This window comes from Oculina patagonica, chromosome 9 (assembly GCF_052425735.1).
Source record: "Oculina patagonica isolate OP01 chromosome 9, crgOcupat, whole genome shotgun sequence".
NCBI classification, from domain to species: domain Eukaryota; kingdom Metazoa; phylum Cnidaria; class Anthozoa; order Scleractinia; family Oculinidae; genus Oculina; species Oculina patagonica.
This window is the reverse complement of record NC_135766.1, coordinates 5,638,779-5,759,037: the sequence shown is the minus strand read 5'-3', so window position 1 is coordinate 5,759,037 and position 120,259 is coordinate 5,638,779. Positions and strand designations below refer to the sequence as shown.

General features: G+C 39.6%; 7 protein-coding genes, 1 long non-coding RNA gene and 2 pseudogenes across 8 annotated transcripts; 4 read left to right on the top strand and 6 right to left on the bottom strand.

Annotated features, from left to right (window-relative positions):
• The first annotated feature begins 12,533 nt into the window (after positions 1–12,533).
• LOC144665505 (steroid 17-alpha-hydroxylase/17,20 lyase pseudogene) lies at positions 12,534–15,068 on the top strand (annotated as a pseudogene).
• Positions 15,069–15,264: 196 nt separating this feature from the next.
• Positions 15,265–22,407, top strand: LOC144666554 (uncharacterized; annotated as a pseudogene).
• Positions 22,408–22,785: 378 nt separating this feature from the next.
• On the bottom strand, positions 22,786–26,407 carry LOC144666835 (bifunctional coenzyme A synthase-like). Its single transcript, XM_078528238.1, has 2 exons — positions 25,640–26,407; positions 22,786–24,843 (listed from the first exon to the last, which is right to left on the bottom strand). The coding sequence occupies exons 1-2, from the start codon at positions 26,325–26,327 to the stop codon at positions 23,936–23,938; spliced, it is 1,596 nt and encodes a 531-aa protein (XP_078384364.1). The 5' UTR covers positions 26,328–26,407; the 3' UTR covers positions 22,786–23,935.
• LOC144666834 (glutamine-dependent NAD(+) synthetase-like) lies at positions 26,380–39,595 on the top strand. The gene is made up of 8 exons (XM_078528237.1): positions 26,380–27,038; positions 29,031–29,294; positions 30,609–31,020; positions 33,190–33,307; positions 34,970–35,106; positions 35,940–36,171; positions 36,916–37,117; positions 37,466–39,595. Exons 1-8 carry the CDS (start codon positions 26,637–26,639, stop codon positions 38,240–38,242), a joined length of 2,544 nt encoding a protein of 847 aa, XP_078384363.1. The 5' UTR covers positions 26,380–26,636; the 3' UTR covers positions 38,243–39,595.
• Positions 39,596–44,760: 5,165 nt separating this feature from the next.
• On the bottom strand, positions 44,761–46,842 carry LOC144665643 (NPC intracellular cholesterol transporter 1-like). Its single transcript, XM_078526908.1, has 3 exons — positions 46,503–46,842; positions 45,513–45,769; positions 44,761–45,150 (listed from the first exon to the last, which is right to left on the bottom strand). The coding sequence occupies exons 1-3, from the start codon at positions 46,740–46,742 to the stop codon at positions 44,844–44,846; spliced, it is 804 nt and encodes a 267-aa protein (XP_078383034.1). The 5' UTR covers positions 46,743–46,842; the 3' UTR covers positions 44,761–44,843.
• A 2,318-nt stretch (positions 46,843–49,160) lies between these two features.
• Positions 49,161–51,520, bottom strand: LOC144666488 (NPC intracellular cholesterol transporter 1-like). The gene is made up of 3 exons (XM_078527918.1): positions 51,204–51,520; positions 49,922–50,178; positions 49,161–49,697 (listed from the first exon to the last, which is right to left on the bottom strand). The coding sequence occupies exons 1-3, from the start codon at positions 51,441–51,443 to the stop codon at positions 49,391–49,393; spliced, it is 804 nt and encodes a 267-aa protein (XP_078384044.1). The 5' UTR covers positions 51,444–51,520; the 3' UTR covers positions 49,161–49,390.
• Positions 51,521–53,210: 1,690 nt separating this feature from the next.
• On the bottom strand, positions 53,211–69,586 carry LOC144665280 (proteasomal ubiquitin receptor ADRM1-like). The gene is made up of 8 exons (XM_078526498.1): positions 69,380–69,586; positions 60,506–60,755; positions 59,770–59,914; positions 58,914–59,104; positions 56,112–56,144; positions 54,821–54,981; positions 54,175–54,277; positions 53,211–53,543 (listed from the first exon to the last, which is right to left on the bottom strand). The coding sequence occupies exons 1-8, from the start codon at positions 69,572–69,574 to the stop codon at positions 53,380–53,382; spliced, it is 1,242 nt and encodes a 413-aa protein (XP_078382624.1). The 5' UTR covers positions 69,575–69,586; the 3' UTR covers positions 53,211–53,379.
• A 68-nt stretch (positions 69,587–69,654) lies between these two features.
• LOC144665987 (nucleolar transcription factor 1-like) lies at positions 69,655–71,076 on the top strand. The gene has a single exon (XM_078527321.1). It carries the CDS (start codon positions 69,668–69,670, stop codon positions 70,451–70,453), a length of 786 nt encoding a protein of 261 aa, XP_078383447.1. The 5' UTR covers positions 69,655–69,667; the 3' UTR covers positions 70,454–71,076.
• A 22,396-nt stretch (positions 71,077–93,472) lies between these two features.
• LOC144665132 (uncharacterized) lies at positions 93,473–98,914 on the bottom strand. The gene is made up of 2 exons (XR_013572892.1): positions 98,676–98,914; positions 93,473–94,107 (listed from the first exon to the last, which is right to left on the bottom strand). It is a non-coding gene; the product is annotated as an uncharacterized LOC144665132 (long non-coding RNA).
• A 14,479-nt stretch (positions 98,915–113,393) lies between these two features.
• Positions 113,394–119,083, bottom strand: LOC144665619 (uncharacterized). Its single transcript, XM_078526879.1, has 2 exons — positions 118,706–119,083; positions 113,394–113,632 (listed from the first exon to the last, which is right to left on the bottom strand). Exons 1-2 carry the CDS (start codon positions 118,926–118,928, stop codon positions 113,418–113,420), a joined length of 438 nt encoding a protein of 145 aa, XP_078383005.1. The 5' UTR covers positions 118,929–119,083; the 3' UTR covers positions 113,394–113,417.
• Positions 119,084–120,259: the final 1,176 nt, after the last annotated feature.

Sequence of the window (120,259 nt, the reverse complement as noted above, 5' to 3'; positions counted from 1 at the left end):
CATTGAAGCCAGCGAGAAAAAGAAAGTGCATTCGAGGCTCTCATTTTATTGTCTACATGCTTTCAGAGACCTTCTGAAAGTCATTTATGATTCATCAAGTTAAAACAAAGAAAATCACAACCGTGAAGGAGGTTTGGATACCCGGTCTTAATTAACATAGATTTTTACGATTTTAGTTCTCCTGTTACTCCTTAGCTTTTGTTTCGATTGAGAAGATATATCAAACACTCGAGACAGTGTTTCATCGGCAATCCAAACACCTCGACTTTTGTCAAAAATACTTCGCTGCGCGTCGTAACTCTCCTCTCGGTGTTTGGATTTCCTGATGAGACACTGCCTCTCGTGTGCCTCTCGTGTTTGATATTTTACTTGAAACTTGCAGGATCCATCATTTGATGTTTAATCTAAGATTGTCAATTTTAAAAGAAAAGTCATCCAGCTGTTTCTAAATCGTTATTATATATATAGGCGTAGGCCAAATAATATACAAGAAATTGCAACAAGGGTACCTGAACGTTTGCTTGTCAAATGCTTTTTTCGCGGTTGACCAAGGCAATCCTTAGTCACTTTTTCACCACATTTCCAGAGCGCGTTGTCGCTTTCTTTGGATATTACTCAATTGTCTCGATAGCATGTTTTTGGCTTACGTATTTACAACCCCCAAAAATTCATCCCCAAAAATTTTGATAACCCTCTTATCGAACTTGTTCAAATTTTTCCAACATCGAGGTGGCTATAGGAAGTAAAAGCTACCTTGAGCGATTTCTAAAGAAACCTCCTAATGCCGAGGAATACGAACGAGTAAAAAATGACGTCATTACGTTGCTATGACAACTCTGGTGTTAATGCAACACGGTCATAACAAGTTTTCATTTTTTCTCTAAAACAGCTGAGATGATTTATCGCAATTGTTAATGGCTACGTAGTTAATTTTCAAACTTGGGCGGCGCTGCCCCCAATATTGAGCAGTATCAGATTCCTTGATGTGCTTTTGACCCAGAAAAATGGCCTCAATTACCTGTCTAATTCTGAAATGTCTTTCACAACCTTTTTTCGAATATTTGTTTTGCGCGCATGTACATGACAAAGCACTTTTGTTTTTTTTTGTATCCAAAGTTGTTTTCTTCAAGCTTTATGGTGTTTAGGTTGCTGTTTGGCAAATTTCTCGATGCATATGCATTCGAAAGAATAATTTGGTCGATCATTCACGTTTGAACGTTTTCTTGCAAAATCTGAACTGGGCAAAAAGGAGTAAAACTATAAACAATGGGGCTGACACTTTGCCGTGGCGGTGAAGCTTGTGTGTCTCAATGACCCAAAGAGCTGTGCCAGCCGGGATTTTGGTCCCTGGTAGAAGCCAGGCGAAGAGACGAAGAACAGCCCCTGATCCTCCAGGTTTGCGGTAGGTAGCGAGCAGCAAACCCGCTCCCAGAAACAAAAAAAAAACATATTACCCTGCACCTTGGGAAGCAGGTTTACAAGGTGTTTTAACATCCGGTTGAATGACGTGCAAAGCAAAGAATGACTCATAAACCGCCGACAAAATTGCTGTCGTCAAGAGCGTGTGTTGAGGACGGGCAATGGAATGTAAGGACAATGTTTGAGACTGGTAAGTGTGTACCCAGGTGATCAAAGAGATGCAGAGGTATGGCATTAGTATTCTGGGAATAAGTGAAATGAGATGGAACTCTTGTGGTACGTTAAGGATAGCTGCAGGTGTGTTCTCAGAAATGGATGAAGGTGAAAATCATGAGAGACATGTTGGCTTCATTCTGTCCAAAGAAGCTGCACAATATCTGCTGGAATGGGAACCGGTGTCTGAGAGGATAATCAGGGCCTGGGGCCCGTTTCTCGAAAGCCCCGGAAACTTTTCGAGCCCGTAAAGCCATTTTTAGTTATCTGAAAAGTTGTATGATGGAAACCGCTGTTCATATTTAGAATATCATGGAATAAAACAGCTCTGTAATCATAAGGCTTAAGATTTTGCTATGGCTTTCCGGGTGCGAAATCTTTTTGGGACCTTGGAGAAAGGGGCCCCAGGTTTAACTCGAGTTTGCAGCAGGTCACCATCTTGCAATGCTATGCCCCAAGAAATTTTTACGATCAGCTACAGATAGATTTGGAGCAGTTGCCATGCAGATATGTACTCGTCATGCATGGGAGATATGAATGCTAAGGTGGTGAAAGACAATACGGACAGAGAGGAGGTGATGGGTAAACATGGAGCAAGAGCTGAGGCAAGTCAAGCAAATGAACTGGTAAACGGTGGAACGCTGTTCCCCCAAAAAGAGTGTCAGAAGCGGTGGACATGGATGTGTCCTGACGGTGGTATTGTAAATCAGATCGTCCACCTGGCATTTAGCAAGAGATGGAGGAGTTCACTATAGAACGTTCGCTAGCCTGTTCCAGGCTTTCGGTTAGTTAACGCCTGGAACAGGCTAAACGTTCGCGTAATGCGTGGGGCAGACGTTGGGTCAGACCACCACCTGTTGATGGCAAAAGTTGGGCTTAGGATTGCCAAAGCCAGAAAGGGGGAACGTGGCCGAATGCGTTTCGAGGTCAGCAGGCTAAGAGATCTGGAGGTTAGGAACGCATTCAAGTTAGCGCTGCACAACATATTTGGGGTCTGCAGCAGTTGATGGTGGAGGTGGAAATGTCAGTGTATGATGAATGAAGACAGAACGAACGAGGTTACGTGGAGACCGGCGAACAGGTGCTGGGTAGGACAAAGGCAAACAGGAAGGAGTGGATCAGCAAGGACACTTGGTTGATAATAGAGCAGCCAAAGGAGGAAAAACACCATGAACATGACCAGAACGAGAAACCAGAAAAGAGATGCAATTAGAAGGTAGCTGAATAGGGAGGTAAAAAGGAGGTTGGATTTGTAGGAGAGACAGAAGGCTGTATGGGGAATCAGAAGCTGAGAGAGCTGAGGAAGCTGGAAAGAGAGGTGATGTAAGGACTTTGTACGAGATCACCAGAAAGCTCAGTGGGAGGTTCCAGAAGACGTGTATAAGCCAGTGAGAAACGAAGCAGATTTGTTGATCAGGACAGCAAAGGAAGAGATGCACCGGTTGAGGGAGCACTTTAAAAGTGTGCTTAACCATGAAGACCCGCTCAATCTACCAGAGGTAGAGCCAAATGATGAGCATAACATCAGGACAGTTAACATCACACGCATTAAAATCAAGAATGCTGTAAAGAAGTTAAAAAACGGGAAGGCTGCTGGATGTGACAATTTACCACCAGAGGCAATAAAGCCGGGAGAGGACACGTCAGAAGAGGTTTTTCTGGACCTCTGCAACAGGATATGGAGTGAGGAGAAGATACCAGAGGAGTGGAGGAAAGGCCTGCTATTCAAGCTGCTCAAAAAAGGCTATCTGAGCTACTCTAAATACTGGTATGGTACCATGTTGCTGAACACGGCGACTAAGGTGTTTTGCAGAGTGATCCTGGAGCGCATCAAGATCGCTTTGGATGAAATACTGAGAGAGGAACAGGCGGGGTTCCGAGCTGATGGAAGCTGTACAGATCAAATAGCAACACTGCGGATTATTGTGGAACGGAGCATTGAGTGGCAGTTCTTCTGGTACATTAACTTTATAGATTTCGAGAAGGCCTTCAAAAGTATCAGCAGAAAGGTTTTATGGAGGTTGTTGCGGCACTACGGGATGCCTTTTAAGATAGTCACCATCATCAGAGCTCTCTATAAGGGTTTTTCTGCACAGGTGGTACACAATGGATAGAAGACTCAACAAGTGAACATGAGGACTGCGGTAAGACAAGGCTGTCTGCTATTTCCCTTGCTGTTTCTGGTCGCTCTGGATTAGGTAACGAGGACAACCTTTGACAGGACGGTACAACATCTTTAGAAGACCTTGACTTTGCCGATGATCTGGTCCTACTTTCGTACCACAGAGTACAGGACATGAGGGATAAGACACGGGCTTTGGAGGTACAAGGTGCGAAGGTAGGCCTGAAGATCAATGCGACCAAGGCAAAGCTGATGCGTATTGGTACCAAACGTGGTGATGGTGTGTTGGTCACAGGGGAGCAGATCGAGGAAGTGGACGAGTTCATATACCTCGGGAGCACTGTAAGCAAGAAGGGAGGCACTGATGAGGACATTCAGGCACCAACTGGAAGTTAAGACAGGCATTTGCGATGCTGAGACCGATATGGCAATCCACGGCACTAACAAGACCAAGCTGAGAGTCTTTGGGTCAAATGTGAAGGCGGTGCTCTTGTATGGTTCTGATTGGAGCAGAAGTTGCAAGTGTTCATCAAATAGAGCCCGAGAAACATCTTGTGGATTTGGTGGCCTAGAAGTTAGAATTAGTAACAAGGAGCTTTGGAGACAAACAGGGCAACTACCGATAGAGAAGGAGATAAGACAAAGAGCTTGGGATTGGATCGGCCATAAGCTGAGGAGACCATATGAACATGTAGTCAAGAGGGCACTAGAGTGGAATCCACAGGAAAAGCGAAAGAAAGGGAGACCCCAGCACACCTGGAGACGCACGAGAATGGCAGAGTTGGAGGGTTAAAAACCTTACGTGGAATGAGGCAAACGGCACTGCAGAAAAGAGGGTTAAGGAGCGTTCGCTATAGTTGAGGATCAATGTTCCACTTAGGATTTAAGTAAGTAAGTATAGTATGTGAAGGGGACATATGTATATATAAATTTTTTATATAAAAAAGAATTTACAACCAGCCTTAAATGAGTGAGAAGCTTTTTCGTTGCTAGCCTTGTATATTTTTCTGCAGATCCTAAGTCTGTCTCTTTCTAAATTAGCATCATTGTTACATTTTTCAAATTAGGTACCAGTCTTTTTGCGTTCGACGAAGGAGAACGCATACTAATCGCGTCGTTTTTCCGAACTCAGTCACGTGGGTATCGTTGAAGCTGTGTGGTTTTGAGCTTTAGACGCCATCTTGGGTCGACCGACCGTAGCCTCGATCCCATGCAGAACAATAAGGCGTCGACTTTGGAATCGTGCAAACTTGTTTTGCTTGAAGAAATGGCCGAAACGTGTAGCCGAAGTTGAAAACATGGAAAGCATAACAGGGTTTTATCCAGGGCAGTAGATTTTTAGTCCGCCACCGAACGTCGATAACATAGTGGCAGTTCGTGGAAAGTTCCCAAAAGTTGTATGATGAGAATTTTTGCTTCTCGCTAACACAACAACAGCGGTGAAAAGATAACAAGCTCAGAGCTGGTAATCCATCAGTAATTTCGACTGTGCTTTCGTGTGTGCTTTCTTTGTTCCTTTGCCTTTGTTCCTTTCTTTTTCGCAGTTTTCTCCAAGGTAAGTGAAGTTGTAACTATTTATTCGAAGTATCAGTAGCAAAATATATGACTAAAGCTACATGTACTTATCAGAAAATTAGAAAGCTGTGTAGTGGTTTGTTTTCTAGGAAACAGACGCTGCAGTTCGCCTTGGTGACGATACCGAGTTGTGATGTGTCAACTCAGCTGGTTTGCTTAACAGATTCAACTTCTCTCTGCATACAGACTTGTGAGACTCTAAAATATACCAAATTCCCTTCGGCCACTAAGCATTGACAAGATGAATGCAGACTATTTCAAGTTGTTGAGTCATTTTAAACTACTGTTGAGTTACTTTCAAACCCCAAAATTTCTTTCGATACATCTGTTGTATTTTATGATTGTAAATAAACAAAAAACTGTTCCTAATGGACTGGTATCAAAATGTTTGGAATGGCTACATTTCAGTTTAAAAGTCGTTTGTTACTGTTAGTAAATGTTACATTTTCCATAGTATCTACTAGATATATATTGTACTCTATTTGGATTCATTAAAGACCTTTAGCCACTTCGCTTGGCACAATCAAAAGGCTTTACCGGTATTCTTCTCTTACTGATTCTTTAGAAAGATGGGTTGGTACAAGCAGATCAGATTTCATCAGCTTTCAGAGCAATGTCATACATTTTCTGCATGGATATTTCATTGTATAGTTCGCACATCACAAACAGACCTCATATATCAAGAGAATATGAAAACAATATCAACTTCCCACCCCTTGCCTCCAGCTTTCCCTACCTCCCCCCCCCCCCCCCCAAAAAAAAAACACCCCAGCCTACCGAACGCACTTCCCTAATTGCCAATTACTACTAGTATTAATGGTCATCAAGCTAACGGTCACTTCTGACGATGATTGTTGAAGCATATATGAAACGTTAAGTTTTTAAAATCAAAGTATTTCCAACATGCGTTGTCTTTTTGTGCTTCTCATCGCAGTGTATTTTTTATTTTTACTGAAGTTAACGATGCTACGTCACGGACAACGCATCTTGAAAAACTTGGCAATTTCTTTTCAAGTTTAACATTCTTATTCTGTCTTAATCTTAATCAGTCAAACCCATCCTTGTTAACTTCCAAAGTTTTATTACTCCGTTGTTGTTTTTCTGGATTAAAAATTGTACATCAGAAAAATGACTCAAAATACGGTGACATAGCCTAAGAATAAAACATATTATCTCGTTTTTTTTTTTTTTTTTTTTTTTTTTGGAGAGCATGCGTGCCACCGTAGCGTACGGACGCGTATTTTAGGCGGATCCCAACTCCGTCCTAAATTCGAGCCATATAGAGAAGTAAATATTTAAGTAATTTAAGTATGTAACAAATGAAAAAGAGAAGAGGCAAGCACAAACGAGGGGAAAGAGGTTCCACTGAAGACGAATCAAACTCAGCCAAGAAACTCAACATGGATGTGACTGAGTGTGCCAGCGACAAAGATGGCGGCGAAGGTGACGAAGATCCAGAGTTCTACGAAACAGTTCCTGAGCAAGAACCGAGCCTTAGAGATATAAAAGATATGCTTTCAAGCGTTCAAACCACTCTTAAGGATATCCAGAATGAAAACAGAAAGCTGGCAAGCGAGGTGGCCGATTTAAAATCTTCCTTCGGCTTTCAAGAGAAGCAAATTAATTCCTTGAAGGTGTCACTAAGTAAAGCGATGAAAGCTAACGATGCGCTGAAACTCGAAGTACAAGCACTTAGAAAGAAAGTGAATGATCAGAAATCGGAGATCGATGAGCTGTACGAAAACCATGATGATTTGGAACAGTACACACGTAAGAACTCGGTGGAAATTCACGGCGTCCCTGAAAATTTGTACACTTCCACTGAAGATGTGGTCATCAAGTTGGGTGAGGTGTTAAATGTGCCGATCCAGAGTGAAGATATCGACATCTCACATAAATTGTACAGTGGAAAGAACATCCCGAAGAATATAATCGTAAAGTTTATCAGCCACAAGAAGAAAAATGCACTTTATAAGAAGCGAATTGAACTTAAAAATGTGAAGATTACACAGTTGTTTCCACATTCCACAACAGCCGCGGCTTTGGCCTCCCAACGTCTATACATCAACGAAAACCTAACGTCCTTCCGAAAAGATTTAATGAAAGAAGCCAACCAAATGAGAAAAGATGGACTTTTGGTCAGTGTGTGGTCCATGGACGGCAAGATTTTTGTGAAGATCTCGCCTGATGGCGCACCCAAACGAATCCATTCCCAGGAAGACCTCGACAACGTATGACTGTAAGATAGCCTGACTGCGCTTTAGTTCAATTGATAAATTATTGTTTTTGTTTTGAATTCGAATTAGGACGGATAAGACACAAAGTCCTTTACGCCCTTAGATAGTATGCAGTTATACGCTTGTATATGTTTGTGTTTTGTGTATGTGTTTGTTTCGATTGTATTCGTCAGTGTAATTTTGTTGTTTTCTTCCTTTTTATTTCATAGCGACAGTCTAATCATAAGTTGGTATTATTGCGAACCTGTGAATTTCAAATCTGCTCAGTTATCAGTAGTTGTTTCTCATGATAGAATTATCGTTTGTCAACATTAGCATGTAACGGTCATGTCGACGCAAGTAAAAATTAGTATCCTATCTTTAAATGTTAGAGGCTTAAGAAACCAAGTTATTAATAAGCGAAGGAGTATTTTTAGATTCCTGAAAGATCAAAATTGTCAGATTTACCTCCTCCAGGAAACATTCTCGGAACAAAAAGATGAACCGATATGGAAGAGTGAGTGGGGAGGTGCTATTTTCTTTTCCCACGGGTCAACCCATAGCAAAGGAGTTTCTATTTAAGATAAATCCTTCAAGCAAACTGAACGTGCAAGTGACCGGCAAGGATCTTGACGGCAGAATTGTGTCAATTAATTTGATCTACAATTCAGCCAAAATTTCAATCTGCAATATTTATGCTCCGAATGACTCTCAACAACAACAGAAATTCTTGTTAACTTTAAATAGATACCTGATGTCACACACGGAAATTAGTAATCTTATTGTGGGAGGCGATTGGAACGTTACCTTGCAAGCCTGTTACAAAAAGGGCGGTATTCCTTGGAGACCAACTTCATATCGTGATAAACTTATTGCGATAATGGATGACATTGGCTTAATCGATGTTTTTAGGAAGCTTTATCCAAATGAAAGAAGCTTTACTTATGAGTCCAAATCGCTAAAAGTTAAATCCAGAATTGATTTCTTCCTAGTATCGAAATCAGTGGAAAACTGGGTTGTTAAAACTAATACGAAAGTTTCAAACGCTCCGGATCATAAAGCCGTTGTACTAGAGCTTAAAATTCTCAGTGAAAAGCGTGGCCCCGGCTTGTGGAAATTCAATAACTCCCTTGTGGAAGACAATGAATATGTCGAGCTTATAGAAGAAAACTACGCGGCTATACGTGAGAAGTATTCAGATTTGAAAGACGATCGGTTAAAATGGGAATTAATTAAAATGGAAATAAGACGTCTCACCATTTCATACTCTAAACACAAAGTAAAACAACGGAGAATTCGAGAAACGGAGCTTCAAAAGCGTTTGGAAGCTTTAGAAATTAAAATCAACAACTGTAATACGGAAGAACAGTCAAGCGCTGAAATTGAAGAATACGACAACTTAAAAACCGAACTTCAACGTATTTATGAAGCCAAAGGAAAAGGTGCAATTTTTCGATCTAAAGTCAGGTGGATTGAACAAGGTGAAAAACCTACAAAGTATTTCTTTAATTTAGAGAAAAGGAATTTCAACCGTAAAGTTATTACGGAAATAAAACGGGAAGACGGCAAAAAGAAGACGAGATTATGAAAGAAATCGAATCCTTCTATGAAAATTTATATGCTTCGCATGACGAAGACAACAATGAGTGCTTTAATGATTTTGTACATGATCTGCAAACTGTTAAATTAACAGACGAAGAAAGAGAGGCCCTAGAGGGTTACATAACGATAGAGGAATGTTCCAAAGTCTTAAAAACCTTCCCTGCTGGTAAGTCGCCTGGAGATGATGGTTTCACGGCGGAATTCTACAATTGCTTCTTTGATTTGGTGAGCCGCGACTTAGTAAATAGTTTTAACACTGCATACAAAGAAGGAAAGCTGTCGATATCTCAACGCAGAGGTGTAATAACTCTTGTGCCAAAGGATGACTCTTGTTTGTCGGAACTTTCAAATTGGCGCCCAATTACACTTTTAAACTTAGATTATAAGATCGCGTCAAAAGTAATAGCAAAAAGAATAGAAAATGTTTTACCAAGAATAATCCACCCTGACCAAACTGGTTTTGTAAAAGGGAGATATATTGGTCAAAATATAAGGTTGATAAACGACATCCTGGAACAGACCAAACTACAAAATATTCCTGGAATATTACTTTTACTTGACTTCCGGAAAGCATTTGACACCATCAAATGGTCCTTTATCCAGAATACTTTAAATCTCCTTAACTTTGGTGTCAGCATCAAACGGTGGGTCTCCACTTTTTATACTACACCTGAAAGTGCGGTACTGAACAATGGATTTTCCACAAATTATTTTCAATTATCAAGAGGGGTTAGGCAGGGTTGCCCTCTGTCACCCTACCTTTTCATCTTGGGAGCTGAAATTTTAGCATGTAAGATACGACAAGACAAACAAATACAAGGAATCAAAATTTTCAACTCCGAAGCCAAGATAAGTCAATTTGCCGACGATACATCCTTGATTTGTAATAGCTGCGACTCTGTTGAAAAAGCAACTCAAGTGATAAACTCCTTTGGGAATGTCTCCGGTTTACGATTAAACCCCACTAAAACCAAAGCGCTGTGGCTTGGCCCTTGGCGTGATAGAGAAGAAAAACCATTCGGGTTCAGTAAATGGCCTAAAGAACCCGTTCGAGCATTAGGTATCTTCATATCGTATGATGAAAAGCAAAATAATAAAAATAATTTTCTGGTTAAAATCGAAAAATTAAGCTCTAAACTAGAGGTTTGGCGATCTCGAAATCTTTCAATACTAGGCAGATGCCTAATCACAGAATGCCTTGGTATCCCGCAGCTAGTCTACTCTATGTCACTTCTAGATGTTCCTACCAATTGTATACCAACTATTAATACATCTATTTTTCAGTTCATCTGGAAAAAAAGGAAAGACAAGATTAAGCGTCAAGTGATGTTTCAAAATTACGAAAAAGGAGGATTACGTGTTCCAAACGTAGATGTAATGATAAAATCCTTAAGGCTAGCTTGGATATCACGACTTCTAGATACAAATGAGACAAGAAATGAGGTTTGGAAAACAATCCCAAACCATTTTTTTGATATGTACGGCGGTCTTAATTTTTTGTTAAGATGCAATTATGATTCAAAGTTTCTTGAGCGGACTGGTATGCCTCAATTCTATAATTCAATGCTGCAATCCTTTCTTGAACTAAAATTCTCCTATGAAACTGACTTTGGGCAAGATATGGTCTTATTTAACAATAAAGAAATTCGTATCGATCAAAAGACTTTCTTTTACAAATCGTGGTTTAAAAAAGGAATTTTCAGTATACACGACCTCCTCAAGAGGAATGGAACTTTTCTTTCTCATAGTGAATTTACCCACAAGTATGACTTAAAATGCAATTTCCTACAGTATCTGCAAGTAGTTTCAGCAATACCCCGACGACTCGTTGAAAAGGCAAAGCAAAACCTGGATGTCAAATTTACTTTTTCACCAGAAAACAGTCTTTTCCAGCTATCATCTTCAATAAATGTGAACCTTCTAAAAATGAAAAGTAAAGATTACTATTGGTTTTTTCAAAATAAACTAGATGCAGAACTAAAGGCACCTAGAAAATGGACTCGTGATTTGCAGATAAGTGACATAGAATTTAATGTCTACTTCAAAAACCTTAAAGGTATCTGCAAAGAAAATAAATTAAGAGAATTTTACTTTAAATTTCTACATAGAATCATTGTAACGAAAAAGGAGTTATGTCTGTACGGAATAGAGCCTAACAGTGCATGCGTGTACTGTCAGGAGTCTGACTCGATAAGCCACTCATTCATCCATTGTCGATGGTCAAAAAATTTCTTCGCTGAAGTAATTAAGTGGTTTAATAAGGAAAATGACACCTCCTACTCACTTAACACAATTGAATTACTCTTTGGGAAATTATCAAATGAACCTGACTCCGTTTCATCCCAGATGATGTTGAAAAAGCTTAACTATGTCGTTCTGTTTGCTAAATACTATATTTATAACAATAAGCTTAGTTCAAAACAAGGAAGCTTGAACGAATTTATTAAGAAACTGGAATTTAAGTATCATTTAGAAGGATTTTGCCTCGAAATGTAAATAAAAGGTAATTGTAAGTTAAAAAAAGTTTTTTTCATATATATAATTAGCACAGTTTTCGCTGAAAAAAAATATATAATAATACAGATAGTTTATTTTCACCGACTAGACGTCGTATGTATGTTTAACTAATTAAGTGTACGTATTGTTTTTTCTCTTTTTTTTTTTTTTGTTTAACTTTTCTTTTGCTGTTTCCAAAAAATGTAAAATAGTATAACGTAGGTTAATTTAGTTTATTTGAAATGAAGTGTACGATGTGTAAGGTAGTGTAAGTTGATTAAGTAAATTACATTGTAATGTAGTGTTTGAAATAAAGTGTATTATATAAAAAAATAAAAAAAAAAATCTCTTGTTTTTTTTTTGAATGACGTTTGCGCAAAATCTGTGAAATATTATATGATTTTATTCCTTCACTACAAACGTGTTTTCTTTCCTGTGAAAGAGACAATGTTCTCGGAGAGAATATGGAAGCCATTCGGAAGGAGAGGCTGGGACGGGCAGAAATTGTTTACTTCGGTATACATAATTACGAGCAAAATTGTAGTCCCCAAGGCTGTCAACCTTTTGTCGACCACCGGATGGTCGCCAGGTGATCCCCTGACCGTGGAGCCCGTGTCAACCCCCAAAATACACACAAGGAGACATGATAACGAAGCGATTGAATGAACCAGAATTGAAGAAACAATCAAGCAATACTTTAAGGTCTTTACTGAAATAACAAACATCATCAAGGGTTACGCAAAGAAATCGTCCCATGGGCTTGTCAGAAAAGATTGCGTGATGAACCTACTACAGAGCGTCTGAGACGAGTACGTAGGAGGTTAATCAATGTATCAATCAAGGGTAAAAATTCCACATATTTAGAATGCATGACAATTGATCCAATTGCAGGGTTGAATGATTTCAACGTTTTAGCGACGTAGAATCGTAGAAAAATCATATTTGAAGAACTGGCATGGCTTGTTGTGGCAGTAATTCTAGTAACACTGATCGTCAATCACTTCACTACAACCAGAAATCTTCCTCCAGGGTCCTTTCCTTTACCAATTATTGGAAATGCGCACAACTTAGCTGCCGATTCACGCCATGTTGACCTCATGGAATTGGCAAAACAATATGGCAAAGTGTTTCGTCTGTATCTTGGCAGCCAACTCGTAGTAGTCGTTAGTGCTGAAAAAGCTCTCAAAGAGGTCCTCGTTACAAAGTCGGCCGAATTTGCCGGACGTCCAAGTTTCTACACTTCGGAAGTTTACTCGAAGGGCAAGGCAATCGGTTTTGTGGATTATTCTCCCGGCTGGAGGCTACATCGCAAGGTTGTTGTCTCTGCACTCAAAACGTACAGCACAGGCAAGTTGAACCAGGGGTCCGTCATTAAAGACGAATTTGACCTGCTCTTGAAACGAGTTCGCTTCAGAAATGGACAGCCACACGACATCACTAAAGAGATTCGACTGGCTGTGATGAATGTAATCTGCGCTTTGGTGTTTGGTTCGAGATATGAACTTAATGACCCCGAATTTACAAGGTTTATGGAAGTCACCCACACAATAGTGAGCATGCTTGCAGCTGGAAGTATAGTCGATGTGTTCCCCTGGCTAAAGTTTATTCCATTCAAGTCTATTCAGAGCCTTAAAGAGAAATGCATAGAACGCAACGAGTTGTTTGATAGAATTTATCGAGAACATGTAGTGGCGAATAGAGTTGCCAATCCTCGAGATCTGACGGACGCGCTGCTGAAGGCAAAACAGGAAGCTGAAGAAGAGGACTCGTCAATCAAAGGACTCCTGACAGATCAGCATCTCATCTTGACCATGAGTGAAATATTCATAGCTGGAATGGAAACCACTGGAAGCACCTTGTGTTGGGCTATGTTGTACCTGATTCATAACCCAGTTGTCCAGCAAAAGCTACATCAAGAGCTGGATCAAGTCATTGGTCCGGACCGTTTACCAGAACTTGAGGACAAGAAGAACCTGCCATATTTGGAAGCCACCATAACTGAGACCCTACGCTTATCATCTGTTGGCCCGCTGGCAATTCCTCACAAGGCGACAGTGGATACGACTCTGCAGGGGTACAGCATTCCTAAGGGCACCACAGTGTTGACCAATCTACGGTCCCTCCACCACGACCCAGAAATTTGGGATGAGCCCAATGAGTTCAGGCCTGAAAGGTTCCTAAACGAGGGAGGCAATTTTGTGCCTCCAAAATCCGACCGTTTCCTGCCGTTTTCTGCTGGTCGTCGAGGTTGTTTCGGGGAGTCTCTGGCACGAATTGAAATCTTTCTCGTCTTAGCACGCCTGCTGCACAGCTTCAAGTTCGAGAATCCACCAGGATGTGATCTTCCAACCCTGGAACCCATTGTAGGTCTTGTGTTGATGCCACGACCATTCAGCGTTTGTGCTCTCAAGAGACTTGCTGTTTGCAATTAGAGAATACTCCTAACGATTTCAAGTATGACTTTGTGATCATGCAAATGTTTATTCCAGATAGCTTGTCACTATATAGCCTGCGTCGCCTCTTGAGTTCGTGCTACTCACGATCTAGCTTCGTAAGATGAACGGGTGATGCACACCTGTGCTTCTTGAGGCTAACGGCTTGGGTAAGCCGAGACGCAGGCTATCTGTATTACACATATGTTTTGTAATCAGCGCATTAAACGATAAGTTATAAAAGAAGTCTGTTATAACGATTATAAGTAGCGTCCTCCTCGAAGTGATAGACAACGCATAGAAAACAAAGTAACTTCCAACAGAAATTAAATCAAAAACAATTGGTAACGGAATAGCACCTCGGTTGACTTCATTAGTCAGTATAAATACTGGCGAGAGCTTAGACGAGTGTATACAAAGAAAAAGCAAGTCACAAAGGAGATATGGATTCACAAGATGATGCCACTAGAAAACACTGCATCATAATTTATCTATGTCGAAAGCAATCAAGCGTTCAGTTTCATGAACTGGGGAAAGCAACGAACAACTAAAATTACCAAGCTTTTAAAGACTGAAACAATGTAGATTTAGACATAAGATATTCAAACAGCATTACTATTTTTAAACGTAAATTTTTAATCAATATTACAACATTTTGTGCTATTATCTCTTTTATGTTCTTTCACTTCCGAAGACGCATGTAGAAGCATACGAAATGTCAAGTGAAAAGGTATATTTGTTTTCAAAAATGCGTTTGTCCGTTTTTTGTTAAGAGGGGCTGGACCGAGCAGTAATTCATATTTTCGTCACGCAATGTTGCGAACATTATTGCTGGTGGAACATAAAATGTCAACATTCTAGTCGCCAGACGCCGTAAACCTTTTGGCATTGAACCTTTTCGAACAAAAGGATTGTAGCCTCTGGAGATAAGACTATAAAAATACTGTACCAAGAGGCCACGTGCTTAACGGTCAGCAAATGGTCGCCAAGTGATTAAAAAAAAAAATACACACAGGGGGACACGATAACGAAAGGGTTTGAAATTGCCAAAAGGAAAAAAACAATCGACGCGAGTCTTACTGAAATATCAGACACGATCAAGGGTTAGCCTGATCTCCAACGCAATCCTCCTATGCGCGCTCGTCAGAAGGATTGCGTGACGAACCTAAAGACTATCTGAATAGGGGGTTAATCAATCAAGGGTACAAATTCCACATATTTTGAATGAATAATCTGATTGATCCAGTTGCAGGGTTGAATGATTACAACGTTCTACCGACGTAGAATCGTAGAAAAATCATGTTTGAAGAATTGGCATGGCTTATTGTGGCAGTAATTCTAGTAACACTGATCGTCAACCACTTTACAACAACCAGAAATCTTCCTCCAGGGCCATTTCCATTACCAATTATTGGAAATGCGCACAAATTAGCTGCCGATTCACGCCATACTGACCTCACGGAATTGGAAAAACAATATGGCAAAGTTTTTCGTATGTATCTTGGCAGCCAACTCGTAGTAGTCGATAGTGGTGAAAAAGCTCTCAAAGAGGTCCTCGTTACAAAGTCCGCCGAATTCGCTGGACGTCCGAATCTCTACACTTCGGAACTTTACACAAGGGGAAAAGGAATCGGTCCAACGGATTATTCTCCGGAGTGGAACCTTCATCGCAAGGTTGTTGTCTCTGCTCTCAAAATGTACTTCACCAGAAAGCTAAGACAAGGGTCCGTCATTAACGATGAATTTGACCTGCTCTTGAAACGAGTCCGCTCTAGAAATGGGCAACCACACGACATCATTAAAGAGATTCGACTGGCTGTGATGAATGTAATCTGCGCTTTGGTGTTTGGTTCGAGATATGAACTAGATGACCCCGTGTTTACAAAGTTTATGGAAATTACTGACACGATGGCGAGTATGGTTGCGGCTGGAAGTGTAGTGGACGTGTTCCCGTGGCTGAAGTTTATTCCATTCAAGTCTATTCAGAAACTAAAAGAGAAATGCAAAGAACGGGACGAGCTATTTGGTATGATTTATCGAGAGCATGTGGCGGCGAATAGAGTTGCCAATCCACAAGATCTGACAGACGCGCTGCTGAAAGCGAAGAAAGAAGCTGAAGAAGAGGACTCGTCCATCAAAGGATTCCTGACGAATGAGAATCTCATTATAACTATGAGTGAGGTCTTCATAGCTGGAATGGAAACCACTGCAAGCACCTTGTGTTATGCACTATTGTACCTGATTCATTACCCAGTCGTCCAGCAGATGGTACATCAAGAGCTGGATCAAGTCATTGGTCCGGACTGTTTACCAGAACTTGAGGACAAGAAGAATCTGCCATACTTGGAAGCTACCATAACTGAGACCCTACGCTTCTCGTCCCTTGGCCCGCTCTCAGTCCCTCACAAAACGACAGTGGATACGACTTTGCAGGGATACAGCATTCCTAAGGGTACCACAGTAATAACCAATCTATGGTCCCTCCATCACGACCCAGAAATTTGGGACAATCCTGATACTTTCAGGCCTGAAAGGTTCCTGGACGAGGAAGGTAATTTTGTGCCTCCAAAACCTGATCGCTTTCTTCCTTTTTCGGCTGGTCGTCGAGTTTGTATTGGGGAGTCTCTGGCACGAATTGAGCTCTTCCTGGTCTTAGCACGCTTGCTGCACAGCTTCAAGTTCGATAATCCACCAGGCTGCGATCTTCCAACCCTGGAACCCATTGTAGGTCTTGTGTTGATGCCACGGCCATTCAGTGTTTGGCCTCTCAAGAGACATGCTGTTTGATCTTTCCTGTCATTATTCCCTGCTACAAAATGGCTGAAAATGGAGCCTTGAGAACTTGAGAAACCACTGGACTAGCTGAGTTGAGATAAATTGCGCCAGTAACGCGCACAGTTAACAATCTTTCGTCAAATGTGATATGTAGAAAGTTTTCAAGCTATTTCCTGCCCCCCCACTCAACGTTGGGGATTTGTTAGCGCTGCCATTACGTTGTTACATTACTAACACTGATGATACTAATTAACAATTAGACTACGAGCCCGAGTTTTCTATGAGCGAATAGTCAACGAGGCGCAGCCGAGTTGACTATCGCTCATAGATAACGAGGGCGAGTAGTCTAATTGTTTTAGTAGAAACTTTAAATAATTGCAGTCCAAAACCTACAATTTTATGTACTTTTTAAGCCAAAAATCAAGAAAAATTCGCCCTTTAAAGAGCAACGCGCGCGCGATTGTTTTCTATCGGCGAATAGAAATCAATGAGAGAACCAATCAGATTCGCAGATTTCAAATAGAACACGACTGAGTTTCTACTAACAGGTATTAATAACTAAAGCGGGAAAATGACAAATGACTTTGAAAAGGCTTAGTAGTTTTGTGAACTTTGTGTTGACTGACCGCAGTCCACAAAGTGCGATCTGATCTGCATCCACGCCGTAGCCTCGCCATAAGCTTGAAACGTCCGCCAATCAAATGCAAGAATATATTCAAAATATAAATCGACCAATCCTTACGCTCAATAAAACAGCCTGTACCAGGGATATTTGTCGGAGGCATCACGCGGATAGCCCTGGAGACGAAGTTGCGTTAAAAGTAGCATTGGTAAACCAAATAAAGAGCCGTAAACTCGGAGGATTCTGTGCATATGCGGTGTACTAAGCTTAACTTTTCAGTGACTGTGATTGTCTTAAATTTTGGCTTAAAAGTCGAGGATTTTGAAAATATATAACGTCTAGATCTTGTAGCAGCAGTTTAGGCTGGAATAGCACGCGCGCAGTGCGTTTGACCGCTGGGTCACGAAAGACCCTGAAAACCATACCCTGGTCAGCGGAACGTTGCCCTGGATACCAGAGGATGTTTTCGCGCGGTGAAATGGCGGAATACTTCGTTTCGGGGGCCGCAACCGCGCATGAAAAGCCTCTGGCACCCAGGGTAGCGGTACGCCCTTGTTTTGACTAAAACAGACACGAAGACAAAAGGGTGTATATCCGACCTCTCGACCTTAAAAACCAGAAATCTGGAGATAAAGGTAAAAAAATCGAGTGGCTTCAGTAAGATCTAGTAAAAACCGGGAAATTGAAGGACAAAAAATAACTAAAATCAGATGCTAATCATGAGACAATCGCCTTAGTAAGCCAAAAATAGCACTGCACATGGAAATTGTATCTTTGCAGCTAGTGACTCAGTTTATCGTGAGATTTTTGTGTCTCATCGTGAGACCGTGAGAATGAACTAAATAGGCAAAATCGTGAGACTTGAGAGGTCTGTTATATTTAGGAGAGAACAAATGAAGCAATCCATACAGACAGGCTTGTGGTAAAGACACATAACAAATTATCCATTTGATGATAATTTCATCAGTCAATCAATCAATCAATCAATCAATCAATCAATCAGACAGTTTGTATCTTATTTTTTGCATAGTTGTTATTCCATAAATGTCTCATAAGGAGCAAGAATAAGATACATCTCAACAAATCCTTCTGGGCTTTACACAGTTTATGTTACGAGGCCTAGGAGAACCCCTGTTTCAATGTTGATACAAGAAAATCAAGCGATGTTCATCTCAATTTCATTAATTGAACCGGGGGAGGAGATACTAAAAAATATCTTCAAGGATGGTCTGCCACGAGGTCTAAACCCCTACCCTTTCTATACCGTTGTTAACAATAATAATAATAATAAAAAAAATCACAACACAAAACACAACAACAACAACAACAAAAAACAACAAAAACCCCAACAAAAAACCACAACAGTGCCGAGGTCGAGGAGCAAGCACCACCGCCAGTGCGGGAGCGAGCCCGGACCCCAGTGTCACGACGCCAGTCTGGTGTCGGGCAAAGGTGAGACAGACGGCGGAACGCAGCAGTCCAACAAGCAGGCACGGGAGAGGCGCGCGGAGGGGCCAGCCGAGGGTGGGGAGTCAACGCCGCGGCAGCAGGCCGGGAGCAGCGCAAAGGAGCCCACGCGGGGAGGAGGGGGCCGCGGCGGAAGAGGAAGCGCGAAGACGTAACCCTTTCATATGCCTTTATGTTATATTTGTTGTTACAGAGTCCGAAACAGTGTATCTGAATTTTGACCCAAATCACAAGAAACTGTCGGGAAAATTATGTCTTTCATTAAAAACCCAACACTTAAAATAATTCGTACGAAATGTTTGACATTACATGGTAACACCTTAACATCACAGATTTTTTTCATGCAACAAAGGGCCTGTGAAAGAGGTCTTTTAAAGCGATTGCCCTTAATGCTATGTCAACAAAACGAAACCTGATCGTGCAACAAGTTCAATTACAGTAACTGTAAATCTACACCATTTGAGGCATACCGCAAAATAGCTCAATGTCTCTTAGTTCCTTGCCCCCTGGTGGGGGATAGGGCCGGATAGCTCAATGTACTTGACGTTTATTTGCCAGCAGGTGAACAACTGCATGCAGTATAGCACGTTTTCGTGTTTAGCGGTCTTTAGCTATTTGGGAAAGCAGGAAGTAAAAATTACTTCCTATCATTTCCATAAGAACCCCGAGGGAGTCCACATACGGAACATTACTCGACTTGACGGGCTTGCGGAAGGACGATAAGATGGAATTTGTTACTCATTCACGCATTTCTACAACTGCACGGGGCCCACTGTCCACTTTTTCATGTTTGGTAAACATTTCTGACATTTCCGCTCTCGCCAGCCCAATGCCAGGGTTGAACACGGGGTCCGTAGTATAGTAATCCGTCCCAGGTAACCTGAGATCATGACCCCTCCCTTCTTATCACTCCGGGAAACTGGAGAGCAGTCTCTTTTTTTCCCTCTCCCTTTCGAAAAAACGAACGTCTGATTGCAGGTTACGTTCCGGTACTGGGAGTCCAGTCTTGCCAAAATATTTCAAGATGAACAGATTTACCACAAGGGCAATCTGTTATCTTTGGCAAAAGTCAAAAATCAGAACATTGCACATGACTGTAGAAATGTTTTTCATAGTTGGTTAAAAGTAGTGATGTCTTGATAACAGACAGTTGACCGAGAACGTATTTTCTTGATAAAACGCCCCCGGCGTTTATTTCAAACTTCACCTGGTGGACCGGCATTTATTTGACTCTGCAGTCAATTCTTGTCCGGTATATATTAAGCAACGGTTTTTAGGCATTATTTTTGACAGACATATATCTTCCCATTGTACCTGCAACTTATTATAAAATAAATGCTCGAGGGGCTTTTTTGACTCCACCTTGGAGACCCGGCGTTTAATTGAGAAAATATGGTACATGTAGTTTTCTCCGGCGCCGTGAAATGGCGCTTCTATCAGCACACGGATGACTGCATGCAGCGGAAAGTTCTTGCGTGAGGTTACCTGTGATCCTGCCCTCCCTCTCTTCACTGATCACAGCCTCTTTTTTAACGCAAAATAATACGACAAAATAGAGGACTGTGCACAGTCTACTCCCTCCTTATATGCTAGTATCGCCTCATTGCAAATTATAAACGTGAGGTTAGCCTGGTCAGTGAGTAGTAAGTTCATGGGCGAGGTTAGCTTGTACGTCTTATGTTTCAATCAGTACGTGGAAAGTAACATGTAAAGCACAGTACAACGTAGGTTTATAGTTACAAATGTAGACGATTGAGTTGCGTGTGTGAGAAAGAGCGGTTCCATTGAGCACATTTATACTTTAAGATCACAATTGGAGTATAGTGGCATTCTTCTCCCTGTACCTACCACAAACTGACTGACCATGTTTGAAGAATTAGCATGGCTTATTGTGGCAGTAGCTCTAATAACACTGGTCCTCAATCACTTTACTGCAACCAGAAATCTTCCTCCAGGGCCATTTCCTTTACCAATTATTGGAAATCTGCACAAACTGGCTAACTGGCTGCCGATTCACGCCATGTTGACCTTGTCGAATTGCAAAAACAATGTGGCAAAGTGTTTCGTCTGTATCTTGGCAGCCAGCTGGCGGTAGTCGTAAGTAGTGGAAAAGCTCTCAAAGAGGTCCTCATTACAAAGTCTGTCGAATTTGCCGGACGTCCGAGTCTCTACACAACAGAAATTTATTCGAACAAAGGCAAGGCAATCGGTCTAGCGGATTATTGTCCGGAGTGGAGGCTGCGTCGCAAGGTGGCCGCTTCTGCGCTCAAAATGTACAGCACCGGCAAGCTAAAGCAAGAGTCTGTCATTAATGATGAACTCGATTTGCTCTTGAAAAGAGTCCGCTCCACAAATGGACAACCACACGACATCACTAAAGACATTCGACTGGCTGTGACGAATGTGATGTGCGCTTTGGTGTTTGGCTCGAGATACGAGCTGGACGATCCCGAATTTACAAAGCTTGTTGAAATCACCAACACAGTCGTGGGTTTGCTTGCAGCTGGAAGTGTCGTGGACGTGTTCTCCTGGCTAAAGTTTATTCCAGTCAAGTTTCTTCAAAAGTCCCAGAAACTAAAGGAAAAATGCAAAGAACGAGACGAGCTGGTTGGCAGGATTTATCAAGAACACGTAAATGCGAATAGAGTTGGCAATCCTCAAGATCTGACAGACGCGCTATTGAAGGCGAAGAGAGACGCTGAAGACGAAGACTCGTCCTTCAAGGGATTCCTGACAGACCAGGCTATCATGGTTATTATGGGTGAGTTCTTCGTAGCTGGTATGGAAACTACTGCAAGCACCTTGTGTTGGGCACTGCTGTACCTGATTAACTACCCAGACGTGCAGCAGATGCTGCATCAAGAGCTGGATTATGTCATTGGTCCGGACCGTTTACCAGAACTTAAGGACAAGAAGAACCTGCCATATTTGGAAGCCACCATAACTGAGACCCTGCGTATCTCATCTCTTGGCCCGCTGGCAATTCCTCACAAGACGACAGTGGATACGACTCTGCAGGGATATAGTGTTCCTAAGGGCACGACAGTGTTAACCAACCTATGGTCCCTCCACCACGACCCAGAAATTTGGGATGAACCCAATGAGTTCAGGCCTGAAAGGTTCCTGGACGAAGAAGGTAATTTTGTGCCTCCAAAACCTGACCGTTTTCTCCCATTTGCGGCTGGTCGTCGAGTTTGTATTGGGGAGTCTCTGGCACGGATTGAGCTCTTCCTTGTGTTAGCACGGCTGCTACACAGCTTCAAGTTCGAGAATCCGCCCGGCTGTGATCTTCCAAGTCTGGAACCCATCGCAGGGCTTGTGCTGATGACAAGGCCGTTCAGTGTCTGTGCTCATGATAGACATGCTGTTTGACTTTTTCTTTCATTTATTTTGTCATAAAATGCCTAGATCGAGGCAACCTATAGGGAAATGAGTTGTATAATCAGAAGGGACAGAGAAATTTTTGCATCGACTTGTACTTGGCTAAAACTTGAACTACTGTGTAAGAGAATTCGATACTTGGCTGTGTTATCAAAATGTCATACATAAGTAGCCACTCAGCATGTTCTTTTGGAAATCCTCAAATTTAATTGGTTCTTCCGAGATTGTTGTCTATTCGCTGATAGAACACGATGACGCGCGTTGATCTTGAAAGAGACATTTATTTCATTTTTGGCTTAAAATACATAAAATTGTAGGTTTTGGACTGCAATCGTTTTATAGTGTCTACCAAACCAATTAGACTAATAGCCATCGTTTTCTGCTGGTAATAGTCAACTTGGCCACGCCTCGTTAACTAAGTTCATCAGTGTTGCGTGACAACCTAAACACCACGGACATCAAATGCCATCATAAAGTATTTTATTGTTAAGTTGTGCATGATTTTAAAAAAAAGCTATTTACATTTGAGTACAACCTTTATGAATACAGCAGCCTCTCATTACACCTGATCCACATATTACTTCTCTTAATAATGCTTGTACATTATCAAAAACACAAATAATGAGAATAAAGAAAATCATCAGCTTAGTAATAGTCTTCAAGTCGATTTACCACCAAGTTCTCACAAGCTAGATTAAAAGAAACATACGGTAAACTAGTAAGGAGAAATGACATCTTTATGTTGAGACTGAAAGGGTATACATGTATAATAAAGTTAAGACATTTTATTAATGTAAATAATATAATTTTCGTGAAAGTGCTTTTGAAAACTTTTTTCCAAAGGGTTTTGCTAGTAGAAGGCTTCCGATGATTTAAAGAAAAAATTTGGAAATTATTGATGACAAAATTGCCTTTATCGATAGTCTGTAATCTTTCAACAAAAGTACAAAATGACTGTGGTTGGTTGTTAAAGTACTGTTGATCAACTAATAATTCATTACAATAAGAATTGTAATAACTATATTTATGGGCACAATTATATCACAGCATGTGTATAAAATAATTTGAGAATTGGAACGGACAAAAATAATTTACCGGTAAGACATAATTTTTGTAAGCTATGCTGCAATATTAATTATGTGTATATCACTGTAACCAGCATCTAATAGTGAGCTATATTGATAACGTATAGTCTAAAAACCCTGCTAGAAATTCTACATAGCATCCTGTGTAAGATCCTATTCAACATCCTATTATTACTGTAAGACTCTATACATGTAGTACACAGGACACTGGGCCATAGCTAGCAAGAGGCAAGACAAGGCACTTACCTCATCCAGATTTTAACCCAAAATTTAAAAAAAGTATGTTTAGTTGGAAAAATAACTCCCAGTGAGAACAAGATTGATTTTTCTGAAGAAATTATAAGTCACAAAAAATGTTGAAAATGTGTTTCAGAGCTTTTAGTTTTAAAAATTTCTGGGGCATTCCCCCAGACCCCCCCTAGCAAGTGCTTTGCTAAAAAGTCTGGCTATGGTCCTGAAAGATCCTGCGTATTCCTGCAGGATTTGTTGCTGGATCCTATAAACTCAAGTACTGTAGGTTACTAGGGAAATTATATTCTTTCTAGTAAATATCCCCATGCCCTTTCAACCTGCTGCTGGGTAAACTCTGGTTCCCATAAGGTGCAGATAGTGACATTAGCCTTCGCAACCCTTTCTTCATTGCTTATTTGCGAGTTTATTCTGTTCACTGCTTGTTCTTTAGAGATACCATCGCGTGACAGAATGCGCGTAAGAGCCTCATTCTCTGGGACGAACGTCACCCATACTTCATTGGCGTCACTGTCCCACCCGGCCTCCAAAAGAACTGCAGCATCCAAAACACAAACTTTGAACCCTTCATCACCATACCTTTGAATTTCTGCTTGGGCTTGTGCCAATATTTCTGGCCAAACTATGCGATTAAGCAATGCCAGTTTGGTTTTGTCTGCAAAAACAATGGAACCTAGAGCTCTTCTGTTTATAGTGCGTTCCTCAGTAAGAATTCCACTTCCAAAATTCTCAATAATTTCCTTGTAAGCTTTCTTCCCGGGTGTATATGCTTGGTGCCCCAACTGGTCACAGCTAATGACTGCAGCTCCTAAGCCTTTAAGTCTTTGGCAGACGGCAGATTTTCCACTGGCAATCCCTCCAGTTAGACCAATGACATATGGCTGACCATGCCCCCTCTCTTTCCTGACAACAGGCCTTAAAAGTTTTCCTAAGAGTTTCTGTCTTTCCATCGTGGAACTCATCTTTTCATCCCCTTCGTGGTGTTTTCCGTGGACAAATTCACCACCTTTATCAACAACAATATCAATCACATGCACATCCAGCGGGTTTAAACCCTTCTTTTCTCGCACATCATTCACTATAAAGCCTCCTTTCTCCGTCTCTTTACTGACAACCAGGCACTGGTATTCTGGATCTGTTCCTGCTGGGCCAACTGGGTCAATCAGTGGTATGATGTTGTGTTCAAGGCCTGTGAAGAAAACATACAGGTTAACATCGAATTTGTCAAAGCCTTCCATTAACTGAGACAACTTCCTCCATATTAGTTCTGACACTACTCTTTAAGTCTGCAAGAAACTGGTGCCGGAAGTAACTGCCCAGAGCTTATCCCACTTTCAGTAGCATTAAGCAACTAGGAGTATTCTACTCCCCCTGGATAGGATGTTAGTCCATCGCAGGGTTACCCCCAGCATTAAATTCACTGATACCCATTAATTTTATACACCTGGGTGGAGAAAGACACTGTGAGAGTAAAGTGTCTGCTCTGATTCAGAGCCCAGTATTATTTTTCCTGCCAAATGTACCCATTTACTATACCAGCGGTGGAGAGAGTGCACCCCTTTGCCAGAGTTACATGTAAGTGTCTTACTCCAAGAACCCCACAACACAATGACCCCCACGGGATCAACCCGGACCTCCCAAAACTGGGCGGGCGCTCTGATCCCTGAGCTGTCCAGCGCGGCTAACCCATTTGGAGTGCCATTCTGTCATTCCACCAAACAGGGTCACACCTTGCTGGAGATTGACTCGATCATCTCAGATTCTCTATACTTTGTCCCACCAAAAATAAAACTACCGTGTCAACTGATGAACATAACAGAAAGTGTCTTTCTTCATTTTACTAATAAGCTTAAAGTTGACCATCTTCCTTTATTTAAGCTTAAATAAACCAAATGGGTTGAAGTACAGTGTACTACGGTATAATGATGATATATGTACTTAATTATTTATAACATAAATGATTTTAACAAGAAAAGAGACAATACCTGGCTTTACATCATCTATAAACTCTTGCAAATTCTTTTTCCTGTCCTGAAAAGGCTCGATCAGTTCTTTTAAGATCTTCCTTTGCAGAAGGGGGCCCTCGCTAAGCCCAACTGTGATTCGTTGCTCGCAGAGTAAAGAAGCTGCAGCAAGAAGCAGTCGATGCCCAGAATGCATATGATCGAAGGTGCCGCCGAGAACAACCTCTTTGTATGTTTGCAGGCATGCACCGTTCACATGAGGCCTTCCAGCTCCCTCGCTGACTAGATCTTCTTCAACCGTCAAGTACCTTAACTTTTTGTCGAGATCAGAGAGCTGAAATCGCCTAGCCATCCATTTCTTGAACTCAAAGAGACCAAGTTTTGACTGATCTTGTCGGAAAACATCTCGAACAAATGCGACTTCGGGCTCCTTGAAAAGATGCCTTACTTCTTCAACACTGCTGTCCTTCGCAGTCAAAGTCTGTGGTAGTAGAACACGGACGTCAAGCTGACCGATTCTTGCAGAGTTGTTTCCATACACATCGACCAACAGATCGTACAAAGTCCGGACGTGGTGGTACACGTAATCAGGCTCGTAGATGTCAACGTACAACACTTCTTTGACTTCTTGAGATACTTGCTTCAGTAGGGCTGGTATTTTGGTCCTGATGCAAGAAGGAGACAACACTAACAACCCGTAACGAAACATTTTTGTTTGGTTATTGTTTCGCAATTTACGTATACTGTTCCTTCGCGGTTGATGTAATTTCTCCAAGGCGTTACACGTACGCGTAAGCCGAACTTTTGATGGAGAACTGGATCTAGCTCGGTAGATACGAGCACCGTACGAACTTCACACGAAGTGTTCCGAGGATGTACCATGGCAAGTCGATACGTATTCGTATCAGCTGAAAGAATATTGTACGATTTGTGAAAGCAACGTGAATTTTTATATGTTGTCAATTTTAACACTACTGACAGTAAGTTTTCAGCTTATATAAGCGCTTAGGAAATTGAAATGGGACGCAAAGTGACTCTGGCAGCTTGTAGCCTGAATCAATGGGCCTTGGATTTTGAGGGCAACCTGAAACGAATTATACAAAGCATTAACATTGCTCGAGCACATGGGGCAACATACAGACTTGGTCCCGAGTTAGAAATTCCTGGGTACGGCTGTAACGATCACTTCTTAGAGAGCGACACTTTACTGCATTCTTTTCAAGTGCTTGCATTGTTGTTGAAGTCTCCAGTGACCAAAGATATAATTTGTGATGTCGGGATGCCGATTATGCACCGGAATGTACGCTATAACTGCAGAGTTATCTTCCTTAATGGAAAGATCCTGTTAATCAGACCTAAGATGGCTCTGGCTTGTGATGCTAACTACAGAGAGGGAAGGTGGTTTACAAGATGGGCTAAGGTGTGTACTGAGATCCTAGTTTAAAGTTTATCACTTTATATTTATACAACCTCAATCTCCCTCCCCTTCCCTCTTCTTCGCCTCCCCCTCCTCCCCCCCCTCCTCTAATCGTTCAATTGGATTCGAACAAAACCGAACAGCTAATTTGCTGTGAGTTTGGTCATCAAGCCAATTGAACCAGTCAAACCAATCGAACAACATCAAGCGCAATCAAACTTTAAACCCCATTTGCATGTGCAAAAAAAAATTGGCACTGCATGGCAAATTGTTAATTGGCACCGTGCTGACAATTTTGGGCACAGCACTGCCAATTATCAATGTGTAAACATACCCAAATGTAACGTGGCGCCAGTGCTGAATTTTTTTGGGTAAATCGAGGCACCGTGCCGAAAGCAAGTGGGCCGCAAGCGTAGTTTCCATGAAAACGGCGGCCACTGCGGCATTTTCATCCCAAGAGCCCTTGTTTATTTTGGTCACGCTGATGGCAAAAAAAGTGTAAAAAAGAGAAGTTCTGTGGGATGAGAATGCCTCCGAGGAAGAAAATAAGAGAAAGCTTTCACTCTCCCACCATCACTGCAAAGAGCCATTTATTTTTCTTTCCTCTGCTTCTGATCTCGTCAGCTTCTTTCAGATGTCAATTTGTTTTGCCCTTGAACACTGTTAAATATGTTGAATTGTCGACAACTCGTTCCTTGCTGATAAAATTCGCATTTTGCACGAAAAGAGAAAAACAACAAAAAAAAATTTTTAAAATGGGAAAAAAAAAAAAAAAAAAAAAGGGGTGCCGATATAAAAAATAAAACTTCCTAACAGGAGAAAACCCTCTTGTTTTGGTCGTGTAAAAGGGTAGTGCCATGCTGAAATGGTTTGGTCACGGTGCCATAAATTTGCCGTGCCATGCCGATTTTTTAGCGCGTGTAAATGGGGCTTTAATCAGACTTAATTTTGTTGAAAATGCATCTCTTGATGCCTGAAAATAAGTAAATCACACAGTGATCAAACATTCAATTGAATATGATTGTCGACCATTCAGTAATCAAAGATTCAATTGTGTTTAATTGACCAAATTCTATTGTGAGTTTGATTCTGTTCGATTACCAAACCCAATCGAACAATAATGAGTTGTGTTGCCAAATGCTTGATTAGAAATCCCGGAATTTTCTACAGTCATATACCAGAGTTTACAAAATATATCACAGTAACAATAACTTTTAGTCCTGACTCAAGTCCTAGCTTAAGTCCTGACTTTGATTTGGCTAGCTCAAATTCTGCCTTGAGTCCTGGCTTTAATCCTGACATTGACTTATTGAAAGTCTATCTCTCTTCAAATAAGCACCAATTTAGAACAAGTCAGGGCTGTCATTTAAACAGCTGTTACATTGGGCTTATCACCCATAGCATTTCGCTCTGTACGCAAGTGTAACATAACATAAATCGACATCTTCACCCGTAACAAAAGTACTCAGTCCTAACAGGTGCTATGGGTGAGGGCCCTAAATGATAGCTCTATAAGTTTTCCAACAATTACCACATTGTTGTTCAGGAGCAGTACTTATTCAAGTAAGTATGTTAAAGCAATAAAAAATCAGATTGCAGAGTTTAAAGCTTTACATCCAAGTTTACATTCTAGGCCTCTGTTGTTTAAAGGATGGATAGCGCTATCCACTGGATAAATCACTATCCAAATATGGATAGTGTAGTTTGTTTTGTCAACACTTATCTGCTGGATAGTGATTTTTTTCCGGTGGGATAGCATTATCCACCATTTGAACAACAGGGCCCAGGATGATAAAATCAGAGTTATTATGACCTTATGCACTGGTTTTCCAAAACTGAAATCAATTTTAATTTATTTTTGAGGGGGAAGGGGGTGGACAACCAAACTGAATATTATTTAGCCACATTAAAACTATTTGTCATAGTGATGTTAATTTTTGCAATAACTATTTAAATCAGCAAGGCGATACTGACCTAGTTTCCTTGTTTCACTAGGCAAAACAGACTGAGGAGTACTTCCTTCCTCGCATGATAGCAGATATAACTGGTCAAGTGACTGTCCCATTTGGAGATGGTGTTATCTCCACACTGGACACCTGTGTTGGCACAGAAATCTGCGAGGAACTTTTTAGTGTGAATAGCCCACATTTAAGCATGGCACTTGATGGTGTAGAGATTATTACTAATGGTAGCGCGAGCCACCACCAGCTTCGAAAGTTAGACAAAAGAGTTGAGCTTGTAAAGGATGCCACGAATAAGGTACATGAAGTATTTCTCTGCTCCTGAAAATTCCTTTACAATACAATATGGTCATTACACTTAGCTATGGTTTCGATGCGTCCCGCAGATATGGTTAGCAAAATCTGCAGGAACGCACCAGCTAGTTTACAGGTAAGCCACAATGAAAATAAAAAAAAATAATAATAATAAAATAAAATAAAGGGAATAAAATTCTTCAAAGCTTTAAAGCTTTAATTATGTGTGACGCATTTCCTGATTAAAAATTTCTAGCTTAAAAATTTGTTAAAAAAAAAAGAAAAATGTGAGCTAAAAGTTATAAAATATATACAATTATTTAATTAAAAATTAAAAATGACGACTAATATCTACATGTAAGATATGATAAAGACCTAAAATGTAGTCGATAGAATAACTTATAACTGATTCCAAGAGATTGACATGGATGGTTAGTTTTGCACTTTATACAGGAACAAAGCACTTCTAGAAAGGTTAAGTCTGTGTCTGAGCCAAGTGACCCATACAGCTGGAGCTTATCCCGGTTTCTGTAGCATTACAGTGTGAACCAGAAAACCGCGAACACTTTACTCTATTTTGCATATGTTAATCCTGCAGAAAACCATCGAATGATAGCTCAAACTGCAGAGAATTAAACAAATGAACAGAAATGAAGCAGCAGGATATTCTCCATGAATAATTCGTCAACTATTTCCCCTACTTCCTTTTTCAAAGTATAATGAAAGTGTTCATGGTTTTTGTGTTCTCACTGTTAGCGGCTAGGAGTATTGCTACTCCCCTTGGATGGGATGCTAGTCCATCGCAGGGTTACAACCCTCCAAGTTAAGACCATTTTAGTCGCCGGGGCGACTAAAATTTGGGAGCTGGCGACTAAATTTGAACCAAGGTCGCCAGCCTGGCGACTAAAATTGAGAGGAAGGATTGAAAGCATCAGCTTAATTTGGGGACTACAATTTTTCACTGGCGACCAAAACTTGAGTAGTTGGTGGCCAAATGGCCACTAAGGAAAAAAATAAACTTGGAGGGTTGGGTTACCCCTTCAGCAGTAAATTCGCCGGCACCCATTTATACACCTGGGTGGAGAGAGGCACTGTGAGAGTAAAGTGTCTTGCCCAAGATCACAAGGCAGCGCCCCAGCGAGGGCTCGAACCCGGGCTGTTCATCTTAGAGTCGAGCACGTTAGTATATTAACCATTACGCCACCGCGCCTCCCTGCACTTCTAGAAAACCATGTGAAAAATACAGGATCTTGTTTCTTAAATAAATGTTATGCATTGAAGAATGGATATTAACAGAGAATTTGTTCCTGTCTACTAGGGTGGAGGCATTTACCTGTACGCTAATATGCGAGGGTGTGATGGGGAGAGAGTTTACTATGATGGATGCTCAATGATTGCTGTTAATGGCAAAATAGTTGCACAAGGCATGCAGTTTTCACTGCAAGAAGTGGAAGTTGTGACATCAACAGTTGATCTGGAAGAAGTGCGCTCTCACCGAGGTTCTTCAGCTACCTTTGGTGCAAGTGCGATGGCTGTTTCAGAGAGCTATCCACGCATCAAAGTAGACTTTGCACTGAGCCGTGATGATGATATCTCTGTGCCCTCAGCTGAACCAATAGAAGTTCATTATCATACACCTGAGGAGGAGATAAGTCTTGGTCCAGCATGTTGGTTGTGGGATTACCTTAGAAGAAGTGGTCAGGCTGGTTTTTTTCTACCACTAAGTGGAGGTGAGAATAAAATTTTTAAGTTGTCCCAGCCGTTTCAACCACCTAGTACCTGCTGCTCGTACTCTTCCTTCCCTTCTTCCAGGCAACATGATGTCAGGACACCAAAAGTGTGGAAATCCTATAAACCTGAACTCGCCTAACTGTTCTTTATTTGTTTTGTACAGTACAAGCTGGGAGAACTTGAATGTGTTTATACAGTTTTTTGCATGAGAATTTGGTAAGGGAAGGGGCATGGGTGTAAACTAGCTATCTGCAAACTATCTATCTTGAGACTAAGTACATGACTACTATAAACAACATTATTTTATTTTTTATTATTATTTGACGTTTTTGCTTGTTTACAAGCTAAAAACGTAGAATAGGAGTTATGTGGACAAAATTTGGAACCACATATTTGTAAACTCTCAAGGGACTTTTTTAATTTATCAAGGGACTGTTTTAATTTCTCAAGGGATTACTTTCCGCTGTGGGTGATCACTTGCGATCTCGTGAAAAAAAACGTGACTTGTCACATTTACAAACGTTATATAACAATTTTAAAAGTGACATGTCAGCTTTCTTATCTCAACGCACGTGTGTCTGAAAGGCGATCTATAAAAAGCGTCGCACAAACAATGGATTGCGTAACTAAAACACAAATAAATAATCACTAGCACTTACATCGTTTAAAAATTACAAACGTCAAAAATAAACCATACCAAAAAACTCGCTCTTTTCAAAGATATTATTGAAGTTAAAACAAATGCAAGAGATGGGGGCTTCTTTTAGCTTAGGAGCGGTTAAAAATTAGGCCAAATTTGGTCGCTACATGCAAGCGCAACTCTATTTCGTCATCAGCCTAGGTCGTTAGAGACGTGACCTCGCGTTGACAGGGAATGACAGCAATGTTGCATGAATCGGCTTTACAACATGCGATTGTATCTACGCAGTTCGAGTGGAATTTCAGTCAAAGACAGCAAAATTCTTTCGTATTTCATCTTCAAATATAATTCGAAAGCATTCACTGTATATATGGCTTTTGTTTAATCCTGGGTCTTGATATCCAACCCTCGCAGAGCGTAGACAAAACGCAGCTTGAGTGTTACGATTTGTTTACGCCCCAATTATATGCGCAATGTTTTCTCCGACAGTAGTCGGAAATATCCGTATTTTTTTCGTGCTTTTTCGTGGAGCAATCGTAACGATACGGCCTTGAACACATTGAACAGCGGTCTACCCGGCTATAACAATTCAAATATGGCGTCGCAAAAACAAAGCGTTGCACGCATATTTTGCTGTTTCATTTGCTAATTTCGCTGCCGTAATTGACTGCCTCGAAAGGTCCTTGCAATTTTAAAGTATAGAATTGTCAGATCTCGGTGAAATTTGCACTGTTTATTTGTGTAATGTTAAGGAATATGTGTATAAATACCCGGCGCGGACGAGCCATTTTTGATAAAATTATATGGCTGCATTTCCTCCACGAAGATAGGAAATTGTTAAACTAAACTACAAAGAAACTGTAATGATAAGTTCGAAGAACAATGCACAGGATAAACCTTCGACTCATACTTCATGCAAAAACGTCGACATCTCAAAGAGACTTTGATTTTTATAATATTATTGATTATCAACTGCAAGTTGATAAAGCTAAATAAACCACCATTAGTGAAATTGAAAAGCTGACAGTTCGAGCATTAGCCCTTTGTCAGAGCACAGTAAGAAGTACCTTCTCTCACAGTCATTTCTTGCACTTTTCTCTCCCTGCCTTTGGGCTGACTGACTAACTGTCTGTCTGACTGACTTACAATTTTGTCTTTTTCTTTCACTATGCTTCCTGCCTTCGCAGTTGCCATTTCTCTATCTTCCTTTCATCCTTCACAGCCCTTTTCTCACCTGGGTAAATTTTTACCAAGATAACATATCCTTATTATCGAGTTTCTTTAATCTCCTTTCCTGTCCCCAGGTGAAGGTTTTGTGTTGATATTGTAAGGTGACTTTGGATAGAGTTTGATTACAGAGTTACATGTAAAAACAGGCAATAGCATCAAGTAGAAAATCCAATTTTATATAAAAAAATCCTGAATCAGTAAAACTGTAGGCTGTGAACAGGCTGTCTTCATGGATGGATTCATTCAGTTCATTTTAATTTTATCAGATGAAGACATGTTGTTGTTATTGAATTTACAGGCATTGACAGTTCATCAACAGCTTGTATTGTAAGCTCCATGTGCCACCAGGTGTGCCAAGCTGTGAGGAATGGAGATCAACAGGTGTTAGAAGATGTTCGCAGGATTATCAATGATAAGTGAGTTAGTAAATAACAGCAGACATGCTATAAGAAGACACTTTAGAGACTATATTTTCCTAAGTTAAAATTTGCTTTGAAAATTCTTTATGGTTTGGGAAGTACAGTTGCCTAAATAGCCTTAATAGTTAGTGTGCTGGACTCCAGGTTCCAGCCCTGGCTGGGGTCATTATGTTGTGTTCTTGGGCTTAAGACTTAAAGGGACTGTGTGCAGCTGAGTTAAAGGAGAAGTTCACTCCAGAATGGCCATTTATTTTCTTTACGCCAGTAAAAAGTTTATACAAAGATATGTTATTCACCAAAATTTTAGCCCCCAACGTGCGCTATAACCCTACGAAATCTTATCCAAAACTCGACAACTGGACACCGCCATCTTGGAGCTGGTAATGTATGCGTGACGTCAATGAGCTCAGCCTGAAGTTTGGCGGGATAATTTAAATACTCGAAACTCCTTGTTTCTTCGAAGTGGCTTTGGTTTGACAAAATGCATGTTTGTGCAGCTCCATTTTGCTCAAACAGAGCTCCAAGAAATACAAAAAACAAGGAGTTTCGACCATTAAAATTTCCCCGTCAAACTTCAGGCTGAGCTCTTTGACGTCACACAGACATTACCAGCTCCAAGATGGCGGCGTTCAGTTGTCGAGTTTTGGATAAGGTTTCGTAGGGTTATAGCTAAAGTTGGAGGCTGAAATTTTGGTGAATAACATATCTTTGTGTAAACTTTTTATTGGCGCAAAGAAAATTAATGGCCATTCTGGAGTGAACTTCTCCTTTAAGTATATTTTTTTAGGTTTCGCCAAATACTTGCTATGAAACTTAATGTTTGCAAAGAAATTACTTCTATGGATCCAAATGACAAAACCAAAGCTTTATTGCAACCAAACGGGTGTCTCCTGGGCATTATTATTTAAAGTTACAAGCAAATGAGAATAACTTGAAAACTGTTCAGCCCAAAAATTTTTCAAAAACCCATAATTGCAATCTGTTTCAATCTGCATCACTTTTGGCCATCCATACCTTCTTTTGTATTTTGCTGTGTTTTTGAAATGTTCCTTCACTAGTTTGAGTTAATTTTTTATTTCACTCAATTTGATGGTCATTTCCAATGCTAAATTTGACTACATTCAGGGCCGTACCTAGTGAGGGGCAGCGGGGGCAGTTGCCCCTGCCAGGAAAGCCAAATTTCTATTATAATGTTTGATTTTGCTGGGCTATTTCTGATAGCTATATTGGAGTTTGCCCTCGCAGACTTAAAATCCTAGGTACTGCCCTGACATTCCGTGACTCAGTCCGTTCAACTCTCATGGTATCTCTCCCCACCAAGGTGTATAGATGGGTACTGACACACTTACCTGGGTCAGAGGAGAGGGGAGGGGGGGGGTGGTGGTGGGAGGGCAGGGCTGTGTTCTAGCAGAGCCCAGGTGCCACAGGCGACTTAATTTTGCCTTTGGTGACTTGTATAACTTTGTATCATGAAAACTTGGTACCCAACATTTCCTATATACTGTAAGAGCCTCTAGGCACCCTACTCAGACATTCAGACCTAACTTGCTATTGTTTGTTAGTCCACAGTTATTGTTAAACTTCGTCTAGCCACGGCTTAAGTTAAAAATTGTTCTTCTTCTTCTTCTTCTTCTTCTTCTTCTTCTTCTTCCTCTTCAGCAATTACATACCTACAGATCCCAAAGAGTTAGCAGGCCGCATTTTTGTCACATGCTACATGGGGACTGAGAACTCTTCTGAAGAAACAAGAAAAAGAGCAAGTAACTTAGCAGAGGAGATAGGCAGTCACCACATGGGTAAGCATTGCATTTTCCTTTGCTACCATCAAGCAATGAGCCTTGAGGTTGCCTAACACTTAGCCATACCACAACAACGCTTGCAGTGCTTGTATTGTTCCATTTCCTGATAATCAAAGAATCTTCGGGTCTTTTCAATGTGGATTTCCTCAAAACAGCTCCTGTTTACTATGTTATTGATCCGCTGGATAGTTATTTATCAGGTTTATGGGGCCAGATAAATCCCTTCTGTATATCCAGTGGAAGTACGCAAGTGTTTTAAAACAGTATCAACTGGATAGGTGCACGGTAGCAAAATACTTCACTCTCATAGCGCTTTTTTTTCACCTGAGTGTATAAATGGGTATGGTGAGGGGTAACCTTGTGATGGACTAGCATCTAATCCAGGGAGGAGTAGAAATACTAGTAATAAAAATAATAGTTGCTTCTTGCTTCAAGATCAAAGTGAGCTGTGGCCAGATGGGCCACTAGGCTCACATACAGACTTTTACCACAGACTTGAAAGTTAGAACCACCTTGTTCAGTGTATTAAACAGTACCACATGAAATTACTGCTCATTAGCTTTTATTTGAATCGTCGTGCTCAAGGCTTTTCTAGGGTTGCGCCTCGCATGGGTAATTATTTTTCCTGTTTGCGCAATTCCTTTTTGGTCCTTTTCTTTTCTGTTATTGTAAAATTTTTGAGACCAATAAAGTTGTTAGACCGATTCTTTATTTACAAACTAAAGAGTTAGGACCCCAAGTCATTTAAAAATTGCTGACGCCAGATTTGGCTCTGGAAGAAAAAGTGTTAAACATGAATTTACTTTCATTATTGTGACCAATTCTTTCAGGAATCACAATTGATGCTGCTGTTAGTGCTGTGCTCGGGATTTTTACGGCGGTTACGGGTAAAATCCCGAAGTTCAAGTTATACGGCGGGACTCATCGCGAAAATCTGGCCATGCAAAACGTACAGGCACGTCTGCGCATGGTCTTAGCGTACTTATTCGCTCAGCTGATCATGTGGGCACGCGGGCTTCCAGGAGGACTCCTAGTCTTGGGATCAGCAAATGTGGATGAAAGGTATTCTGCTTGTTTCTCTGTTGTCTAAGTTTTATATGTTCCATTCTTGGCTATGTGCAGAACTCTTCTTCCAAGAGATCGTAATTAGAGATTCACAGTGGCCAGGGCCATAACTAGCAAGAGGCAAGACAAGGCGCTTGCATCGTCTTAAATTTTTACCCAAAATTAAAAACAAAATATGTTTTGTTGGAAAACAATCCCCAATTAAACAAGATTAATATTTCTCAAGAAATATTTCATGAAAAATGTCTCGGAAAGAGATTCAGAGCTTCTAGATTTCAAAATATCGTGGAGGGCATGCCCCCAGAACCTACTAGAAAGATCTGGCCTCGTCTATGGCAAAGGTCAGGTTACGGCCCTGACAGTGGCTAGACATTGCTGGTCCTAGCAGTATCAGGACGTGTGTCACATACAGTTGTATGAACCAATGGTGAGCCTTGCACACCGCAAGTCTCTCCGTAGCTACGTGGACAGTGCACCCGTCTGGTGTTTGGGAGGCCATGTTTGATTCCCATCGCAGAGTCAGAGTGTTTTTTTTTTTCCACTCGTGACATGATTATCATTGCATCTTTTTCAGACCAAATGTAATTCGTCTGTCCAAGTCGAGGCTCTAAAGCTAGTATTGTGGTGGAAATTAATAACTCACCCGCAAGACAGGACACATCGCTTTAACCACCCCTCCCCCACAAAGGCCGACCTGCATGTCACATGACACATGACTTATCCTACTTGTGCACTTTTCAGTTTGTGTGGGTATCTGACCAAGTACGACTGCTCCAGTGCAGACATCAACCCGATCGGTGGAATAAGCAAGAAGGATTTAAAGTCGTTCATATTCTACTGTGTGGAGAAGTTTAATTTCAGTTCGCTGATAAGAATCCTTGGTGCTCCGCCCACCGCTGAGTTAGAGCCGCTTGCTGATGGACAAATACAACAGACAGACGAGGTAGGTATTCTCAAATCGCGTTGCTTTAGTATTCTATTTTTCTATTTGCTTTAATCGTTTCAGTCGAATTGCAGAGGTGGCCGAGCCCGCGTGTTTTGTCGATCAGGGTTGTTGCTAAGTAACATTAGGTATCTTCATGACGTCAGGCTGACGTGAAAACCTTGGGGGCGCTCACACAACAATTTTTCCTCGACTATGACTAATAAGCTGCCTATGAACTGAATTCTGCAGCGTCTACCTCTTTGGAATACGAGTCAATGACAGTTAAAAACTTTCCCTTTTAACCTATAAAGTTGTAACTGCTAGTTTGTGCAAAGGAGGAGTTGACTGTCTATATTTTCTTTGTAGGAGGACATGGGCATGACTTATGACGAGCTATCCATGTTCGGTCGTCTTAGGAAGATATCCCGTTGCGGACCTTACAGCATGTTCTGCAAACTCATCCACACTTGGCGGGGCAGCTACACACCTTTGAATGTCGCAGAGAAAGTCAAACGCTTCTTCCGTGCGTACTCAATCAACCGACACAAAATGACAACCTTGACTCCCGCCTACCATGCCGAAAATTATTCTCCGGACGACAATCGATTTGATCTCCGACCATTCTTGTACAATACTCAGTGGTCGTGGCAAATGCGATTGATTGACGAAGAAATCCGACGGCTTCAAGCGGCCGAGACGTCACAGTTACGTCAGCAGCAACCTCACCTTCATGTTAACAGTAACACCTTATATGGAAGTTCACATGATCAGCACATGAGCAGCAACGAGAGTTTGACGTCATCGTCCATGCCGGTTAAGAGCGAAAGGAGTGGAAACCAGTTTTGTGTCGAGGAACAACAAGCAAGGCGAGAAAGACTGGAGCGCACTTTGGAGACATTAACAAATTACAACCGGGGAAATTCAAGAGCACAAACTAGGGGCACGCCACCATGTCCTGCGCTGATCCGCATCAAATCTGAGCCTGTTGATGAGGAGGAAGCCTGTAATTCGCACGTGACTGTTGAAGAAGCGAGCAGCAGGCCGCGGAAAAGAAGCGAGGCCAGTATGTCGGCAAACCTGGAGATGGCATCTGAAGGAGAGTTTGTAAGCGGGGAAAAATACATGCGAATAAGGTCACGTTAACAAAAGATGACTCGATGGCCGCATTGCTAAAAACCATTCCCTGGGTCTTTTTCAGCCATACAAGATTGAAAGACACTGGGCGAAAGGTGGCTGCGTTGCCCTGGTGCGAGTGATAAGCGTACCAGTGTTTGACCCGTTAGTAAATTCCACTAACGGGTTGGTTGGTGTAGTGGATTCTAACTAAAGAGATAGGAGTGCGGTGTTATGAGTGATATCAACGGCAATGTTCAGGCCCTTGCACCAGTGGAAATGTGCCTCCGCCCGTTGACTGAGCCCGCGGTTCTTCAGAGGAGTTGCTAGGGCAACATGACGTGCCCTGATGACGCCATCAAGATGTGGCATCTTTCGGAGAACTGACGAGTGTTCTCTGCCACACTTGAACTGATTGGTTTATAATGTTTGGAAATTTTTCCTGTGTTTTAACAAGGATTTGCCAAAACCAGTGCTTCTTTTCTACGGAGAATTTAAGGATATATTTGAAAGCTTGAAAAGCACACTGGTTAGTGATTGGTGTCGTCGACGTGAGCATTTTATATTTATCAATTAATTCAATTAAATGTCATTTATTTAAACTTAACTATTTGTACGCGTAGTGAGTAATCGCTTTAATTTACAAAACAGTAGTTATATAACACGAACTCTGATTGGACGAGTAAAGATGTTTTGTATGAGGTCAAAAACAGGTGTGACGTCACGGTCATTTTTTTGCGTCAATTTATAAAATACTTAGGAAACTACTGCTTCATAGCCAGGTTGAACTAAGCCTCTGTCACAGACGGTCAAAACCGCCGGTATAGTACGACTTAATCACGTTCCCAGTTCGCGAGATCTGGCAACGAGATTACGTTCGACTGTATCGAGGACTAGGTTCAACTACTCGAATGAATTTATCCATGGCAAATCTTTGTGTGGCTTGCATTTTTAGTACAGAATGTGCACGTTTGTGGTGGTTTGCAGTGGGCTGTCGTGCCCTAACCGCTAACCCACTAACCGCTAACACCAATCCAACAGTTCTGTGTAGGATTTTACTTTTATCCTTACAGCTAGGAGGTAAAACTAAATACCTTTTTTTTAACGAGATGAATGTCAAAATTCCGAACTGGGAGTCAGTGAATTCTGACACCACAAAGGACAGTATAATAATAGAAATGCTGGTGTAAAAATAATCCTTACCTTACAAAGAAAAAGTATTTTAATCTTGATTCCTTTCTTATACTTTTGATATATTTATTGAGAAAAATTGGTGACTACAATGAATTGGTGTATAAATGGTTATGCCCTGAGTAATGTTTACCAAGGTGTGTGAAATTGAGAGCATGGTAATTAATAAAGGAATATACACTTTTTTCCAAAGCTTTGTTGTCTTTGTCGTTAATAAAAAGTAAGCTAAAAATAATTCGTATGGAAGAGTTAATTCCTGTGATGAGTTGGCCAATCTGGTTCCCAGTCCCTTGGCTACCACTAGTAAGCGATAGGAAGCTTAAGGTGGCTCGTACCAGTTTTCAGGTTTTTGACTGTGCGACGTTTGGAAGAAAATGGCCAAAAAAATAATTAAAGATCGTAACAAAATTTTTGTATAATTAAATTACCTATTGTGTTGTTGATCCAAAATACCAATAATTACGTCATTAGTGGTTACCATGGCAACGGTAGGCAGTGATTTTTTTGGACCCTTTTTCAGATTCCAGTGCTTATATCTTGAAAACTAACTCGATGACCCCCATTTTTACGACTGAATTTTCAATGAAGGAGTATTGTGGGTAGCCCGACTTCACTCACATGGTTGGTCGGTTGGTTGGTTGGTCCATCAGCTGTAAACATTCCTCGCATAACATAATTTCCTATTGCAAAGATAACGCCTGAATTTTCAACTACGATAAACAAGTTTATCTACCACATTAAGACAGGGACGGCGGAGCCGGGGGGGGGGGGGCTGGGGGGGCTTTAGCCCCCCCACTTTTAAAGAAAAAATAAAGAGTTAATAAGAGAAGAGTCTCTTAAGTCTCCCCACTTCAAGTCACTAGTCAGCCCCCCCCAGTTGGAAAAATGCTCCGCCGTCCATGTAAGAGCCGCAAAAAGCAATGCACTGATCGATCTCTTTCGTACAGCGTTATTAAGAGCCGCAAAAGCGATGCAACATGCGATATTCCCATGCGTTACAGCTGCTTGTAACACAGGCAAACGCTCGATAAATGAAACTGACACTCGCGCATCTTCTATACAGAGAAGATTCCTCGCATAACATAATTTCCTATTGTAAAGATAACGCCTGAATTTTCAACTGCGATAAACAAGTTTATCTACCACATTAAGAGCCGCAAAAAACGATGCACTGATTGATCTCTTTCGTACAGCGTTATTACTTTACGGGTTTATACATGTAAATGCTTTTATTCTCCAATGTATCACTGTTTTAAGCTAGCGTCGCACATCTATGACCATTCGAAAATTAAATCGGGTTCAACATATTCTATTATTTCCAGCTTGGGGTAAAAAAACAAAAAAAACAACTGGCAACCTGGTTTCGAACTCATAACCTCTCACTTCGTAGAGCGTCATCTACCGCGTTGTGCTAATCTGAGATCTTTAAGACGTCTGTGTCAAAATATTTATATAAACGCAATAGACAACGTGGGGTCCATTGAGCCGCTGATTATCTGCCGCGACCACCGTAGGCTCACACAAATTGTCACAGCGACCGAATATCGATGTGTACTTGCGGCAAGCTATAGCTAGCTAGTGAGAGTGGTGATTTACTGGCCAAATATCTTGTTAATTTACTGCTGTGGAAGTGGCTTAATTTAGGTTTAACAAGGAAGAAAAAAGAAAAGAAACAAAATGCGGCTGAAAATTATGTGTGGAAGGTATTTATGTGTGGACATTTAGAGCCGCAAAAGCAATGCAACATGCGATATTTGCATGCGTTACAGCTGCTTGTAACGCATGCATGAAACTGACACTCGCGCATTCATACTCTACATAGAAGATTCCTCGCATAACATAATTTCCTATTGCAAAGATAAGGCCGGAATTTTCAAATATGATAAGCAAGTTTATCTTCCACATTAAGAGCCGCAAAAGCGATGCACCCATCGATCTCTTTCGTATACTTACCTGAATCAGTCTATATGTTCTGATATATTTATTTTTTTACAGCGTTATTACTTTACGGTTTACATGTAAATGCTTTTTTTCTCCAATGTATACAGGAGCGATAGAATAAACAAACCATTTTAGTGCTGCGGGGTAAAAACAAAAAAACAAAAAAGGGAAAAAGGAACAGACACTTCTGGGTTTTGATCTCACGACCTCTCACACTCCATCCTGAAACCTACACGACTGAGCTAATCCGACAATCACAGTCACGTAAAATGAAAAGATCTTATATCAATGTAACAGACATTGTGGGGTCAACTGCCGATTGTCGGCAATTGTCACGCATGTTTGCTCGTTTTTTTTTTTTTTTTTTTGCTTTTTAAATGCATCAAAGAAATGTTTGAACATCTGCCGCTCATATATATTCAGGATATGAAAACCAAACGTAAAACTTGGTGAAAAAAATTCAGTCGTGGCTCGAAGAGGCTTTGATTTTTCTCGTGATAACTTTAAGCATATGAAAAAGAAACTGTATAATTATTTTTAAAAAATTCTACGAAGCGGATTTTTTGCAAATGCAAAAAAGAGCAATTTGTAAGTAATTAAAAATTCCTTTCGTAGAATTTTTTTAGATTTTTTCTGGCGTTTCCTTTACATAAAAGGAAAATATTAGGGCAATAAAAAATAGGGGTCATCGGGTTAGTTTTCTTGCTAAAGCCTTCGCGAACTCAATAATTCCCACGCGCGTTTCCGCGCACTTTAAAATTTCGATTTTAAAAGTTTGGTATTTACTCATGCTCAGTTCTGACTACCGCTGATCTTTGCGGGCACATACGCGCGCAACACGCGTGGACTTCCCCTCGCTTTGTCTGCGAAACTTTTCGGCTCAGGATTTTATGTGATTTAGCTAGTTTCAGTTAGCGCCAGTTGTGCCTCTTAGGTCTTACTGTTTAGTATTTCTTTGTCTGAATAAACATGTGTTTAAAAGCGAACTCAAATAAGCTGAAACGAAAAAAGTGGAATTGAGTCACGATCTCTGACAAGATCGATCGTAGCACATGCGAATTTGCTTTTTTAACTCGAGCAGCGAGATCCGAAAACATTTTGACTGTCGAACATTAAGTTGACTTAAAATGTTCTTGTTGAAAAAACTTCAGTTGAACGCGGAATTTCTTTCTTAAAATGAAGAAAAGCAACCTCGCACTCGTCCGCCATGTTTGTTTTCTTTTTCAAATCTCGCGCGTGACTCGTGGGCATGAAGCGTGACGCGCGCGCTAGTCACCAGACTTCCCACGCAAGAAAAACCGGTACGAGCCACCTTAAATCAGGACGGACGACTGGATGGACCTGTTCTTGAGCGCGGGAAGTGAAAAGTCACGTGCGTCTTCGTCCCAGACGGCATCTTGTTTCCAATGATGAATTGCCCTTGGTTTCGTCAAAGAAGTTGCGAAGAAAATAGTTCATTATTCGACATGGTTGCTCGACAGTGCTTTCTTGTTTTCTTGGTATCTCATTCGATATTTCAAAAATGTAAAAATTTAGTGATATCGTGTAAACCAGTTTTTAATGTACCTATAGATAAGATGGAAATTAATGAACAAAATCACTTTAAATTGAACGAACATTCGCATAGCCAGAAAGAACAAAGTTACCGACTATCTTTATTTTTTTTTTTCCTTTGGGGTGGAGGGAGGGGGTACTTAAATTTAAAGAGTATTAAATTTGACCGAGACGAATTTTAGCGAGTACTAAACTTAGCGATTTTCGCCCAACTCGCTAAAATCGCTAAAATTAGTAGCCGCTAAAACAATAGTAACCTTAAGGTAACTGAACGCTTTCTAGCCCAGCGACAACCTTCAAACTTGGCAAATTAAATAAAAACTCAGTTTTGCCAAGCATCTTAAGGTGGCTCGATCGGATTTTTGAGTGACAATACATTTCAACTTTGAGCAACTTGTATGTCACCGTAAACAATCCAACTGAAAATCGATCAATACAGCTGTACTAAAGAAAGATGAAAGTTTCGAATGAGATAAGTTTCGTCGAAATCGGAGTAACCATAGCAACATAATGACGTCACCACCCATTCAGTACACGAGACCGATTTTCTTCTAATAGGGGGATAATTTTGAAAAAAGGCTTCTAGATCTTGGACTTGACATAGTTTTCTCAAGGTCTGCGAAGTTTGAAGAATTTCTATGAGAGCGTTTTCGAGAAAATTTTGGATGAAGTTTTCAGGTGCTAAAATACAACAAAAACAAAGCAGTCTTAAAACATTATTGAGAAAACGTTCACAAGGCCCGATCAAGTAACATTTTGGCCTTAAGTGAATCTTGTACTATCTAATTACCTTGGGAGAAAATCTCAGAGAAATCGTTTCATTTGATTTCTTGAAACATCGGCTTGAATATCAATTGGTATGAAGTGTTATTGCGCTCTTTTATCGAAAAAGGGCCTTTGCTTACTAAAATGATCGCAAAATAAAAAGCGCTCAAAACATAGTTTTCTCGCTTGAGAAAACTATGTCAAGTCCAAGATCTAGAAGCCTTTTTTCAAAATTATCCCTCTATTATACAAGAAAATCTGTCTCGTGTAAAATAGGTGGTGACGTCAGTTATGTTGCTATAGTTACTCCGATTTCAACGAAACTTATCTCATTCGAAACTTTCATCTTTCTTTAGTACAGCTGTACTGATCGATTTTCAGTGCGATTGTTTACGGTGACATACAAGTTGCTCAAAGTTGAAAGGTATCGTCACTCAAAAATCCGATCGAGCCACCTTAACTTTACAATTCAAAAGTTTTTGTAGAAGATATTTGCCGTCGAATTCCCATACAAACACTAATTTATACCCACTTTGCCTACTCGTCAAGATTGCGTCGAAATACCTCGAGTTTGTTTGAATTCCTCTGGGAACGAATTGAAGGGGGGGGGGGGGGGGAGGGCAATACAGTCGAACCTTCCTGCGCGACCACCTCTAATAAACGGAAATTTTTCTTTTAGGCTGATAGTCTCAGCAAGCACTGCGCATGATCCAGGTTTAAAGTTCAGCGATTTTTGAAAGACTTTGTTAGTTTCAATCGACTTAAAAGTCGATTGAAACTATGCCAGAAAATGCGAGAAGCAGGGAAGAATTGAGGTGATTTCCGAATGTCAAAGAATTAACTGATTTTGAACTTTTCAGTCGATAGGAATGTAGGTGATCATGTTTTACTGCATGTACGTACTAGCGTAGCACAAAAAGCACGGCGGAAAATCGGTGAGTAACGGTGTAGTAACAATGCGTAATAAGTAAATTTATTGGCTAATCACAGTTCTGAATTACATGGGGTTAATTAAAACGTTCTAGACTCGCTTTTTAAAGTCATAGTTAAAATTATTACTTTTTTATGGGGAAAGCTAAAATCACCTTGGGCAAGGGATTATATCGCAAGCAAATTTACTCCCTATAAAAATCGACAGTAATCAGTTTGAATGATCACACTCAGTGTGATCACGGTATGTTTACATTTCGATACCGTAAAGCCGCTCAATGCTTCCTGGAGTGAAGTATTTGATGGTGAGGTTAGCATGTGAGCTGTCGTTGGTGTATGCCTCCATGTATTTTATGAAGACCTTTTCCCAAGCCATTACTTCGGCCAGCTTGCTTTCGTCTTGATAGTTGTTCACTACATAGGTAATGATCATGGTTGAAGCGTTCTTGTAGGCAGTGCCTGTGAAACCAGCTAACGTAATATTCGGGTCAACAGGCCCTCCAAATGCACCGAGGCATGGCTCCTGAAGTCTCTCGTCAAATGGAGACGCTGGGTACCTATAACAAACCAAAACCCCACAAATGAGGGAATTTCTTACGGATAACACATACACAGCCGCTTTCACGTCACGCATTCCAGAGGAATGCGCGACAAGCCAAAAGAATGCAACAAGAGCTAAGCGAGTAATTTTACCATCAACCGGCAACACTCCTATTGTTTTTTTTTGAGAGTCAAGGGCCCAACGGGATGGTACGTAATTCAATCAATAAAATTTGGGAAGAGGAATGAGAGGCCCTGGGAATAAGGTCGTCAGTCAGTCAGTCAGTCAGTCGTCAGTCAGTCAGTCAGTCAGTCAGTCAGTCAGATGGTCTATTACCTAACTATTATTCTTTTTCTACACTGCGAACACAAAACTTACTCGGTGCAGAATAACAGATGATCGTGAAAATCAGCCGCACGGAAGTCTATTACGTCTGGATCGGAGCAGTTGAAGCCCATACTGGTGAGACATTTGTTCAGTCTGGTTTTGTTGTTTTGGAAATACTGGAAGATGCTTTGAATGGCGCACTTTTTGGTTTGTGGTGCCAGGGGTTGAAAGCAGATGTCCTCTAGTGTGATGTTGGAACCCTCAAAAGGGACCTTCATGTTGGTGATGTCATTCTGGAGATCCAACGCCTACGGGGAGAAAAGCAAAGAAATGCTCAAATTTCGTAAGCATTATTTAGCCAAATGCAGTGAAGTGGCCTTAATACTGTCCGAGAATTGTCTTGACAAATAAATAATAATGAAGTCATCACCTCAATCTTTTGAGTCCCCCTCCCCCCCCCCCCCCCCAAAAAAAAAAAAAAGAAAAGAAACAATGTTGAAACATTGTCGCACTGTTGGATGGAAAGCAATCAACATTGCATTGCATTGGCGGGAAGGAGGAGGTTAAGTCAATACCCATTTTTTCGTCGAAACGGTGAAGTGTCCAAAGACTTTTGTCTAGGATTGTAGTTCGGGATAGTCCGTTAAAAGTCGTGGCTTTCCAAATCACCAAGGGAAAAGCCCTGGGAACGAGGTTGTAGGAATATGGAAATCGTCACCTTTTCGTGACCTAAAGTGTTAAAACTTGGGAAGTATGCTAAGCTTGAACTGACTGCTGCTCTTAAAATTTTCGGACAATGAAGATCAAGCTGCTTCTGGTATCACGCGATGCTGTAATCATGTCAAAGCAGGGATCATGCATGCATGTGTGACGTGGATGACATGACCTGATTACGTCATTGTGAGAATGCACACTACTGAGCGTCGTAAGAAATAACATATCAGCAAGATTTCGTTACATGTAATGGGACCTCGAGATCTGACGCTCTACGAACGTTCTGAGTTTAATACATAGGGTAGAAATGAAACTGGGGATACTTGCCTGATTTAACAACTCCAGATGAAAAATGGGTCCAAAGGGAATCCACTTGTCATCTGGGAAGCGGTGATACCCAGTGTTTTTGGGATGGGTTGATGTGATAATTAACTGCTCTTTACGAAACTTGGAGTCATAAAGTTTCGTGCCGTGTGGAGCAGACCACAGCCTTGCCGTATCTGTTGTTACGAAGAGGAAAAACACTCCGCAAATCAGGATTTCCGCGACTAAAGCAAACCTACCCATGGTTTGGATTGCGTCTGCAGAGAGAAGCTGCAAACAATTGAATTGCGTAGCGTACAAGTCGACTCGTTTAGCCACGCAAAAAGAACTTATAGAAAGCAAAGTAATGTAAGCCAGTTAAAGCTTGATACATGAGCGATCGATCACGTGGAATTGGCCATCCTGATTGGCTGATATGTACAGTGCGTCTCTTAATGACGAAATTACTAGACAGGGTCGTGACCGTACCGAATGAAAGCGGAAAAAATAACAATTGACGTTAGATGAAACGAGGGATTTTAAATTAGCTTAAATTTAACGCTTAACGCCGCCGGTAGTAGAGTTTTAATTTTCTTTTGTTATACCAGGAGCCCATTATCTTGAGTATCTTTGACTCCCATTTTGGCGGCATTCTTTTTTATGGACTTTGCTGCATCAACAGTGTTAATTATTGCTGATGCAGCACTGATTATGAATGTTGCCGCCTCAGCAGTAATTTGGGTCACTGTTGCGTCAGCAGTGTTCTTTATGTGTAAAACATCAGTTCAGAATTAATAAAGTAGTTGACGGTATTCATTCGGCTCAAAGGGCAGTCATCTTCACTTCATATATAGTTCGTTTGTCAGGTATGAGTACAAAAACAGGTGTGACGTCACGTTCATTTCTTGCATCAATTTTATAAAATAAGTAGAAAACTACTGCTTTATGTTTTTATAGCCAGGTACAACTAAACCTCCCTCACAGACAGTCTAAACCACCGGTATAGTCCGACTTTATCGAGGATTTTGTGACATGTCCGGCTACGACGCAGGCTAGGTTCAACTACTCAAGTGAATGTAGCCATGACACCAATCTTTTTGTGGCTTGCATTTTTAGTTCAGAATGCACGTCTGTAGTGGTTCAGTTGTAAGTGGGCTGTCGGTCCCTAACCGCTAACACTAATCCAACAGTTCTGTGTAGGATTTTACTTTTACTTTTTTTCTTACAGCTAGGAGGTAATATTTGGTATCTTTTTCAACGAGATAAAATGTCAAAATTTGGAACTGGGGGTCAGGTAATTCTGTCACCACGAAGGACAGTATAATATAGAAATGCTGGTGTAAAAAGTACGTTTGTCTTGATTCCTTTCGTATACTTTTGATATACTGATTTATTAAGAAATATTGGTGACCACTTACTACACAATTTGAGTAAAAAACAATGACATATGTCATTTCTTGTTTAGGCCCTGTGTGAAAAATCCAAGTCTTGTAATCAATATCACGATATGAACTGGTGTATAAATGGTAATGCCCTGAGTAATATTTACCACGGTGTGTGAAATTGAGAGCATATTTAATAATGAAATATACACTTCTTTCCCAAGGCTTTGTTGTCCTTGTCGTTCATAAAAAGTAAACTAAAACTAATTCGTATAGAAGAGTTAATTCTTGTGATGAGATAGGCCAATCTGGTTCCCAGTCCCTTGGCTACCACTAGTAAGCGATAGGAAGCTAAAATCAGGACGGACAACTGGATGGACCTGTTCTTGAGCGCGGGAAGTGAAAAGTCACGCGCGTCTTCGTCCCAGTCGGCATCTTGTTTCTAATCATGAATTGCCCGAGCCCGTGGTTTCGTCAAAGAAGTTGCGAAGAAAATAGTTCATTATTCGCACTGTTGCTCGACAATGCCTTTAATCACCAGAGCTTCTTGTTTTTTTGACATTTCTTTCGCCAATATTACCTCAAGTTTGTTTGAATTCTTCTGGGAATAAATTGAAGGGGGAGAGGGGAGGGGGAAGGGAAGCGCAATACAGTCGAACCTTCTTGCGCGACCACCTCTAATAAGCGGAAATTTTTCTTTAAGGCTGATAGTCTGAGCAAGCACTTTACATGATCCAGTCTCTCTGTTTCGAGTCGGTGTCACTCAGTGAGCGAGAAGAGTCGGCGAGGGGCTGCGAAGAGAACCCTCGCCCAGACCCCCTCGCTGGCTCGCGCGGTGCCCCCGAAGAAACAAAGCCTTCTCGCAGGCTTATTGGGTAACAAGACGCCTTACACCCTTAATATGATGACAAAGTCTGGATACGATATCGACAATGATGAGCCAAATTACTGGCTTGCTCTTAAACAAAGGAATGGAGTGGAACGATCTGACCTCTGTGTAAAATTAACGATCTGACTTTGTAGAACGACCTAATGCGGAACGAAGTGAGCAGATTGCAGATACCTTGCCGGCCAGTCTAGGGTTAAATTTCAGCGATTTTTGAAAGACTTTGTTAGTTTCAATCGACTTAACAGAGAAGAATGAGTTTAATTTAGAGGTGAATTCAGAAATGTCAAAAAATAAACTGATTTTGAACTTTTCAGTCGACAGGACTGTAGGTGATCATGATTTACTGCATGTACTTACTAGCGTAGCACAAATAGCACGGCGGAAAATCGGTGAGTAACGGTGTAGTAACAATGCGTAATAAGTAAATTTATTGGCTAATCACAGTTCTGAATTACATGGGGTTTATTAAAACGTTCTAGACTCTCTTTTTTAAGTTACAGTTAAAATTATTACTTTTTATGGGGAAAGCTAAAATCACGCTTGGGCAAGGGCGTATATCGCAAAGCAAAATTTACTCCACTCCAATAAAAATCGACAGTAATCACGTTTAAATGATCACACTAAGCGTGATCTCGGTGTGTTTACATTTCGATATCGTTAAGCAGCTCAATGCTTCCTGGAGTGGAGTATTTGATTGTGAGATTGGCATGTGAGCTGTCGTTGGTATATACCTCCATGTATTTTATGAAGGCGTTTTCCCAAGCCATTACTTCAGCCAGCTTGCTTTCGTCTTGGTAGTTGTTCACTACATAGGTAATGATCATGGTTGAAGCGTTCTTGTATGCAGTGCCCGTGAAACCAGCTAACGTAATATTCGGGTCTACAGGCCCTCCAAATGCACCGAGGCAAGGCAACTGAAGTTTCTCATCAAATGGAGACGCTGGGTACCTATAACAAACCAAAAACCGAGAAATGTGGGAAAGTTGTAAACCAGCAACATCCTCATTTTTTTCTAGAGTCAAGAGCCCAACAAGATGGTACGTATTGCAATCAATTTGGGAAGAGGAGGGGCTGGGAATGAGGTCGTCAGCCAGTCAGTCAGTCAGTCAGTCAGTCAGATGGTCTATTACCTAACTATTATTCTTTTTCTACACTGCGAACACAAAACTTACTCGGTGCAGAATAACAGATGATCGTGAAAATCAGCCGCACGGAAGTCTATTACGTCTGGATCGGAGCAGTTGAAGCCCATACTGGTGAGACATTTGTTCAGTTTGGTTTTGTTGTTTTGAAAATACTGGAAGATGCTTTGAATGGCGCACTTTTTGGTTTGTGGTGCCAGGGGCTGAAAGCAGATGTCCTCTAGTGTGATGTTGGAACCCTCAAAAGGAACCTTCATGCTGGTGATGACATTCTGGAGATCTAGAGCCTACGAAGAGAAAAGAAAAACGTTAAATTTTCTTAAAGAGCAGTGTCACCAAGATTTAGTACTACTTGAAAATTCAATGCAGGTTTTGGTTTCAATTGGAAATCCACCAAACGGTGGCTTGACCTTGCTAAAACACAGTGTACTAGTCATAAAAATTGTCAAGAATTGCCAGTGCCGGTGTGGCTACGGGTAAATAGCAATGAAGACCAATGAAGTGGCCGAAAACTTGAAAAAGTCGGCCCGACGTTTTCAAGTTTGGCAGTGTTAATTTGATGAAAATCACATGATACCATTGATTCTGTTTTTTTTTTTCATCTTAGAGATTACCCACTTATGGATTAGGAATCATGAAATGTGTAGAAACGTACAACTCTACAGAAATTTCTACGCCTATTTGGACCTCATAAAACGGGCGCCAGTTGGCCTAGGATTGTAGATAGTCCTGGGTAAGTTTGGATAGTCCATTCAAACTTACGGCTTTGGTAGTTGTATAAAGTTCAAAGTGCGTTCGTTCCTAGTTCCTAGTTCCTAATTTCACAGCCGTCACGAGGTACGGGGGAAAAGTGAAACCTCAGGAATGTGGCAATCGCCACCTTTTTGTAACCTTTTTCTAGCCAAAAATGTTAAAACTTTAGCATGTATGCTTAGCTTGAAACACGTTGCTGAGTCTCGCGCATGGTTTGATGAACACAACTACCGTGATTCCCTGCAGGCGAGCGCTACAGAGGGAATCGGGTACTGACTGCTGCTCTCAAAATTTTCGAATAATGAATTTCAAAGCTATTCCGAACTACAATCCTAGACTAAAGTCTTGGACTTGAAGGTTTCACGCGACGCCGTAATCATGCAAAGCAGGAATCATGTATGCATTTGTGGCGTAGATGGCATTACCTGATTGCGTCATTCTGAGACTGCATACTAAGCACTAAGCAAAATCGGCAAGATTTCGTTACATGTAATGGTCGAGATTCGACGTCTACGAACGTTGTGCATGATAGGGTAGAAACGAGACTGGGGATACTTGCCTGATTTAACAACTCCAGATGAAAAATTGGTCCGAATGGAATCCACTTGCCATCTGGGAAGCGGTGATATCCAGTGTTTTGGGGATGGGTTGATGTGATAATTAACTGCTCTTTACGAAACTTGGAGTCGTAAAGTTTCGTGCCGTGTGGAGCAGACCACAGCCTTGCCGTATCTGTTGTAACGAAGAGGAAAAACACTCCGCAAATCAGGATTTCCGCGACTAAAACAAACCTACCCATCTTGACTGTGTATGCAGAGAGAAGCTGTAAAACTGCGTAGCGTACAAATCGTTTCTGATACTAAACCAAGCAAAAAGAAATGCAAGACAGTTAAAACGCTTGATGAGCGATCGATCACGTGGAATTCGCCATCCTGATTGGCCGATTTGTAACAGCGTGTCTCTTTCATGATAAAATTACGAGACAGGGTCGTGACCGTGCCGAATTAAAGCGGAAAAAATAACAATTGACGTTAGATGAAACGAGGGATTTTAAATTAGCTTACGTTTAACGCTTAACCGGCGCCAGTACTAGAGTTTTAATTTTCTTTTGTTATACCAGGAGCCCATTATCTTAAGTATCGTTGACTCTCATTTTGGCTGCATTCTTTTTTATGGATTTTGCTGCATCAGCAGTGATAATTATTGCTGATGCAGCACTGATTTTGAATGTTGCCGCCTCAGCAGCAATTTGCAACTGGGTCTCTGTTGCGTCAGCAGTCTTCTTTATGTGTAAAACACCAGTTCAGAATTAATAAAGTTATTGACGGTATTTATTCGGCTCTTCTGGCTTCGCCGCTCGTTGTCGCGGCTTCGCCGCTTGCTTGTGTGTGCTTTAAACCCCAACAAAACCGCCAGCTACGCAGGCTACCCAACACGTGCCAGTGTTTACTGTACAAGCATTCGAAAGCAATAAGTTCTTTTTATTAGGGACATAAAGTGCTGACAACGAAATTCTTTTGCTACAAATATTTTCACCAGTCAGGGACTACGTTAGGAAGATATATCTGCCGATGTGTGGCTGAGAGCATACTCTCAGGGACCGAGGAGCAGGGTCTCAGGGACTGAGGGACCGAGGAACTCTGAGGGGGGGGGGGGGGGGGGGGGGGGCTGACTAGTGACTTGAAGTGGGGGGCTTAAGAGACTCTTCTCTTAGAAAGTTCTAATTTTTAGGGAAATATTGGGGGGCTAAGCCCCCCAGCCCTGAAAGCTCTTTTCGTTCTCGTTATCCCGAGATCGATCTTTTTAGTCTGCGACTCGAAAAGTAAGTTGCACTGATGTACATAGAGCATTATGCAAACTAGTTCGAAGTTTGTTCTTACAATAGATATTTTATTCTCATATTGGATGTTCGCGAGTGTTTCTTGGTTTATCAAGTTTGATATATATTAATTTAAAATTCTAACTTGTCTCCGATGCTTGGGGGAAAGACAAGAAAATGATCCCTCAGCCCCGATGTGATATTTTTGCTTTATTCTCAAGCCTATTGTACTGGACGCACTGAAATGCCCCCCCCCCCCCCCCCCCGGCCGAATTACGAGCTGTGTTCTTGTGGTAAATTTATTAGTTTTTAAAGAAACTGTTCTGCTGTGTTGGCGGGCAAGTGAAACACTTAGTTGATTTTCAACTGAAAGTTCTGCCTTTGCAATGACATCTGCAAATGGTTAGATCTAAGATGTTCTAGTCTTCTCGGATAACGTGGCCACGTCTCCTGCATCTTCAGTGTTATATGGTCAGCAGGGGGCGTTAACACACTTATCGTTAAGAGTAGGGCATGGAGTTCCCGGTTTTGTGGTCTGATCTTTACCTGATGTACTGTCTGGTTTGGGGTGGGAATGCTAATTCGAAAGTAAACATAGTATTTAGTTGATAAGGTAAATTAACCACCGTAGGGAATTTGGAAACGCTGTCTTTTTTAGCGTAAGCCTTTCATCAGAGCAAAACGGAGCTTGCATAAAAAAAGGTTCAAAAGTAAATGGCTTACTTGGCAATAATAACAACACTCGAGTCTTGATACCACCTGGTAAATTTTAATAAGCACACAACTATTATAAAGGCATACCTTTAAATTTGAACAAACCAGCATAATAAAGAAAAAACTTCACAATTATTAACTACTTGTGCATTGCTATTAATCCATCCGGCATTTCACACGGTCAAGAATTTCTAACTGTTCCTTAGTCCAAGCTCATAGCCTCGTCCTCATCCTTATCTTTGTCCTCAGTCTCCTGATCATCATCCCCGGCTGTAGTTGGCCGTGAGGTTTCATCAGAGGTACTGGTACTGTCAGCAGTGCTTGGACGAGATGATTCTTGAACAGCTCGCACAAACTCAACCATGTCTGAAAAGAAAAGTATTCACGTTCGTTACTCCAACAAAGTCGGCGAAACTCGTAAATTCCTTGTAAAAGGATCCGAAGATTTTTCGGAGTTTTTCGTACCCTACGGTACGATGTCATGTCTGCTTGACACTCTGATGAAAATTGTGGGCTTAATTATTCTTAAATGGTTGTGGCTGGAATGGATACTCTAAATTAAAAAAAGAAAACAGGGAATATTACCCTAAAGTTTGATAAGATAATATATGTTTTGTGCAGAAAAAGTTTAAAACCTTCTTAGATAAATTTTACTACATTAAAAAATCTTATGAAAACAAGTCGAACCTGGTTAGTTAACAATTATTCACCAAAGTGAAGGTGAATAGTGGTGGATATTTACCGAGGCGCGAATATCCACCACATTCAATAACACGGGGTGAAAAATTGTTTTAGTATATACACTGAACCACGCTAGCTGAATAACTAGCTTACCAAAACATAACTTTCGGTAACCAAAGCTACACAGGAAACCATTTTGTTTCTCTTCTGCTTAAAGGTGAATAGTACTTTGCTAATCACCTCCGAGTTAACCAATCAACGAGCACAAAAAGCACTATTCACTTGTGTGGTATATACTCATTAATAAGTCATTTACCTCCTCTCCTAGCGGCTCCCATAACATCATCACTGAAACCAAACTGTCCCATTAATGGAGCAAGTTGCCCTGATTGTAGTGCAGAACTGAACATTCCCAAGGCCTGAACATGAAGATAAGCAGTAAATAACGGTTAATATTTTACTCATATTATGATAACACAACGTTATGTACACTACCGCAGTTGGAGAAGCTGGTTCTTATAAAATGTATACTGTTACTCTAATTGAGCTGTGAGCCATATTTCCCTTACCATAGAAACTCTATCAAGACATCCACATATAGGAGAAACAGGGCTTTCAGTGCCCATACATGTACGGTTGGCCATTAACTCTGGTTTCTGTGGCATAAATCAACTCGGTAAGGAGTATTGTAACCCCTCCCCACCCCCAGGATGGGATGCTAGTACATCAAAAAGTTTGCCCTCCAGCCCCACCCCGAATATTTAATTCATTGGTTCCCATTTATACACCTGGGTGGAGAGGGGCATTTTGAGAGTAAAGTGTCTTGCCCAAAAAACACAACACAGTGCCCTGGCCTGGGCTCAAACTTCAACTGCACAATCCAGAGTCCGGCATGCTAACCATTAGGCCGCTGCCCCTCCCACTCAGGCTAATGCACCTAAGCCCTGGTTATACATACTCACCTGCTGAAACTGAGGTGAACGCAAGGTGTTTGCCAGTTCTGTGGGGCTCTGTGGCAGCTCCTCACCAGCTGGGAGAAAAGGAGCAAGCTGCTCACGAAACTCTGGGTCTGCCATCAGAGGCATCAGTGAGTCAGGGGTGAGCACATTGGTCAGATCCACACCTGTAATGAGCAGTAGATACAATTTAAATGTTGAGTCTTTAGAAACAAGGGCTCACAAGTACAGTCTGTACAGGTGTATTACACTGGTTTCTGTACCATGAAGCATCTAGAAGTATTCTACTGTTAACAGTGATCCTCATAGATGGAATGCTAGTCCATTGTGCATTCCTCTTCAGCATTATGTTAAGTTTCCCTTAAGCCAATTTATGTTGCGGCTGCTGTTCAACAAAATAATGTTAAACCATGTATCATGTGATGTTGAATGTTGAAATGTGACATTCAACATGTTGAACATTGTTAAACGGGATAGAACCTGGCAGATCGATCAACAAGCAGTCGCAACATTTGTTGCTCAACAAATGTTAAACCATGCATCATTGGCTTTTTAGGCTTTTTTAGGTACACTGTACATACTCTTTTTCCTGGTTAGATCTATTATACTAAAGGTACTGAGATAGTAAAGTGTCTTGCACAAGAACATAAGAGTACGAGTATCCTGGCCAGGGCTTAAACCTGGACCACTTGATCCAGAATCCATTGCACTAACCATCAGACCACTGTGACAGCATGTACCATAGCAAAAATGTTTCATTCAAATTACCGTATTTTCTCGATTAAACGCCCCCGGCGTTTATTTCAAACTTGGCCCGATAGGGCCGGCGTTTTTTTGATTCCAGGAGTTTTTTCAGGCCCTATGTTTCTAAGAAATGATTTTTATTCATTATTTTTGAAAGCTTTATAATTAGACATTATTTTTAAAGCATATTAAACCTTTAATAATTGTTTAAGGTGTTTATTTTCAAATACAGCTTGGAGACCCGACGTTTATTCGGGGCTCGGCGTTTAATCGAGAAAATACGGTACACTGATGTTTCTGTTTTCATACAGTTTGCTTCAAGAACTAAGTTTAGAATTAAAGAATAGAAAAATGGTGCTTGGCAGAGGAAATTCTTACATGTGGTTCCCAGAGAATTACAAACCAAGCCCAGCAATGTTCATCGGAAATTTCATGAGGGAGGGGGGATTCAAAAACCAAAGCATTCCCAGCAAGGTGGATTCAAACAAAAAATTCAGTGGGAGGAGTATGAATCTTTCTGGAACAGTAAAAAATGTGAAAGTATCTAACTCACTTTCCCTTGGCTGTTCTGCATTCTCAACAGGTACTGCAATAAAAATATCATTATTATTTTTAGTTACAAAATTACATGTGTGTATTATTGGCACAAGTTTGCAGCATGTGTGATGTAAAAAATCCACAGAGTGATGTAATTTTTGGCATGTTTGAAAGGCTGGTAATTGTACTCCATATTATTTTATACCCACTCTCTTCAACTAAGAACTATAAGAAGTGTTTAACGTGTTTGTCTGTCCCAGCCTCATGATTACTTGGGTCACATGGAAACAAAATTAATACTTGCAAGAACTGAAGAATCATCAGGGGCTCTTCACTCACATGAAATTTATGTTGTCACTTGTTCTTCACTGTATTCCTCCTATCTAATCCAACTACAGCCCATGTTTTAAATGGGACTTGGGCAAGGTTAAACTTACATGTAAGATAATGCTGGTCATCAGTTTCCGTCACTAATGCAGGATGGTCGGAGGGCTTTCAGGGGTCCTCAGAAAAATTACAACTCTTCTGTTGTCAACAGGAGAGTTGCCTTAAGGTTAAACAAGGACACTGCCTATAAAAGGGATAGCACCTCCCCCTCTTTGTCACGAAATCCTTGTTTCAATGGCTTAATCAAATATGGCGGACTATGCGAGCAAGAAGGGGAAAATTCCTTGACCGATAATAAAGTCAAATCCTACCTTCTGATCTTTAATTTTACTTTAAAATACTCACTTTCATAAAATGAAATCAAAAAACACCAGGAATACCTCTTTTGTAGCTAAAATCTAAAATTTTGCCTTACAAAATTTGAATTTCGCGCCCGTAACGGTTCCCCCAATGGCGAGATGCTCAAAATGGCACACAGACTCCTCTCAACTGAGATGGGCCTTTTTGAGCCCTCAAAATGAATGGCTTGTGGTCTTTCTTATTAAAGCATGCTCAAGTCGTGGTTTAATGGTTAACAAACAAATAAAATCCTTTGAGAAGATGACTGTTTGCTTCATGGCGGGCGTTGCGCCATTTTAGAAAAGCAACTTCTGTCTTGGATCGAACCACCCTGCCTTCTTCGCTAATTCGTTTATTTTAATATTTAAGTTTATTGTCAATTCGGCTTTACTTCTTGATATTTTTTTTGGCCGATTCTTCAGAGAAAAAAGCCAAAAGATGCCTTCTTCTGCAAGCACTCGGATCGATACTTGAACGTCATGCGAAGCTTATGTAGGATATCATTTGACTTTGGACAGGTTGCGTTTTGGCCGATGGAGAGATTCACCGTAATATTGGACTCAGGTCTTTAAGGAAAACCTTCGTGCATTATTTGTTTGGTCTAAGGACGCTGTACAGCACCTAATAAAAGCAATGAATGCATTTGTAGTGGAACGTTTATGCGTTGAATGTGTGCTCTGCGACTGACGTTTGCTGTATCGACCCAAGCTGTATCGGCGGATATGCTGTATCGACCCAGGGGGAAAATCTTTGTATCGACTGCCTATAGCCTGAATTACACCAGGGTGTTTCACTGAGATGGATTTTTTGATACATGATCGAGGTACAGTAATACAAACCATTTCGATTTCATACTGAATGTGTTCAATGAAATTATCTGCATTGTGTCTGGTGAAGATTTTTGTCACATATCGCATCACAGTTTACAACTAAGGTCTTTCTAAATATTATTGATTTATCCCAGTATAGTTTTGCTTGCTCCTGAGTATATATAGGAGTATTATATAGTAAAAAGATTCGCTACAACTTTGAAGTTCGGATTTATTTGCTACCTCAAAATATTTGAGGTTCAAAGGTGTTGATAGATTCCTGCAGAAACAGAATGAATCAAGGGGAATCAAATTGCTTTCTTGACCTTTCTGGGTTCTGGGCTTACTTCGTGCCATTTATTTGAATTCAAACGATTATAGACCTCAAACGAGTGTTGGAATTTTCAAAGGGAAATGAGTTTGTTTTCGCAAAATACTCAATCGACAAGGGAAAAGCAGCCCACATATACAATTATACTTGCAAAGTAACAAATTGAAGCAACCGTTTCTAATTTTCAAAGCGCCCAGACATAATTTCAAGTTGTTGTGCCGCGCAAACCGAGGTGAACATTTGAACTGAGAACTAAAAGGATAGAACTAAGTATATAAAAAAAATTGAAAGAAATATATATCTCTCCCAAGATTCAGGCGTTCCACGCTCGGTAACTTGCGACGCTACCACCTAAAACAGCACATTGCTTTCGGGTTGATGTTGACGGGTCGATGTCTAGAGTGAAATGACTGACGGCTCGCCCAGTCCAAGGTTCCTTATATAGGCAGTGTCCGTGTTTAAGCCATTTGCTGATGTTTCTGCTCCTGTCCCCCCCCCCCCTCCCCCCTTCTAGGTGAGTATTGGTACTTATAAAATTTTTTCCACTGAGTATTATTTTGATGGTGATAGTACCTGGTGATTGCCAGGTACTATCATAAATACATTCCACGCTTGTTTGAAGCTCCTACAAAGCTTACAGGCACCTTCCCAAACTCATCCACTAATTAATATTGGTGATGAGTTAAATTATCTGGCCTTTCAAAGTTTTATAGCTTGCCAGCACTTTCTTTCACCACTTTTATAGTCTGAAATTTTTCATTTCCACAGATTTTATTTGGCTGACAGTAAATCTAAAACAATTTTTGTTTCAGCCATATTGATCAAGTCCTTTCTCTCATAATTCTACACATGCATGCTTGACTGCCTTTATAATGACGTTATGAGAAGAATTTCCACATAAAAGTTGATCAACTGATAAAAATAATAAGAATACAGTCCTCAGTTTCACTACCTTGAATGTTGGACAGAATATTCTGCAAGTCACTCAGTTGCACAGCATGCCGAGCAGCAGGAGGCTGGGTTGGACGGGAGGGTGCAGGGGGCACAGTAGGGGTAGCTGTGGCAGGGCGTGGTGTGGTGGTCCCTGAGGATGAAGCAGAGGACGTGCTCCTAGGCCCTGGTGAGGACTGTACTCTGGTAGGCCTATGTAAAAAAATGGAAATAAAGTACGGCGCATTATAATCATAAGGGCGGAAAGGGGGGGAGGGGGGTGCAAATCTGCCTTTCTGTGTTATTTTTGGCCAAGTCTGTCAATCCATCACTATTTTTGTACAAATCTGAATTCACATTACCTAAAAACTTTGTCTGGTGTGTACATGTAGTTTTCACTACAATGGATGTAGATGTTGTTTTCTGCCACTTTTTAAAAAAATTCCTTTTCATTGCTTGTTTTCGCACAAAGACTGACCAAAGTGATTCAAACTTTGTTTAGTATCCATGATCCAAACTTCCTGACATGAAGAGTCCGAAATCCTTGCTCAATTTTTTACCTAATCTGAATTTCGCATTAAGCAGTGCTTTGTTTTGAAAATCTACAAATCCAATCAACGAATCACAGAAATCCGCAATCCGGGTGCTCCGTTGATCTGCCAACCTGTTCACCCCACTCAATTTAAGATTTAATTTCAATAAGCACCTCCTACCCAATTAAATACCCCACTCCAGTAAATGCCACTATTCTGATGGCATCATGTTCTTCGAAATTGCACAGACAGGGAGGAGAATCAAATTAAATGTGCAATGCATGACACTAAATACAGTTACCAAGATCATAAATATGTGATACCCTACAATACTCATGTACTTACGTAGGTGATGCCGCTGTGGGTGCACTTATAGAGCTGCCAGCACTAGACAGCCCGCCATGGCCCCCCAGTCCACCATAACCACTCAACAACTGCAGCAACTGCTGCTGATCTAGATTACCTAACAGACCTTGCAGCTGACCATCACCTGTGAAGACAATTTGAATGGGTTAGTACCAGTACTTGGAACTGAGGGGGTGATAAGAGATACATGTACAACATCAATGAAAAGTTACTACCCGCTTGCGAGACGAGATTCACATCTAGCAAGACCCCCATCAGACACAATTCTTGAATTAAGAGATGCAATGCTCATGTAGAGAGACAAAACACTTGTTTTGCAAGAAGCTTCAAATTCTGTAAGTGCAATTTGACTTCAACTTAGATTTTAATGGGCTACATTGTACATGTGTTTCAGTAAAACATAGCTAATGATCTGTGAGTTTATTGAATGCCACATGTGCAAAGTTATTAAAGTTAATAATGTAGATGAATAGGTGTACATTGTACATTTACATGTAGCTCTTTCCTGGTGTACATGTATGTAAATTTCATGTTCTGAACCTCCTATCAAAAAATAATGTGTGCTGGCAGAGGATACAGGCCTATGACTGGAAGCAACTGGTTGAAGGTGGTAATCAGCACATCATGTTTCAAGCTTTAATTTGTAATTGATTACCAAGATGGGAGAAATTCACATATTCCACAAAATTACAAGTACACATGTACAATTACTCACCCAACTGCTCTGTTAGGCCAGCTAAGGCAGGGGGGAGCCCACTGCCACCACCTCCTGTCCCAGGGGTCGGAGGGTTGTTGAGCAGGTTGTTAACTTTGGTGGTATACTCATCATCTTTGTCTGTCTTGGGTTCTTGCATCCAGAAAAAGAACTTGCGTGTGGATGACTTGAATTTCAGGATGAACGCCCTGCCTGTTGTGCACTGTTTGACACGCTTGTACTCAATATCATCAGGAAAGATGATCAGATCCTGTTTGGGAAGGTGATGAAAAATGTTATTTTTGGTGTGGCTGGATAAGGAGTGAGGGGTGAGAGGTTTAAAGTAATAGAGATTTGAACCTTGACAGCAGTTGAAGGTAGTTTTAATTACGGATTAAATGTACGTACAACTCATACATACATGGATTTAGCCTCAAAAATGACTACAGACTATAACTCAAAATTTAGACTCCCTGTGACACATCAATCACCTCCCACGAGCAACCACATACTCTTTACATTCCAGGTGGTCACCAACAGAAGGTTTAACTGTATCAGTTTCCAGGGTGTAAGGAATGATATACAGTATCCAATCAAACCACTTATTAATATTAGTGAATCAAAAAGTTAAACTGAAAACAAAGTGAAAATAAAAAATTCACATTACTTCCGCTTCATCTGTAGCTTCATACATGTATAACAATACCACCGTAATGATTCGATTAAGCACCCTCCTTCCAATAAGCGCCCCCTTCCGAATAAGCGCCCCCCTTCGAATGTGTTTTTGTTAATAAGCGCCCCCATTCTTAAAAGCGCTCCTATTGTGGCTAACTGACCCTACTAAAGTCATTGATGACGAAACGATAAACTCATGAACATTCACCGTACCGTACATGTATATATTTACTGCTAAAATGAACAATTCTTGTAAAAGTAACTGAATTCTCAACAATTTGTTACTGTTACAGTTTAGGTTATTGCTAGTTATTTTAAAATATATTAAGTTTTTGTTTTGAACATTTGGTTGTTTCGCAAAAAATTAAATAAGCGCCCTGTCCCGAATAAGCGCCCTGTCTCGAATAAGCGCCCTCCCTTAAGGTGCCAAAAGTAAATAAGCGCCCCGGGCGCTAAATCGAATCATTACGGTACCCTCCATTTCAAATTCACTTTTATTATTGATTGATCATTGATTAATCATCGATTGGCTTAAACATTTTAATAGCGCAAATTTCTATGCGGATATTTTAGCCCAACCCTGGGATGATATAAAGAAATTGTATGATCCTAATGATATGTGGAGGAGGTGGAAAGAATTATTCCTGAATGTATGTGAAAAGCACGCACCGATGAAGACCAAACGGACACGAGATTCTAAATCACCATGGATAACCACTATTTTAAAAAAGCGGATGAATTTCAGAAACCGCCTCAAAAGAAAGGCTATTACGACAAAGGATCTATTTATTTGGAACCAATTTCGAATGGTTAAAAATCAAGTGAATTGGGAAATTAATAGCGCTAAAAAAGCGTATTATGAAAATGCCTTCAACAATTGTTGTGGGGATCAAAGGAAAACATGGAAAACAATCAATGAACTGACCTCACGAAAATCCAATAAAACTGTTATTAATGAGATGGAATATAGTGGGGTAAATTCTGAAGATCAAACAGATATAGCTGAAATGCTAAACTCCTTTTTCACAGAAGTTGGGCCAAGCCTTAGTGGAGATGTAACAGAAGTTGATAAATCCTTCGACGAATTTCTTACCGCAACTGATAAAAATTTTGTTTTTGAAAAAACAACACCTACACATGTTTTTGCACTACTATCAAAGCTTTGTAGGTCAAAGGCAACAGGATTAGATAATATTTCAGCGAAAGTCAAACTTCTAAGGGAATGTCCTGATTTACTGGCAGAATCTCTCACTCATATATTAATTTTAATCAATCCCTAATGACGGGTATCTTTCCCGATGAGTGGAAATCTGCCAGAGTCACTTCATTGTATAAAAATTCTGGGAAGCGTTCTGATCCAACCAATTATCGGCCAATATCAGTAATTCCAGTTGTGGCCAAAGTCTTTGAACGGATAATCTACGATCAACTTTATCATCATTTAACAAAAAACAACTTTCTCTCGTGCCATCAATCTGGTTTTCGGTCTCTGCATTCCACGCTCACCGCACTTATCGAAGCTACAGATAGCTGGGCCTTGGATATTTGTTGAATTATTCTTTGCTCGTGTCGAACGCTTCAAGGTTCTTGAGATTCAACATGACAAATCTAAACTTACTTTGATCCGATTTACATTCGTTCGCTAAGGGAAATAATTGTAGTCTTTTTAGATCTCAAAAAGGCATTTGATACAGTAGATCACGATATTTTGTTGCGAAAATTGCAATACTATGGGATTTGTTGGACCAGTCATCAATGGTTTGCTTCTTATTTAGATACTCGAACACAGATTTGTCATATTAATTCTTGTAAGTCAACTCCGAAATGTCTAAGATGTGGTGTTCCCCAGGGAACAATTTTGGGACCTCTTCTGTTTTTGATATATATTAATGACTTACCACACTGTCTGACATATTCGGAACCCAGAATGTACGCAGATGATACTAGCCTAACACTTGCTAGCACTGACATTGAGCATATAAATTATCGCTTTAATCACGACCTGAGAAATGTGTACAAATGGCTGTCTGCTGAGTTTATGCTTATTGCATCAAGGCAGAAGTTATCACAATTTACGGAAAGTCCCTCTCTTACTATAAATGAGAACGCAATAGAACAAGTAACCTCCGCTAAATCCCTCGGAGTTTATGTTGATCAAAATATAAACTGGGAGTGTCATATTGAAAACATTTCTAAGAAGAAAGCTTGTGCCATTGGTGCAATTAAACGAATTCGGCATCTCACTCCATTTAATATTTTAATCAAAGTTTATAATAGCCTTATTCAACCACAATTTGATTATTGCAACGTAGTGTGGGGAAGCTGTAACAAGGGCCTTTCTGAAAAATAGGGCCCCAATGGTCCATGTGTTTTGCTGCTGGCGTCTGGGCATGTGGGCAGTGGTCGGCTGTCTCCTCGCACTTGTCACTCTCTCCGTCGTCTTCTCCCCCCTCCCCCCCCCCCCGGTCTCCCCTGGGGGGTGTGCCCGCTCCCCTTGGGCCCCTGCTGGGTTCGTCCCCTCTCAGTGCTCGGTCCTCCTGGTTCTGTCTCGCTCCCGCTGCCCCCGGGTCTGGCTGCTTGGTGTGCAGGGGGTGTCGGCCTCACTGTCCTGGTCGGCGGGTTCCAGTCTTCCTCGCTCAGATTTCTCTCTGGGTGGCTCCCCGTCGCTTCCCGGTCCGGCGTCCCCGCTCGTCGTCCGCTCGTTCATGTTGGTCGTGTTCTCGGTGTTGTTCTCCTCTTCGCACCCCCCCGGTCCCGGCACACTCCTCAGCCGCCTCGGCACAACACAAAAACTGCAAAGGCTTCAAAACCGCGCAGCTCGTACCCTAATGTCTGCGAGCTATGATAGTAATTTAGATGATTTGTTCCGGACACTGGGGTGGCGAAGACTCTATTATCAAAGATTGGAACAGAAGTCTATCCTAATGTAATAACCGGTATGCAATGCATACTAAGGCGAGGACGTTCCAGTAAAGCAAGACAGTATGTTAAAAATTCCAGACAAAGAACTGAGAAGGGACCTTTCGGGCTTCGTTTTTTTGTTGTCCTATTTCAGACTGTGACATCACTCTTGAGAATCACTACTTTCAAATTCAGAAAAAATTCTCTTGGTATTCAGCATCATGTGATTTTGAAATGGGCTACTTACACTGACAAAGCCAAAAATGTCTATTGAGTGAAAATGCGAGTCCAAAAGATGTGTGATTTACAGCAAGGAGCCCAAATGTGTGACCACTTTTAATGAATTCACATTCTTTCGTGCAAGGCAAAAATTGTTAGTACATTAAAAGTGGTCACCCTTTTGGGCTCCTCACTGTAAGTCGAAAGTTGAGACACTGAGACATTTGCTATAAAAGGGGGGGGGGGGGGGAATGGGTTTGTCAGGTAAATAAAATTTTAAAATACAGTACTTTGTTTCCGGTGGTGTTTTTAGTTGTGCATTCCAAGGAAAGATTAGTTTCTAACCAATGTTACTGTAATTAATAAAAGGCAAATTGTAAGCTGCTTTGATCACAAAATTGGCACGATTTAATTCATACAACTCTAATAAGATGTCTTTTATCACGACTTTTCACAATGGAAGGCAACATATTTTGTAACTTTACTAGACAGCTAGGAAACTTCCACAACTTTGGCAAGAATAAAATGTCTTGAAATAATGTATCTAGATTACCTCTTGTTTAAATGTGGCTTAAAGTTGTCTGCACTGACTGTACAATCTGTAATGTAAATTTTGTGCAGTAAGTCCAAAAACTTAATATCACTTAAAACACGCAGTGCAAGCTTAAGGAAGTACAAGTTTCCAGGAAGTAAAGTTGATATAGCATCTTGATTTACTCTTGTTAAATTTAAATGGGGCTGAAAGTTGTTTGCACTTTCTGTACAATTTGTGATGCAAGTAAGTCCAATAAGTCCAACATCTTGATACAGTACATGTGGAGTCTAGGAAGTAGAGTTGATACAGTGGTTTGCCAGTAATGAATTTGAATTGAGAGTCTTTCAGTAGCAAATCCAGAGATGTTTTACACAGTTTATTTTTTTAACTTAGGTGTTATTGCTACATGCTTTTCGCTGTGTTTTTTTTTTTTAAATATATCTGCCATTCATAGTGAGGATTGGGCTTCTATATATTGCATAGAGGCAGAATAGAGGCCAATAACCAGTTCCAGTCAAAGCAGTTCCAATGCAATAGCCACATTCACACATTCATGCTGCTTCTTGACAAAGTGCAGATTAAACATATTGAAGCAATTAGGACAAAACACAGCTGTCAGTGGATTCTTTGAAAACTGTATTTTGGATGTTTTCTGTTGTTTTTTAATTCTGTTCTGTAAACATAATAAAAGAAAGAATCAATTGTTAAAATTGATTGCAACATTGCAACAATTTATTGCAACATAAGTAGTTACTTAAAATTTTCTTTTTTCTGAAACACATCTTTCTACATGTACACTATGCTTCTTAAATCATTTACTAGTTATTATGGTCTACAAAAATGTATATACTCTTTTTTGGTTGCTATTAAACCACCCAGCTTTAAGGTCACTTTAGTGTGTCTTGAGAACACCAGTTTGGACTCTTGATTTATCAGTATTTATTTAGATTTGTATAAATGTGATCAATTGTAGTTCTTTTGTCAGTGGTAAAGCCTGAAATAAGTTTGTTTCTATCCATATTTTACAATCACTTGTTTATAATTATTTACTGCTGCTTTGCACACCATTATTAAGATCAATGTTGAAATCTGACCTAGTAGTCTACGAAAACGTTCTGTTGACAGAAGGGATCGCGAATGAAGCTCTCTCAATGCTTAGTAATCTATAAATTCCAGCAAATTAAATATAACAACATCTAGCAGATATTTAGCCTTTTAAAATCGTTATTTCGATTCCATAAATACTTTGTCCATTATGTTATTCAATAAAGTACATGTACAAGCAAACTGATATAAATTTTTGATCGCTCACCTCAGCAGTTGTGGCAATATATTCTTTTGCACTTCTCCTCTTCAGTTAAAGCTCAGGTTACAATGTCGCCAGTAGTTCAGATCACAAATATATCAATCCTGATGTTTAATTAGCCGTGTTTATATTGCTTTCAATGCTTTATATCCAGTTCAACTTCAGTCTTGAAAGGCAAAGGTCTGCCGAAACAGCACTCGCCAGCTGACTCCAAGCTCGTAAACCACAATTTAGTTCGGTGTGTCGATAAGGTTTTTGTGTACTATGATATCTCAATATGTTTGTAAGTGAGCGCAATTTAAGCTACTAATCTTACTTCGAGTTAAGGCTTCTGGCTGCGAAAAAGTCTCAAATAACCAAGATGGCGGAGGAAAACAATCTCAAGCCATATTCTTAGTTACCAATCCCCCTCGGTTCGAATCATCACATCGCCCATCGCCCGTTGTAAACCCAACCAATTTATCGCTTCATAACATAAGGCTCGAGACTAACGTCCTCGCCTAAAAAACATTACATGGTATGACTCCTGATTATCTGAGATCAAGATTTGTATATTGTGACGATGTTAGTGCTTATCGTTTAAGGAATACCGAAAACAAATTAGTTCTTCCACAACCTCGAACTGATTATCTCAAGAAAAGTTTTTCGTACAGCGGAGCTCAGTTGTGGAACAACTTACCTATAGACCTAAGACAAGCATCTTCACTGGCCGATTTCAAATCTAAATTAAGTCGGCACAGTTTAAAGTAATATCTAAATTTTAAGTAAATTTTAGACACGGCCTCCATGAAAAGCAGACTTTTCTTTTTTTTTTTGTTATTTGAATTTGTTGTTATTAAATTTTTGTAGTTACAGTACCGCCTGGAATCATATGCACATCAGCCGCGGGTTTCCCGTGCGTCCACCTCGGGAGGAACGAACGAAGCACGAGACGAAACCGAGGGAATCACGCGTTCTTCAAAGCCGCGTCTTCGTGCTTTTAATTGCCTTTGTTAGCTTTATTGTTGCTCTTCATTGTTAGGTTTTTGACACCGTCACCCAAGAGATTTGATCGGAAATCACAACAAAAAGAGAACGCTGGTTCGTCCAAAAAATCAGCGGAATAACCCGGAATAACATTTTGATCCCGCCGCCTGCGAAAAACGTGCGACATTGAAGAGAACGTTTTTAATATTTGCCTAAACATCGAAATATCACAGGATTATTTCTTGCCCTGTTTCAAATGTACTATAAACCGCAGCTACAAACTGACTTGACGAGTTTTAAATCGAAAATCCATCGAAAGTTGTTTGCTGTGCATGTTCACGCTTCGATTAATTTCATTCAAGATTTGCATAGTTAAACATATGTTGACGAGTACTTATCCTCGCGTTGTCTTATTTATTCTGTTTTTTATCAGACAAGTAAATATTATTTCGCCTGCTTGCACTCAAATTCATTTTATTACCGGTTTTCTTGTCCCTTTGCAATTTTTTGAATCAGAGACTGCCGGACCGGCACAACCAGTTGAATTTTTGCATATTCATTCGACCAACATATTTTAGGTAGTTTTCCGCACGATGTCACAAAAGTTTTACAATCAAAAATAAAAAAAGATCAAACCCTAAGAAGGAAAATTATCGGCACAAGATATGAGATCTTAAAAAATACAAAATCTAAACGTGCTACGCAAGCGCTCGTTCATTCGTTGCTTGACACTTCTCAGAAATCGATCAACTTTGCTCAGCTTGGTCGCGCGCGAAAAATTTTGTTAAAGAAGGGAAGAAAAATTTCTGAAACGGTCAGGTAATTACAAGATGTAGATGGGTTACAGATCGAAGGAAGAACTATCGGGAAGTTGTTGCAGAAAACACAATTTGTCAATTGCCGAAAAGCTGCGAAATGACAAGTTTATTCATCGAGTTGTTTACCAGCATACCGAGTGTCTGGAAAGGCAAGACAGGATTCATGTTCTTTGTAGTTGTTTCCGACTACCATCGAGCCGAAAATTACGAACCCAACGTCAAATTTAGAACTGACCGAAAATAGCTATTCTGATCGGCGCGAATTAATTCTTATCGGCAAAAATCTAGTTGAACGGCAAATGAACTTTTGGTGGGGAAGCCGACAATTGTCGGCATTTGTTGCTCGAAAGAGAACACATTTCCCGCAAATAAATGTCATTGATTTCTTAATCTTCTGTGAAACTTTTATTCGATCTTAATAAACGCTCGCCTTGTTAAGTAACAGACTTTAAATACGTTCGTTTTCATAACTAGACATTGCAAGAAAACATGACAAGCGTGACCTTTGCGACCTTTATTTACACACGGGCGTCGATCTGTCAGATCATTTGAAGATAAGAAATCCTTGGCGCGGCTGCAAAAAGATTTTCGCTTCCTTCATTTTCGGATGAATAAATCGAGAGAAGTGCTTTTACAGGCCTCATTAATTTCGATTTTTTCATTCACGTTTTGCATTTTTGATAAAATTAATTCTTTCGCGAAGCGACAAGTTTCGACTCAAAAGCTTCTCATGCTAGCACGCACGGAACATTCAATACGAACCCGTGAAGATCTTGAAGTTCAACAAAATTTACCGGTAATCCCATAAAAACTGTTTGAAAGAAATTTGCATTTCGTTGCTGAATACGGTGTAAGCAAGTTGTAAATGTGAGAAAAAATCCATTGAAACGAAAACAATAAAAACAAAAATAGCCGACAGATCCTTTTGTGTCGGCCTTTCGTCCATTTGACCGAAATGAATTTCTGACCTCGGTTTTCATTCGTGAACCGCGCGGGTTTCGTTCGTGAACCGCGCGGTTTCGTCTCGTTCCTTCCGCGTGCAATACACGCGTTCTGCCCTCGAGCTTCACGCGTGCCAATGTGCATATGATTCCAGGCGGTACTGTAGTTAGATAGGTAGATAGTCCAGTAACTTAATTGACTGATGGAAAAACCGTGTATAAATAAAGTTATCTTATCTTATCTTATCTTACCTTAAATGATAAAAATCGATTGTACAGGTGTGTATCCCCCCTCCCCCTCCCCCTCCCCCCCCCCCCCCCCCCAAATCGTCACAGTCCCGGCCCGTTTATGATCTTATTTTCCATGGATCAGATCTCTTTAATCTATTCTCTCCTACTGCTAGTTCATCGTCATTTTAGAAGTACTATGATAAAGTGAGCTATTTATTTTAAGCTGTAAACCATTAAAATAAAGTAGGATAAAGTAATTGTAAACCTCGGAACAAAAGAACAATTGTCAAATTTTTGGCTTACGTCTTCAACATTTCCCGTGCCGCGATCCTTCCAGCAGAAGTGCATCAGTGAGTCTTCACTCTGATAAATATACACCAATCCCTTCCTTTTATCCGGTGTAACAGTTGTCCCGTTCAATGTCATCTTACCAGCGCGAAATTCGACGAGATTTTTCGACGAAGACCTGCCGGCATGACCAAAGAGTCCGCTCGCCATCTTGAAATTGTCAGAATGAGTCAGCTTTGCAAAGAGTTAGCCTGGAACCGAACATAAGCGACCGCGCCAGGTCCAGGCAGGTCCGCGTCCAAAATGGCGGCCGAAAATGGTGAAAACGTGGTCGATGAAACGAAAGAAAAAACTCCAGTTTGGACGAATGAAAAGGAGCTGACTTTACTACAGAATGTCCAGAGCCACCTCGAAAGCGTTGGAGATTCTAAATCTATTTACGTAAAAGACATCGCATGGGATGAAATAGCGTTTGGTGGCTTTGATGAAGACGATGTGCATAAACGCTGGAATACCTTAACTTCTAAAATACGTAAAATGAGAACAGCAAAAGAGATTCTAGAAGACGCTAAAGTAAAGATGGCTGATAAAATGGAGAAGAAGGATAACGCTACATCGAGGAAGAGGAAAAGAGAAGATTCTGCGCTGCCCAAAATGCCGCTCACAACCTATTTTATCTTTTGTGAGCAAAAACGTCCGCGATTAGCAGAAAAACACACAGAGTTGAATAGTAAGGAACTGGCGGTGAAATTATCAAAGAAGTGGAAAAAGCTAAGTGAAGAAAAGAAACAAAAATACCACGATATTTATGTAGAGAATAAGAAGAAATATGATCAGGAGATTTTGCAGTATTACTTGAAGCTCTACCCAGACGAAAAACCACCCAAAACAGCGTTTGATGTGTGGAGTCACAAGAAGAAAGAAGAGATCAAGATAGAACGCCCTGACATTTCAGAGAAAAAAATGAACAAAAAATTAACAAAATATTGGGAAAAGCTAGAAGATGGCGAGAAGGAACAGTGGCAAAAGAAAGCAAAGACAGAGGTGGACAAGTATGTCAGGAAAATGAAAAAGAAAGCAAAGATTTGAAAGCCTGGGAAGGTAGGGGAACCCTCTTAATAGAAAAAAATACCCCAGACAATTAGTGCCAGAGAAATCCTGGCATAGCCAATAGACCCTTCCACGGTTTCTGCCGCCATCTTGGTTGGGGGGCAAACACGGCAAAATTTACAGTAAATGTATGGGAAAAGCGAGGAGTTCGATGCCCCCCCAATGCAAAAATGCGATTTCTCGCTTCCCAGCATAGCAAATGATTTTATTGATGAAATTTGAAGGACACAGCTATGCTGGGAAGCGAGAAATCGTATTTTTAGTTTTTTCATACAAATTCTTATATTTTTTCCGCGCAAATAGCGGCTCGGATTTCAGACAAATGTATGTAAAAATATTTGTGGCTTTCCTTGTGAGACTACAATGTAGATTCCCCAAATTTGATCAATACAATCATGTAAACTCGTTTACCCGGTATCTTGAGTTTGTAATTCAAAAATATTTCGGAATTAGAATTTTCCGTTAATTATTCGACATCAGATTCTTCGTTTTTCCTATGCATTTACTGTAAATTTCCCGTGTTTGCCCCCCAACCAAGATGGCGGCAGAAACTGTTGAAGGGTCTATTAAACGGAACCGAATGAAAAAAAAAAAAAATCAAACTTAGTTAACTCCAATTGTTGGATTGTTTTTTATTGGTTCGGTGATCGAACATAATCAAACAGGAACTTTTTGGTGAGTTCCATTACCAAACTCAATCAAATTATCAAAATATCGATAAGCACTGTTTAACAAATGGTAAACGTCACAGCGTGCACTATTGAGTTACAGATGCACGCAGGAGGTTGCTAAGCATGCACTGGGAATGTTGTGGGATCTGGTCTCCCTTAGTATAATTTGTCAATGTACAAGTTTTATGTCTCTCATATTTACCTAGATGCACTCATTGTTAAATGTATTTTATGTATTATTTGTCTTCATAGGTAAATTAAAATAGGTAGAGCCAATCCTGCTGTTGACAGAACCTGTTAAAAATTGTAGCCAATTTATTCATTGTGTACAGTGTAGATGCACAGTGCAGTAATATTTTGTTCTTTATCCATGCACGTAAGAAGAAAAATGAAATCAATTTTAACCTTTGATCTTGGCATTCCAGGAAGTCAAATGACTTGACTGAATGTCCAAAGTTTTAGGTCAAGACCTTAATGCAAAAATTTGATAGCACAGTTTTAGCTCAAGAATTTTATGGGATTAACAGTCATCGTACAGCAAAGTTAGGTTTACTTTGTAAATAAATTATGGATGTTTTTTATATATAGTTGACAGGATAGGTCAGTTGGTTAATAATTATTATAGACCTACAGCACTTAAAAGAGTTATTGTAGATGTATGTCAATTATATACATTTAATTTATTAATTTGCTGAAAAAAATTAATCTTATAACTTTGGTCCATCCTTTTTGGAATGTACTGTATTTTCTCGATTAAATGCCGGGTACCGAATAAATGCCAGGTATTAAGGTGCAGTTGAAAATACGCCCCTCAGGTATTTATTTGATGTATAATAAGCTGTAGGTATATTAGCCAGATACATGTTTGTCAAGAAGAATGAATAAATACCCTTGCTTAACGAACATCATGCTCAAATAAACTGCAAGAGTCAAATAAACGCCAGGTCCACCAGGGTAAGTTTGAAAAAAACACCGGGGGGATTTAATCAAGGAAATACGGTGTCTTGCAAAATGCTTTTTATAACCACCCATGTTAAGGCCAGAGAATTAAAAAGAAACTATGGTAAAGAATAGAATAGAGTGTTGCCGCTGATTTTAAACTACATTTTTCTTCATTATTTTTGTAAATAAGCTTAGCATATTACATACTTCCTGTCCAATATTAATATACATGTATCACTTGGATTTACAGTTACGGTTATGGTAGAGGTCAAGTTTTATTCCACATAATTAAAGAGAATTGTTTAGATAGTTGACAGGCTTAGAAAGGTCAGTTGGTTAATTATAGACCTACAGTACTTTAAAGAGTTATTGTAGATCTATGTCAATTGAATAATTTATTTATTTGCTTATAAAAAAGTTTTAATCTATTAACTTTGATCCATCCTTTTTTATTGGTATGTACCTTTGCAAAATTCTTTTTATAACCACCCATTTAACCCAGAGAATTAAAAAGAAACAATGGTGAAGAATAGAATAGTGTTGCCTCTGATTTTAAACTTTAATTTTCTTCATTATTTTTGTAAATAAGCTTAGCATATTACATACTTCCTGTGCAATATCAATATATCACTTGGATTTACAGTTACAGTTATTGTAGAGGTCAATTTTTATTCTGCATAATTAAAAAGAACTGTTTTGTAACTTCCAGGACAAGGAAGAATAATAAAAATTTTACAACGAGTGCAAAATTGTTGATTACTGGTGACTAGTAACCGAGTTTCATCAATTGTTGTCTCTCAAACTCTGGAAAATTTTAAAAGCTCTGGTAAGCAGACCCAGCAACCTTCTGGTCTTTTTCTCACATTTGAATGCTTTCATTTAACAGGGTGGGCCAAGAGGGTATTGAGTGGTGTACCAATAAACCTGACACCATGTACCCAGTATACCCAAAATTTCCCCTCAAAATTATGCAAAATACCAAAATTTGGATAAACACAGTATACTTTATACCCCATAAAAGGCCCAATTTAAGCGTAAAAATAATGTATGAAAACCCTGACCGGCCCTAAGTAAGCAGTCAAGCTGGAAAGTGTCTGAAAAGATTCTGATGCGTTAAGTAGTAACAGTACTCTACTTGATTACATTCACCATAATATAACATTGTCTTATAAATTTCGTTGGACCTCGTTGCTAAATATATCGAATCAAAAGTTTAAAATAATTCATATTTAAAAAACGACTAGAAAAAAGCGACCAGCCTTTATCGTTTGAGCATGTGGGTATTTTAAATCCAGAGGACTCCTGTTAAAATTTGATTTAACCCGACCCAAAGGAGACCAATCTGGGCGTGGTTCAAGCTTTTGTCATTCCTGATCCACAGGGGGGTTATGAAAAAAAAGATTAATTCTACCTACTTTGTTTTAAAGCAGCCATTTTAAATTTTTAATACACGGTCTGCTGGTAGGAGGTTGGAGGTCTGGAATTGAAAAAAGGTACGGGGTCTGGGACGGCCCAAAACATTCGGAAATTCATTCTCGGAAAGACAACCGATCGTTCTACGAGCCCAGTAAAATTTCCGAAGATTTATTGGTTCCAGACCTCTCGGCTAGCTTACCGCGTGAAATTACTCGGTTCCAGACCATCTACCAGCATTGCATGTAAAACTTTTACTTTCATTTAGTCAATCTTATGCGAGGGCCCCCCGTGCATGATCGGTCCCTGAGACCGCTTGAACAGTTTGACAGTTTTTTTATTTCTTCTCGTGCAACCCTAAACCAGAGCTTGAGGGCTAAAAATGTCGGTGTTCTGTCTTGAACACCCAACGTGAGAACTTTATCCGCAATCCGCTGGACGTCTTCTCGTCCCTTCCCTATGGGAGCTCCGCCCCCCCCCCCCCCCCCCCCGCACCACCACCACCCCACCCCAATCCCTGCGTGACCAGTCTCTATTGTTTCAGCGTGGTTGCTTTTAAATACGAGAACTCATTTTCGTAAACTACAATGACCCTACAACCTCTGGTTAGGTTTGGCCTACAAGTTATTAGTTTTATTAGCAGCCATAGGATCACTAAAATGTTTTGACATGTCCTTTGTGTTTCATCGCAGCAAATGTTCAATCCAGGTCACGGATGTCACCCAACACTTTCTTCAACTTCACTTGCTGGCCAGGGCTGAGCGGATATGCACTTGCTATTTCTACCAGAGAAAACGGGATTTTGGTCAGTTTAAAAAATATGTTTAGTCAATGGAACAAGAAACTTTTTGAGAGAATCATTGTTGAAGTGCTCGACAGGGTCCCAGAAGAAAGTAAGAGATTTCCTTGGAGCCCAGAGCTCTCTCGGTAAAAAAGGTAAACTTATCTCCACGGAAATGAGAAAAGACGGGGGCTTTAAGTCTCCGTAGAAGTTTTTTTTAAGAAATTTTATTTCTGCTTCAGTCTCTTTTTACTTGATCAGTATACCATTTTTTTTACTGATTGATGATTGACGCCGTTTGCGGGAAAAATTATAGACAAATGTATGGGAAATTAAAAACGTGACTGAACGGTTTCTAGCCCAGCTACATCCTTCAAACTCGGCGAATAAAAACGTTTGCCTAGTATCTTAACTTTAAAATTCATACGTTGTCCAGAATTTGATTTTTGTAAAAGATATTTGCTGTCGGATTCTCATACAAACACTGTAATTTTTACCCGCTTTGCTGCTCGTCAAGATGGCGTCGAAAACCGTGATTTGTCGGGCACGTGATTTATTTTCGATTTTCATGAAAGCCTTCAGCCAGAATCACGAATCGCCGCCTAAACATAAGTACATCATGCATTTATATATATTAGACTGACAGATCATGGCCAGAATTGAGTTATTTTCGCGCTTGGCTCGATCACCTGACACTGTTTGGAAAACGAGTCCGCGCTTTGTCCCCGAAAGAGAACGGCGGAAATCAAGCCTATTTTCACATGTCTCACATGCCAAGCGTTAATTTTTGCTCAGTTTCACGCGTCACGTGTCATGCACGCGTCCCATTGTCAATCCCGAGCCGTGATTTGCAAACGTTAAATGGCTTTTTTTTTCCCGCGTGAAAGGTGATGTGTTAAACAGCCGTGATTTACCGTTGTAATTATCGATGAAACAAAAACTCCGGTTTTTGGTTTTATTTGAATTGTGAAGATTTTGCCGTGAAACGTGATCTAGACTGCTTAGACATTCTGTTTAATTACTTGGTCAGATAAACAACACGTTGGGTTTTGGCACAATATTTTAAGCAAGTTTCTTGATAAACAAAATTGTTTTCTTTCAAATCGAAAATAACACTGAGTTTCAGTAAGGAAGAAGAAAACTCCCGCAAATAAAAGTTATGACCGAGGAAGATAATGCAGATTACGAAAGACAAACTTGAAAAAATGGTCAAATGTTTTCAAAATGTTGCATAGCTCCTTTAATTAAACCACGAAGTTTGCAGAGACCCAAAGCGTTATTATTGAACTTACTATTTGTTAGATCACATTGAGGGAGATCTGTTCCAAATCGCGGCTTCTGTACTGGCACTTGAACCTTTTCACATCTTGAGTCGGCTATTTCAGATAAACAACAAGCCTGTTTTTCACAATATTTTAAGCAAAGTTTCTTGTTTATAGACAAGCAATGAATTTCTGAGTCGTCATGACGCCATTGTCAAGGTAACTTATGTACAAAATGTAAATTACAACAAGTATTTAACTAAAGCTGTGTTAGAGCCAAAAAGCACGATCATAGACAGTGCGAAAAAAAAAATACTTTCGCACGTGCAGTGGGATGGGTTTTAGCTGTCTTATAAACAGGATCTCGTGTACCAAACGAAAGGGCGTTTTCATTTGCCAGAACTGGCCAGCTAGACCGGTATATTGGAGAACAGAATTCCGTTGTTAGTCAGAATTGTCCTGTCAAAACAGTCAATACATAAAAGATTATACATTGATGTGGTGGATTTGTGGGAAAAATTCCACGCAAAAGGCTCATTTCACATTCAAAACCACCGGACCGTCCGGTCAGTTCTGACAAATGGAAAACGCCCTTAGTTCTGCAATTCTTTAAGACCGCGAAACCCTTAGACACAGTAGGTCTGTAAAGACCTTCCCGTCCTTCCCGTGTGTTATTACTGTGTCTGAAACGAATTTTAAAAGCGTTAGAATGACTGGTGTTTCCATATCTACACGATCTTGTAAATCATGTCCGCTCGTTTTCATTTTTTTAAAAAATGTGACAGAGCTCCTTTAATTAAACCGTGAAAGTAGGAAAGATTTAAGGAACTATAAACTTACGATTTGTAATTCCAAATTGCAGCTTACGTAATTGATCCACTTCAAAATTTTCCCAGCTTGAATCAGTTATTTTGCTAATGTCCGCTTTCAATCTTGAAGTTTCTTCCAACAAGTTCTGGAGTCGAGCTTTTAACCGTGTATTATCTGCTATTACCACGGTAGCTATTCTGGTTTCGCGCCGATTAGCGAGCAAGCCGATCGAAGCACCCATATCGCGGTGTTATGAAGAAATGACTTTTATTTCAGCTGTTTGCAGTCCAATTGAAATATTGCAATGGTAAATGACACTACTTAACTTTCCCTCTTTGTTTCGTTGATAAAAGAACTTTACCTTAAAATTATCGAATTTTCAGTGCCTATTATATTCTACTACTCGTGAAAAAAGGACAGCTTGCTTTCTTTCCTGATTTTATTCAAGTTAAAAGGTGTGTGAAGCACGTAGTCAATTTCGCCTCTGAGTCCGCGCTACCCTTTGCCAAGAAGGGAATGTTATCATTTAGATTCACAGTCACAGTTATTGTAGCAGTCAAGTTTTATACGGCATATTTCAAACAAAAAAGTTAATTTGTGGCTTGCAGGACACTAAATTGAAAAAGTGAAAAATTATTGATTTTTGTAACTCGGAGTTTGATTGCCACTGAAACTCTGGAAGTTACCTTATTCTTACTAATTTTTGCGCGTACTTAATTTTGAGAGCCGAATTTCGAGAGCCGAATTTCGCGACTAATAATTTTTGCGATTGCAAGAAAAAATAGAGCAAAAGTGTATTAAATTTCGCGATTTTGTCAGTGTATTATGACTCAGTCGTCAAAGACTAAGGAACTACTAGACATATACAAAGGTCTCGTTCAATGTAACTACAAGGAGTCACGGCAAACGGAAACTTTGGTGACTGTACTAGGGAGGTTTTGGCCGATTTACAAGCTGAAGAAAACAGTAATCAGAGGAAGTGTGCTACCGTGCCAGTCGAAAACAAGACGGAAATATATTTTCAAGGATGAATAGTTGCAGTTCCAAACATTTAAAAGTTTTACTGTTTTGATATAAATTATAGTATACTATTAATTTTCGTTCGCGCGTTTAAATTTCGCGCAATGTCTTTTTCGCGCGTATTAAATTTCGCGATTATTTTGAAATCGCGAAAATCGCGAAAATAAGTAAAAATAAGGTATTTGAAAAGTAACTCTCGTCAGCGAACGCGACAACCTCCTGGTCTATCATTTTCGTTGATAAATATATGGACATAAAAGTTCAAGATGGTTAACATTTAATATACGCCAGGAAAAAAGCAACCTCTTAAGGTTGCTTTTTATCCCAGTTAGGGGGGGGGGGGTGGGGGGGGGAGGAGGTAGGGGGAACCTCAGATTGAAGGGATCAGGATGCTCCTTGAAAAATGAAAATTAAACCACCCCCTTTTCATGCCTGGTGGGGCTCGACAGCCAGAACAGTTTAACGGCATTTTTTATTCTTCACGTGCAGCCCTAAACGAGACCTTGACGGCTAAAATAATATTGGCAGTATTTTCTAAACACCTAAAGTGAGACCAAAATTTAATTTATTTAAGGCTTTTACGAACGCTTTCAACCAGAATCAAAAATGATGGTTCTCAAAATAAGTCAAATCACGCGCCACACTAGACTTTCTCAAAGTCCTTCGACGTGCGGTTTAGGTAACTTTGTCACTCGCGGTCGTCGCTTCGCGACTCGCTTCGCGACCCTTCGCGACGCTTTTCGGCTCGCTTCGCTCGCCAATAGAGGGCGACTTGGTGCAAGTCTAGCGCCACACTAGACTGTCAATTCACGGATCGCGGCCAGATTTCGGCAGTTTTTACCTGTCACGCGTTAATTTTTGCTCAATTCATGCGTCACACGAAATGCTTTATATTAGAGCAGTTTTCAATTGAGTGTCGTAAAACCAAAACCAAAGTAATTACTCCGGCCAATCACAAAGGACACAGACAAACCAGTGAAGCAATCAAAACTCCAAGCAAATACATGTAGCCGGCACGAAGCGCGGGAAAACGTGCGCGAGCGAGTCACGACTGGTTTTGGTTTTAATTCTGATTGGTTGAGAAAGTGGCGCGAGATTTTTAAGCCAATCACTAAGCGTAGCAATGCAAAACCAAAGCAAACGCAATTAACTTTCGACACTTAAGTGAAAACCGCTCTATCACCCTGTTTTTCGATAGCCATGAGTACAATCTCGAGCCGTGGTTTCTATTGTTTTGGCAGAAATGTTAAATGACGTTATCCCCGCGTGAAAATTGATGTGCTAAACAGCTGTGATTTACCGTTGTAATTATCCGTGAAAGAAAAATCGAAATTTTGGTTTTATTTGAATTGCGATGCTGTCGCCGTTGCCGGTAGTTACGTGAAGAGGTGAAACGTGATCTAGACTCCTTTACAAAATAAGAATTGCTTAGTCAGATAAACAACAAGTTTATTTCTCGCAATATTTAAAGCAACTTTCATAATGTACAAAATTGCTTTCAAATCGAAAACAATACTGGGATTCCAGTGAAGGAGAACGCCAAAATAAATAACACGAATAAACCATAGTTATCATCGAAAAAGATAAAAACAGATTACAAACAACGAGCTTGAAAAAATTAACCCAATTTTTCAAGATATGACATAGCTACTTTAATTAAACCAGGATGGTAGCAAAGACCCAAAGAATTATTAACTTACGATTTGGTAGAGGACATTGAGGTAGTTCTGTTCCAAATCGCAGCTTCTGTATTGGCAATTGATCCATTTCATAGCTTAAATCACCTATTTCTCGAAGTTCTGCTCTCAATCTTGAAGCTTCTTCCGACAGGCTCTGTAGTCGAGCTTCGAGCCGTGCATTGTCTTCTTTTACCTCGATCATTATTCTGTTTTTGCGCCGATTAGCGAGTACACTGATCGAAGGACCCATATTGAGTTGTTACCACGTTATGAGCAGGGAACTTTAAATAATAGTTTTCAAGACGCGACTTTTATTTTATCTGTTATAGTCAAATTAAAATACATACTATTCCTTTTACGTACATGCATGCGGAAATAATTATGGGAATTTCAGTGCCTGTTATGCTCTCTTGCTCGCAAAATAACTGCCAATTAGTGTTTTTGTTGAATTTGATTCGAAAGCCACTTATTATTAATATTCTGTGCTATTTTCGAACCATTTGATTTTTTTTGGGAATTGTTTAATTCTTGGCCGTATGTAAAAAAATGTGTGGATAACATTTGTTTGTTATCAGTAACGAAATTTTTAACAAAAAGTTTTAGTAGTTTTCCTAGTGAAGCTGTGATTTCTACGACAACCAAGCAATTATTACTGCGTGCGTATCGGTAAAGATGAAATACAAAAAGTATGGAGCTAAAAGCTTTCATTTCTTTCCTGTTTCTATTTTGTTGAACGTGTGTGAAGCTAAGGGCTTTCCACAAGTCGCTCGGCATCTTTTCATATTTCGCGCAACTTTTTCCCCTTCGAGCAACTTTTTTCCTCTCGAGCAACTTGTTGCATTTTGAGCAATTTCCAGACCGAAGATCTCCGAAGATTATCCGAGTGTTGTTCAAAGGCCATACGACCGTTCCGAAGATTTACAAAGTTTGCCGAAGATTTTCGAGGAACATCTGAAGACGTTTCAACTTTCGGCTCATTCAGCATTAAAACATTACAAAACTCGTCAGCAAACATGACGTCATTGATATCTTCACAATTTTTCTCAGTTAGAAAAATCCTTGTTATTTAACGAATTTTCCCTTTAATATGTTATTTAGATACTTCTTTTGCTGTAAAATTATATACAACGGCTTAGAAATCTTACCCTCAAAGGGAAATTAGCATATATTTAGAGTAATAAATATATCAATTTAAAGTTTCAAGATGATTTACATTTTGACATACGGCTAGAGAAACAGCGGTCAGCCTTTACTGTTAAAAGCATATGGTTACTTTCAATACGGGGGGGAGGAGGAGGGGGGGCACTGCCATATGAAAAAGACAGGGATGCTCGTCCTTAGATTTGAATCAAACAAAATTGGGAGTGGTTTTTCTTATGACTCCTGAAAGATACCTCATTGATCTAGACCGCCAGAACAGTTTGACGGCGTTTTCTATTTCTCCGGCGTGTAGCCCTAAACGAGACCTTAACGACTAAAAATAATGGAGATCAAAATCCATAATTTACACCCTCTAAGCCAGACGACGTGCAGTCTCGTCCCATTCATATGGGAGCTCTCCTATCGCCCACAGGGACAAGCGTCTACTGTTTCAGCGTGGCCGCTTATAATACATGAACTCATTCTCGTAAAAGACTAGCTCTGGTTGCTTACGAGAGCTTCTTAAGTTTATAGCGGTCAAAGGATCAATGCTTTAGAAATGAAATGTTTTTACGTGTCCCATCTGTTTAATTGGAACCAATTTTCCATCCAGGTCATTAAAGTCACCCAAAACTTTCTCCAACTTCACTTGCTGGCCATGGCTGGGCAGATATGCACTTGCTATTTCTGCAGAAAAAAGGCTTATGGTCAGTTGAAAAAAAAGGAGATTCAGGGGAACAAGAAAATAGCATGGTTGAAGCTCTCGACAGGGTCCCAAAGAGGAGCAAAAAAATTTCAAGGGAGCCCAGAACTCTGTCAGTAAAAAACGATAAATTGATCCCCACGGCAAAGGAATAGTTTGTGGCAGAAATAAGATTATTAAATAGATTAAGCCAACTCTAAAAGCGGAGCTCCCCTGTTAGTCTTATTGCCCTTTATGTTAATTAAAATTGACTTACCATAGTAGGACTTGAGGCCACGATTCTATGGAAAAATCATTACCTGATCAACGGTCAACTTAAAAAACACGCGACCTCGTGAGTTCCGTACTTAAGCCCACGATACGGTAATGTGATTCTGGTCAGCGTATACCTTGTTTTGACAGCTGTCGGTTGATCATAATATGGTTATCCAGTATCAAAGATGTAGCGGAGGTTAGCCTTTTTCTGGAGTATGGCCACATGTTTGTCCGAGATATGTCGTACGTATGTGGGACGCACGTCGTAGGACGCACGAGCCCACAATCCCTGCCACTAACCTTGATAACCATGAAAAATCATATGCATGGTTTTCCTATTTTTATGCATGTATGTTTGACCTTTTTTCATGTTATGGGGCTCCGCTGGGGAGCTCCGCTAAAAAGAACAAAGAGTAGTATAAATTGGCCCGATATTTCAGTTGAAAAGCAAGCCTTCTACGGAAGCTTTTTTATTTTCTATAAGCCCCCACAAAAGGTTTGTTTAGAAAACCGAAATAAACCTTATTTTCTTATATTAACTTTGCTTCAATCCTTTCTCCTTGCCGTGGGGATCAGTTTTCCAATCAAGACTTTTACTGATACAGGTCTACAAAAGATCCGGCACTTCTCGCTGGTCTGTCGCTGTGGTCTTACCTATATTAGAGTTAATGCACGTTCTCTCAGGCGAGCTCAATCACAGAATCTATACGTGCAATTGATTTATCGAGCTCGAAATTTATTTTCGGTTTTCACGAACGCTTTTAGTCAGAATCACGAATATGACGGTTTCCGAAGAACAAGCACATCACGCGTCGACCTAGACTGGCATTTCACGGATCGCGGCCTAAATTTGAGCGGTTTTCACGTGTAACGCGCTATTTTTTTGCTCAATTCACGCGCCAGGCTTAACCGCTTTACTACTCTGATAATAACTCTGAGAACAATCTTACCCGTGATTTGGATTGTTTTTGGCGTGAAACGTTAAATGACTTTTTTCCCGCGTGAAAGGTGATGTGCTAAACAGCTGACGGTGATTTACCGTTGTGATTATCCGTGAAACAAACACAGAGTTTTCTATTTGAATTGTGATAAACAGATAAACAACATGTTGGTCTAGATCTTGATGATATTTTGGCAATTTTTATTTTATTCTGTATGAAATTACTTTCAAACCTTGTTTTCTAATGAAGAAGAACGCCAGAAAAAAAAACCCCACAATAAACCAAAAATAAATAACAATAGCTATGACCGAGAAGGATTAAGACAGATTAGAAACGACGAGCTTTAAAAAAAAGGTCCAATGTTTTCAAGATACAACATAGCTCCTTTAATAAAATCGTGAAAGTAGCAAAGACCCAAGGAATTATTAACTTACGATTTGTTAGAGTACACTGAGTGAGAAATGTTCCAAATCGCGGCTTCTGTACTGGTACTTGAACCATTTCACATCTTGAGTCGGCTATTTTACGAAGTTCTGTTTTCAATCTTGAAACTTCTTCTGACAAACTCTGGAGTCGAGCTTCGAGCCTTGCATTATCTTCTCTTATCTCGGTCACTATTCTGTTTTTGCGCCGATTAGGGAGTAAACTGATCAAAGCACCCATATTGAGTTAAAACGTTGTTTCCACGTTATGAGCAGGCAACTTGTTTTGAAGACGCGACTTTTGTTTTTACTGTTTGCAGTCCAATTGAAATGTTGCTATTGTTCATAAATGACACTCCTTTATTTCTCCTCGGTGTTTTGTTGATGAAAGAACTTTACCTTTTACTTTCATATATGCGGAAATAATTATTGAAATTTCAGTAACTATTAAGCTCTCTTGTGCGCGAAAAAACAACCAATTAGTGCCTAAAAGGCACATATTATTCTGTGCTATTTTCGGACCAATCGACTCTTTAGGTAAATTATCATGGCAGTAAAAAAATGAGAAAGAAAAAATGGTTCGAATAACAGTTATTCGTAATTAGTAACGAAATTTTAACAAAAAGTTTTAACTTGTACTCCTGCAGCATTGATTTCCATAAAAGTTGAAGCAAACAATTTTTTATGCGTGCGTAAAGATGAAATACAAAAAACATGGAGCTGAGATCAAGATCATTTCCTCCATGTTTTTACTTTTTTTGAAAAAGTGTGTAAGGCTCATAGGCAATCTCTTCCCCTGAGCCCGCGCTACCCTTCGCCAGGAGGAAAAGGTCATCGTTTGAATTTACAGTTACAGTTATTGTAGAAGCAATTTTTATTCGACATATTTCAAAATTAAAAATTGTTTTGTAACGTCCAGGCAATGTAGAATAATAAAATTTGACAAACAATTGTTACTGGTAATTAATAACCGGGTTTACATTGTCACTCACAATCTGGAACTTATTTAAAGCTCTCGTAAGCTGCCGCCACAACGTTCAGGTCTTTTCCTTTCCGTTGATAAATATATCAAATTAAAAAAATCAAGATGATTTATATTTAATATACAGCTAGAGAAACAGCGGCCAGCCTCTATTGTAAAAAGCATGTGGTTGCTTTCAATGCGCGGGGGGGGGGGGGGGGGAAGGAGGGGGGAACTGGCATATGGAAGAGACGGGGATGGTCGTCCTAAAATTTGAATTAAACCAATTTGGGCGCGGTTTTTTGACGCCTGAAAGACAGCGTTTTCTATTTCTTCACGTGCAGCCCTAAACGATACCTTGACGGCTGAAAATATTGGAGACCAAAATCCATAATTTACACCCTCTAAGCGAGATGAAGCGCAGTCTCGTCTCTTTCTATGGGTGGTTCCTTATTTTCGTAAACGACTAGCTCTGGTTGCTTACGAGAGCTTCGGTTGTAATTCCAAAAAGCAAGTTAATAGCGGCCATTTGAAGGATCACTCCGTTAGAAATTAAATGTTTTTACGTGTCCTGTGAGAAATTCTGGTCATGGATGTCACCCAACACTTTCTTCAACTTCACTTGCTGGCCATGGCTGAGCGGATATGCACTTGCTATTTCTGCAAGAGAAAAAAGTTGTGGTCAGTTGAAAGGAAAAAAAAAGTTGTGTTAGGGAAACAAGAAACTAGCATGATTGAAGTTCTCGACAGGGTCCCAAAGTGGAGCAAGAGAATTTCCTTGGAGCCTAGAGCCCACTTAGTTAAAAATAAATGATTGATTGATCTCCACGGCAAGAGAAGATTGAAGCTGAAATAATATTAAAAAGAACAAAGTGTAGAATGCATTTGCCCGATATTTCGGTTTCGAAACAAACCTTCTATGGGACGTTTTTTTTTTAAACCCCGCAAAAGGTTTGTTTTGCAAAGTGCAAACCAAAATGTTTGCCAAATATATCCTTCGTTCCGCGTTGCTAACTTTTTTTCTTCTTTTATCTCTTCTTCTTGCTATGAGTTTGCCGTTTTTCACTTAGTATCATAAGATTTTTACTGATCCAGGTCTACAAAAGTCTGTCACTGTGGTCTTACCTAAATTCAAGTTTTTGTATGTTCCCTCAAGTGAGCTCACAGACTTAGATGCATGCAAATCTTAAAACGAATAAATTGAGCCGAGAGAACACGTCCTTCAAACAAGATCGTTCTTTGCCTTCAATTTTCAATATTTTTTGCGCACTTAACTTATTGTCGGCTTTCAGGGACGCTTTCAACCAGAATTACGAAACGTTGTTCTCAAAATAAGCAGATTCATTGTCTGGCAATTTACGAATCACGACTAGTCAGAAGTGTGCTGTTTTCACGTGTCGCTCGCTAACGTTTTGCTCAATTCACGCGCCAGGCTTAACCCGTTCACCATTCTGGTGATAGTACTGAGTACAAACTTGAGACCTGATTTGCATTGTTTTTGTCGTGAACCGTTAAAAATGACGTTTTAACCGCGTGAAAAGTGATGTGCTAAACAGCCGTAATTTACTGTTATAATTATCCGTGAAACAAAAATCGAGTTTTTGGTTTTATTTCAATTGTGATGTTCGCCGTTGCCTGTAGTTACGTGAAGAGGTGAAACGTGATGTAATTTAACTTTTTTGGTCGGATAAACATCAAGTTGGTTTTCGACACAAATTTTTTAAGCAAGTTTTTTTTGATGTACGAAATTACTTTCAAATCAAAAACAACGCTGAGTTTTCCGAGGAAGAAGAATATGCTGAAAAAAAAAACAATAAGCCAAAAATATTTAACGATAGTTAAGACAGTTTACGAAAGACGAACCTGGCCCAAGTTTTTTGACATAGCTTCTTTAATGTGTTTTCTTACTTCATCCTCTCCTAAATCAAATCAAGAAGCTAGAAAAGACTTATCATGAGGAATTATAAACTTACGATTTGGTAGAGGACATTCAGGGAGATCTGTTCCAAATCGCAGTTTCTGTACTGGCATTTCAATCATTTCCCAGCTAGTAGTATCAGCTATTTCGGCAATTTCTGTTTTTAATCCTGACGCTTCTTTGGACAAGCTCAGGATTCGAGCTTCGAGTCGTGCGTTATCCTCTTTTAACTCTTTTACTATGTCGCTTTGCTTTCGCCGATTAGCGAGTAAACTGATCAAAGCACCCATATTGAGTTGTTACCACGTTATGAGCAGGCAACTTTAAAATAATATTTTCTGTTTTGAAGAAATGACTTATATTTTAAATGTCTGCAGTCCAATTGAAATGTTGCTAGCCAATGGTTTGTTTGGCTATTGTATTCTCATACTTGCGAAAAATCTACCAATTAGTGCCTTTGTTCAATCTGAAAGCAACCTATTATTCTATGCTATTTTCGAATCATTCGATTTTCTAGAAGTTATTTAAAACTCTCGCAAGCCATCGCGACAACCGTCTGGTCTTTTCCTTTTAGTTGATAAATATATCGATTTAAAATTCAAGATGTTTTACATTTAATATACGGCTGGAGAAAAAAAAACGACCAGACTCTATTGTTTAAGCATGTGGTTGCTTTTAATCCTGGTCGAGGTGGGAGGGGGGGGGGGGGGGAAGGGGGCCCAGATGGCGGAAACGGGGATGCCAGACGGAGAGTCGAATTAAAGAAGCAACGTCACGACATTTCAAGTCAAATAATAGTTTTCTAACGTAGGAAAACCAAAAAGAAGTCATAAAAACTCTAAAATAAACAAGGATGGCCTCGACTGATTACAAATTATAAACTTGAAAAACTTGCCAATTTTTTCAAGATGGAAAAAGGAAAAGGAACCAATATAGGCTTGGCCCAATATACTACTTTCATGCTTGAACAGTCTCTTTTTTTTCCTGTTTTATTCTCGAATCATTTCGATTTTTCGTTATAATAATACGAGTTGGCTATGACCACTCCTATCTAACAAGGACGAATGGAATAATTGTTTTATTAAATTCTTTTTCAAGTATAATCGACTGGACATTTCAGTTTGATGTAAACGAAGTGATAGTATGAGGAGGCGGGAAAATTTGTGGCGCAGTGTTCACTTCTTGAGTTGAATGAAACACGCGAGGAAAGCGAGTGAGAGAGTTTTCTTTCGAAGATTTTCCTCGGACAATCTCCTGCCGTTAAATCGTTTATTCATGCTAAAGGTTTACGGGAAGATCCGAAGCAATAGCTTTCCTGGAAATAAGGGAAATGGTCAAAACTATTGTATTCAGAGAGGACCCACCACTCTGCCAAAAGACAGGTGGACAGGTGGTCTCTTCATGTACCCCCCCTTTCCCCACCTTAAAAGATGGTGTCTTATTTGTATAGCCCCGACTCTATCAGGAGTAGAAACTAAGAAAAAGATTCAAACCTCCTTGTGCCATTTCTCCAGACTGTCTCCAGCAAGGCAAGCTTCATGCACGCCTAATATGAAAGTCTCAACTCAAATTTTTAAGTCCAAATCATTTTGTCCATTTGTCGACATTTGGCTTACCAGACAGGATGGTATCTTGCATAAGCCCCTACCCCTACACAAGGTGGGTCCTCATCGCCTTGTGCAAGTCGAACGAAGCAAGGGTTTACATATTGTATCATTGTACTTGTTTATTACGGCTCCACTTCTGTCATCGAGACTACTATCATTATGCTGAGACGAAATTGCACTCAGAGTCTGCCCGGAAGTTTATTGAAGTTCAAAAAGACAAGATCAAGATTGAAAGGTAACAAACTTATTAACTAAAGTGCTGAGCCTTATTTTACGTCGAACACTGAATGAAATTGTGTCAGTATTCTGGTCTTCCCGTAAATTATTTGCTGCTTTTCATCTTTGTTCAGTCGCTATTGTTGTACATTTACAAGTGTTTTTAATTAAACTTTTCGGGTCAATCCTTCTAATTTGTTTTGCGTAGTCGAGTCAACTATGGCATTTTGCGGTATTTGTGTGGTTTGAGGGGGGGGGGGGGGGGCTCTGTCGATTTTATTTCTTGTAATGTAGAGCTCGCCAGCTGGCGAGCACGATTACTACCTTAATTGTACGACACGAGTTCCAATTACTAATTAATCGTATCAATAACAAAATTCGCGGTTAGGACGTTCTTGAGAACCTTTTTTATGTGAAAATGTCAAAGGTAAATTCGATTGGTTGTAGGGGATCAATTACAAGTATCCAATTTGAACAACTTCACGATCACGGGGGTGTCCAATTAAAGGTACCCATCACCTGTAATTTGACACCCACGTGATCGCACGCCAAATTACACGACAAATAGGCGTGCGCAGAACCAATCAAAATGGACAATTTTGTTACAGATACGATTGCGTAAATTATAGTAAGTTCATGTCCGGTCTTTGAAGTGACTTAGCGATATATTGAACATTAGGGTAGCTAAAATTTGCAGTCTTCACTGTTTTGTAACGTTGGTAGGTAAGCTTTTTTTAATAATGTCTCGTAATCGTTCCCATTTCACGGGTGTATATATCTCGGTTCGCGTTTCACGTGAGTCAAACCAATTGTCAAATCACGTATTAACCATAAATATGTCTGTAATCAGTTCCAAATATCGTTTTCACAATAAATTGAGCAAAACTAGTAGACTGTTCAACCGTCTGTTTTTATCGTACTTTGTCTCCGATCGTTAAACACGGGAAAGCATCGCGAGGGAACTGGGCGCCAGCACAAAACGGATAAAGGGCGGGATGCATAAAATACATAAGACAGATTTAGCTTTTAAGAAAAATATAACTTTTCCCGATCATTGGCTCCATAAAAGAACCCTCAATATATTGTCATGTTTTTTTAACGTCTTTAGAAAAATGTAGAAACGTGTTTATTTAACGTCTTTAAAAATCTGTGGCGTTTAGGCATAAAAATTCGATCCATTCAGTTTTAACTGGTCTAAAAGGACGCAGTGATGTACCTTTAAAATGGACAGTTCGCGGGCTTTGTAAATTCAATTGTATTTTGCCTGATTTCAGACAACTTTTCATAGGTTAAATATTCCCAGAAATGCAAATTAATGACGTCACAACTCAATAGGGTTCACCTGTCAATCAAAAGCTTTTTAACCATGGAAACTAAATTATATATAGGTTACCATGCCTTCATGATCAATTCTTTGTTATGCTGTCACCTTAGAAAAACCTAAACAAGACACATTTACAGTCTGTAAGGCCAAGGTTAACCACTCTGCTTAATTGCTTTGTCCGATAAATAGCACGTTGTTTTTCACAATATTTTAAGATATTTTTCTCAAAAAAAAACATGCAAAAATAAAGATGATAAAGAAATTACTTTTATTTAGATACGGTGGTAAATGTAAGATTTAAAGCTAGATGCTTGAAGGGCCGTGTATTCTTGATCGAATTGGAATTTGGAAGTGTTGGGTTTTGTGGAGGGATAAAAACCGGAGAACCCAGAGAAAAACCCTTGGGCTCTCACCCCTAAATCGAAAGAAACCTCAAATAACACTGAGATTTCTAAAGTAGAAATCCACTAAAGAAGCAACAATAAACAAAAAATAATCAGGGATAGTTATGACCGAGGAAAAAAAAGACGAAGGACAAGCGCGAGAAATTGTCCGATTTTTCAAGTGACATGTCTTCTTCAAGCCATGAATGTAGCAAAGACCCAAAGAATTATTAACTTACGATTTGGTAGAGGACACTGAGGGAGATCTGTTCCAAATCGCAGCTTCTGTACTGGCACTTCAACCAATTCCCAGCTTGAATCACCTATTTCTCGAAGTTCTGCTTTCAATCTTGAAGCTTCTTCGGTCAAGTTCTGGAGTCGAGCTTCGAGCCGTGCATTGTCTTCTTTTACCTCGGTCACTATTTTGTTTTTGCGCCGATTAGCGACTAAGCTGATCGAAGCTCCCATATTGAGTTTTTACCACGTTATGAGCAGGCAACCTATAAATAATATTTCCACGACGTTTATTCCAGCTGTTTGCAATCCAATTGAATTGATGCTATGGTTTGTAAATGATACTTCTTAATTTCTCTTGGTGTTTCGTTGATTAAAAGCTGAACCTTTGACGTATGCGGAAATAATTATCAAAATTTTGGTGCCTATTATTGGGCCCTTGCGCGCAAAACATTTACCAATTAGTGCCTGAAAGTCTTATATTATTCTGTTTTATTCTTGAACCATTCTATTTTTTCGGTAAGCCTTTTATGGCAGTAAGCAAGAAAAAACGGTTTGAACAACAATTATTTTTAATCAGAAACGAAATTTCAACAAAAAGATTTAACTACTATTCCTGTAGCAGTGATTCCTAAAAACGTTGCTCAAAAAAAATAGCTATTGCGTGCGTAAAGATAAAAAAGTATGGACAGCCGCTGACATTTTTCCCTGTTACTATTTTGTTGAACGAAGTGAAGTACGCACGTAGAAGTTGCGAATCCCTATTCGATTCTTATTTCGCGGGTATACCTCGGTTCACGTATCAAGTAAATTAAACCATTTGACAAATCACGTATCACGCATAATAATATCTGTAATCAGTTCCGCATTTCATGGCTTATCGTTTTTCCAATAACTTGCTCATAACTGGACACGCCCCTCTTTCTTTTCGTATTTTTTTTTTCGATCGCTAAACGCGGGAAAAGAAATGTGAGAGAACTGGACGCCAGCACAAAACGGATTGGGGGAGGGGGGGGGGGGGTAACCTGCGATCAGGCGTTTTTCCCTTGCAAAGATGAGAGAGGGAAAAAGAACCCGGAGTGGTAAGTAGGGAGGGAGGGCATGATCTCAGGTTAGGGGGGAGGGTGGGAGCATCGCGCCCACCTTTTCGTGCTACGAATTTGCGCTTGCTTCGCAGTGTGCAGAGTGGACTGATCGTGCCGACGTTTTCTCGTTTTTGTGATTGAAGTTTTGGAGAAAGTTTAGGTATAATTCCTCGCGAAGCGAGGCCGAAGGCCGAGCGTAGCGGGGTGAATACTTTTGTCCCTCAAAGGGCTCAGGCGGGATGAAATCTCGTGTGGAGTTTACGGTCATATTTGTGAGCTTGGTGTGTGGCGGAAATGACGTCACATGGCCGCGCGCTGCTGGCCTAATGGTGTGAGGCGTCGAACTTAAAATCAGATCTTCGGGACTGAGGGCGGGAGCTCGAATCCGGCTAGGTTTTTTTTTTTTTTTTTTTTTTTTTTGGGGGGGGGGGGGGGGTTCGATTCCCGAGCCTTTCGTTTTTATCGTTTTTCTTTTCGGATTAAAATAACACTGATTTCCACATAATACTCCCTCAATGCCTATTCAGGCTATAAACTGTAGCAGTACTTTCTAAAAAAAGTAAAACCAAAAAATTATTATTGCGTGCGTAAAGATGAAATAGAAAAGGTATGAATAGCTTGCATTTCTTTCATGTTCCTATTTTGTTGAACGACAGTAAATTACGTACGTAGAAGTTGCAAATCGGTATTCGATTCTCATTTCACGGGTTTATCGCGGTTCACGTTTCACGCGAATAAACCAATTTTCAAATCACGTATTACCCTGACAAATGTCTGTAATCAGTTCGGAATATCGTTTTCCAAATGACTTGAGCAAAACAAGTAGACTTCACAATCTTCTATTTTCTCAATCGTTGAACACGGGAAAAGAACCGCGAGAGAACTGCACGCCAGCGCAAAAAGGATGGGCGGAATAATAATTACATAAGTCCATAGGCTTTTATTTAGACTACTGGTAGTCCGTCTTTTCTCTTAGGTCTCTAAGGGTCGGAGCGCGCGGTTATATCAGGAACGCGAGCAAACTGGTTGAACTGGCGGGTGGATGAGAAGGGGCTTGGGGCGAGACGAGAAAAGACAGTTTTTCCTCGATCGCGCGATCCGATCGCGCGCGCACTCTTGTCTCGCCCCAATCCTTCCTCGCGCGTCTTAAACCCTCTCTAGCCTCGCAATCCCTTACTAAATTTCGAGAGTAAAACAGACTGCAAGCAGTCTAGCTTATATTTAGATTTAGCTTTTAAGAAAGATATAACTTCTCCCGATTAAAGGCTCCTTAAGGTAGTTCTTGTTTTATTTTTGATGTTGTTAGAGAACGCTCACAGACTTGTCATGTTTATTTATCTAACGACTTTACAAACGTGTCTTGTGCTGATTACCATTATTTTTCAAGAGTTAGACCTGGTTCACACTAGCGACATAACGACATGAGGAAAAGATCAGTTTTTTCTTTATGTAGTTATGCTATGTCATTATGTTTCTGTTATGTTTTTTATTTCGTGTTGTTCACACTGGTGACATAAAACATCAATGCAAGGTGTTTTTTTTTTTTTTGCGTTTGCGCGACCTTGCCGTTATGTCGCTAATGTGAACCAGGTCAAAGCCATGCAGTATTTTGGTATGTACCTTAAATATTTTCAACTTGACATCCCTTCCAAACATAAACCCAAACATTTTCAAAACACAAAATTCCTTCTTTTGTGAATCAATATTTATTCACATGCAAGAGAAGAAAAATGATATTATTTTTGTTCTTTGAACCTGAATTTCCAGGTGGCAAACAATTTGATTCGTGGATTGCATCATAATGTAAAATTTTTAACCCTCAAAAGTACAAGGCGGAGAATGGGAGAGCACATCCCCTTGAGGTTCATTCGTAATTTTGAAAAGGGGATTAACTCTATGATGCTGGAACTTTTAACTTTTGGGCCCCGTTTACACGGGTCCGGAAAAATTTTTGCACGGACAAAAACTTGCACGGTTCCACCTTGCGTTTACACGGGACCGGCGGAACTGGACGAATTTTTGAACGGCTAAGTGTGCAAGTTTGGGACCTGAAAAAAGCAGGTCAAATTTTTGACCGGCACGGTTCCATATTTCGTACGGACTCGTGTAAACACCGGAACCGTGCAACTTTTTGCACAGATAGCGCGGTTAAGGCCTGGAATCTAGTCATATTTTGCCTGGTTGCTTTGCAAAAATGAAACATTTTGTTGCATTATGCCCCTATTTTGTTACATTTTGTTTTAAAAATTTAAAAATTTGAGGCAAAAGAAAGCCAGAAAGCAGTTCACAGATATGAGAAGACGAGCGGCGGCAGCCTGCATCGCTATTTTGGCGGGATAAGCTGGGCTTTTGTCGAACACGTTGCTGCAAATGGCCATTGTTTCCCATCTTCATCGATCGAGGCATCATGGATCGATTCCTCTGCTTTTCTTGCTTTGTAGTCTATAACTACATTAAGCAACAAATTAATTTCTTCATCAGACCACGTAAAGTTCTTGTCTGCCGCTTCTGCCGCCATGTTTGATTTGCCGCGTGCTGCATTAGCTGCAACATGATTGGCTTAAAACATTAGCGATAACCAATCACAACAGACACATAAAAAAGCCATTCAAATGCCGCGACTGGTCTAAAATTTGCACGGTTTCGTGTAAACACCACTGCAATCTGTAACAACATTTGCACGGATCCATGTAAACAGGCGGTCCCGGTACAAAATTTGTCCGGACCCGTGTAAACGGGGTCTTGATATGTTATACGTCTCCACGATTTGGGACGTTGCTATGGCAACGTCATAATTTATTTCATAATTAATTACATAATTGATTTTGTAATTTCATAATTACAAGATGGCGTATCCAAGAGATCGGCTCTTATGGCGTCATATGACGTCACAACCAACAAAAATTATATGCCCCCTTGTAGAGCTCGAGTAAGCTAAGTCCTTTTTGCTTAGTGCAAAAAAAACCTTATTGGGGTTCCAACATCCCCCTTCTCCCCTGTACAACGGTTGGTGTATCAATTTGCATGAACGTTCGAGGGTTAAAATACCACAGTTTTTAGCTCGAGAAATTTAATAGGAACAATGAAAATGAATGAGAAAAAGTGATCTCCCAGCACTTTGGGTTTTGGTTGTACCTACGGTATAGGTATGCCGTTACTTACAGGCTGCAGCGAATAAGTTACAGAAAAAGTCATTGGTACACAGGTTGCAAATATTTTTAATAGCCGCCCAAATTATGGCTAGAGAATTGAATAAAAAAAGCCAAAAGTGTTGTCACTGATTTTAAACATTACTTTGATTTTCTTTTGGTAAATGAACTTAGCATATTACATACTGCCTGTGAAAAGTTAACATTAGTAACAGGATATCATTTGGATTTACAGATACAGTTATTGTAGAAGTTAATTTTTATTCAACATAAAAAAAAAAACTAGTTTTGTAACTTTCGGGACAACGTTGAGTAATGAAATTTTACAAAGAGTCCAAAGTTATTGATCACTGGGTTTACTTCATAACCCTCAAACTTGAATCAGTGCTCATCATGTGTGAAATCAAAAGTCTCAAACTTCATTGTGCAAAATAATAATAGATCAACACCACCACATGAAGATAACACTCTAGATCTTTGAGAAGCACTCAAAATGAATTATGAAGCCTTGACTTTAGTAGTTATAGTAGTTATTAATTAATTTCCAAAAAGCAAAGTTAATAGCGGTCACAGGATCGCCACATTAGAAATGAAATGTTTTTATGTGTTTTCCTCCTGTTGTGTTGCGGCAAATCCTCCATCCAGGTCACGGAGGTCGCTTTTCACTTTCTCCAACTGCAGTGGCTGACTGGACCAAAGTGCACTTAATTGCTATTTCTGCCGGAGAAAAAGACTTTTGATTAGTTTATTAAAATAAGTTGAATTAAGTGAAAAAGAAACTATTTTTACAAATCACCGTTAAAACACTCAGAGAGTTTACAATTCAACTTAATGGGACATGGTCAGCGTTTACGTTTTGAAAAAAGTCCACCTTAACCCGAAATCAAAATACGCGTAGAGAACCTTCAGAAATCTGCTTCAATCTTCTCAGTGCTTTTTTTCCTTCTTAATTTTCCCATTTAGTGAAACACTGAGAAGATTGAAGCAGATTTCTGAAGGTTTGTTTTGAAAACACTCCACAGTGGTCTTTTTTCAAAACGTGAAAACTAGTGTCCAGGTCAGCGCGGTAAGAACGCTGACCATGTCCCTTTAACCAATTAAAAGTTAACCCTCGGGCATACAAGCAAATAGGCTTTTATAGATTGTGCTCCTAAAAGTGGCATATTATGCTACTAGCAGTGCTCATAATTTTGCCAAATTATGCAAAAATTATGCCAGAATTCCCAAATTATGCTTCTGATTTCCGAAATTATGCTCACAAAATGACGTAGATTCTATACATAGAGGTGCGCAATAACGACACCAAATTATGATGTTTTTTAAATAAACTGTTGTTGTAAATTTATTTGTGTTTATGGCAGTTTATCACGGCCGTCAGCTGTCCAAATTAGCTGCTCGCATCTCTAAACCGTTTGTAAAATGCCTCCAACGACTTAACAATCACAATTGTATAGCTAAAACACGCATTGCAAGAACAAACTACCTTAATTTCATTTATTTCTGTAGAAAGTACACCATATTTACTACATTTTATGAATTTATGCTCCGAAAAGTGCTAAAAATTGCTAATTATGCCGTGGCAGTGCTCGTTTCACAAATTATGCTTTTTAGCTCCAATTAGGGCTTTCCACAAGTTGCTCGGCAACTTTTTGGCAACTTTTTGTGTTTCGAGCAACTTTTTCCCCGTCGAGCAACTTTTTTCCTCTCGAGCAACTTGTTGCATTTTGAGCAATTTCCAGACCAAAGATCTCCGAAGATTACCCGAGTGTTGTTCAAAGGCAATACGAACGTTTCCGAAGATTAACGAAGTTTGCCGAAGATTTTCGAGGAACATCTGAAGACGTTTTAACTTTCGGCTCATTCTGCATTAAAACATTACAAAACTCGTCATCAAACGTGACGTTATCGATATCTTCGCGATTTTTCTCAGTTAAAAAAAAACCTTGTTATTTAACAAATTTTCAAGTTAATATGTTATTTAGATACTTCTTTTGCTGTACAATTGCATAAAACTGCTTAGAAATCTTACCCTCAAAGGAAAATTAGCATATATTTAGAGAAATTCACTTGATTAGAAGCAGCATTTTGGATTTTTTGGAGCAACTTTGGAGCAACTTTTATTATCAGAAGCAACTTTTTTGGATTTATGGAGCAACTTTTGAGCAACTTTTTGAGAAATTACATGCAACTTTTTGGAAAATCTCGAGCAACTTGTGGAAAGCCCTAGCTCCAATTATGCCAAAAATTATGCTAGCACAATCTATAAAAGCCTACAAGCAAATTCATCCCCCCACCGTTGTACAAGGGGGGGAGGGGGTGGAAGGAACCCCTCCCCAGTGTTTTCGTTCTATTAAGTCACAGTGAAATCATTTTGCACTTTTTAGAAAGCCCGTAGCTTACTCTACAAGATGACATATTTTTTTGTTGGCTGTGACGTCATATGACGGCACATGACGTCATAAGAGCCGCCATCTTTGATTTCACCATCTTCTTAGAAAGTCAGAAAATAACGGAAATTGATTTAAAATCAAGCCAGAATCAAGCCAGAATGCTACAAACCGTACTATTCTATTTAAAAAAAATGGAAAAAATGAAGAAAAATGTTAATAATGACGATTTTTGGCTAGACCTGCTTATAATTTTGACGCTGCCATGAAAACGTCTAATATCATAGACACAAAGTTGACATATCAAAAATCCCGCAGCTGATAAATTAACAGCTACTGAAAGTTTCAGCATTGTAGAGAAAATCCTCTTTTCAAAATTTCGAAAAAACCTCATGGAGGGTGGCATCCATCCCCTCCCCCCCTTGTACGTTCGAGGGTTAATATTAGCTTTCCTAATCATCAGTCAGCATATGAAAACGCGAAGTTCTGTTTTCAATGCGGAAAGCTTCTTCGGACATTCGCTGCTTTCGACCTTCGAGCCGTGCATTATTTTCTTTTATACCTTTTACTACTTTGCGTTTGCGCTGATTAGCGAGTAAATTATATTAAACTAATCGAAACACTCATATTGAGCTGTTACCTCGTTATGACCAGGCAAATTTAAATAATAATATTTTCTGTTTTGAAAAAAAAGACTTTTATTCCAACTGTTTGCAATCCAAATGAAATATTTATATGAAACTTTTTTAATTTTCCTCGCTGTTTCGTTGATGAAAAAGCCATAGCTTTTGTGTATGTGGAAATACTTATCGAAATTTCAATGCGCGAAAGATCTACCAATAAGTAGCTTTTTTTTGTTTAATTCTCCAACCATTCGATTTTTTTCGGTAACTCTTTCATGGTTTTCCACAAGTTGCTCCAGATTTCCCAAAAAAATGCTCGAAAGTTGCACCAGAATCCAAAAAGTTGCTCGAACGTTGCTACAAACAATCCAAAACGTTGCTTTTAAATAAGAACATTCTCCAAATATATGCTAATTTCCCTTTGAAGGTAAGATTGCTAAGCATTTTCATGCAATCAACAAAAACATCTTAATAACAAGGATTTCTTTCACTTAAGAACAATCGTGAAGATACCGACGAAGTCATTTTGCTGACGAGTTTTTAATGCTGAATGATCTGAAAGTTGAAGCATCTTCTAACCATCCTCGGAAATCTTCGGCAAATTTCGTTAATATTCGAAAAATGCTCGGAAACGTTCGTATGGTCTTCGAATAATACTCGGACAATCATCGGACGAGAATTTGCAATAAATTGCAAAAAGTTGCTCGAAAGATGAAAAGTTGTCAAAAATTTGCCGAGAAAGCCCTAGATGAAGCCAGTGGGTGACAATTGTGAAATTCTCACAACCGTTAACCGTTATCACCGATCGTCTGATTCAGCATGAATGAAATCACAGGTTGAAATTTTGCGATTAAATGTGTGCTTCAACATAGAAATCTAGTAAAGTTAGTTAGCACTGTGATTCTAGACAACATATCTGTGTCTGTAATCAGTTAACTAGAAAATTATTTTTCACCACGTATTTGAAGCCAAGTAATGAGTACAATCATGTGCCGTGATTTGTTTTTCGGTGAAACGTAAAATGACTTTTTCCTCTCGTGAAACGTCATGTGCTACACAGCTGGATTATACTATTGAAATTATCCGTAAAATGAAAATTAATCATATTTTAAGTTTTATGTGAATTATGAATTTTCTCGAATTATATTTTTTCGAACTGGAAAAAAAAAATCGGTAAAACGTAATCTACACTCGTCAATCCTTTTACGCTTTTTCTTCTAATCAGATCGTTCGCTGACGAACGACGACTTTACATGCGCGCAATGAAAACAAAACAAAGGTTTTTAAGTTGATCAGGTGTTCTTAAGTTGCTCTTTTAAAAGAGCTATAATTTGGAAGAGACCATTTAAAATAAGCTTACTTTGTATAAATGGTCTTACATGTGACGAAATATGTATAATAAAGCGTGAAAACCTTACATCTTTAAAGAAGTCCAAATTAATATATTTTGCTGAGATTTTGTCTACTCAGTCAGGCTGTTATACATTTGATTTCCACAAAGCTCCTGGCTATTATTCTCGTGATTTTATAATCAATTAAAGAATAAATTATTAAAGGTTAAAAATTCCCAGAAATGCAAATTCATGACATCAAACTTCTATAGGGTTCACCTGTCAATCAAAAACTCTTTATCTGGGAAATTATATTATATTTAGGTTACCAATTCTTTGTTTTGCTGTCAATACCAGTCACATCAAACCACCTTAGAAAAGCGCCAAGATTCACCACTCTGCTTAATTGCTTTGTCTGATAAACAATATGTTGGTTTTTTATGATACTTAAGATATTTTTCTGATTTTAAAAAACCCTTTCAAATAAAACAAAAATAAATATAATAAATACATCAGCACTATTTAGTCGCGGTAGTTAATGTAATATTTAAAGCTAGATGCTTGTGGGGCCGTGTATTCCCAATCGAATTGAAATTTGGAAGTGTTGGTTTTTGTGGAGGGAGAAAAACGGGAGAACCCGGAGAAAAACCCGCGGAGGAAGTACGAGAGAGCCAACAACAAACGAAACCCACGTATGATGCCGGGTCCGAGTGGGAGACGGGGACTCTCACCACTGGGCCATCCCTGCTCCGCTATAACATCGAGTTTTCTAAAGAAGAAGTCCTCCAAAGAGGTAACAAGAAACCAAAAATAATCAGAGATAGTTATGTGCGAGGGAAAATAAGACAGATAACGAAGGACGAATCAATGGTTAATTTTTTTGAAGATGCGACATAGCTTCCAAACCATAAATGTAGCAGAGACCAAAAGAATTATTAACTTACGATTTGGAAGAGGACATTGATAGAGATCTATTCCAAATCGCAACTTGTGTACTGGCTCTTGAACCAATTCCCAGCTTGAATCAGCTATTTCGCGAAGTTCTGCTTTCAATTTTGAAGTTTCTTTCGACAAGCTCTGGATTCGAGCTTCGAGCCGTGCGTTATCTTCTTTTACCTCGGTCATTATTCTGTTTTTGCGCCGATTAGCGAGTAAACTGATCGAAGCTCCCATGTTGAGTTGTTATCCCGTCACGGGCAGGCAACTTGAAAGAGGAAAGTAACAGGAAACAGAAGAATAATGTTTTGGAGGCGTTTATTTCAGCTGTTTTCAATCCAATTGAAATGTTGCTATGGTTTGTAAATGATACTTCTTTATATTTCCTCGGTGCGTCGGTGATAAAAGAGCGATACCTCTGACGTTTGCGGAAATAATTGTCAAAATTTCAGTGCCTATTCATGACGAGCTTAGTCCAGGAAAAAATCGCCCCAGGAGTTGTATAAAGAGATTAAGATGCCGTTTCGAAAGTGCTAGTATGTCTTAATGTTTTTTCTGTTATCAACGATGATGCGTGGATCTATTTTCAGAATAATATTAAAATTTGGCGGCGAAATTGGCTTGGCGGAAAGTAGCGAAGTTTACTTGATTTCGTGTCAACGTTTCTCAGGGATCGACGGATATAATGTATATGTGTTGTGTCTGAGAATGGTGAGATGTGGCGATTTCACAACAATCTGCACGGCCTTTTTCTTTCAAAACACTTCTGAGACTTGCATGTGGTAGTTAATACTTTTAAAAGGTAAATTCATTCATTTGTGGCCGAAATGCCAGTGTTAATTTATTTTCAGTTCAGCAACCGCTCAATCGTACCGCGAGCATAAGTTTTATTTCTAAATGGCACTGAATACTTATCAATCTGAACTTAGTCATGTTCTTGTTTTGTCAGTCAGTCAAAAGAAACAGGGTGGTAAAGCGGCGTTCCGAATAACGAATCTGAGCTAATCGCTGAGCTACCGTTGTAAGACACATGGACAAAGTTTACTATTATTGCGGGCCCAAGAGAGGCCCGCAACCCTAATCTTGACAGTGACCAGCGGATTGCGTTTTACGCGTGCGCGCCACGTTAATAAAAAGCGAACAGAAAACGGAAGTTGAAAATTTTGTTCTTCCACTAAGAACGATCGGAATGCGAAAAATGTGTCAATCTGTCGTAACACCGGAAGAGAAAATGTGTTCTCCAAGAACGATTGTCACATAAGAGCTAGGCTTCTGTCACATGGAAGATTGCAAACATTACAATTTGCAGACTTGTTTAACGGGTGTTGCTTTTGCGAAAATTTGCTCTGATTGTATCACGCATAAACCACGGCAAAGCGAATGATTCCAACAACGGTTATTCTCGAGAAATTCAACATAGCGAGTTTATCGACCGAGGAAAATCACATCTCAATTCACACCGAGTGCTCGACTACAGTTCACTAAACTGTCAATCCGACAAAAAACAACTCTGACTGGTTCGCGGCCGGTTAGCGGCAATTAAGCGTGATTTATCATTAATCGCGCCACGTTAATAAAAATGCAAGCACAACATAGCGAGTTTACCGACTGAGAAAAATCACATCTCAATTCACACCGCGTGCTCGATTACACTTCCCAAAACGATAAAAACATGCATTCCTTGCGTGACGCGTTACTCGGGATAATTGTCTTTTGTCCATTTAATCATTTATTTATCGACACTGCCATCTAAAATTACGCACTCTCGTACCAGTACCCTTTTCTAAGTGCGTCAAGGCCCGCACTTTCTAACCTGTGGTTACCACTAGTTATTATTATTATACATTGTAGTCACTATCTGTCTTCTCATTGGCTAAGAGCCTACAGTTAATTCTGAGAATCAGCGCAACCTACAGATTAGTGAATAATCTGCTAGCAAATTATTCACTAATCTGTAGGTTGGGCGCGCAATAATGCATAATTTCCGAGAGGAATGTGGGACACATCTGACAGCGAAGGAAATTCATAGTTCGTCGATTCGCTTCTTCAACCGAGCAAAACATTTACCTAAATTGAAAAATTGCTGGACAATAAATTTCTCGGAAAACACAAAATGACCGACAAAGATTGCGGAAGAACTATTCCACGAATACCTTAAGAGAAAAGCATTCAAAAGCAAGACGACAAGTAGGAATTAGTAGAACGATTGTAGTCGTTTTGTCCTTATTTTTTTCCAGAAAAACATTGTATAATAAAACAATTATTAAATTCGGTTTTTGTGATATCCGGAATAATCAAGATCTCAGTAAGTGTTATCAGCCTCAGCCTTCGGCTTCGGCTGCGCTGCTGATAACACTTACCTCGACCTTGGCCTTGATTATTCCGGATATCACAAAAACCTCATCCAATAACTGTTTATTATCATCAGTATTATCGTCATCATCACCATTTTTATTATCACTATAATAACAGCCCACGTTATGGCTACAGAACTGAATAGAAACAACGATGAAGAAAAGCAAATTTTCATTCAGTATTTTTTGTAAATAAGCTAGCTAATCATATTGACATATTACATATATGTCGTGTTTTCCCGCGAAAAAACATAATTATGTTAATTTATTTCGTTTTTAAATCACGCGATTTTGAATTTTGTCAGATTGTGAGCTCTTTCTCATTCGATCGCATTTCTGGATTTTATCATTATGTGATGTACTTCTGTTGCCGTGCACAGATGTCGTCGCATATGGCTATTGTATTCCGCTGCTGCAGCGCTAAATGGGCCACGTAAAATTTGAGTTAAGGAGAGTTGGAAATTTGTGTCTTAACTTGTTTTTCACGTGTTCGTCGAGCGATTTCTCCCACAATGTACCTGCCTGTGCCATATTACCATAAGAGGTTTTGTAGAAGTCAATTTTTACTTAACATTAAACCAGTTTTGTAACTTTAAGGACAATGTAGAAACTGAAATTTACAAGAAGTCCAAAACTATCGATCACGGGGTTTACCTCCTAACTCTGTAAAACTTTATTGTGCAAAATAATAATAGATCAACAACACCACATGAGGATAACGCCATAGATCTTTTGAGAAGCATTGTAAATATTGTCGAAAGGAATGATGAAGCCTTGATTTATTAATTAATTTCCAAAAACAAAGTAAATAGCGGCACAGGATCGCCCCTAAGCGAAATGTTTTCATGCGATTCCCTCCTGTGTTGCTGCAGCAAATTCTCATACATGCCATGGAAGGCGCCCTTCACTTTCTCAACTGCAGTAGCTGGCTGGACGAATGGGCACTAAATTGCCATTTCTGTCAGAGAAAAAGGCTTTAAATTTGGACAGTTTAAAAAAAATAATTTGAGTCAACTGAACAAGAAACTATTTTTGAAAATCATCGGTAAAGCATTTAAAGAGTTTCCAGTTCATCTTTGCCAATCAAACGATAACATAAGCTTTCCCAATCGTCAGTCAGCATATGCCCTGTTATTATGTTAACAAACTTAACAGCTGTTATGAAATAATTGTTAAGCTTCGTCGTTTTGTGTCGCTAAGAGTAGTTTTAGTTTATTTTTTAGCTTAACGTTATCAAATACTGGATCACATCACTGTAATCGCATTAATTAAATCCCATTTGACCTTTTCGCTCCGGCTCGTTAATAACTTGAAGTAAAATTGTCTCTTTTAAGGGATATTAGTATTGAAGGGGTTTTTCTGACTAGTCACATTTTCAATTTGTGATGCAATGTTTGATATGTGCTAGTTGCGTTTTTAATCTGTTATGTTCCGTTCAATATGATATGACAAGTCACGTTTTTCAATTTGTTATGTAATGTTGTTTACAGAATCTACCATGTGTTGAAAGCTTTTTATTGCAAATACAGGCCATCAAACCGCAAGTGTTGACGCGTTCGTATTTCCTTTGAGTGAATTCAGTTTATCACCCACAGTGAAAAGTATTCTCTTGGGAGTTAACGAGAACTGACTGACCGATCCACAGAGTGAAATTAAACCCAACTACAATACTCCTATTTTCAAATGGTCGTAAAAACAACAGCAAACGAAATACGAAGCAATGAAGCTTGTGTGTAACAATTATCTCACGTTTGGCGTACAGTAACTGTACAGTAGAGAAACCAGGCGGCAAACGAAATACGAAGCAATGAAGCTGTGTGTACATATCTCACGTTTGGCGTACAGTAACTGTACAGTAGAGAAACCAGGCACTTGCCTTTTACAACCATGTCCAAAGGTTCATTTCGGCGGTGATTTACCAGCCACCATCTTGAAATGCACCACCGAGAGGACCCAGGAAACGAGACTAGAATTTGAGTAGAGGATTACGTCAGTTACCCTTGACATCAATCATTGGATTCGCAATCGATGAAATCAGAGATTATTATTATTTTATAATGTGCTTCTACGTAGAAATCTAGTAAATTTCCTAGACTACAGATCTATGATTGCATTCAGTTACCTAAAAAGCCGTTTCGCTATGTTTTTGAGGCTAAGTGAAAGAGTATAATCTTTAGACGTGATTTGTTTTTCCGTGAAATGTGAAATGACTTTCTTCCCTCGTGAATCGTCATGTGCCAACAGCTGTGTTTTACCGTTGTAATTATCCGTAAAATGAAAATTAAATTGAGTTTTTATTTTATGTGCATTATGTTTTCTATTTGCCGTTACCTCTAATTAAGAAAAATCTATGATCGAACTGAAAAAAAAAACCGCCGTGAAAGGTTATCTAGACACCTTAGCTACTCTGTTTTACCCTGGGTGCCGGAGAGTTTTTTTTGTGGCGCAAAGAGCGGCGAAGCCGCGATCGTTGATTTTTTTTGAGGCGACAAAGAGCGGCGAAGCCGCGATCGTTTATAGAGTTTCCTGCAAAAAATAAAAAAAAACCTCTGGCACCCAGGGTAACTCTGTTTAGATGTTTCGTCAGATAATTAACGTACACGCTGGTTTTTGTATAAAATCATGCACTTACAAATAAATTAAAATAAAACTAAATATAATAAATAAATTACCTTAATTAAGCAAAGGAAGTATTTAAAGCTAGAATCTTGTAGAGCCGTGTATTCCGATCGAAGTGTCGGTTTTTGTGGAGTGAGGAAAACCCTTCGAGCAAGGATGAGGACCAACTCGCGCCACACTCGTGGGAGGCGAGTGCTCTCACAACTGCGCTATCCCTACTCCCCTAAATCCAAAGAAACATCTAACAAAACCGAGTTTTCTTACGAAGAAGGGCACCAAAGAAGTGAGAATATACCAAAAATAATCAAGGATAGTTATGGCCGAAAAAATGAAGACAGATAACAAACGACGAACTTGAAAAGAATGGCCCAATTTTTTCAAGCGCTTTTAAACCACGAAGGCAGCAAAGACCGAAAGAATTATTAACTTACGATTTGGTAGAGCACACCCGGACATATCTGTTCCAAACCGTGGCTCCTGTACTGGCACTTGAACGATTTCACATTTACATGAATCAGCTATTTCTCGAATTTCCGTTTTCATTCTTGAGGCTTCTTCGGTCAAGTTCTGGATTCGAGCTTTGAGCCGTGCATTATCTTCTTTTAAATCTTTTACTATTTCGCTTTGGCGCCGATTAGCCAGTAAACTGATCGAAGTACCCATATTGAGTTTTTTCCACGTTATGAGCAGGCAACGTTTACATTTTTTTTTGAAGACGCGACTTTTGTTTTTACTGTTTGCAGTCCAATTGTTGCTATGTTGCTATGGTTCATAAATGACACTCCTTTATTTCCCCTCGGTGTTTCGTTGATGAAAGAGCTATTGTTTTTACTACATGTATGCGGAAATAATTATCGAAATTTCAGTTCCTATCATATCCTTGCACTATCCGATATTTCCGGTGCATTCGTTCATGGCAGTTAGCAAGAAAAAACGGTTTGAACAACAATTACAGTCAACTCCCGCCTTTCGGACACCTCGCTATTACGGACAAGAATTGAAGTCCCAGGGAATAAGAATTATTGAAAATAACTCTCGCTGCTACGGACTTTCTCTATTGCGGACACCAAATTGTGGTCGCAAAGGTGTCCGTTATAGTGAGAGTAGACTGTACTGTGATTAACGAAATCTCAACAAAAACATTTGCACTACTACTCCTGTAACAGTGTCTAAAAATGTTACACAAAAAAATTGTGTGTGCTTAGATTAAATAGAAAAAACATTGACAGCTTGCCTTTCTTTCCTGTTCCTATTTTGTTTAACGTAAATGACTGCGTACATAGAAATTGCGCAACGTTATTCGATTTTCATTTTACGGTAAAATTGTGGCCTCACGAAGTCGTCAAATCACGTATCAAAAAAGGTCGTTACCACGTTTCTTTATCTCAGTGGGGAACTATATATTTCGAGATGGTAAGAGGCGACGTACCGCTCGACACGGGGTTTTAGCAGTTTTCATATTTCATAAAAGAATTAACAAAACCTTTACTGAATTTGAAAACTCCCCTCAATTTTCTTCTTCGCTGACGGCTGTACTGCCGACATTATAACAGCGTTCTGGAATATTCTTCTTCTAAACACTTTGCAATGCGTTTGTACAGATTGTTTCCGCGTGGCATCATAAAACATCTAAAAAACTACAATGCTGTCCTTTTTAGTTAATTTTCCTGTCAGCAGAGCCGAGTGCTTTGTTTTGGAGATAAGGTTTTATGAAATTTAATTAAGACAGCGTAATTCAACGTGATCTAAAATGTTACAGAAACCAACATTTCTGTCCTTTTAAATACATTCAGATACGCTATTCAGAATTGAAAATGATGACAGAAATGAAAACCCATGTCATTTGGTCCCATTTGTAGTAAAGTCTCTTTTTCTTGCTATACCATTTTTGTCGCCATGTTGGTTACACCATTATGGCGGACCCAAACTACCTGGAAGCTCTGTAGAATTTTTGTTCTGTTATATTGATTTCCCAATTGGTCGAAACGAACACTGCAAAGTTGAAATTGGGCAGTCATTTCCTGATACTGTTTCTTGGGCGCCAAAATGGGGAAGCAATTGCTGTGAAAACAGAATGTCTCAGATGGAGAAATAATCCAGAAACATATTTTGTTATACAATTTACTATAAAAATTAGCGAAATTAGGCTACGACGTTTCGAAGTTATCTTGACCGGCTTTATCAAGTAGAAAGAAAAATAATGGTCGAGTTTCAAGTTTAAATACAAATAAAGGTGACATAGTATGTTAGAACATATTCTAGGAAATATTGGTTGTGTAGGGGGAACAGTGTTTCTGCAACAATGTTTCGGCTACAGCGTTTTCTCGTTTGCTGGGACGTAAATGTGTCTGGTAACGGTTTCTAGCACTTTCCTGTAATTTTATTTTGGTGGATGAAGATACTACCACTTGTAAGTAGAATTGTATTAGTGTTATAATGCAAATGCTGCAAGAGAAGAGTTGACTGTTGAGAATGGCGTACTTCTGAAAGGGGACGGCATTTTGATACCGCCCAATTTGAGACCTGAAGTCCTAGACATCATACACCAAGGCCATTTGGGGCAAGAGAAATGCCTGCTACGAGCGCGTACATGTGTGTTCTGGCCTGGAATTACAAAGGATATCATCAAATAAGTCAATCAGTGCGGGCCCTGGCAGAAATATCAGAGAAAATCCCAAAAAGTGCCAGTACTCCAGCCAAAGCCCCCTTGCCGACCATGGAAGGGACTCAGCTCAGATATGTTCCAGTTTAAAGGCCAGCAATACCTCCTGCTAACAGGCCAATACAGCAGATTTCCCATCATAACGAGACTCACAAGCATTACATCATCTGCAGTTATAAACAACTAAAAAAGCATCTTTGCTGAGCACGGTATCCCCTTACAACTCGTAACCGATAATGGTCCCCAGTACAGCTCAGCCGAATTTGACGGTTTCATGACCACCTATGGAGTAGAACACATCAACAGCTCCCCGATGTATCCCCAATCAAATGGGTCTGCTGAACGGATGGCAATAGCAAGACCAGAACCAAATACATCTTCAACGGATGAGGCTTCCCCGCGAGAATATCACACACTGCCAAAGGATGTGTTACCAGATCTGGAAGAACTGTGACACTAGCACAAAGGCTAGCTAGACCTATAAGAACTTGTTGAGAAAGAACTGTAATACCCCCACAAGGGATAGACTTGTAGGATTAAGAACATTGAAGAGTACCTTTTAAATCAGTATCATATTATGCTACAGGCACCAGGTTTCACTTGTAGCTGTTGTTGTTGTGTTGTGTTTTTTTAGATACACACAGCGTGACAACATAACTTTACACCGGTGTAAAGCTTAAGTAAAGCTTGCATAAATTCTTTATGCCAGCCTTACACTCAAGTTAAAAGGCAGATAAAGAGCTTCTTTACACCAACTTTAAATCACATTTACACGCGGTAGCGTAAAGGTTAGTTAAACCACCTTTAACAACATTTAATTGATGGTTTAAAGTTGGATAACCAACTTTAATTTTGATTTAACCATTTTTAATTTTATGTAAATCCCAATTTTCATGCTGTGATAGGTCCCACTTGTAATTGTTAGTCTTGGATAGGTCTCTCGTTAATGTACTTTTTATTATTGTCATTGAAAGATAGGGAGATGTCACGTTACGTCATCGACACGTGCTCCCATCATGCCTTACGAGCGCAGAAATCGGCTTGTTGTCAATCCCGCCGCCATGTTGACCGCGTGTATATAAAATGTATTCATGCTGTTGTGTTTATTTAAAGTCTTGAAAGCTATTCTGTGACATTGTCTGGGACTTAACCATCCCTGATCCACTAAATCAAAAGAAACCTCGAACAAAACTGAGTTTTCTAACGAAGAATGGCACCAAAGAAGTAATCAGGGATAGTTATGACCGAGAATGATGAAGACAGATTACAAACGACAAACTTAAAAAGAATGGCCCAATTTTTTCAGGCGCTTTTTAACCTTTTTAAGGTAGCAAAGACCCAAAAAATTATTAACTTACGATTTGGTAGAGTGCATTGAGGCAGATCTGTTCCATATCGCGGCTTCTTTACTGGCTCTTGATCCATTTCACATTTTAATGAATCAGCTAATTCGCGAATTTCCGTTTTCAATCTTGAAGCTTCTTCGGACAAGCTCAGGATTCGAGCTTCGAGCAGTGCATTATCTTCTTTTAACTCTTTTACAACTTTGTTTTCGCGCCGATTAGCGAGTAAACTGATCGAAGCACCCATCGTAAGTTGTTACTTCGTTATGTCCAGGCGAATTTTATCTGTTTGCAGTCCAGTTGAAATGTTGTTATGGTTTATAAATAACACTCCTTTATTTCACCTCGGTGTTTCACCGATAAAAGAGCTAAACCTTTTACGTAAATGTACACGGAAATAATTATTGAAATTTCAGTGCCTATTCATTTTATTACAATATTTGCCTCATTAGCATAAGCGCTTCACTTTCTAATCGAGCTACAAAAATATCATTTCTGAATATTAAAAGAACATGGTACGATTTACTTTCGCTATAAATTTGAGCCAGATGAATTAAATACTTTTTTCTGTGACGAAGGTTTGAAAACTTGATATTTTTACAAAGAATGTATGGGCTCATTAGCGCTTTTGCCAAGAAGAAATTTTGTAGTTTTGTTGAACGCCAGTGAAGTACTTAAGTAGAAGTTTCGCATCGTTATTCAATTTTCATTTTACGGGAAAATCATGGTAAGGTATTAGCCATTTAACAGGCTACATAGTTCGAGATGGTAAAAGACGACGTACCCTCGATACCGGGTTTTAACAGTTTACATATTTCATAAAAGAATTAACAAAACCTTTAATTTGAAAACTCCCCTCAATTTACTTCTTCGCTGATGACAGTAATGCCGACATTCGCCGCTGGAATATTCTTCTAAACACAATGGGTCGCGTTTGTTTCCGCGTGACGTCATAAAACGTCTAAATTTAACTGCTAGGTTGTTCTTTAAGCTTATTTAGCACGTTACTCTTAGTTATTAACGGGAAGATTTTTGTTTCTGTTTTGCACTTGATGTGATGTTGTAAAGCGAAAAAATGAGTTACAAGTACTGGAGCGACAAACAGTATTGCGAGTAGAATTATTGTATTACAATAACATTATACCGTCTTTTGGAGTTCAAGTAATTTTTCTTTGAAGGAGAAAAAATTTCCTTGTCTGGAACTTATCAAGTGTTATATTTTTCTTTGTTTGCTTTGAAGTATAGTTTGACTACTTAAGTACGATGATAAACTCGTTCCAGTCCAGAAATTAAAGAGTCACAATTTCCCGTATAGACTGTGTGGAGTCACTTCCTATATCTCATGCTCATCGAACCGACAAAGTGTTCAAAACACTTTTATCAGCGTGCTTTGTTTTAGGGATAAAGGTTTATGAAATTTAATTTTTACAGGGTAATTCAACAAGCTTCAACGTGATCTAAAATGTTACAGAAACCAACATTTTTGTCATTTTAAATACATTCATTCATTAAATGCATGCTTCTCAAGGAAGACCAAGATTAGAATCTTCAATACCAATGTGAAGAGCTGAGTGCTCTTCTGTATGCCTGTGAAACCTGGCGTATCACCAAATTTTTCAACAAGTGGATACAGACCTCCGTCAATCGCTGTCTCCGGCATATCCTCTGAGTTCGATAGAAAGACAAAGTCAGAAATGAAGATCTATGGAAGAGAGCAGAACAACAACCTCTCCACCTGCAAGTATATGGAAAAGGAAATGGCGCTGGCTAGGCCACACGCTGAGAAAGCCCTTTGCAAATGTGACCAGGCATGCATGCCCTTTGATGGAAACCTCAGGGTATAAGGAACTGAGGAAGGCCTAAAACAACATGGAGAAGATCAACTGAGACTGAAGTACAACAGACTGGGATGAGTTCGAACCAACTGGAAAAAGTGGCCAAGGACAGGGGAAAATGGAGATCTCTGGTGGACGACCTATTTTCCAATGGGAACTCAAGGGTTTGAGTAAGTTAAGTAAATACATTCAGTTACGCTATTCAAAATTGAAAATAATGACAAAAGTGAAAACTCATTTCATTGGTAGCCAAATCTCTTTTTTCTTCCTGAAGAACATTTCGGTCGCCAGGTTGGTGTTCAAAAGTGTTACACCAATATGGAGGACCATACTACCTGTAAATTCTAAACATTTTTTGTTCTGTGATATTGATTTGCAAACAACTTTGTCGAAACGAATACTGCGAAGATGAAATTTGGGCAGCCATTACCCAATATTGTTTTTTTTTGGCGGCAAAACGGGGAAACAAGTACTGTGAAAACAAAATGTCTCAGATGGAGAAATAATCCAGAAACATATTTTGTTTCCTGGAAATATTAGTTGTGTTGGTGCAAACAGGAACAAAATTACGGAAACATTGTTTCTGCAACAATATTTTCTTAAAGGGACAGTATCATGAGCATCACCTCGAAAAGTCAAAAGTCAAAAGAAATATTTACATTAATGGAAACCTAAAAATAATGGTCTAGCTTTGTTAAAAATGGCAATAACAGTACAGAGAGACAAAAGAGGTATTATGGGGGGGGGGGGGGGTTTAAAAAAAAAAAAAAAAGGGCGCAAAAAAAAAGGGAAAACAAAGACGCGGATTCCAATAGAAACAGCTGAGTTTCTACTAACATGAGTTATACAGGCATGAGATTTCAATCAAAAATTGAAATGTCTGGCAGACGTTTTCAATCTCTGCCCATGTGTTTGGATAATACACGAGCATGGCACAAAGAAAAAATCTGAGTCCCCGACAGGAATCGAACCAACGTGGCTGGTAACGGTTTCCAGCACTTTTCTGTTATTTTATTTTGGTGGATCAATACTACCACTTGTTAGTAGAATTGTACTAGTGTTCTAATGCAAAAGCTGCAATCTGATTGGCTGGCTATTGTACATTATCAGCTGTTAGTGTGCAGTGGCCGGAGGTCCGTGGCGATATTTTCTCGCTCTTTCGGTTGAAGTTTTGGAGAAAGTTTTGAAATATTACTAGATAATTCAATTCCCAAGAAGCCTTATAGTTACGGAAGCACTTATTGTATCAATTAAATGCCCAATCATTTGGTGCACAAGTTATGGCCATTTTCTTGGCAAAACGGGTTACCATAGCAACTGTGTAATATGTTAAAACACCCTTAAATAAAAGACGAGCAAGGTGACATCCAATATTTTATTATCAATATGTGATCACCATGTCAAATACAATAGAATCCAGGCCCTAGCTGTTCAAAGGGTGAATAACGCTATCCACCGGATAAATGACTATCCGGTGGATAGCAAAGTAGGTTTTGTATGACCCACTGGATAGCGATTTATCCGGTGGATAGCGTTATCTACCCTTTTAACAACTGGGGCCTGATTTCTATAAGCTTCGTTTTTCGAACCTTATGATAATTCGAAGTCGTTCTCTTTGAACTTGCTTCAATCAGTCGACTACTGCAATTTTACACTCCTGATTTCTCGAAGTAATTTTTGTTTCCCTTGGAGACTCGAGAAATCTGAATTTAACTGAACAGAACCACCTTAAATATTTGTAAATTTCGAATTTTATAAATAATGTTTTCGAACAACAACTACAATAACAATAACGACAACAATTTATTTTACTATAGAAAAAAGCTTACTTAATACATTTACAGGCAATATGTATTACACTGAGAAATTCCGATAATACGCGTCCGCCAATCCCCGCAAAACTATTAATGCCATCAACAAAACAACGCCAATTTTTCAAGACTTTAGAATGTGTTGTGCTGCATATTGTTATATTTTGAGAGGTTGCCATGCGGTATTCTTGTATATGTGCAAAAAATAAATTTAGATCAACGTCCCTTCTAATGACATAAACCTCAATACAGTTGAAGTTCTCGTAAGCGGACACCCTCGGGACGCGAAGAAAGTGTCCGTAACTGGAGCTGGCGGCCGCTTACGAGAATGGTTCTCGTAAGCGGCCACTAGAGGTGTAGGGGAAAGATGGCCGCTTACGGGAGTTTGCCCAGCTAACAAAAAATACAGTGCCGTATTGAACATACAAAAAAATACCGCCGTATTAAAGAACCAGGGCAAATGCATGTAAGTGGTGTTTCGAAATGTAACCGGACGTGGATGACGACAAAACAAACACTGAAATATGGTACTGTAATTACTGTAAAATCATTGTGGCGAACGGCGATGTGAAGTTGATTGAGTGGTGTCCGCTTACGGGAGCTTAAAAAGAGGGTCTGAATGGGGCTACCTCGATAACAATTAACACTGTTTAAGTTTTAGGCTCTATAACAAGAAACAGTAAAATTTTAGGCATTTTAACACTAACAGTACAAAATTCACTGTAACAGTAAATTTAATCCACAAAGAACAAAAACAGCTCCAAAAAGGCCAATATTATTTTGTTAAGAATATCAAGAAGTTGTCGGCCACTTTCCGACAATTTAATTTCTAATCAGTTTGGAAGATTTCTGGAGAGTACCGAAGATTCCCGAAGACTGTCGAAGATTTCTGGGGACTACCGAAGATGTCCAAAGACTACCGAAGATTTCCGAGGAGAACACACTGCCACAGCATATGCAGGCTCAAAGATAAGGAGTGAAAAAACCCTCCAAACACTTAACATTATTTTCTTCGGAAACAGTAAACATTAAAAAATTGAACAATTTAATAGCAAACACTAAAAATTATGGACAAATAACACTAAACACTAAGCCCCATTCAGACCCTCTAAAAAGAAAGAAAAAGTCTAAGTCGTAATCTCTAAAAGTGTCCACGGCCGCTTACGAGAATGTAAAAATACATAGTTTGTATGGGAGTTAAAACTGGGTTTCAAACAAGGCGGCCGTAAGTAGAGCTGTCCGCTTACGAGAGTATCCGTTAAGAGAGCTTCGACTGTATTTTTGAAGCGCATTTTTTTTTCTCATTTTAAGCCCCTTTAGAATTAAGGGGATTTGTATGAAAAAATGTTGTTGGATTGCATATTTTTTTCCATTGTATTTTGTCATTGTGTTTTCTTCATTTTATTGCATTTTCGTCTTAATCATCTTAATTAAAAAAAAACTTTCAAACCGTTAAAAATCTGTCAAGTCTTACGTCAGTGGTTTCAAATTTAGCAAACTTACTAATTGCAACGCAACCATTTTTGACGATCACGTGACAGCATCCGGGCTCTCCTCGACAGGCGATTCATTGCTGACGTTTGAATATGACTTTGCGCAGGAAAGGCATCATGCATATAGGATTTGCCTCCAAACGTTTAAAGAGCTTGTGAAACCTAAGAAACCTATTCTTCTTCTACAACAACTTCAGGGGTGGACACACGGTGAAATTCCGAAATTGTGGGCGGGAGGGCTACTCATTATTTTGAACTATACAGGGAGGCTTCGCCCGAAAGGGGTGCCTTACTTTTTTCTGGTTGGGCTATATAAAAAGTAGAGATCTCAGTGGAATGTTTAGAAAATAGACGCAGTATTTTTACTGTAGTTATATAAATGGGTTACATTTTCTGTCAAAATTGAAATATAAAACGTTAAGGGTTAGCACCTAGGGGCGGAGCCTCCCCGTATAAAATACTTTTAAATGATCGGCACTAAAGGTCAGGAAAGGAATATGTATATACCCAATATAATGTATCTACTGAAGGTACTAGTTCAGTCAAGATTGATTACTACCTTATTGGACACTCTAGCATGGACTTCTGTTTTTCAACTTCAAAGTTGATATCGTTGAAAAGTTAATTAAATTGTTATTTCCACGTGTTTTGCTCAGCTTCATTCTTCCTGCCGCACACGCCATCACTTCCCTCTGCGCATGCGTCCTTGCTCTTCAAATTTGCCAACTCTCTGGCCAGCCAATAGTTTTCTTTCTTCAATGTCTCCAGTTCCATCTGTAAAACTTGCTCGGTGAAGCTCGCCGGAGCTACTGCATTTTCTTGTTCACTTGCTATCCCTGTTTCATTTGCTAGAAAATAGAAAACGAAATAATGTTCTTGTAGACTACGAGAAGCCCTTTATTTTTTACACGGTTAGTAAAGTGAGTAAGAAGCTAAGGCAAGCACGCGAATTTTGTTTTGGTACGAATTATGATTTTGTTGCTGTCACTCAGTCGTACTGCGTGAAGAGTCATGTGAACTGGATAAAATGCCAAATGATTTGATTTCCGTGAAACGTGATCTGTGTTTTCCGTTCTATAACTACTCTCATAAACATCTAACCGAAGTTGACATTGACATTCGCGTGTCAGTTTTTAAGACATGTTTAATCACTGGTAGCCCAAGCTTTCTGAATGAGCTCAGGGGCGTAGCCAGCTTTCTGAAGAGTTGTAGGCCTGGCCACTTCTAGAGGGAGAGTGGGCGGGGAGGGGGGGGGGGGGGTTATGCTCCAGATAAAGGCCCTCAAATGTGCTATCCGGCAGCACCTAAATTTTGGCATTTCATTGCAGAGAATGGTTCGGCAATTTTCACTCATTGTTAAATATATAAACGCACTTGTCTTTAACGACACATACCTATCACTTTGTAAAATAAAGTTCTCGAGTTCGAGTATAAAGTGCCAATTTAACAATATATCTTTCCAGGCGTTTCGAGCTTAGCCCTTTATCAGTGGAAGTCAAGTTGCTGTTTTGTTGAGAAATTTGCTAAGGCCACGAAAAAAGAGTTAAAGTTCCAACGCAAGCTGCGCGCGCGATGAGCGCGCGACGACTAACATTCAGTCAGCGCGGCTGACTTGTTCACAGATTGAAGATAAGTCGCTTTTCCTGACATTTTCGTTGTTTGTTCCCATCGCAGAACATGATGCTACGGACTTGTACATCTTGAATAGTGTGGCCATTTTAATTGAAATGCTTTGCGACAGGAAAGCTTGGCAGGTTTTTCTCGATGCTGCAGAGGCGCTCAACGAAACGTTGCTGTAGCGTGCGGTCAGTTTCGGCGATGTAGATCGCAGAACAACGACGGCAAGAGATGCCATACACTGAGCCGGTTGTTTCGCAGATGAAAGCGTGCGTGCATGGAAAAGTTTTCACGTTAAGACCAGACTGGCTACTATCGGTGGTGTGAACTAAGACGCCGTGCTATTATTAAAAAAGCCCGAAACGTTTGGAACGCTATTTTGTTAAATTGGCACTTTATACTCGAACACGAGAACTTTTTTTTTACCTTTTTATGCTTTAAAATACAAGTGTCACGCGGCCAAGAATTTCAACTTGCTAGAGACTTGATCAATCGAGAAAGGGTAGTTGCGATATTTATAATGCATATTGCTTTCTTTTTTATCTTGAAAGTGCTTCAGCCACAATTACTCTTGATAGCACATTTTAAAAATACGAGTGGGCTAAAAAATTTGTAGGCCCGGGCCTACGGGCCTATAGGCTAGATACGCCCCTGGAGCTCTGTCCCTTTTTGCATATATATAATCTCGGGAAAATTATATGAGTTTGTATGGAATGCAAGAAATACGTTTGAACCACAGCAAATTCCAAATAATTCACAATATAAGAAGATAAGACAATTCAGTTAAATTGTATGTTATTTTTATTGTTGTTATTTACGGGGTTTGGGGGTTTATTTGCTGCGATTTGAGCGAGATAACCATCCTAGTAATTCATGCCTCAACTGATATAAAGCGAAGCCAAAGGTTGCACACTCCTGCCCATTGAATCACTAGCATGCCTCAGTAAATCAGTTGTAGCTCGTGAAATACGCCACATCCACTCCAAACTTTTGCAAACATGAATATATCAATAGTCATCCCATTATAGGCACGGAAAAAGTTCCAATTTTTCGACACGTTCTTACTACTAGAACGGCAATGTTTCGAGCTTCTTGCACATATCATCATGCGTGTGCCGAGCTCCATGCTCAAAAATGATAATACCTTGACGCCGCTCTTTTCTCATTGGACGAATTGAACAATTCCACATTGGTGGCAAAATTCAGTCAATCATGGAGGAGTAAAAGCAATACATGTATGTGTGTGCTTGCCCGAAAAAATATGCTCGTATATCAAGAGGAAAATATTCCGTCATATTATGACTGAAAGGAAAAGCACACACGCTCTGCACGATATATTTTTTCGTTCCTTGCATTTGAAAGAACAAAACTAAAAGCAATCCTAAAAGCAATCCGTTTCAAATGGAGTTCAAAAATCGAAAATCGCGTTTATGTGTTTCTCGAAAAAAAATATATCTTTAACTTATAGTTTAGAAGCAACGCTTTGAAAACAGGAAAACAATGGCTTTTGACGTCCTTCAATAGAGACGTCTGACTCGCGCGTGTTTTTTGCTGGATGGCTTTACCCGGCAGATTTTTTGTATCAGGCTTCCGAAGCAGGCGACCAAAGAGGGACGTCTGAAATTCAGGCTACATGTGGCGTAGTAGCGGATCCAGGTGAAAATTGTAAGGGTTTGGAGTGGAGGAAGTGCAGTGAAATGTCAAAATTTGAGAGGCCTTTTTATATTAATCATATTTTATTTTTTAATCCAAAGTAAATTGTAAATTATTTAATTAATATTTTACTTTTTTTCAAGCGCGTTTGAACTTATGGAAATGGCGCTATATAAATGATTATTATTATTTATTATTATTATTATTTAAATAAGGCGTGGAGGGGGAGGGAGCATTTTTGACCCTTCGGGCCTTATAGAAATTTCCAGTAAAGGGAAATTATACACACTAATCCTTTCCTGTTGTTCAGAAGGGCCGCGACTCAATAGTTCTTTTTCTCCTCAGGCTAATAAAAGAAGTAAATTTTTTCGTCCTTTTGTTGTTTACTTTGGTAACACGAGACAGCTGATAAAGTGAAACCACCCCTCCAGGGAGAGGGGGGGGGGGGGGAAACTCCTATATGAAAGGGACAGGTATATTCGTCGAAGCAATTTGAATTAAACCTATAATGGAGACCAACAGCTAAAATACAGTAAAAACCCGCGAGTAGGAACCTAACATGCAAGAACCTGTTGGGATAAAATTTGCCAATTATTCCCCCCTTAATTTTTTAAGAAACTATCTAGCCTAACATTTGGAAACAGGTTCTTATTTTCTAAAATTGATTTAGCATACAAAATTACTTTTGGGAAATAAGTTTGGACAAGGCATTATATTCTACATGATTAGTGCTTCATTTTTACATATAAAACACTATATAGTGGTATGCAAATTTTTTAAAAGGCATACGGGCCGAATACCACTTAAGGTTCTATTAGGATCAATGCAACTTTTCTTCAGAAAATAAGAATCTTTTCAGAACCTAAAAACCCTAAATTAATTTTGAATTAATCGATTTATATAAGAACCTGTTTAGGTTATCGTAAATACTCTTTTTCTTTGGCCAACGTAGTTTAACTAAAAATAAAACGCAAACTGCGTTGATAAACATTACGTACAAACGCATTGTTAGAAAAAATTAGACCTTTTACTTGCCTTTTCGTATGTTATGTGTTATGTTATGTTTCGTATTTCCTTTTACTTGAGACGTTTCGTTTGATATGTATGAAGATGTATGAAGAAGCATACAAAACGTCAAGTAAAAGGTTTAATTTTTTCTAACAATGCGTTTGTCCGTAATGTTTATCACCGCTGTTTAGGCTAACCTGGAAAAATTAGGTTCTTACTCGCGGGCTTTTGCTGTAAACCATGTTTCATGCTTCATTGGTCTAGACCACCAACGCAGTATAACGGTGTTTTTTTTTTTTTAATTTATTCACATGCAACCCTAAACGAGACCTTGTTGGCTAAAAATATTTGGTGTTTTGTTCTGAACACCCGAAGTGAGACTAAATTTTTTTATTTACACCTCTAAGCGAGGTGACGAACAACCCCGTCCCTTTCATAGGGGATTCCTCACCCCCCCCCCCCCCTCTCTTTCCCACTTCAAGCTGAAACCGGCTGCCTTTTTCACAGGCTGCGAGAAACGAGATCTGCCTTGTTCGAAGCTTTAATTCTCCACGCTCCAGATTGTCAAAAAGAAACAAAATTTATCGATTTTTGCCTGGCGCGGAAATGTAGATCCACGTTATTGAGTGTTACTCAAGTAAAACTGTCAACTGAAATTTGCAATTCTCCCGAACCGCTTGTTTTATGTAGATTTACTTGACAATGTGAATGGTTTAATTCGACAAAGCCCATATGCTTTTTCCCAGCGGCTTATATTTTTCCAAGGCTGACAAATGAATTTCCTCGTTACAGTAAAATGCTGTGACTTGCAGGCTATTTTATCGTATTATACACATCAAAAAAACTAATTTGAAAAAAACAGGCGCCCGAAAGGGAAAATGAAAATAAACTACTCAGTACTTTTCGGCAGATGCCAGAATGAATAGAAATTCTGATGGAACTAAAATTAAAACATCTTAGTGACAATATAAGCTTATATACTTAGTCTTATCGACTTGAAAATATGGACAAATTTTAGACCTAGTACAAAAAATAATAATTAAAAAAATTGCCCGTCTGACTGTATTTTATTTAATTTTTCCTTGATTCATCTGGCTTTTATTTTACATTTTAAGAAGGGGCCCCGGATGCGATAAGCTAAAAAGCAGATGAAAAATAAATTGGACTCAGTTTTCTTTAGCTAGATATATTGACGCTTTTAACCAGTCCGAAAAATAAAAACGGGAGAGTTTTTATTTGCCGAAAAGATGTTTTGAATTCACGAAACGATTGAATTCACGATTCGATCATTAAAAAAATAATTCAAAAAAATATTTATAACAGCGCCAAAACGAATAAAGCTCAATAAAAAGAAAATTAAGCAACTGTGATCGGCCGATGAACACCAAATGCACTCCCTAATCACAAGAAGATTTTGTTTTCAGTATTAAAAGGCTAAAATTGGCACGTGAACAGTTTTTTATTTCGATTCGCTACGCCGCTATTAGAGCGGAAGAGAAGAGACATGTGACTTGCAGATGCATGCAGATGTAATTTAACGCTGTCGCGAAAATATTTAATAATAATTTTTTCGCTGTATCACAACCGCTTTGAAATTTTATTATTAGTTAATAGCAGTTTAATTTTTTTAGCACTGGACTCACCGTTCGGCGTGGGGGAATTGCAATGAAGATGTCCGCCATGTATGTTGCATGTTGTTAACTCCTTCTCTTTTAGCAGGCTGTTAATTTCTACTTTCAATCTCGTCGATTCCGCGGAAAGTCTTTCTATCCTCGCCTGGAGTCGGACGTTTTCTTGCCTTAACTGTGTAACAACGGTTTTATTTCGGCCGTCGGTCCCTCTTGCGATTCCAATCGCCGACCCCATGTCGAGTGTCTGTAATCTTTTTCACGAAACTGAACGCAACTGAAAAAAATAACATATAGCTCCAGTGTTTGTATTTTATGATGGTTTGGTCACTTCCTGGTAGCTTTTCTTTTCCAAAACAAAGCTTTCTAGTGCCGCGGTATTCAACATCCGGCAAAGGAAATGATTTCCATTCGAATCACTTTTGTTTAAGGGTTGAACACCGTTTGGCACTAAGATTAAATTGTGCTTGAATATGCATACATCGAAATTAAAATACTTTCAAAATGCGAAAAGGTGGCAGCAAATTCGCTGTTCTTTTGATATTACCTTGCCAAGATGGAGTAAAATGGTGTACTATATATTAGTTATATCCATTTTGTTAAAAGAACACCTTAAATTGGTAATGAACAACGTTTAAAATTTTTAAAACGCAAGCTGTTACGTAAGTGAAGGTCTTTCTGAGGCGCGCATCGAAAGACAATAACGGTGACGCAAATGACAGCTACGCGAGTTCACCAACTCGCTCGTTCAGAAGTCTCTGAAAAAACAAAATGGCCGATTTCCTTGATTCTTTTAGAGCTAGAAATTGACATTCTCGATTGCTTAATTTCCTCTAAAGTACTGGCAAGCGGCCATAAATACAAAACTTAACTTGTGTTTGTTCATCTTTTGCATAAAAGATCACGAATTCACCGCCTCATATTGTACACGGTCATTAGAGGCCGCGCTTCTTTGGAAGACTGGAAATATGGGCGCGGGTCGGGCGCGTTTGCACCCAGTGACCACTTTTATTTGTGCTCGTGTCCTAGGATCGATTTCACAGCGGACAAGCGCAAAATTCCAACACCGCTTTTAAACTGAGTACGCACGTAGTATCAATTTCTAGTTCCAAAGTTTAGAAACATATATTTTTTTTATTTTATTCGTTCTCTCGAAGTTTGAAAGGAAAATGTGCAAAACTTTTGCATGCAAACGTTCCAAAACTGAGAGCAGTAACAAAATAAATTATGCTATTCATGTGGTTTAACTTTTCAGTAACTGCCTTTCTTTTGGCTTATATGTGGAGGATTTCAGAAATCTTAAGGTGGCCGTAGCACACGCGTAAATTGTCAAGTAAGCCGCGAGAACGAGTCGGCGAGTGAAGCAATCTGGCGAGACGCGTGACTCGCCGACTCTCTGCCGGCTCTCTTCCCTCGTCCTCGCGGCTTCACTACTCGCCCATGTTTTTCCAAAACTGAGTACGCACGTAGTACGATAATATCTACCCTGCAAGTAGTGTAGAAGAACCTTCTCACCTAATACCAATTTTGCATTATACCAATTTTGGCGAGGCCATATTTATTACTACT

What these genes read in the sequence shown, in the direction of transcription:
- LOC144665643 (XM_078526908.1), bottom strand. Translation starts at nt 46,742, where the DNA reads ATGGGTAGGTTTGCTTTAGTCGCGGAAATCCTGATTTGCGGAGTGTTT. An exon ending in ATCTGGAGTTGTTAAATCAG is followed by an intron (nt 45,770 to 46,502) that starts GCAAGTATCCCC and finishes TTCTCCCCGTAG; the next exon opens with GCGTTGGATCTCCAGAATGA. An exon ending in CATCTGTTATTCTGCACCGA is followed by an intron (nt 45,151 to 45,512) that starts GTAAGTTTTGTG and finishes GGTTTGTTATAG; the next exon opens with GTACCCAGCGTCTCCATTTG.
- LOC144666834 (XM_078528237.1), top strand. Translation starts at nt 26,637, where the DNA reads ATGGGACGCAAAGTGACTCTGGCAGCTTGTAGCCTGAATCAATGGGCC. An exon ending in TTTTCTACCACTAAGTGGAG is followed by an intron (nt 31,021 to 33,189) that starts GTGAGAATAAAA and finishes TTGAATTTACAG; the next exon opens with GCATTGACAGTTCATCAACA. An exon ending in GATAGGCAGTCACCACATGG is followed by an intron (nt 35,107 to 35,939) that starts GTAAGCATTGCA and finishes CAATTCTTTCAG; the next exon opens with GAATCACAATTGATGCTGCT.
- LOC144666488 (XM_078527918.1), bottom strand. Translation starts at nt 51,443, where the DNA reads ATGGGTAGGTTTGTTTTAGTCGCGGAAATCCTGATTTGCGGAGTGTTT. An exon ending in ATCTGGAGTTGTTAAATCAG is followed by an intron (nt 50,179 to 51,203) that starts GCAAGTATCCCC and finishes TTCTCTTCGTAG; the next exon opens with GCTCTAGATCTCCAGAATGT. An exon ending in CATCTGTTATTCTGCACCGA is followed by an intron (nt 49,698 to 49,921) that starts GTAAGTTTTGTG and finishes GGTTTGTTATAG; the next exon opens with GTACCCAGCGTCTCCATTTG.
- LOC144666835 (XM_078528238.1), bottom strand. Translation starts at nt 26,327, where the DNA reads ATGTTTCGTTACGGGTTGTTAGTGTTGTCTCCTTCTTGCATCAGGACC. An exon ending in TATAGATGATGTAAAGCCAG is followed by an intron (nt 24,844 to 25,639) that starts GTATTGTCTCTT and finishes TTTTCTTCACAG; the next exon opens with GCCTTGAACACAACATCATA.
- LOC144665619 (XM_078526879.1), bottom strand. Translation starts at nt 118,928, where the DNA reads ATGGGGTCGGCGATTGGAATCGCAAGAGGGACCGACGGCCGAAATAAA. An exon ending in CAATTCCCCCACGCCGAACG is followed by an intron (nt 113,633 to 118,705) that starts GTGAGTCCAGTG and finishes TCTATTTTCTAG; the next exon opens with CAAATGAAACAGGGATAGCA.
- LOC144665987 (XM_078527321.1), top strand. Translation starts at nt 69,668, where the DNA reads ATGGCGGCCGAAAATGGTGAAAACGTGGTCGATGAAACGAAAGAAAAA.
- LOC144665280 (XM_078526498.1), bottom strand. Translation starts at nt 69,574, where the DNA reads ATGGCGAGCGGACTCTTTGGTCATGCCGGCAGGTCTTCGTCGAAAAAT. An exon ending in TGCAGAACAGCCAAGGGAAA is followed by an intron (nt 54,982 to 56,111) that starts GTGAGTTAGATA and finishes TGCTCATTACAG; the next exon opens with GTGTGGATCTGACCAATGTG. An exon ending in GTTCACCTCAGTTTCAGCAG is followed by an intron (nt 54,278 to 54,820) that starts GTGAGTATGTAT and finishes CTTCATGTTCAG; the next exon opens with GCCTTGGGAATGTTCAGTTC.